Source organism: Phyllobates terribilis, unplaced genomic scaffold (assembly GCF_046119375.1).
Source record: "Phyllobates terribilis strain yellow unplaced genomic scaffold, ASM4611937v1 Scaffold_1__5_contigs__length_1240528914, whole genome shotgun sequence".
In the NCBI taxonomy this organism is placed as follows: Eukaryota; Metazoa; Chordata; class Amphibia; order Anura; family Dendrobatidae; genus Phyllobates; species Phyllobates terribilis.
The window spans coordinates 955987080-956131258 of NW_027362761.1; the positions used below are offsets into that span (position 1 = coordinate 955987080).

Consider the following 144179-nt stretch of genomic DNA (forward strand, 5'->3'; position numbering starts at 1 on the left):
ATATCACCCTCACATTCAACATATGGAATTAATTATAACTGGGGAAGTGAGAAAGAGCTGACACTACAACCTCTATTGAACTAGAATCTCCTGCTGTGAACAGGTAAGGAGAGCGGAGTATCTGCTGAGAGCTGGCCTCCAAGTCTAGGATTCGTATACTCAGAGGTGGAGAAGTACACTTTCAGAGACAGGGGCTTCCTCTGTTCAAAGGAACTATCTCAGACATCCTGGAGCCAGTGTTCAGTTATGAATATAGGGGTTTGCATCAATCCGGTATTTATGGGAGATATATTTTCGGCATTGTGACGAAGTAATAAATGTAACGCATTCACTCACATTACATCCAACTTAATATTGGCCAGATGGATGACGATATACATGCCAAGTTTCCTATCTATGCAAAGCTAACATCATGATAGTATATATGGCAACAATATCTCCTACCTGAAACCTCCAGGGGCGAAGACGTCCTGAAAGATAGGGATCTCATAATTTTCTAAAGACCTAGCCACATCCCATGACAATATGAGCTCACCGAGAAGGAGGAATGTGGGCGTAACCTTGATCTAATAAAATAAGAGTTTCAGTTTTTTTAATTGGTCAGTCTTGGAAGACACAGTTCTCTATGGTTATGTCCGTTGCTCTAAGGAGTGATTCCCTCTGCTAAGCTCTGAGCCATTTCTGTGACACAGGTTCAGTACATTTCTTTTGTTTATCCTTTTTATTTGATGTGATTGTACATGCAGTATTGTTTTGCTCCTATATTGTAACATCTTTTGTATATATTTTTTTTATAAACAATGCCTATTTTGCCAGTTCAATATATAAAATTTAATAGCTTTGCTCCTCTTGATCTAGAAACTGCACCCCTGAAGCAATACGCTACCTGTCGGTTGTCCAATTGGCCTGTATAAATGATTGGTGGTGGCAGCTAGTTTTTTTGAGTTATTGGGAAGCTTGGTGGTGACTGTACCGGAGAATATATATTCCATGTCTTGGAATTGAATGTGTATATACTATATGTTCACTGTGAGCTTCCTAATATCCGGCTTAGTAGTGAAAGCTGCTGCGGCCTCGTCCATCAATTGTCAGCCAATTGCGTAATTGTCTTGATGATTGGAGGCGGCAGAGTGTTGGTTCATGATCATCTAGCAACGGTGGTGAAATATTTGTGGGATGCCTCGGCTGTTCCCTGACAAACTGGTGGCAGCGGTGGAAAAAAGCGTAATCCCCGGGCTGTTCCTGGTCACATAAAAATAAGCAATTTTGTAATATATCTTATCAGAGAAATCGGCTTGTTTCTCCGCTAGGACTGATCAATCATTTTCAAAATTCTCAATTCCCAGGTAAACTCCATATTTAGTGATAACAGATTTTCACATTACTGAGATTGGAGATGGAAGTTGCTACTGATAAGATTCTATATAAAGGGGAAAAGGTGAGGGTGGAGGAGGATCTTGAAGCAGAGCTTCTCCCTCATCCCATCTACAGTCATGGCCAAACGTGTTGGTACCCTTGAAATTGTTCCAGAAGATTAAGTATTTCTCCCAGAAAATCATTGCAATTATACATTTTGTTATACACATTTATTTCCATTGTTTTTTTCTGTTCCAATACACACAAAGATAAAAAGACAAATTGGAAATATCACACAATACCCCAAAAATGGGCAGGACAAAATTGTTGGCATCTTTCCAAAACTGTGCCTAAACAACTTTGTTTCAAACATGTGATGCTGGTTCAGACTCGCCTGTGACAAGGAACAGGTGTGGGCAATATGAAAATCACACCTGAAAACAGATAAAAAGGGGAGAGGTTGACTAAATTTTTGCATTGTGTGTCTGGGTGTGCCACACTAAGCATAGCGAACAGAAAGAGGAATAAAGAACTGTCTGAGGACTTGAGAATTAAAATTGTTGAAAAGTATCAACAATCTCAAGGTTACAAGTCCATCTCCAGAGATCTTGATGTTTATTTGCCCACGGTGCGCAACTAGTGTTGAGCGAGTATGTTCTATTAACCCTTTCGCCGAGTATGCTCTGGCCGAGCTCCGAGTATTTACAGCTGCTCGGTGATAAGGTTAAATCGCTCCCGTGTGCATGATTTGCGACTGTTTGACAGTTTTATTACATGTGAGGAATGTGTAAGAAATAGACATTCCTCACATGTAATAAAACTGTCAAACAGTCGCAAATCATGCACACGGGAGCAATTTAACCTTATCACCGATCAGCTATAAATACTCGGAGCTCGGCCCGAGCATACTCGGACAGAACATACTCGCTCAACCCTATGGGCAACATAATCAAATTTACAACCCATGGCACAGTAGCTTATCTCCCTGGACGTGGATGGCAGAGAAAAATTGATGAAAGGTTGTAACACAGGGTAGTCCGGATGGTGGAAAAGTAGCCCCAATCAAGTTCCAAAGAAATTCAAGCTGTCCTGCATGCTTTGGGTGCATCAGTGTCAGCGTTTACGGTCTGTCATCATATGAATGAAATGAAATGCTATGGCAGGAGACCAAGGAGAACCCCACTGCTGACACAGACATAAAAAAGGTAGATTGCACTTTGCCAAAATGCTTCTGCCCATAAGACTCTTTCCCAGATGAGACCAAGATAGAGCTTTTTGGTAAAGCACATCATTCTACTGTTTATCGAAAATCGAATGAGGACTACAAAGAAAAGAACACAGTATCTACAGTCAAATATGGTGGAGGTTCAAAGAGGTTTTGGGGTGTTTTGCTGCCTCTGCCTCTGAATATTACCAAAGATCATTTAATCAAAATCTAAATCTACGCATGAGCCAGCTCCAGCGGCCATTTTCCTGAAGCCCACCTCTGAAGCCCACCTCTGGGAAATCAATGGGCAGAGCGGGGACTCCGCTCCTGCCTCGATGCAGATATCTTTTTGAAACCCAGGGCTCGCAGCCTTGCACTGCCGGGACGACCCCTCCTCCCAGGCCGGGGTCCACAGCATCACCCCACTCCTGTCGCCGCCGGCTTCCTGCAGCAGCGACCCTGCCTCCTGTGAACCCACTCCACCGCTGCCGCCCCACCCCGGTAAGCTACATTCGGACTATAAGACGCACCCCCATTTTTCTCCCAAGTTTGTGGGGATGGGGGTGGCAGAGGAGAGGGAAGAGGGGGGGTTGGGTGAGGGGAGTGCGTCTTCTAGTCCGAAAAATACGGTATTTAACAGGAACCACCTAATAATTCAAAATATCCATTAAAACTCTGCCCCCCCCCAAAAAAAATAGTTGTCATGTGGAGAGATTCTCCCATCAGATGTGTGGATCTTAGCAGCTTCTCCACAGTGACCATGGGCCTCTTGGCTACTTCTCTAATTAGTGCTCTTCTTGCTTGGGATGTCAGTTTAGGTGGACGGCCATGTCTTGGTAGGTTTGCAGATGTGCCATACTTCTTCCATTTTTGGATCATGGATTGAACAGAGAATAAATTACACACAGATGAACTCCATTTACTAATTATGTCACTTTGAGACAATTGATCACTCAGGATTTTATTTAGGGGCATCAGAATGCAGGGGGCTGAATACAAATGCACGTCACAATTTGCAGATGTAAATGTTTTAAATAAATAATTAGAAAAACATGTATCTTTTCCTTTACATGTCACAAATGCAAACTATTTTGTGTTGTTATATCACATAAAATCCCAATAAAATACATTTAAGTTTGTTGGTGTTCCATGAGAAAATGTGGAAGGCACTGTTTGTTAACATTTGGGGCCCCACTTTAACTAAAACCGGCCATGCATGTATAAATGGCACTGAACTGTTAGGCCCTGTGAAATGGACACACATAAGCCATATCAGAAAAATTCCCATACAAGGTTAGCAATTGTGATATTTTTGCTCTCACCTCCTCCACAAGTGTATAGATTAATATAAACTCTAAATAGTTCGTGCTTTTTTGAAAATAAAAAATAAAGCATGTATATAAAAGGTAATGATGAATAATAGTTTATTTGTAAAATTAAAAGAAAAAAAAAAAAAAGACAGGGTCTCGAAATGAATCACGTTCATGTAATAGCTTTGCTTTTCTAACACTTCTAAACATCAAACAAGAAACAGATAAAAGTAGTTATAGTTACAATAAGAGCAATATAATGAAGAGTTTTAAAAATTCTTCTGCATTTCAGATAACAGACAAAGGAGGACATAGCGATGGCAAATGAAGAACAATAGGTGGACATCTCAATACGAACTTCCAACTACAATAATTGTGGAATGAGTAGTTAATTTTAATACATGTTAAAGGAGAGATATATACAATAATGCACAGGTCAGGCTCCGTTCACACTTATGCGTTATGTGGTATCTATTAGGGATCCTGCTATTTTTTACAGAAAACACAGCTAGGTGGGTAGTGTCAAAAACACGGGAACTAACGTTGGAAACTGGACACAACCATAAATTTATCTGCTGGAAAATGGATCAGTCGTAAAGGTCATAGCTCCAATACGAGCAGAATCAGTAACACTTGTCTGACCCGGACCCAACACTTTTCTGTAGCAAATTTGCAACATAAAACTATAAAAAAAAACTGACATTATGTTAGTATCATTTCTTAGTAATAAAAATATGTACCACATACGTATCAATAGATTACATAATCAGCTACTAAGGTGAATCAGACATGCATTTTTTGTCTGTTTTTTGCTTGCTTCGTCTATTTATTTCTACTTTAATTGTGCTAGGAAATAAGATAACGATGAATAGTCCACCTATTTTTGGCATAAAGACAGCTTCTAATTGAATTACTCTTGTAAAATTGGGAAAATTAAAAAGAAAAAATAATAAACTACTGGTCAGAGTAGAAATTATATTGGATATTTTTTCCTGTTCGAATAAAAGGGCTTGAAAACTTAATAAAAACTTGTGCCAAGGAATAAAATTACACTTTACTACATCAATAAAAAAATAAAAATAAAAAAGTGTCCATATGGGAACATGTGAATGCCAACCATTTATTGGATGTTGGTTAGATCACCTGATGAAACGATGCATCATAAAATCAATCGTTGTGCATCTGGGGAATTTGCCTATGGAGCTTTCTTCCACTGGTGTAAACACTTTAATCTGTCGCATATGAGTATCCCTTCCATTCTGATGATTTGCTAAAACTGCTATCTGGATCATGAACGTTCGGATCGGTCTTTTATGTGCATCCGTTAAGGGCACATGTATCCAGCCGCTGGGCTCCACCAATTCCAGTTGCTACAAGGACACAAAAGATATACATTAAAATAGCAATAGAAGAAAATCTATGCACTGAATGTGAAATTCTAGATCTATTGTAATTACTTAAAGTGAACTTTGTGACATGCTATTAACTGACAAAGCATATGTTATATGGAGAGGTGACCAAAATATAAATGCCATCTTTCCTCAGTGCCATTTAAAGGGAATCTGTCAACAGGTTTTTGCTGTGTAATCTGCAGACAGAATGATGTAGAGGTTAAAATACAGATTTCAGCAATGCCTCTCTTATTCAAGCTCTGCGGATTTCTTTGCTTTTAATAATTCTTTTAGCACCAGTAGCCATCATTGCTGTGACTAGCTGTGAGCCCTGTTCCAACACTGCTCACTGTCTATGGACATTGTATATACAGAGCCTGGTGTGGGCGGGGTTAGCTGTGATGTGGGCGGGGTTAGCTTCCTCAGCTCTGCTGTATTGGTAAATCTAAAAGCTCTGATTGTGTCAGAAGGGCGGGACCCAGTAAACTAAGTGATACATTGTTGGATTCAGCTTCCTGTCTACATCAGGCTGCTCTCAGATGAGGTAGCATAAACCTGCTGACATATTCCCTTTAATACTCACATCATGCAATCTATACTCACCTGCTAGATCCCCTGCCTCTCCAGAGCACCGCACCAGCCCTCCATTTACTTGGATGCAGCAATTTTGTGACTCTTTACACACAAGAACACTGAAGACCATCACTGGTTTCAGGTGTGTACAGCTGCAGAGTTTATAAGGGCAAGTCAATGGTTCAGAGAGTAAGCCAAAAATAAAAACTTGTCAAATACAGAATTGAATTTGCTGTAAACTTTACTTCTCAAAGAAACTGACTATGGTTAAGGATGCCGAGAGAATCTGAAACTGGTTATCCTGCAAAAGCCTTCAGACCCAATTGTTCAGGATTTTAATTGCACCTTTCTATAAACTTGAGCATGAAGATTGTTTTTTGCATGTTTGGCAAGAGGGTGATAAGAACATGGGAAATCACTAGCTTACACTCCCTGACAGAAGTTATGTCGCTTATCCATGTTATGTAAATGAAAGCTTATAACCTGATGTTAAATTCATCCATTGGTTTTGTAAATTACTCTTTTGAAAGCTGAAACCCTCCCAAATTTGGTTTAGGTTAAGAAAATAAATTGGCATCAATGCTGAAATATTGATCATTTAATGAACACAGAAGATTTTGGCAAGACAAAAGTTTTGTCGCCCACAGAAAGTAATGTGATATTCAAACAAATAATTATCTCAAAATAAAAATACATGTTGCATAACATTGGTGAATGAAGTTGTGGCTATTAGTCATATTTAATATTTTGTGTGACTTCCATGAGCTTGAAGGACTGCATCCATGCGGTTCAACAATGATTCATACAATTTATTAAGGAAGTCATCAGGAATAGCAGAGAATGCAGTCTTACATGCCTCCCAGAGTTCATCTAGATACTTTGGTTGTGTCTTCCAAGCTTCCTCTTTCATCCTACCCCAAACATGCTCAATGATGTTCATGTCTGGTGACTGGGCTGGCCAGTCCTTGAGCACCTTGATCTTTTTTTGCCTGGAGGAACTTTGTTGTAGAGATGGATGTATGAGATGGAGCACCATCCTGCTGCAGAATTTGACCCCTTTTATGATTTGGAATGTAAGAGGTAGCTAATACTTCTTGATATTTTAGGCTATTGATATTGCCTTCCACCTTGCAAATGTTTTGCACACCCCCATACTCAATGTAATCCCAGACCATGATCTTTCCACCATCAAATGTTTTCCGGGTGTATTTTGGATCCATACGGGCTCCAGTAGGTCTCCTGCAGTATTTGTGGCGGCTGTGGTGTAATTCTACTGAAGATTCATCAGAGAAATCCACCTTCTGACACTTTTCCAGCGTCCATCTGTTTAGCAGGCTGTGGGACTTTGCAAATGCTTTTTATTTGCCTTTTGTTTAGTTCTGGCTTCTGGGCACTGATTCGACCATGGAGGCCATTTCGAGACAGAATCCTACAAACTGTTCTAGTTGACACAGGGACTTGAGGTGACCAGGCCTGTTGGAGCTCTGATGCAGTGGAAGAGGGGCTCGCTTTGGATTTTCTAACCAACAAACGTTCCTCCTGAGCAGTTGTCTTGCGGGGTCTGCCGGACCTGGGCTTGTCAAACACATCTCCAGTCTCTTCAAATCTTTTTTTTAAACTCTTTGTACTTGACGCTGAGACACATTAAAGGTGCCAGCCACCTCTGCAGTGGATCTGGTCTTCAGCCTCTTGATAATCATGGCTTTGGTCGCAGGGTGGATTTTTGGCATGTTGTCAGAGCTCAAGTTGTAGTTCAAGTGAAGGTCTGGGGTGCTGGGTTTCTTTTTATACACACCCACTAATTAACCGATCATTTATTGAGCACTGGTGAGGATGTAAACTAGGATTGGGTGCATTATATGAACAGGCGACAAAACTTTTGTCTTGCCAAAATCTGACCATTCTGTGTTCATTAAATGATCAGTATTTCAGCATTGATGCCAATTTATTTTCTTAACCTAAACCAAATTTGGGAGGGTTTCAGCTTTCAAAAGAGTAATTTATAAAACCAATGGATGAATTTAACGTCAGGTTATAAGCTTTTATTTACATAACATGGATAAGATACATAACTTCTGTCAGGGAGTGTATATCTGCCAGCCCTACACCTCAGCAGAAGAGGTCTGGCTGCTTCCTTTCACTGACAACTTGATCATCAAGAATGAGGCAGCAAGGTGAAGTTACAGTATATTTACAGCATTAGTAGATGGAAAAAAAAAAAAAAGAAAAGAAAGAATGTATAGTATAATATTATGTATAATCCGTACAGAACACAGATATGGTCCTTACCAGCTAAATGTCAAGTCAGAAAATAAAGGTATAAATGTAGGAGAAAAAAAAAAGTGCTACATGACACTTAAAGAGAATAGGTCAGCAGGTTTTTGCTATGTAATCTAAAGGCAGCACGAGATAGGGGATGAGATACTGATTTCAGAGATGTGTCACTTACTAGGCTGTGTGTTGTTTCAATACTATCAGTGTTTTATCAGCAGGAGATTATCACTATAGGACTAGCTGCCCGGGTGCATCCTGGTCCAACAACACCCCAAGCACTTATTAGCTTACTGTCAATGTACAATGTACACAGAAAGCTGCTAATCAAGGGTGTGGACGGGGTTAGATTTCTGAGATCTGCTACATACTACATTTAAAAACTCTGTCACAACTGTTGCACCCAGTAATCTAAGTGATACATCGCTGGAATCAGCATCTCTTTCCCTACATTATGCTGCCCTCAGATGAGATAACAAAAACCTGGTGACAGATTCCCTTTAATTACTACACTACACAAGAGTCTCAGACATATACGGTAATTATTTACACCCCTTAATCTGCAACTGTTTTTTGCCACGCTACTTTTAGCTGAGATGTTACAAATGATGCGGCTATGTCTTAAACCTTAGAGATGCACAATAAATCCAATATCATTAGAAGTGTTTTATTCACTGGTTTAAGCCCGTAAAATATAAGTTATTACCATAAGGCTTCCTACAATAAAATATTCAAATTATAATAAATCCCATTATTTTCCTGTTTTCTCAGGCTTAGCATTATAACTAGCCCAATAACTTACTAAAAGCAAAAAGGTTACTTGTGCTGCAATGTACATCCTTTTCATTTATTTGGGATTTACGTAAAACATAATTTGGGCATATTTTCAGGTTGAAAGTTTTTGTTTCAAAACCCCCAAAAAATGTAATCTAAGGCAAAAGGTATAACATGCATGAATAGCTTTTGAAATAAAGACAAAAAAAAAGTAAAAGCATATATATGGAAAATCATAGAGAAAGTTATGGAGAAACAGCCACTTTGCCGGTAGATCTGCACGTATATTTTCCGGTCTAGAAGGTCCTCAACAAGTGTCACACAGAAAGAAAGTGCACTCTTTAATCTATAGTCACTTGTCCTTTGACAGATATCACGGCTTTGCCGTGGCACTGTACCTGTCAACACTTAAAGTGTTATAATCTGGCTTAAAACCACCTCCTTTTTATGTAGGAAGAAGACGATCTTGTAGAAATGAGGCAGTAGTTCCAAAAAGGGAGATGCTGCTAGATCCAAAAGAAACTTCCACAGTTCCAAGCAAGTTAAAAGGAGAGCCCCTACAAGAGACGCTTTAAGGAAAAACCCAAACAAAAACAAGCAGAATGGATTCTGGTGAAAGAGGTAATTGTAGGGAGAAAGCTCTTTTATAACTGCAGTTATGAGACATTAAGACCACCATGTAAGGAGATGACTTCGGCATCTTTGCCAGTTTCTTCTGCTAGATCAGAAGCTTTAGATTTTCACTTGAAATGGCTAAAGAAAAGTAAAACTAGGAACGAGGCACAGCACTCATTGAATGTGCATGGATGCCGGAGAAAAAAGGGAACAACATGAAAAACATTTGAAACAAAAAATATATACATTTAGGAAGAAAATTCCATACAATGATAATTGTGAAAGTGGCTTTCCACTACTTTAATATTGAGACCAATCCTAAGGAAAGGTCATCAGTATCAATCGGTGTACGGAGTAGGACAGCTGAGCGGTGGTGGTGCATAGTGTCAGCGATCTGATATTGATGACCTATCCCGCTAATAAATGTCAAAGTGGAAAATCTCTTTATTCCTAAATACACAGCTGAAAAATTAGCTTCATAAACACGATGCGTTTCAGACCTGAAGTGTATTGAAAAGTTGCATAAGGACATTTACTTCTGTGATGTTCAGCTGGATACCTCCTTTAAACTTTAACCCCTTCACCCCTTGGCGATTTTCCATTTTTTCCTCCCCTTCTCCCAAAAGCCATAGCTTTTTTTATTTTTCCATCAATATACCCATATGTGGGCTTGTTTTATGCGGGATGAGTTGTACTTTTGAATGACACCATTAATATTACCATATAGTGCACTGGAAATTGGGAAAAAATTCCAAGTGCGGCGAAAATGCAAAAAAAAAAGTGCAATTTCACAATTGCTTTTTGGGTTTTCCATTTACCATGTTAACTATATGGTAAAAGTTACCTGGCAATATGATTCTCCAGGTCAGTACGAGTACGCAGATACCAAACATGTATACATTTTTTTTTTCATTTAAGTGGTGAAAAAAAAATACCGAAATTTGTGAATTTTTTTTTATTTTTCTGTCAATATGGCCATGTGAGGGCTTGTTTTTAGCTTTTGAACAACACCATTGGTTTTACCATATCGTGTAATGGAAAACGGGAAAAAAATTCCAAGTGCGGTGAAAATGCAAAAAAAAGTGCAATTCCACAATTGTTTTTGTTTTTTTTACCACGTTCACTAAATGCTAAAACTGACCTGCCATTATTATTCTCCAGGTCATTACGAGATTGTAGAAACAAAACATGTATAGGTTCTTTTTTGTTTAAGTGGTGAAAAAAAATTCAAAGTTTGGTGTAGATACAATGTTTTGTTCGCCTGTTATTGCATTTTATTGCAATGTTGCGGCGAACAAAGAACGTAATTCTGGAGTTTTAATTTTTTTTCTCATTTCGTCGTTTACCGATCGAGTAATTATTTCTATATTTTGAGAGATCGGGCGATCCTGAACGCGGTGATACAAAATATGTTTGAATGGGGAAAAAAGGGGGGTGATTTGAATTTTTATAATTTTTTTTAATAGATTTTTAAAACCTTTTTTTTTTTCCTCTTTCTTTCTACTTTTTACTTGTTGCTGCAGACCCCGGGTTGTCATGCCAACCCATCTGCGCCCCGCGATCATGTGATGGGCATGCTGATGGGGGGGTCTTATGACACGCTTCCAGCTCGGCCATGTTTAATGCCGCTGTCGGAATTTGACAGCTGCATTTAACATGTTAACAACCGTGGGTGGATCGAGATTCCATCTGCGGCTGTTAGGGGCACATGACAGACGATCAGTTGTCAAGTGGCTGAAAACCTGCGGGCTCAGCATGTTTTCAGCACTGCTATGTAGAGCAAAAATCGCGATCTCTTATGAACGCCGGTTACGAAGCAGCATTCACAGGAGGATCGCGATGATAGGCACGGGGGTGATCTGCAGACCCCCCGGCTGTCATGACAACCCATCGGCGCCCCTCGATCACATTGCAGGGGCAACTCTGGGAGGAACTAGTGACACTTCCAACCAGCGCATGTTAAATGCTGCTGTGAGTGATTGACAGCAGCATTTAACTGGTTATCAGCCGTGAATGAATCTCGCATCCACCCGCGGATGTAAGAGGCACTTGATGGCTGATTAAATCAGCCATCAAATACAGGGAAAGATGCAGGCTCAGCGCCGCAGCCCGCATTAAAGGCAGGGACACGGCCGATGACGTAAATATACGTCATTGGTTGTGAAGGGTTAAAGGCTGATAATAGTTATCTGGCTTGAACTTGCCATTTTTATAGAAGGAGCCCCTAGCTGATCACAATAGTGTGTGGGAACTTGACTGCATGCCTTAATAAAAGTCTGCCTTGTGATCCTTTTTATGATCATCATGCTTACTTTTATGATGTGATGAAAGGTTGAAACAGAGGAGGTATGAGACAAAAGCTCATAAAAAAATCTACACATTGCTCAGGAAAGAATCTGACAAAATGTAAAAGCATAGACATGTGCACAATGCACAACAATGCGGTGGATACAGTTCAAACCTTCCTTACATGACACCACTTTTTCTTGACCATCCATGTATCTACTTAGTAGCAGAGCTGTGGAGTCGGTAAGCCAAACCTCCTACTCCTCAATTTCCCTGACTCTGACCCCACAGCCCTGCCTCACTACTGAGCGTGTACATAAAGTGCAGCACAGATTCATCTCAACTAACAGCCGAGATCCTTAGATCAGGAACAGACATTTATAGGACATTTCATAACTTTCCCAAATTCTTATGGAAACATTTACAGCACATCCTGCATTGTACTAATGTACCTAATTTATTATATATTTTAGGAGTTGGAGTCTATCCAATTTATACTGATTTCCCCAAAATGGACACCTACTCAGACTCCACAGCCCTGCTTAGTAGGCCAAGAAAAATGGCATGTAGTTTAGAAGCCTGCACACATCCACTGAAGTAAAATAAATGCTATAAAATTATATCACCTAGGATTCCCTGATTGCTCAGAAGCCCATTTTTGGAGACGCATACAGTCAACTGTTAACTTCTATTAAGCATGGTCAAACTTTCTAAAAGCAGGGTTTAATCGGGTGTGATGTAAAAACATCATCATTGTTGTTTTCAGTACTGGAAAAAACATTAACCCCAGATGTCCAAGCACAAAGCCCTTTAATTGATAGCTTATCTTTATTATAAGAATAGTGGGTGTCCAACTATTGGTTCTTCCCACCAATAATGTGACTGCAGGGTCCGCTCTGCTGCGTTGAGAGCTGCATCTCTTTCAATATATCAGGCTCACTTCTGTACTTTTGGTAGCAGCTGTATCAGATAGAGCTCTCCGGTACCCCGTGCCCCCAGAACCACCAGCACTTGGGTCTGCATATATAAAACACCCTTCCTAACCATCCCTGTACCACACACAAAGATCTTTAGAAAAAGTATTTCTAAATTCCGTTTATGATATGTAAGTTAGGGCTTTGACTAGTCGAGGGGGCGTTCGTGTCCCCAGACTAGTCAGCCCACTTAGCATGTTATCACACCCCTGTGGGCATGATAACTCACAAGCGCTGGAGTTATCGCTAGTGCTACACTTGCCTCGTGCATGAGCACGGCTTCCTTCCCGCTCCTCATTGATTCTCTTTAGTCGGGTGTAACCGTGCCGTCCTCCTTCCCTGCTTCATGTGGATGATGCGTCATATGTCATTCACACGGTGTCCTGCGCAAGGGCCCTTCTATCTGCCCTGCCGAGGACAGAGTAAAGCACTGTAGGGAAGCAGGGAAGAAGGACAGCAATTGTAAGGCGATTGTAAGAGGAGTGAAGGTGCCGGATCAAGACCGGAGACGCCCATCGGGCCGGACCGCGTTGTCTGAGTATTATAACAGCTCTTTTTTTGTGCCTTACATAAGGGACTGGGACATACGAACAGCATACTAAAATACTATTACAGAGGACTTAACCCCTTTCTGACATATGTGGTAATAGTACGTCCTTGTGCCCTGGGCCTATTGGGCCAGGGACGTACTATTACGCATAATGCGATTGCGCCCGCACACAAGCGGTGTGGGGCGATCGCCGCCAGGCATCAGCTGATTGTCACAGCTGACACCCAGTGCTATGTGCCAGGAGCGGTCCTGCACTGCTCCCTGCAAATTAACGCCCGAAATTCTGCGATCGAGATCGATCGCAGCATTCCTCGAGTAAGGGGAGGTAAGTGCCGATACTTATCTCCTCTCCAGCGCCCCGCACTGTCTGAGCCGGGTCCCGGTGGTTGTCATGGTGACCTGGATATTGTCATGACGACATCTGGGTCACCAGACAGGAGGAAGTTATTTTGATCATGCAAAGTGTGCGATCAAAGTAACTTCTCCCTGTGCAGCGCAGACAGGATATATAGCACAGGGATGCTGCTGCATCCCTATGCTGTACAGGCGATCAGAATGCAAAAAGTGAAAGTCCCATAGTGGGACAATGTGTAAGAGAAAGAAAAGTGTCAGAAAGTGGGTGCTTGAGTGACATGCTTGAGTCTACGCCCCATATGTTTTGCAGCTGCTATACAGCCAAAAAAAACTCGGAGATTGCCTGCCATACACGAGCGATCCCAGCATGTTTTTTTTTGGATGTCTAACAACCGTGAAACATGCAGGAGGGGACTCGAGCATGTCACTCCGCGATACATGGTGCATACCTGAGTACCCGATGCAAACTCAAGTAACAAGCACTTGCGCTCAAGACTAATGACAACTTATTCAATATTATGACCTAATGTTCTCAATTTCTGTGTCGTACCTCTGGGTGCAAAATGTTCACTATACCCCTTGATAAAATCCTTGAGGGGTGTAGTTTCCAAAATGAGGTCACGTGTTGGGGGTTTCCACTGTTTAGGCACATGAGGGTCTCTCTAAACACGACATGGCATCCGCTAATTATTCAAGCAAATTTTACATTCAAAAAGTCAAATGGTGCTCCTTCCCTTCCGAACCCTGCCGTGCGCCCAGACAGCGGTTTGCCCCCACATATGGGGTATTGGCGTGCTCAGGAGGAATTCCACAATTTTGGGTCCATTTTTTCCTGATACCCTTGCGAAAATAAAAAAATTGGGGTCTAAAATAACATTTTTGTGAAAAAAAGTTAAATGTTCATTTTTTTCTTCCACATTCCAAAAATTCCTGTGGAACACCTGAAGGGTTAATAAACTTATTGAATGCGGTTTTGAGCACCTTGAAGGGTGCAGTTTTTAGAATGGTGTCACTTTTGGGTATTTTCTGTCAAAGGCCCCTCAAAGTCACTTCAAATGTGATGAGCTCCGCCCCCCCCCCCCCAAAAAAAAATGGTTTTGTAAATTTAGTTGGAAAAATGAGAAGTCGCTAGTCAACTTTTAACCCTTATAACACCCTAACAAAAAAAAAAAAATGTTGGTTCCAAAATTGTGCTGATGTAAAGTAGACATGTGGGAAATGTTATTTATTAGCTATTTTGTGTGACATATCTCTCTGATTTAAGAGCATGAAAAACTAAATTTTAAAAATGCCGAAATTTTCTAAATTTTACCAAATTACAGATTTTTTCACAAATAAACGTAACACATATCAAAGAAATTTTACCACCATCATGAAGTACAATATGTCACGAAAAAAATCTCAGAATCAGTGGGATCCATTGAAGCGTTCCTGAGTTACTACCTCGTAAAGTAACAGGGGTCAGAATTGTAAAAATTTGCCCTCGGGGTTAAAGATGCTGGCCATTCTTTATATGGGGAAAACTTGTTGACAGGTTCACTTTTAAGTGAATTTGTCAGCTAGTCAAAAGTGACCAGTTTTTGCTCTTATTTTAGTCTCTCTGCTTCCATTATTATTATTATTATTATTTATTTTTTTAATTTACCATACAGCTTCAGAGATATGGGCCTTTTTATCTAGTGCTAATAATAATAATAAGTGTAATAATGCAGAGCAGCCTACACCCCCAGAGAATCCTGTGAGCCACAACCCCTTAATACAGACCATGAAAATAAGCACTAAATAAAAAGGCCCATATCACTGGAACCATATGGTCGTTTAAAAATAAATAAATATTATAATACTCTATACCAGCAGTGGCGAACACGCAGAGCCCTCCCTGTTGGCACGCAAGCCATAGTATCAGCACAAGCCCTGCCGCCAGCCTCCTGAACTACTACCATCACCTGCGACTGCTCTGTGTCCTGTGCCGGGGCGCGCGCTCTGTCCTGTGCCGTCTCTTATGCCCGTGCGCCGCCCCATCAGCCCTTTCACCGGCCGATCAACCTGCACAAAGCTTGACTACGACTGCTAGTCAAATTTGAAGGTACCAGGGTAAACATTAGGTATAACTAATGTTAGAAATAAATAGCAGTACACAATTTTGAACTATCTTTTTCCACACTGACTGCTTCCCCTAGGTCAGCAGTGGCGAACCTATGGTACGCATGCCAGAGGTGGTATGCAGAGCCCTCCCTGTGGGCATGCGCCATCAGTTCAGTACAAGAACCGCCACCAGTTTAATGAGCCAGCGTCGTCACCTGTGCCCGCGCGCTGTGTCCTGTACCCGTGTGGCGCCCCAGCAGTCGTTAAAAAAGTTGTCCACTACTTTTTGATTGATGCCCTATCCGTAGGATAGGGAATCAACGTATGATTGGCCGGGGACCCGCACCCGGCACCCCCGCTGATGAGTTGTCATTGGTGCTGGCGGCGGCTGTGGCCGGCCGGAAGTCCTTACCTGCTGCGCTTAGCCGTCCATCTGTAGTAGCTGCCACAGGGTACTGCACATCTGCCTACCATTTAATTGAATAGGAGGTGGATGTGCAGTACGCCGCAGCGCCTACTACAAATGGACGGCCAAGCACCGCAGGTAAGCACTTCCGGCCAGCGGCAGCCGCCGCCAGCACCAATGACGGCTGATCGGCGGGGGTGCTGGGTGCGGGGCCCCTGGCGATCATACATTGATGCCCTATCCTACGGATAGGGCATCAATCAAAAAGTAGTGGACAACTTCTTTAAGGGACTTTATTCCCTCATTGCCATTTTAAAAAAGCAATCATAAATAAGGCTGTACCGCCTCCCAGTGTCAGAAAATCTCCGGGATTTCAGCTACCTAGGGCCGTTTTTTCCGGTCCCCGATCACATTATATTAACAGCGATCAAGTAAAGAAAAAAAAGTGTGCCAATATTACAATGATTGCTCTTTCTTCTGACATAATAATGTAAATGTCAGAAAAGAAAGAAATAATGCCCCTGCGCTACCCCCGCCATCCCCTGGCCTATGCCTCATCTCCTAAAAAAAAAATGGCGGACGCATACGCAGTGCACCCTCTGAGATCTGCTGGCTGGTACCCGGCCAAGGCAGATCATTTTTTTCTATTGGTTCCTTTTGATCACTGTGATATCAATATCACAGTGATCAAAAGGCAATAATTAATCAAATCCCCCTTTGTCATCCCCTTAGTTAAATAAAAATTATAAAATAAAAAGTATATTTTTTTTCATTCTTTGCAGTTTGGGTTGGGGTTAGGGTTGTGTTAGGGGTGTTTTGGGGATAGGATTAGGGTTACGGCTAGGTCTAGGGCTGTGTTGGGGTTTTGTTATAGTAGGGTTAGGGTTGGGGTTAGGGCTGTGTTGGTGTTGCGTTATAGTAGGGTTACAGTTGGGGTTGGGGCCCTGTTGGGGTTACGGTTGGGGTTGGAGCTGTGTTGGGGTTACGGTTGGGGTTCGTTATAGTAGGGTTTGGGCTGTGCTGGAGTTACGGTTGGGGATATGTTTCGGGTTGGGGCTGTGTTGGGGTTACGGTTGTGTTGGGGTTACCGTTGGGGTTGGGGCTACATTATAGTAGGGGTTGTGGCTGTGTTGGGGATGTGCTGGGGTTGTGGCTGTGTTTGGGTTGCGTTATAGTAGGGTTGGAGCTGTGTTGGGGTTACGATTGGGGTTGGGGCTGTGTTGGGGTTGTGTTATAGTAGGGTTGGAGATAGTGCTGTGTTAGGTTTACAGTTGGGGTTAGGGCTATCTTAGGGTTGGAGTCAGGATTGCATTTTTTCAAAAGTAAAAAAAAAAAAAAAATGACGACTAGTGTTGACCGCAAATGCTCGCTACTCGAGTTTACATCAGCTGCTCGGGTATGTGTAGCACCCTGAGGATTCGGCTGCTACAGGGGTATTGCACCTCAACCCAGAGGTGTGATATTCCACTCCCGGGTAAGGAAGGAGTGTGGAACTGAGCTCAGATAGACTGCATGCACTACATACATCCCATTCCAGAGGAGCAGGCCGACGGTACTCCCACTTAGAAATGTGCAGGTACAACCGAGCCTGTTCCTGGCTGGAGTGGGAGGGGGGTGGTACATCCCATGTAGTGTAGGGGCAGATAGGGGGAGCAGTCTGGGTAGTGATAGGAGCTCATTGGGTGCTGGTCACCTGAGCTCACACATAGAGGGATATATAAGGAGGGCACCAACTTAGATCAGGGTCAGACGCTGAGAACAAGTCAGTTGGAGAGAGAAAAGGAAACAGCAGCCCTGGAGAGAGAGAGAGGAGAAAGAAAGAGAAAGACCCAGAGGGGGAAGACTGAAGGGACCCAAGAACCCAAATTAGAGCACCGGGTGAGGAGTCAGCACAAGGGTACCGGAACCCAAGCTGGTGGGGGCAAAAACATCCCTAGCCAGAGACCGGAGGCTGTGGGCAGCATCTGCCACGGCCACCCACTACATCCACCCTGAAGGCATACCACATGGAGGGTCAGGGAACCTAAGGCCAAGGGTTGCCCAACAGAAGGCCCGAGGGAGCTGGACCTAGGTGGATCACTGGTGGGGACGGCTGAAGAAAGGACAGAGGGAGAGCTCAGGGCCACGCTCCGGACTTGTTTGGGGGTTGGCCGGATCCAGGACCTGGTGGACGCAGCACGGCTCGGGTGGTCACTAACAGCTGGAGTGACCGAAACATCCGCAGTAAGTAAACTCCCTTAACTGCACAACCCGAGTCTGTCTTCATTGCCGGCTGCACCGCACCACCACAACCCCCATCCTCTGCGCCTGTCCCCTCTGAGGCTATACCCCTCCCGTTGGGGGTTATCCCACCAAGCTGCACATCCACCATCAGCCTCAGCGGACCCTGCTGCAGCGGCGGCCACAGTGACCGCATTACAACGGGTGGCGTAGTCGACACAAAAGAACTCTTATAACATCAGTAAGGACTGCCACATAACACTTAGCTTGACGCCCTGGGCACGGGACCGGGTCACAGCCGCTCGGAGACTACAACCCCCCATCTGATCCGGTGCCGGGTATTCCCCTCAAAAAGGAATATGTCCCAGGGGGCGCGTCATATGCACAGAGTATTGCGGATGCTCGAGTGACCTGCTAATGTATGAGTAGTTTTTTCTAAAATAAAACCTCAGCATTCAGGTTAAATTGCCATGTTGGGCACTTTGCTATAAATAAGTGGGTTTTGGGTTGGAGTTTGGGCACTCAGTCTCTAAAAGATTCGCCATCACTGCTCTATACTATTTGGAATATTCAGTAGAGAAAATAAGTATTTGATACGCTGATGATTTTGCAAGTATTCCCTCCTACAAAGAATGAAGAGGTCTGTAATTTTTATCGTAGGTATACTTCAACTGTGAGAGACAGAATCTAAAAGTAAAAACCAGAAAATCACATTGTATGATTTTCACATAATTAATTTGCATTTTATTGCATGAAATAAGTATTTGATACAATAAAAAAAAACAGAACGTAATATTTGATACAGAAACCTTTGTTTGCAATTACAGAGGTCAGACGTTTCCTGTAGCTCTTGACCAAGTTTGCACACACTGCAGCAGAGATTTTGGCTCATGCCGCCATACTGATCTTCTCCAGATCTTTCAGGTTTTGGGGCTGTCGCTGGGCAACATTGAGTTTCAGCTCCCTCCAAAGATTTTCTATTGGGTTCAGGTTTGGAGACTGGCTAGGCCACTCCAGGGCTTTAAATGCTTCTTACGGGGCCATTCCTTAGTTACCCTGGCTGTGTGTTTCGGGTCATTGTCATGCCAGAAGACCCAGCCACGACCCATCTTCAATGCTGTCCCTGAGGGAAGGAGATTGTTGGCCAAAATCTTGTGATACATGACCCATCCATCCTTCCTTCAATACAGTGCAGTCGTTCCGTCCTCCAGTGTAGTTCTGAGATGATTCCTGACCTCTCTCAGAATCATCCTTACCCTACGAGGAAAGATTCTTCATGGAGCCACAGACCGAGGAAGATTGCCAGTCATCTTGTGTTTCTTCCATTTTCTAATAATTGCTCCAACAGTTGTTGCCTTCTCAACAAGCTGCTTGCCTATTGTCATGTAGCCCTTCCCTGCCTTGTGCAAGTCTACAATTTTGTCCCTGGTGTCCTTACACCGCTCTTTGCTCTTCTCCATGGTAGAGAGATTGTGTGAACAGGTGTCTTTTAAACAGGTAACGAATTAAAACAGGTGCAATTAATACAGGTAATGAGTGCAGAGTAGGAGGGCTTCTTAAAAAAAAAAATAAACAGGTCTGTGAGAGTCAGAATTCTTGCTGGTTGGTAGGTGATCAAATACTTATTTCATGCAATAAAATGCAATTTAATTATGTAAAATTCATACAATGTGATTTTCTCTTTCTTTGATACACTGCCGATTTTGCAAGTTTTCCCACCTACAAATACTTATTTTCCCTATTGCAGTAGAGCAATAGGGAAAAATAAGAGCAAAAACGGTCCACTTGATAGGCGACATGTTCTCTTTAGGGGTTATTCCCAAAATATTAAGTTACCCCCATCCCATATCTAGCTGAATGACATCCAGCCTTCACTGAAATAGATATAATTAGATTAGCAAGATCCTAAAGATTCATGAGAAAAGACCAAGGATAGTCTGATCTGTTCCATTTACATTGTGAAAGAAAAAGGAGTATGAGAAAAAAAAAATAGATTTTTTTTACTACAGTTAAGATTCAGCTTTTCAGATATATACTCTAAAAAGAAAGATGATCTAGTCCTATGGTATAAAAAAAAACAAGCACCGCTCTCCACTTACCATGAGAAGAACATTTCAGTGGCTTACAGCAGCTGATTCATAAGACATCACTGATGTCAACATTGGAAGTAATAAGGGACCTGCCCTCTTGGCTGCACTGAAGTGCCACACACAACGGTACAGAACATCTAGCGTCTGTATATACAGACACATTCATCACATCCTCATGGTCAATTTTAAACGCATATGTGGATAGGCAATAGGCCTTGAATTATCTTTTATGATATGTTATTTTTCAGCAAGACATGTCCACTGGCACAAAGCCCTTAAGCTTCGCTGTGAATAAGAATCTTATTTGAGAAGTTTTGGTTTACATTGTATGGGTAATTTACTTCTATTTCTAGAACAAAAAGTTTGAGGCGTTCCTTGCAAAACATTATAAGCACAATGTTGCTCACATGTGACACATTCTACATCAAGCTGTCCAGGATTTAAAATAATAATAATAAAAAAATCCTAAAAAGTGATGTCAAAGAAATAGTCGCCTGGGTAATCTTCGGCTCCTCTGAGAGTTTTGTTTACTGTCCTGCAGTGATATCCCAGCCATAAGCAGGTGACTGCTGCAGCCAATCAATTCTCCCAATGGTAACACCTGAACATTGAGGACAGTGACTGGCTGTAGAGGTAGTATCTTTTGGATGCAAGGTCATCACTGCATGACAGTTACCAAAGACCAATGAGAATTTACCAGGTTGTTTAGACATTGTTGTGCATATGTTCATTCTTTATGGCTTTTTTTTAGCTATTTTTCAGGTCGGCTCTTGGTAGAATCAGCCTGAAAAAGATGCCGTGTGCACATACTCTTATCTATAGTGTGCTTAAATCCACATAGTTCATCCTCCTCCTCTCTTCCCTTCAGGTAACATCTGGATAAGTAGCTCTCATCTTGCATTTTATTCTGCTATGCTGCCCTATAAATTCCACAATGCATCAGTACAGCAACACATCCAGCTAAAGCTAGTAACTTGTCACGTCTGCTTGGATGACAATATATTTCCTCATCTATTTTCTTAAGAAAATAGAATATTAGTATACAGTCAGAAGGCTGATCTGTGATCTTCTACATTCTAACTATGCAACAGGCACTGTGCAGTCATCATCAATATCTGTGATAGCAACTGTTGTGTTCCCTCTTCAAAAGGACAAAGCCATATAATTCTCAGAGGCTCACAATGAGATTACACAACCCAACTGTGGAGCAAATCATGAATTTCCAGACAGAACAAATAAATAAGGTATTTATTACTTGCCATAAAAAAAACAATTAATATTATTTAAATAGAACTAAAATTTTCCACAGCATTGTAGAAGGGATGTGTTCCCTCTGAATGCAGTTATAGACCAAGAATGAAACACTTTACGCAATGATTTATGAAATGTGTCTAAAGCTTCTCAGTGCCAACATTCTGCACTCACTGTCTTCTGCTTCTTGGCTGCCAGTGAACACAGCACAATGTTGAATAGCTTAATAAGATTAAAATGAATAAAAAGGCACTCAGAAGACCCTTTTAGTTCTAACGGTATTTATATTCTGGTTTTATTGCCATCTTGACTGGCAGAAAACCATTCCTGATAAAATCATTGCACTTACCCCATTATAAAAGCTTACTCTCTAGGGCCATGAAAAGGCATCGATGTGACTTTGACTATAATTTTTTTTTGACAAAACATTGTTTAAAAGAGTTTTAATTCTAGAAGTAGTTTCATAACTTGTTCCATTTTTCAGTGGCCTAATAAAAGTACAGTTTGAGAAACGCCTGTTATAAAACACTCCCTCTTTCCATTAATACTTAATATTTTAAGTGTATATATTACATTGCATAATCATTGAAATACTACTTGACTTCAAATGAATAGATATGCATGACTTTACATTCTCCAGGGAAAGAAAATGCAAATATATAATTTTATTTTAAACTGTCTAATTCCTCCCGTAAAGCATAAAATAAAAGTAGAGAGTATAAAATGCTGGCGTTTGAGGCTGCCCCCATCACATCGCTCAACTCATACAGACACAAAGGTCTTAAAAATATATATGTATAGAAACAATATTTTTCGCATTCAAATGTCAGTTGTGTAAAATATGATGAGGATCATAATAGCTTATTATACAACATATTACTACTAGATTTATATATGAAGTGTAGTAATTGCACAACTTTATGCAGCAACCTCATGTGAATGTACTCGAAATATGTCCATACACCTCAGAGGTAGAGTGCCGTAAAGGGAGAGGGGCTCATGTATACAAGTCTCTCTCCATTCACTTCTGAGAGATCCGAAAAAAGCGTCTAATAACCGGAGCATGGACACCTCTCTAACCACTGCAATGTGAGACGTGGCCCCTCTTTGGGACCCTCATCTGTTTTGAGAAGGGATCATTTATCAAACAATTAGATCATGTCCGTTATGGGAATACCCCTGTAACTAAGGCTGGGTATCAGACAGTTCCAATACAACTGTTTGATTCTTAGCTCTCAAGGGAGAGCTGGAAGGCACCTTATACACATTAAGTCCTGTTCACATTGCGTAATCCCCTCATTAAGGGGATCAAAATTAAATATTACGTGGAAAAAGGGGGGGAGGTCTATAAAAGCTTGGCAAGATTTCAGAGATGAGCCCAGTCAGTAACAGAACACCTAAAAAAGCGAATAAAAAAATCAAATATAGGTGTTGAAACTTGTGACTCATTCAGACCCGTAGGGCTAACTGCATTCATTCGAAAGATCCATTGTGCCTCCTCCTGCAATATTCTTTACTCCAGTTTCCTCCCCTAACTGAGGGTCCGACTACCTGAATAGCACAAAAGGAGATGGAATTAATACCCCTCCATAAATTGAAAGGACATGTATAGATACTGGTGTATATCTCTCCCATGAAAAGTATCCCCTATATGTTCTCCTATATATGAACCCTAAAGCTTCCTCTTGGTCTTGCCTATGTAGTCCACTGGACAACCACATCTGCAAAGTCCCTGGCAAAATCATAAATTTTGTAATTTTTTTCCAGTTACCAAACCAGAGAAGGTTTAACTTAAAAAAAAAAAAAGGATTCAGCAATGTTGCAATCCATAATAAAAGCTAAATATTTTACATTAAATTAATCTCTGATCTGCACAGCTACTCTTTCTAAATCTGAAAACGTGACACTTTGTATCCACTCCCTCATTCTGCCACATCCGAATAAAAGATGTAATGCAAAAAAATAAAGAGGGAATAGAATAATTATGGTAACAGAACACCCCGGAAGGTTATAAATTTAATAAACTATCCTGATGGGGGCAATGAGCAAAAGATAAACCAGCGGCACTAAAAACCAAGACGTGCAAACAAAATTAATCTGGTGCCTTTACAAACAGAGAACAACAAATGTTCCAATGCCCTTCAGTAACACTGAGCCTTTATTCCAAACGGAACTTTCTGTGAAAAATGATGTGTGAACAGCAGGCACCGATGTTCACACAAGCATACTGCAGGCAGCCCAGCAGGCAAGATTTTTATTTTTTTTGGACTGTGCTCTAGAGGTGCTGGCACAATGGAATTTAAATACCATAATTGCTTGTTTCGCTGGGTGCCAATCTCGGAAATAACAGGTACAACAAAATGTATGTAAATTATGGCCATGATAAAATAAAATGTATTCATTCTGTCTACTCAAGAGATGTAATTTCTAAATCACAACACGTCAAGGACAGAAGGAATAGGGAAAGGAAAATAAAATGCAGTAATAACGCAAAGTTCCCGAGGTTCATTTTACAAGGACCTCACACAAAGTGCTTTTTTTTCTTCCTCTTCTTTTTTCGCAACTTCTACCAGAAACAGCATTATTTGCTAAAATAGTAAAAGCTGCCAAAAGAGAAGGTACATCAAGAGAAAGATGGAAATAGGACAAAAATGCAAAAGCTCAAAATAAAACGAGGCTGAAAGAATAGAATTTACAGCAATACAACTGTGATTTTATTAGCGACAGTCTTATTGGAGAAAACAAGTTTCTCAACGGCACACAACAGATAGTGCCACTATATTAAGTGGTTCAATATCATACTTTCTAATTAGACTCTTTTCAGGGGTTGAGGGCACTTTTAAAAACAGCCTTGGTTCACATGATAGAACAATGAGAACATTTTACGAATGGCTGAACGCTAACCTTGACAAGTGTGGAGAGCCAACTACAATACATTATATAGTAGCATAACCAGCCACCCACGTTGCTGAGAGAACAGATTTCGAGGACAAGCACTGAGCTGTAAAACCACAAAATCCCTTATTGCACATTGTACTTTGCAGTTTAGATAAAATACACCATTTTGTTTCTACTGCAGACTTAAAAGGTTTATTTTAACTTTGGACAATTTTTGAGTTTATTCAAAAAGCACAGATTAATCCACCCTCTACGTCTGCATTTCAGATTTGTCTATTTTGTTCCAGAAGGGGGAAAAAGGAAAAAAAAAGTATCTTCTTGCAGAAACACAGGGAGGTTTGACATCTGCTACCTAGCTTTATCTTTCACTCATTTTTGTATATTGTACACTTTCATTTCCTACTGGACAGGCATTACATGTAGGATTGGATTTCAAGAACACAGTATTGTTAATTTTGGGTACAAATGTTAACAAAAAAAAAAAAAAAAATAAGATTAATGTGGAAATCCAAAAAAAGCCAAATATCAAAAATAATCTTTTTCACAACCCTTAGCCATGATTACAAAAATAGATGTAACTGATGTATATAGCAATAATTATACAAAAATATGGAAGGTTATTCAGGCTACAAAAGTTTATTATTGCTTATAACAGCTATCTAGTTCACCAATACATAAAATGGATAAAGTTATGACCAAACTTGGAAACTGCTGTTTACAACTCGATTTTCAGCTTTTATGTATATAAAAAAAAGACTTTTTTATATTATTTTAATAAATGAATATTCAAAACTATGGTTAATAAACAAGATATACAGCATTCCACAAGGATCGGTGCACAAGCGGGTACACTACCTCTCCGTAGTCAATAAGTGGTCAAAACCTCGGCAAACCAAATGTATGCGTTTGAAAAGATTCTTTAAAATGTTGGCAATCCAAACTGTGCAATCTATATGTCTGATACAGACCAAAATGACATGTATATTTTATAGATGTTTCTATTGATGTATGATATATATAATTTTTCTATAAATATATGCTGCACATATTATACATATTTCAATCGCTGTGCATATAAGTATTGAACACGTCACCAATTTTCTAAGTACATATATTTCTTAAAGGTGCTATTGACATGAAATTCTCACCAGATGTTAGTAACAACTAATCCAATCCACACAAGCAAAGAAATCAATCCATAGATGTCCATAAATTAGGTTATGTGTAATAATGAGAAATGACGCAGGAAAAAAAAAGTATTGAACATGCTTACTGAAATGTAATACTTTGTGCAAAAGCATTTGTTTGAGATGACAGCTTGAAGATGCCTCCTGTATGGAGAAACTAGTCGCATGCATTGCTCAGGTGGGATTTTGGCCCATTCTTCCACACAAACACTCTTCTAAGCCTGAAGGTTCCGTTGGCTCCTTCTATGAACTCTGAGCTTTAGTTCCTTCCATAAATTTTCTATTGGATTCAGGTTAGGTGATTGGCAGGGCCATTCTAGCAGGTTTATTTTCTTTCTCTGAAACCAATTTAGAGACTTTCCTTGGCTGTGTGTTTGGGATTGTTTTACTGAAAGGTCCACCCTAGTTTCATGTTCATCATCCAGGTAGCTAGCAGCAGATTTTAATCAAGCATGTCTCGGTACATTTGTCCATTCATCCTTCCTGCAATGATATGAAGTTTGCCAGTGCCATACGTTCAAAAAACAGCCCCACACTATGATGTTCCCACCTTGGCTCCTGAGCAAGTCTTCTGATAATTCTTTTCACTCCTCTGTCTGAAATCGCATCTGGTCGTGGCCCGTTTATGGTGAAATTATGTTCTTTCCACTTTCAGATTAAGGCCCCAACAGTGTTCGCTGGAACCTTTAGTAGTTTAGAAATTCTTCTGTAACCAATGCCATCAAGTTGTTTTACAACAACAAGGCTGCAAAGGTCTTGAGACAGCTCACTGGTTTTACCCATCATGAGAGTTTTCTTGTGTGGCACCTTGGTAATGGGACACCATTTTATAGGCCATCAGTTTAACCAGCTGATATTTTTCACTAAATGGCAGGATTGCTTTTTAATTACTAATAGAATTCAGCTGGTGTCATGACTTTCCAGGTTTTTTTGCATCTCTCTTTCTACATGTGTAATACTTTTTGCCTGTGCCATTTCGCATTATTGCACATAACTTAATTTACAGACATCTATAGTTTGATTTCTTTGCTGTGGATTGGATGGGTTGTTACCGACATGTGGTGAGAATTTCATGTCAATAGCACCATTAAAAATATATTTACTTAGAAAATTGGTGTTCATTACTTATTTCACCTGCTGTATGTATATTAATTTAAGAGGCTGTCCCACAAAGTACATTTTAACTAATAGACCTTGGAATAAAAAGTAAACCAATTGGAGGTGTTAAAAAATGTTCCTGTTCTGAGATAATCTTATAAAGTTGCTCCTGCTATGTACTGTGTAATGGCTGTGTCTGACCATGCAGAGATGCTCCAGTTCATGGTAGGAATATGCCACAGTTCCTGGGAAGGGTAGGAAGCATAAGTTAATTATGATGAGGGAATATAAAGAAGAAACATAAGAGGCTTCAAACTGCTGCTTTCTGAGGTAACATTTTTCGAAGCCTGTTTTAGCACAGCGTTTCTGCCGCGTCAGCATAAAACAAGCTAATGACATATACCGTATTTTTTGGATGATAAGACTTTTTTCCTCCAAAATTTTGAAGGAAAGAGGGGGGGTGAGTCTTATACTCCCAATTGTACCTTATAATGTGGCTGTGGATGGGGGAGTAGGAAACGGCAGCAGAGGAGTGGGTCACAGGAGGTGGGAGCCGGCAGCTATAGCTAAAACGTTTGCCGCTATTAAAGGTAATGAATATTCACTGCTCCCCAAGTCAATAGTCCCTACCACCAACATGCACTGAAGCAGGCATCTAGAAGTGGGAAGGACTAAGGGCATGTGGAGCAGTGAATATTAATTTTCTTTAATAGCGTGCACACTGTTAGCCGCAGGCTCCTGCAGCAGCTGGGTGATCACATGTAGCCGCTATTAAAGAATGGGAGTAGAGTGCAGTGAATATTCATAGTCCCACCCACTTCTCGGCACCGGCTGCAGTACATAGAGGTGGGCGGGACTATGGGCGTGGGGATCGGTGAATATTGATTCTCTTTAATAGCGGGCACACGTGATCGCCCGGCGGCTGCGGCTAACAGAGTGCCTGCTATTAAATAAAATGAATAGTCACTGCTCCACAAGCCCATAGTCCCAGGCGTGGGAAGCAGTGAATATTCCAACAGCTGACCTCAGCGGGTGGGGGAGCATGGCAGCACTGCTTACACGATGAAATCAGCCGCTGGCATCAGAATAGGATGCAGCGATATGAGGGAGCTGAGGGAAAGGGAGTAGAATCGTTTATTTTTTTATGTGTTTAGCATGATGGGGGCCATACATACCAGGATGGGGGGGCCATGTATACCAGGATGGAGAGATATATAATAAATAAAAATATATATACACACACATATACACATCTATATATACACATATATATATTACACACACAGTACAGACCAAAAGTTTGGACACACCTCATTTAAAGATTTTTCTGTATTTTCATGACTATGAAAATTGTACATTCACACTGAAGGCATCAAAACTATGAATTAACACATGTGGAATTATATACTTAACAAAAGAGTGTGAAACAACTGAAAATATGTCTTATATTCTAGGTTCTTCAAAGTAGCCACCTTTTACTTTGATGACTGCTTTGCACACTCTTGGCATTCTCTTGATGAGCTTCAAGAGGTAGTCACCGGAAATGGTTTTCGCTTCACAGGTGTGCCCTGTCAGGTTTAATAAGTGGGATTTCTTGCCATATAAATGGGGTTGGGACCATCAGTTGTGTTGTGCAGAAGTCAGATGGATACACAGATGATAGTCCTACTGAATAGACTTAGCTGCTTTTTTCTTGCCATAATGCAAATTCTAAGTCAAGAAAAACGAGTGGCCATCATTACTTTAAGAAATGAAGGTCAGTCAGTCCGAAAAATTGGGCAAACTTTGCATGTGTCCCCAAGATGGTTTTTGCAACTGCACAAGCGCTACAAAGAAACTGGCTCACATGAGGACCGCCCCAGGAAAGGAAGACCAAGAGTCACCTCTGCTTCTGAGGATAAGTTTATCCGAGTCACCAGCCTCAGAAATCGCAGGTTAACAGCAGCTCAGATTAGAGACCAGGTCAATGCCACACAGAGTTCTAGCAGCAGACATCTCTTCAACAACTGTTAAGAGGAGACTTTGTGCAGCAGGCCTTCATGGTAAAATAGCTGCTAGGAAACCACTGCTAAGGACAGGCAACAAGCAGAAGAGACTTGTTTGGGCTAAAGAACACAAGGAATGGACATTAGACTAGTGGAAATCTGTGCTTTGGTCTGATGAGTCCAAATTTGAGATCTTTGGTTCCAACCACCGTGTCTTTGTGCGACGCAGAAAAGGTGAACGGATGGACTCTACATGCCTGGTTCCCACCGTGAAGCATGGAGGCGTAGGTGTGATGGTGTGGGGGTGCTTTGCTGGTGACACTGTTGGGGATTTATTCAAAATTGAAGGCATACTGAGCCAGCATGGCTACCACAGCATCTTGCGGAAAAATGCAATTCCATCCGGTTTGCGTTTAGTTGGACCATCATTTATTTTTCAACAGGACAATGACCCCAAACACACCTCCAGGCTGTGTAAGGGCTATTTGACCAAGAAGGAGAGTGATGGGGTGCTACGCCAGATGACCTGGCCTCCACAGTCACCAGACCTGAACCCAATCGAGATGGTTTGGGGTGAGCTGGACCGCAGAGTGAAGGCAAAAGGGCCAACAAGTGCTAAGCATCTCTGGGAACTCCTTCAAGATTGTTGGAAGACCATTTCCGGTGACTACCTCTCGAAGCTAATCAAGAGAATGCCAAGAGTGTGCAAAGCAGTCATCAAAGCAAAAGGTGGCTACTTTGAAGAACCTAGAATATAAGACATATTTTCAGTTGTTTCACACTTTTTTGTTAAGTATATAATTCCACATGTGTTAATTCATAGTTTTGATGCCTTCAGTGTGAATGTACAATTTTCAAAGTCATGAAAATAAAGAAAAATCTTTAAATGAGAAGGTGTGTCCTCTATATATACACACACACGTGCATCTCACTAAATTAGAATATCATCAAAAAGTTAATTTATTTCAGTTCTTCAACACAAAAAGTGAAACTCATTATATAGAGTGATTACAAGCAGAGTGATCTATTTCAAGTGTTTATTTCTGTTAATGTGGATGATTATGGCTTACAGCCAATGAAAACACAAATGTCATTATCTCAGTAAATTAGAATACTTTATAACAGCTTGAAAAATAATTTTAAAATCCGAAATCTTGACCTACTGAAATGTAAGTTCATTAAATGCACTCAATACTTGGTCGGGGCTCCCTTTGCATCAATTACTGCATCAATGCGGCGTGGCATGGAGGCGACCAGCCTGTTGCACTGCTGAGGTGTTATGGAAGCCCTTGTTGCTTTGATAGCAGCCTTCAGCTCGTCTGCATTGTTGGGTTTGGTGTCTCATCTTCCTCTTGACAATACCCCATAGATTCTCTATGGGGTTAAGGTCAGGCAAGTTTGCTGGCCAATCAAGCTCAGTGATACTGTTGTTTTTAAACCAGGTATTGGTACTTTTGGCAATGTGGACAGGTGCCAAGTCCTGCTGGAGAATGAAATTTCCATCTCCAAAAAGCTTGTCGGCAGAGGGAAGCATGAAGTGCTCTAAAATTTCCTGGTAGACGGCTGCGCTGACTTTGGTCTTGATAAAACACAGTGGACCTACACAAGCAGATGACATGGCTCAGCAGTCTTCCCCATGATTGTGGAGCCTACTGAAACAGACTAAGGGACCTTTTTAAACGCGTAGGAAGCCTTTGCAGGTGTTTTTTGTTAATTATCTTAATTTACTGATATAACTTTTGTGTTTTCATTGGCTGTAAGCCATAATCATCAACATTAACAGAAATAAGCACATGAAATAGATCACTCTGTTTGTAATGACTATATAATATATGAGATTCACTTTTTGGATTGAAGAACTGAAATAAATTAACTTTTTGATGATATTCTAATTTATTGAGATGCACCTGTACATATACATATATACCAGGATGGGGGATATTAGTACAGAATTGGGGGACATTACCCCTATAACAGTGTCAGCAGCAGATCTCCCCCACCCCATAACAGGGCATCATGACCACATTTTTTGCTTCAATTTTTTTTCTATTTTCCTCCTCTAAAACCTCAGTGCATCTTATGGTCCGGTGCATCTTATAGTCCAAAAAACAAGGTAAGTTCAGCGGCTGATTCGTCACAGGTTTTATTTATCATGAGCTCCGAGGGATGGAGACGCGACAGAAACACTCACTCATGTGTTACGTCAGGCAGGGAAATGTGTTGCCTCAGAAAGCAGTAGCTTTGTGCCCCTGCTGTTTCGTCTCTATACTTACATACCTTTTTTTTTTAGACTATAAGACGCACTTTTCCCTCCAAAATTTTGGATGAAAGTGTGTGTGTGGGGGGGGGGGGTTGCGTCTTATAGTCAAATGGTGTTGTTGTGGATGGTGGGGGCAGCGGCAGAGCGGGGCACAGGAGGCAGGAGCCGCCTGCTGCGCTAAAGAAAGTGAATAATTATTGCTCCCCATGCAAGTGTGGAGCACTGAATATTCATTTATCCATTCTCCTTAATAGTGAGCACAGAGTCAGCAGCAGCCGCTGGCTTCCTGCTGTGGCTCGGCTATTAAAGAGAATGAATATTCACTACTCTCCACTCCCATGGGCATGGGGAGTAGTGAATATTCATGCTCTTTAATAGAGGGCACACATGATCGCCCGGCTGATACTGTGCTTGCAATTAAGGAGAACGAATAGTCATTACTCTCCACACCCATAGTCCTGGCGTGGAGAGCAGTAACTATTTCGGCAGCTGACCTCTCCGGTGCGTCTTATAGCCCGAAAAATACATTACGCAAACTTAAGTGACTGATGCTTTTCCTTTGGTCAGGAGCTGTGGTATGTTCCAACTATGAACTGGAGCAGCTCTGCATGGTCAGACACAGTCATTACACAGTACAAAGCAGGGGCACATTATCTCAGAACTTTTTTTTTTTTTTTAAAACACACCGAATTGTGGAACTTACAATATTATTTAAAACATGCATTGATTAAAATGTACTCTGTTCGTTAAGACAGTCTCTTTAAACATTATTTATCATTTTCATCAGTATATACATAATTCATTGTGGATACACTGAATGAAGGCTCCATTGTTTTAAGTTTACCAAGTTTTCTAGTAAGTCTGTTCCCACACGTTGTATTTTTCAGCATATTTTGCATCAGATTTTTATGCAAATTTTCAGGTGTGTTTTGCAGTACCAGCAAAGTCTATGAGAAACCAGAATTCGCTGTTCCCACATCTTGTGCCTTGGTTGTGTTCTTGGAAAATAGAGCATGTCACTTCTTTCAGCGTTTTTTCACCCATAGGAAGTAATGGGTGGTGAAAAAAAACGCTGAAAAAAAAGCAGGTACATGTTTTCAGTGTTTTTTGATGGCAAAATAGAATGGGTTCTTTCTTTTTTTTCACAGAACTTTATGTACATGCATAAATAGAGACAGAAGGAGAGTGAAAAAAACCGCATCAAAAAACGCAGCAAAACCTGCACATTTGACGCAACTGATTTAATGCAAGGGATCAGTTTTGCTGCAGATTTCTGATTGAAAAAAAATACATGTGGGAACATAGCCTTAAAGGGCTTATGCCATAAATAACTGGGGGTAAAAGCTGCTGAGTGTCTGATTGATTCCAGAAGAGAAGCCCATGGTCCCGTCTGAATGGTACACTCCCTAGACTGATAGGTCTCTTTCACTATATACACAAACATAAGGAAATACCTTTCAGTCAAGGGGACTAGGTAGCGAAGAAACTGCCAGGAATGGCTTTGGACTAGTCAACCAAGATGCATAGTCACCATTTTCAAATAAGTCTTCTCTGCAGCGATTCATAGTAAACTATACATGGTGGCAATAACAGTGTCTGTTTCATGTGGTTTGGGCTTTATGAATCAACTGACAAGTTCTCTTTAAAGGAGTTGTCCACTACTCAGACAATGCCTTCTCAATTACTATATTCTCCCACATAAAACATAAGCAGCCTGTACTCTCCTTTGATGCCAGCGCCGGGTCTCCCGATTCGCGCGTGACGTTGTTATGCGCTCTGAAGCCAAATCAGCGACTGTTAATGGGCAGCTTCACTCACATCCTCCGGAAAAAACGGACATCCAAAACACGTGAGAACCGCTACTGCTCTCTGACTACCTAGTGAGAGTGAAGCGGCCGCTGATTGGCTGTAGGGCTCACATGACATATCACGTAAACCCGCGAAGACGGGGACTGGCACCAGAGGACGGTACAGACGGTTTTTATTTTTTTATTTTACTTGGGGGAAAGCCATATCATGGCCTGTATTAAATATTGAAAATAGAACACTGGCCACACCACCGAGGCTTTATTAGACTCTACTTTTCTAATTCTAATAATTGCTTCAGTAAGAGCAAGATATGTACATTGGTTGCAAGGACCATATGTTTTGTATTGCGGTATCTAATGAGTGTTGGCAAATGTCATCGTGGAGGAACGGTTAGAAGGGTCAGTTATTCCATCGCCTATTGTGACTTGTGGATCCTGTCCTGTTATCAGCTGTGTGTGGAGCCGTTACCAGTCATTGTAATCCTACCTGAAAACTCTTCCTGAAACTACAAATCTAAAAAAAAGCCCTAGTGGCCAATGTAAATATTGCAAGATTATCAATTTAGCTTTTTAATAAAAAAATATTGATATGAAAAAGAACGTAGCCAAATTGAAAAAAAAAACAACACACACACGTAATACAAATAATGTCCGGATAACCCCCATCTCAAAAACTGTATGCCCGGTGTAAAATAAAAACACCAGATGCTCCCCTCCCAGACTATCATGTGATCTGCGATGTTGGCTCAATGTCTCCCATTAATCACGTGACATTGATATACCATGTAAGCGCTGCAGCCAATCAGCGGCCACTGATTGGCAGCAGTTCTCGCACATTAAAATTTTGTCTCAGGGAAGTGTGAGAAAAGCGGCCCAGCAGCAACTGCTGATAGGAGTTGCTCACAGGGCACAATGCATATAAGCGCTGGGAGACTTGATGCCAACATCACAGGAACGGCACAGATGCACAAGGTATCCATTTTTAGTTTACGTTGGGGAACATAGTATTTAACAAGGGATTGTTCAAGTAGCGGATAACCCTTTAATAATCTGAAGATAATAAAACAGTAAATGCAAAAGTATTATTAAAACGATAGCTATCTATAAAGATGGGAACAACACATAAAAGCATAATGCAGTAATATATGCTCTCAAAGTGTTGTTGTTGACCATGGTCGGGAGAGTTTGCAGAGGACGGGAGATACAGATGCAAGTAGGGCAAGGATGACATATAGCTAAGACGCAGGCTTGTCTTCAAACCCGATAGCATGGATGAGCCTCTACTGCAAAAACACTGCACCCTCCTAATTACAAGAAATTCAAATTTAGATAGGTGCTTAAAGGGGTTGTCCCTTCTTGATCAAAACATTTGGCCCCCATAAAATAATAAAGCCTATACTCCCCTCCCGTGCTGGTACCGTTCCCACGGTGTCTGCACTCGCGGTACCGGGACTGCCGTGCTGTTGTTGTGACACGTGACGCCAAATCGGCTGCAGCTGATCCTGGACTTCCTCTTCAGGTTCAGTTCGTACGAAGGTGGAGACAGTGATGCCAGCGCCGATTGAGCGCCGGTGTCACAACAACAGCACGGCAGCCCTGGGACCGCGAGTGCAGACCCCGCAGGAATGACGCCAGCACGAGAGGGGAGTATAGGCTTTATTATTTTATGAGTGGCATGAACAGGGGTTGGTCCAAGTAGTTTACAACTTCTTTAAGGAAATGCTAAGGAACATGCAAAAAAGTTATTCTAATAGAAGAGCAACCAATCAGATGACAAATTGAAAGCTGAAATGGTTTGCTTAACATAGCTTTTATGCAGGAGACCCGCTTATGATACAACAGAAATGGACAAGAATATAAGTTCCCTCTATATTGTAAATGTACACGTCTCTTGTACCCAACAGATGATCATTTATACATTTGGTAATGCGTTCTGGCTCCCAATTACTGGCATGTGCAGCTCAAGTAAAAACATTTTAGGTAATTTATACACTCTATATGGTTTCTAAGGCGGATCACGTTATAAATATACTGCTTGGATTTTAGGCAATGTATTTATCTTTCAACACACTCTTGTACTCCACCCGCATTACACCATTCGGTCTTATCAGCCAAGAAAGTTCAGTCAAAGATTAGAATTAAAAAAAAAAAAAAAGGCAATAAAAGCAATTTGAACTAATGTAGATATTTCTTAATTAGATTTCAAAACATAAAGGTCTTCTTAAACAATTTCTGCTAGTAGAAACCTATGGCACAGTTCAATTGCCCTCAACACAAGAAGCTCAGCAAGGAATACCCAAGATGAAACCGAATTGAAGGAGAACATTTAAGATTAATAAAAGTAAAAGAGAAAGCAGTATGTAAAAATTCAGCAGACAGGGTCTCCTACTGGGAAAAAAATCATTCTCAATGTAAGCAGAGTGGAATGGAAGCTTATGTACTATGGAATGGTGTGCCCATGAATAAGTGAAATAATAAAAATGCAGACAAAAAGAAAGAAATAGAAAGGGGTAACCGACGGAGGTAGGAAACCAAAACGCGATCATTGCCATAGGTCATAATGATTGTAATAGGCAGTAAAAAAAACATGTAGGAAAGGTTCCGTTCACATCACCTTAAGAACCAACTTCAAGAGTATTCGTAGGGATGACGTTTAATGGAAGACGGCAACGTATGTCACCATCGGCATAAACTGGGATATAACAGTAGGTGGTTTACCAATTTTTATTGTACAACTTGTATTGAATAGCAATCTTTTACATCACCTGTCGTGAATGGAGCCCTATGGATACATCTGAAGTGCATTCCAACAGCTTTAGCAGCTGTTCACACTAGGCGTTTTTTTCAGTGGTTTTTTTCTGCAGCAAAACCTGATCTCTTGGCAGGAAAGAAGCTGCAGCACAGGAAAGACATATGTGAAACCATATTAACCTCTTTACCCCCGAGGGTGGTTTGCACGTTAATGACGGGGCCAATTTTTACAATTCTGACCACTGTCACTTTATGAGGTAATTACTCTGGAACACTTCAACGGATCCCACTGATTCAGAGACTGTTTTTCGTGACATATTGTACTTTATGATAGTGGTAAAATTTCTTCGATATCCCTTGCGTTTATTTGTGAAAAAAAAAACTAATTTGGCGAAAATTTGGAAAATTTCACAATTTTCAAACTTTGAATTTTCAAGTCCTTAAATCAGAGAGATATGTCACACAAAATAGTTAATAAATAACATTTCCCACATGTCTACTTTACACAAGTACAATTTTGGAACCAAATTTTTTTTTTGTTAGGAAGTTATAAGGGTTAAAAGTTGACCAGCGATTTCTCATTTTTCCAACAAAATTTACAAAACCATTTTTTTTTTTAGGGGCCACATCACATTTGAAGTCACTTTGAGGGGTCATTATGACAGAAAATACCCAAAAGTGACACCATTCTAAAAACTGCACCCCTCAAGGTGCTCAAAACCACATTCAAGAAGTTTATTAACCCTTCAGGTGCTTCACAGGAATTTTTGGAATGTGGAAGAAAAAAATAAACATTAACTTTTTTCACAAAAATGTTAGCTTAGACCCACATTTTTTTATTTTCGCAACGGTAAGAGGAAAAAATGGACCCCAAAATTTATTGAGCAATTCCTCCTGCAGATACCTCATATGTGGGGGAAAACAACTGTTTGGGTGCATGGGAGGGTTCGGAAGGGAAGGAGCGCCATTTGACTTTTTGAATGTAAAATTTGCTTGAATAATTAGCAGGCGCCATGTTGCGTTTGGGGAGCCCCTGATGTGCCTAAACAGTGGAAACCCCCCACAAGTGACACCATTTTGGAAACTAGACGCCCAGTTGCTTCACAGAAGTTTATAACATTGAGCCGTAAAAATAAAATTTTCACATTTTTCCACAAAAATCTTTTAGCCCCAATTTTTTTTTATTTTCACAAGGGTAAGAGGAGAAAATGGACCCCAAAAACTGTTGTGCAATTCTTCCCGAGTACGCCGATACCCCATATGTGGGGAAAATGCACTGTTTGGGCGCATGGCAGGGTTCAGAAGGAAAGGAGCACTGTGTGACTTTTTGAACGCAAAATTGGCTGGAATTGAGAGCGGACACCATGTCGCGTTTGGAGAGCCCCTGATGTACCAAAATAGTGGAAACCCCCCCCACAAGTGACCCCATTTTGGAAACTACACCCCTCAAGGATTATAGTGAAAATTTTGAACCCAGAGGTACGACACAGAATTTGATAACATTAGGTCATCATATTGAATAAGTTGTCATTAGTCTTGAGCGCAAGTGCTCGCTACTAGAGTTTGCATCGGGTACTCAGGTATGCACCATGTATCGCGGGTGCTCGAGTGACATGCTCGAGTCTCCGTCCCGCATGTTTTACGGTTGTTAGACACCCAAAAAAAAAAAAACATGCGGGGATTGCCCGTGCATGGCAGGTAATCCCTGCGAGTTTTTTTTGGCCACGAAGCACATGGGGCGGAGACTCGAGCATACCCGAGCACCCGATGCAAACTCAAGTAGCAAGCACTTGCACTCAACACTAGTCGCCATATCGTCATCATTTTTCTTAGCACAACCCTAACCCTAGCATAACCCTAACCATAGAGTTTATTTTTTACGCCGTTCCTCGTGCGGTATAAGTGATTAGACGACTTTATTCTTTGGGTCGGTGCGATTACAGCGATGCCAGATTCATATGGGGTTTTTATGATTGACAGCTGTCACACACTAAAAGACATTTTTTTTTTCCGCAAGGACTAGTTTTTGCATCGCCATATTTTGAGAGATATAATTTTTTCATATTTTGGCCAACACAGTCATGTGATGGCTTGTTTTTTGCGGGATGAGTTGACATTTTTATTGGTATAATTTTCGGGCATGTGACATTTTTTGATCGCTTTCTGTTCCATTTTTGGGAGGCAGAATAAACAAAAACCAACAATTCAGGAATTGTTTTTTTTTTTTTTTTTTTTTATGCCGTTACGCGTGTGGTTAAATTAATAAGGTAGCTTTATTCTTCGGGTCAGTACGTTTACAGCGGTACCACATTTATATGTTTTTTTTTATTTTTGGGCGCTTTTAGACAAAAACTTTTATAGAAAAAAAGATTTTTTTTTGTATCGTTTTATTCTGAGAGCTATAATTTTTATTCTTCGGCTGATGGAGCTTTATGGTGGCTTGTTCTTTGCGGGACAAGATGACGTTTTCAGGGGTTCCATTTTTATTTATATTTATCTTTTTGATCGCATTTTATTCCATTTTTTGTTTGGCGGTATGATGATAAACCATTGATACCAAATATGTGTACTTTTATTGGTTTGTTGTTTTTTTTCATAATATTTATTTATTTATGGGTACAGTATATTTTTATTTTTTGGGGATTATTTTTTTTTTAAATATATTTACAATTTTTTTCCCCCACTCTCTGAAACTTTGTTAATTTTTACACTTTGTCCCACTATGGGACTTTCACTTTTTGCAGTCTGATCGCCTGTATAGCATAGACATACAGCAGCAGCATCTTTATGCAATACAGGCTCTCAGCCTGCATGCAGAAGTTACTTCGATCGCGCACTGCGCATGATCAAGGTAGCTTCCTGCTGTCTGGTGACCCGGATGTCGTCATGACAACATCGGGTCACCATGACAACCACCGGGACACCGCACATACAGCGCAGGATGCCGGCGAGCAGGTAAGTATCGGCGCTTACCTCCTCGTCACCGGAATGTTGCGATAGACTTTGATTGCAGAATTTCGGGGTTAATGTGCTGGAAGATGTGCGGGACAGCTCCTAGCACCGGGTGTCAGCTATGAGAATCAGCTGACACCCGGCAGCGATCGCGCCCGCACAGCTTGTGTGCAGGCAAAATTGCCAGGGCGTACTAATACGCATCATGCCCAGGGCACAGATTCGTATTAGTACGGCATATGGCAGAAAGGGGTTAACCTGAATTACAAATGTAACAGTGTGGGGGAGGTAAATTGTTCAGGAATAGTTTACCTAAACACTGGCAGTGCATTGAGTTTCTAGGACACTATTTACTTTCACACTATGGTCTGTCATTGAGTTGCTCAGGGATTGTTCAATCTCACACCTAGGTCAGCCAATGTTTAATTGTGCAGGCATCACTAAGTTAATTAAACTGTACTAATCTAAACTGCCATCTCAGGTGACCAAGACAAGAGATGGTAAACTTGGGAAAAATCTCAAAACTAAATTGAGTTTCGCGTGCTGCTGTATTTGCTTTTTTTTCATTAAAAATGCAGCAAAACCTTACTTTCAATGGGTGAAAAACGCTGAAAAAATGCTGAAAGAAGTGACATGCTCTATTGTGCAAAAAAACATGCAAAGCACAAAATACTGATGACACAAAAACCAATTTGTGTGTATGAGATTTCTGAAATCTCACTTTGCTGGTACTGTAAAATGCAGCTGAAAACTTGCATAAGAAAAATGCCAAGTGTGAACATACCCTAAAAGGGAAAAAGTCAGTAAGATCAACCACCACATACAACATATATGTGCATGCAGGTCTTTGACATGTAAATCTATTGACACCTTTAAATCTTCTGTCTGTTGCTGCATTCCCTATATTGTAAACATTTGAACCACTGAAAATACAATGTATACTGAACACTTAAAAAAAAAAGTTATGAAAAGTGTACAAGAATATATTCCAGCCATTTTCTCAAAGATTGTATTTGGTGCTCATTATCTGCTGGTGAATACTGACAGTGTGATATCTATAAGCCAATAGATGCCGCTTTGTAATCCCCACCGTCTCAGCATTGTGGAATTACCATTATTTTTGGGTTCACCATGGCCTTCAAAAATATTTGCCGCAATAAGTCAGTACGTCATGATCACAGATAGAATGCTGCCTATATGTCCCTAATGTATACTATGTAGTTATTTTAGATTGTTTGAGAACCCTCACAATGTTTTCATGGCACATCTTAAAACGCTTAATACTACAGAGATAATTCCATTCTACTCTTTCCACACAAATTGCAAACTAATTTATAGTAGTTCCAAGACAAATTGTTAACATGTATCACTAGACTAAAAAAATAAAACTGAAGAGCTAAAACATTGTCAAGTGCAAAACCACAACAACTTAACATATTCTGCAGAAAGAGTATTAATGACAAAATCATACCGCTACCCTGCGAAGGCCAAACACGCCTCAAACCAATGTGAGTGGAACAGTGATAATTTTTATACCAGATATGTACAGAATCATTGACCAGAACTCTGAAGCCACTGTATGGACACATCAATGTGCACCACAAGAAAATAATTTAGGTGTAGAAATGTAGTCTATTTAATTGCCCTAATGAGATGTAAATAAGCGGGGTTAGCCTCAGATATGTTAAAAAAACAAAACAGAAACTGAGCTTAACTTACACTCCCTGAGCCCAGCGATAGGTCTCCACTGCTACCCCATCTGTACTGGCAAAGCTGCTGAGCTCAGTGACGGCTGCAGGGTTGTTGATGTGATGTCACCGCTGCAGCGGAGCTCATCACCAGACAACCCCTTTAATCATGCAAGAGTGCCTTTTAATATGCCATCCACTGTGCTTCTGAACAGAATGGAGCCCCCTGCTACATTATTCAATAACAGCAGCCTCCGTACTCCATTATTGTGCCAATTCACCTAGTACTCTTTGACCACATTTTCTTGTACAATGCCGCTTAAGAATAGGGCCATTTTACATGGGCACACAAAATGACTAACAAGCGGCAATTAAAAATACAACAAGTTGCTCATAGAAAAACACATGGCAAGAGACCCTTTGCATTACTGGTGGCAGCACATCCTGTTTACTGCTGACAAAAGAAATATTATACCTGCGTAAAATCTGTAACCAATGACAAGAGTGTATTGTTTTTTTTACGCTTGATCCTAGAGCCTGTTCTCAGTGGGAAATCATCGCCACATGTAAAAGGCCGTTCGATGGGTTTTCCAAAATAATTATTTTTTCTTAATAAATTCCTCCAGATAGTAGGGTTAAATGCAGCACGCCCCAGTAATTAAAATACTTTTATTTTATTCTAGTTGCATTAAAACATAGGTTGGCATTTGGATACACTACAGACGGAGAAAAGCCATTACGCACTTAAGGTTAAGTGCCCACGATGCAGAAATGCTGCATATTTTTTACGCTTCTCCCTGGCAGAAGCGTTTGTCAAGCGTCTTTGCATGCATTTCTGTATGCGGGTTATCATGCTCTTTTCCAAGCGATTTTAGCATCACTTGGAAAGTGCTTGACAACTTGGTCACACTATATAAATCCATGCAACCGGCATGGATTTATATAGTGTGACCAAGTAATAGTTAAAAGAAAAGAATAAGAATGGCAAAAAATAAAGATTATACTTACTTTCCGATGGCCCCGGTGTTTTCTCCGCTGCATCGGTCGCGGTGGTGTGAAAGGACCTGCCATGACATCATTTAGTCATGTGACAGGTCACGCTACTGCCGACGTCAGCTGTTGCGTGACCTGTCACACGATTAAATGACGTCATGGCAGGTCCTTTTACACCACCGCGACCCATACAACAGACCGGATGCATCGCTGAGGAGGCCGGGGGCCATCAGAAGATAAGTATAATCTTTATTTCTTATTTTAAATTCTTTTTTTTTTTTTTTTTTTTTTTACAGGTACTATGGTACCCAGGTCTGGATGAGAGTCTCCTCTTCTCCAAACCCAGGTACCATCCGCACATTGAACCATATGATATCTGCATGTGCAGATGTGCTCACACGGATAATATGCGTTTCAATGCAAGTCAGTGGCGGCAATTACTCTGCGTGTCCGCAAAATTAATGGACATGCTGCGTATTTTTCCACAATGATAATCCGCAGCGGAAATTTCCGCACCATGTGCACATGCGGATTATCATTGGGGGACCATGGGGCATGTATTACCAAGCGTTTTTAAGTGTTTTCGCTGCCGAAATTCCGCGGCAAAAAAGCTTGAAAAACACATAGTGGGCACGCAGCCTAACACCCTTTACTTCCTGGGCCCAGAAAGAAGTACGTGTTAAAGAGGATCTTTCACTGGATTTTTTAATTTAAAATGAGTAGCTACTCTAATTGGAGCTGCTAGATTCTGGGACAGTTTTTCGTTTGTGCCCTTTGATTCCCGGAAATAAAGATGCAAATTTTTCTTTCAACCAACAGGGCATATACCAAAGAACTTCTCTGTGGGCATTTGCTTTTTCTCCTCTCTGAAGCGGGCCAATAAAAACACAGCCACACCCACAGAGAAGATCTGTGGTATAAGTCCAGTCGGTTGAAGGGAGAATTGGCATTGTTATTACTGGGGGATCATAACTATGGAATCAAGGTGCACAGATTAAAAAGAAAAGCTCTTCCAGAATCAATATAGCAGCACTAATTAGAGTAGGTACTTTGTATAAATGGAGAACAGATAAATAAAAAATAGTGAAATGTTCTCTTTAAAAGCGAAACACTTGTTGTCCATATGTGGTGTATCCGAATGCCTCCTCTATATGTTTCAATGCAACTGGAATAAAGCATAAGGATTTTAATTACGGGTGACTACCCACCTTTATCCTTTCCATCTGCTAGAATTTATTCTTTTAAATTGAACTACATGCTATTCTGATGGTGAGCACCACCAAGCTGTGAAACTGTAATTAGGAAATGGTGCAGCAAGTGTGCCAAGACTAATCTTGATTGACTGTTTTGTTTGTTGTTTTTGGGTTTTATTGCCCTCCTCAGATGAAGTATATTGGTCATGTACATAAGCAGAAAATTTATCATGTTCCTCAACTGTTGCAATCATTCTAAAATAAAAACAGTTCTAGGTCCTATAATGGAAAAGTGAAACTGCTTTTTTGTGTCTTTTTATTACTTATTTGGTTTCATTTTGAGTCTTTAGGAAAATGGTATAATAAGTGTGTAAAAAAAAATAAATCCACAAAAATGTTTTTTTAACATGAAAAACATGGAGGAGTTTTTTTGCAAGGAAGAAAAAAAAAGCTGCAAAACACATCTTGTGATGTTTGACAGACTTAAATTTGATAATTATTTTAAGATACTGCTGGCTCCAAACTGGGTAGAACTGTAAGTAGATGGGAGATATTACCCACGTTCCCCCTTGAAAAACACACGTATTGTTGTATTGTATATTGTGAACTGTGATATGTGTTAATAGTGTTGGTATGGTGTTCTGCCCGACAGTAGGGAGAGTTAGGTTATGTACCCACGAAGCAGAAATGCTCCGGATTTTTCCTGAGCGTTTCTGCATCTCCCTGGCAGAAAAAAACACATGCGGATTGTACATGCGTTTTCCTGCCAGGGACATGCGGATGTGAAGCGTTCTTCACATGCATTTCCGCATGCCGGTTGACAAGCGCTTTCCAATCGATTTTAGCATCACTTGGAAAGTGCTTGACAACTTGGTCACACTATATAAATCCATGCAAACGGCATGGATTTACAGTACAGACCAAAAGTTTGGACACACCTTCTCATTTAAAGATTTTTCTGAATTTTCATGACTACGAAAATTGTACATTCACACTGAAGGCATCAAAACTATGAATTAACACATGTGGAATTATATACTTAGAAAAAAAGTGTGAAACAACTGAAAATATGTCATTCTACAGTGCTGTGCAAATTAATTGGGACAAAGCCAAAAAAAACATTTTTGAATATTTAATAATAAGTTATAATGCACTGTTACATACTAATTTTAGTAAGAAATATGTCCTCCTTTGGCAGATATGAGATTTTCAATGCGTTTTGGCATTGATTCTACCAAGTTTTTGCATAAACTCTTCATCATGGAACCACACTTGTATGGCACTGTTTATCATGCGTTCTTTGGTTGTACAGTCCATTTTGCCAAGACGTCTCTTCACAATGCTCCACAAATTTTCTATAGGATTTAAGTCTGGTGAATTGCCAGGCCAGTCCAGCACTTTTACTTTATTTTCTTCCAGGAATTTCTTCACACACTTGGAATTGTGGCATGGAGAAAAAGTACACTAAACCACTCCTCACAGAAACAAGCTCTCAACTGAAGCTGAGGGGGCAGCTAGTTGTTATTTTCTGACTAAAACCAGTCAAACCACATTTTGTTACTCACGGTTGTACACTCACACCTGTTCAAAAAAAGTTAAAACTGGTTTGAATCATTGACTGGTAACCAGCTTACGATTTTACTTAAAAAATACTTTGTCCCAATTAATTTGCACAGCACTGTAGGTTCTTCAAAGTAGCCACCTTTTGCTTTGATGACTGCTTTGCAAACTCTTGGCATTCTCTTGATGAGCTTCAAGAGGTAGTCACCGGAAATGGTTTTCACTTCACAGGTGTGCCTTGTCAGGTTTATTAAGTGGGATTTCTTGCCTTATAAATGGGGTTGGGACCATCAGTTGTGTTGTGCAGAAGTCCGGTGGATACACAGCTGATAGTCCTACTGAATAGACTGTTAGAATTTGTATTATGGCAAGAAAAAAGCAGCTAAGTAAAGAAAAACGAGTGGCCCTCATTACTTTAAGAAATGAAGGTCAGTCAGTCCGAAAAATGGGGCAAACTTTGAAAGTGTCCCCAAGTGCAGTTGCAAAAACCATCAAGCGCTACAAAGAAACTGGCTCACATGAGGACCGTCCCAGGAAAGGAAGACCAAGAGTCACCTCTGCTTCTGAGGATAAGTTTATCCAAGTCACCAGCCTCAGAAATTGCAGGTTAACAGCAGCTCAGATCAGAGACCAGGTCAATGCCACACAGAGTTCTAGCTGCAGACACATCTCTATAACAACTGTTAAGAGGAGACTTTGTGCAGCAGGCCTTCATGGTAAAATAGCTGCTAGGAAACCACTGCTAAGGACAGGCAACAAGCAGAAGAAACTTGTTTGGGCTAAAGAACACAAGGAATGGACATTAGACTAGTGGAAATCTGTGCTTTGGTCTGATGAGTCCAAATTTGAGATCTTTTGTTCCAACCACCGTGTCTTTGTGCGACGCAGAAAAGGTAAACAGATGGAGTAGGTGGTGTGATGGTGTGGGGGTGCTTTGCTGGTGACACTGTTGGGGATTTATTGAAAATTGAAGGCATACTGAACCAGCATGGCTACCACAGCATCTTGCAGATGCATGCTATTCCATCCGGTTTGCTTTTAGTTGGACCATCATTTATTTTTCAACAGGACAATGACCCCAAACACACCTCCAGGCTGTGTAAGGGCTATTTGACCAAGAAGGAGAGTGATGGGGTGCTACGCCAGATGACCTGGCCTCCACAGTCACCAGACCTGAACCCAATTGAGATGGTTTGGGGTGAGCTGGACCGCAGAGTGAAGGCAAAAGGGCCAACAAGTGCTAAGCATCTCTGGGAACTCCTTCAAGATTGTTGGAAGACCATTTCCGGTGACTACCTCTCGAAGCTCATCAAGAGAATGCCAAGAGTGTGCAAAGCAGTCATCAAAGCAAAAGGTGGCTACTTTGAAGAACCTAGAATATAAGACATATTTTCAGTTGTTTCACACTTTTTTGTTAAGTATATAATTCCACATGTGTTAATTCATAGTTTTGATGCCTTCAGTGTGAATGTACAATTTTCAAAGTCATGAAAATACAGAAAAATCTTTAAATGAGAAGGTGTGTCCAAACTTTTGGTCTGTACTGTATATAGTGTGACCCTAAAAATAAAGAAAAAAAATCTATACTTACCTTCCGATGGCCCCTGCAGTCTTGCTCGCTCCGGCCTCGCTTGCCGGCAGCTCGCGGTACACTACACTGAAGGACCTGCCGTCACATGACTATGATGTCAGCGCAGGTCCTTCAGTCCACCGTGATCTGCCGGCAAGGGAAGACAAGCGCAGCGGGGGCCATTAGAAGGCAAGTATAGTATTTATTTATTATTTTAATCTTTTTTTTTTACTGGTTCTATGGTACCCGGGTCCGGAGGAGAGTCTCCTCTCCTCCACACCCGGGTACCATCCGCACATTGAAACGCATGGAACGCGCATCTACATATGCAGTGATGCGTAATCCATGCGTTTCAATGCAAGTCAATGGCGGCGAAAACGCTGCGCTTCCGCAAAATAATTGGTAGTGCTGCGTTTTTTTCCCGCAATGATAATCCGCAGCGGAAATTTCCGTTTAAGCGTTTCCGCAGCATTTTTGCCGCTGGGGAAAAGCTTAAACGCATCGTGGGCACAGAGCCTTAGAGTTAATGAATGGGACTAGCCCAGAGTGGGGGGGGGGGGCTAAGGTGCAGGGACAGAGACAGTTTCCTATCAGGACGTCAGAAAGGGCCCAGTGTGCGTCAAGAACAGACCTAAGGTCTAGACAATTACCAGTGCCACATGACATGGGTGTCCCAAAGGGAGAGGAGACCAAGACAGTGGTTTGTGTAATCCTGAGTAAAGAGAGAGGAAAAGGGAGAAGTTACTAAAGGACAGGGTGATGCACCGGAGACGGGTCTTGGAACAGAATGCCTAGCAGTACGGCCCCAGAGTTTATAACTCTGGAAGGTAACAGGTCAGGACGAGCAGGGCTGTGGAGTCGGTAAGCCAAACCTCCGCCTCCTCAATTTCCATGACACAGACTCTGACTCCAAAACTCCGACCCCCTCATACATGGCTCATGTTTAAGTGATAAATTTACTGTAGCACAGATTAATCTCAGCTAAAAGTCTAGACCCTTAGATCAGGAATAAGACAGACATTTATAGGACATTTCATAACTTTCCCAAATTCTTATGAAAAAAATATTCCCCACAAACTGCATTGAATTACTATACCCAATTTATTATATACTTTAGGAGTTGAAGTCGGTCCGTTTTATGCCGACTACATAGCCCTGAGGACGAGACCGAGAATGTGAGATTAAGAAAGTGCCCGGGGCGAGAGTTCCAACTCGACAGTAGCAGAGAAGCTACAGGTGCTTCTCACAAAATTAGAATATCATCAAAAAGTTAATTTATTTCAGTTCTTCAATACAAAAAGTGAAACTCATTATATAGAGTCATTACAAACAGAGCGATCTATTTCAAGTGTTTATTTCTGTTAATGTTGATGATTATGGCTTACAGCCAATGAAAACACAAAAGTCATTATCTCATTAGCTTAGAATACTGTATAACAACAGCTTGAAAAATGTTTTTAAAATCCGAAAATGTTGGCCTACTAAAATGTAGGTTCAGTAAATGCACTCAATACTTGGTCGGGGCTCCTTTTGCATCAATTACTGCATCAATGCGGCGTGGCATGGAGGCGATCAGCCTGTGGCACTGCTGAGGTGTTATGGAAGCCCTTGTTGCTTTGATAGCAGCCTTCAGCTCGTCTGCATTGTTGGGTCTGGTGTCTCATCTTCCTCTTGACAAAACTCCAAAGATTCTCTATGGGGTTAAGGTCAGGCGAGTTTGCTGGCCAATCAAGCAGAGTGATACTGTTGTTTGTAGACCAGGTATTGGTACTTTTGGCAGTGTGGACAGGTGCCAAGTCCTGCTGGAGAATGAAATTTCCATCTCCAAAAAGCTTGTCGGCAGAAGGAAGCATGAAGTGCTCTACAATTTCCTGGGAGACGTCTGCGCTGACTTTGGTCTTGATAAAACACAGTGGACCTACACCAGCAGATGACATGGCTCCCCAAACCATCACTGATTGTGGAAACTTCACACTAGACCTCAAGCAGCTTGGATTGTGTGCCTCTCCACTCTTCCTCCAGACTCTGGGACCTTGATTTCCAAAGGAAATGCAAAATTTACTATCATCTGAAAAAAACACCTTGGACCACTGAGCAACAGTCCAGGTCTTTTTTTCCTTGGCCCAGGTAAGATGCTTCTGACGTTGTCATGAGTGGCTTGACACAAGGAATGCGACACTTGTAGCCCATGTCCTGGATACGTCTGTGTGTGGTGGCTCTTGAAGCAATGACTCCATCAGCAGTCAACTCCTGCGGTTATCCCGGTTGCTTGTGCACCTTTTTCTACCGCACTTTTTCCTTCCACTCAATTTTCCATTCCAATGACTGGATACAGCACTCGGAACAGCCAGCTTCTTTAGCAATGACCTTTTGTGGCTTACCCTCCTTGTGGAGTGTGTCAATGACTGCCTTCTGGACATCTGTCAAGCCAGCAGTCTTCCCCTTGATTGTGGAGCCTACTGAAACAGACTAAGGGACCTTTTTAAACACTTCGGAAGCCTTTGCAGGTGTTTTTTGTTAATTATTCTAATTTACTGAGATAACGACTTTTGTGTTTTCATTGGCTGCAAGCCATAATCATCAACATTAAAAGAAATAAACACTTGAAATAGATCACTCTGTTTGTAATGACTCTATATAATAGGAGTTTCACTTTTTGTATTGAAGAACTGAAATAAATTACCTTTTTGATGATATTCTAATTTTGTGAGAAGCACATGTACTGTAAGTACTGTCCATATTGGCAAACTAATTCCCTTGCGGGGAAAGAAGATGCGGAAACGCAGGTTGAGAATAGGACTCTAACTGGACTGTAGTACTGAGCTGGGTTGCGAGAGACCAATTGAGTTAAGAGAAAGAAACAGACTGTGTGGAAATGCTCCATATTGTGAAGGAAACGCTTCTCAAGCTGTGCATCCGCTATGTACTGTACATAATCCCCACCAAGTTATCGCTCAATAACAAGTTTATTTTTGACTGGTGGTCTACCTCAATGAACTGTTCAACATCTGGTCCTGGCCAACCAAAGTTATCGGTAACATGTGGCCAGCAAGGGCATTGCGCCCCCATAGCACAAGTCCACACACACACCCAGCCAGGACCCCCCCCACCTTCATGTAATGTGCCGGGGCATAAGAGACTAGCACCTCACCCACGGCTACCGCCCCACGCCAGGTTACAGAACCACTCTTCAGTTTTTAGCCGATAATCAGCCTTAGTTATCATGAAATTAGATAAAAGGTTGCAAATGATAGCTATGACTGAAACCCCTGCAAATATAATGGACACTGGCAGTAGGAAATATATTAGGGCTTCAATTTCCGTTTTTTTGGGGATAACTTATTTTAAAAGAAATTGTTCTCACAGCATTGCACGGAAGACTTCTGTAAGCATCTATATAATAGATTAATACAGAAATAAGCAGGGAAAGGTCACCTTTAAAAGATCTTAGCTATATCAAGACATGGGTTATAAAACAAAGGACAGAATTGGCAGAATGCATGCCTGGATTTACAGCCTTCATAAATGCATCAAGACTATATGGACAAAAAAGCAAGATGAAAACAGAACTCACAGGAGGAAGGAAAAATAAAAAAAATATCAACCATCTTTATGTTCCACATAGCATTTTTTGCTTTTACTCTAGCAGACCTCCTGAAGGAAACGTGGGGTCTGGAGGCAGATGAGCCACATGGGGAGTCCTGAACAGAAGATTCTATTTTGCAGATTTTCTGACGTTACGAAACTATTTGAATAAGAAATTCATTTTAGCAAGAGGAAACCAACAACGTCTGTTTACTGGAAATGAAACCAACTCAAAGAAAGAGATACCTTTAGAAAGCAAAGTCAGTTAAAATTAGCGGCTGCTGTAAGCACAGCGCAAGCCTATAAAATAGATCCGGTGAGCATGTAAAATCCACTAAAAGAACAAACAACGAAGAAATGTTAGTGAAGTCAAAGTACTGAGGGTGGCAGGATCACTAGAAAAAATATTAAATCTTGCAGGTTTTCACACTGACCACCAAGCCTCACATTAGGCAGACACGTACTATTCTGTTGAGATCCCTCGTCAGCAGTCATCTTATTATAAAAGGCGGAAAGAATACCAGATCACATCTTTCAAGATAAATCATTTTCGGATGACCTAAGTTTTTAATGTTAAACATAATTTTACAAGGGAATCCGTCTGTATAGAAAAGACTGTTGCAACCATGCACTGGCACTTGGGGCACTATTGGCGGCTTCAGAGAGTTTACTGCACCTTCCCACCTGCATGTTTCCTATTCATCTCTGCCCTTCTCTGGCTCTTGTAGAAGCAAAAAGGTGTCAATCAAGGAAGAGAGGGTGGAAGTAAATGCAAACAAGTAGGTGGGAAGGTGCACGGAAATGTTTGGCCATGACAAGCGTGCACTGTGATTGATTTGAACAGTTATTTTGTGTAGACAGATGCCGTTTAAAAGAGATCACCGAAAATTGTTAATTATTTACAATAGAAAAAAAAAAAAAAGGGGACTGAAATATTGCAGTTTTCACTCTGGCCAGAGCTTCAAATGGGCTGACTGCTCCTGTTCTTCAGAAATTAATTTTCAGCAGTAATCTCATTCTCATCACGGGCAGGGTTTGCAAGGACAGGTACTAAATACAATTCCAAAAGACCAGCAGGACAGTCTATATAGGTGCAAAACGCCTCTAAAGACACTGGATATGTAAGGGTCCAATTCCTAACAGAGTAATCCAACTGGTTTGGGGAAAAAAAAGAGTCCTTTCATTTCACTTCTGGACATGCTGCCTCATTTTTTGGATTGCTATATATAATAATATACCGTATATTCCGGCGTATAAGACGACTTTTGAAGACTGATATTAATAGCCCAGGAAGGGAGCCATGAATATTGGCCCCCTCCCAGGCTAGAAACACCAGCCGTCAGCCGCCCCAGAAATGGCGCATCCATAGGATGCGCCAATTCTGGCACTTAGCCTCGCTCTTCCACGCTGCCCTGTAGCGGTGGCAGTGGGGTAATAGGGCTGGGGTTGATGTCAGCTTATAATGCCAGCTGACATCAAGCCCAGGTTAGTAATGGAGAGGCGTCTATAAGACACCCCCATTACTAACCCCATAGTAAAAGTTAAAAAAAACACAAACACCCAGAATAAAGTCCTTTAATTGAAATAAACACACAATTCTTTATTGTTCTAAATTAAACCATACTTACCATCACGCCCATTCCAGCTGAAGCCAACGATCTCCTGCAATAAAAGTAAAATAATAAAGCAACCTCATCCTTACCTCTCCATGGTTCCCAGGACCGATCCAGCTCTGCTACATTCACATGACAGGCTGGACCGCAGCAGAACGCTGCCATCCAGCCTGTCATCCCGCAGACACTGAGAAGCGCAGGCATGCTTGCGCTCTGCAGTGTCTGGCTGTGACGGCATCCAGATGAGCCGACATTGAACTCAGCTCACCTCCTGGACGTCCGTCACTGACAGCGTGGGAAACTTCTACTGCGCATGCGGGGAGCAGGAGAATTTTCCCACGCTGTCAGTGACGTGCATGAGGTGAGCCGAGTTCATTGGACATGATCTCGGCTCATCTGGATGCCGTCACAGTCAGACACTGAGGAGCACAAGCATGCCTGCGCTTCTCAGTGTCTGCCGCATGGCAAGCTGAACGGCAGCGTTCTGCTGCGGTCCAGCCTGTCATCTCGATGTAGCAGAGCTGGACCGGTCCTGGGAACCATGGAGAGGTAAGGATGAGGTTGCTTTATTATTTTACTTTTATTGCAGGAGATCGTTGGCTTCAGCTGGAATGGGCGTGATGGTAAGTATGGTTTAATTTAGAACAATAAACAATTGTGTGTTTATTTCAATTAAAGGACTTTATTCTGGGTGTTTGTGTTTTTTTTAATTACTTTACTAGAAATTCATGGCGGTCATGTCTAATATTGGCGTGACCCCATGAATTTCGGGCTTAGGGCCAGCTGATAATGCCAAGCTGGCCTTAACCCCTTTATTACCCAGTGAGCCACCGCACCAGGGCCCTGGATGAGTTGGGTACAGCGCCAGAAGATGGCGCTTCTATGAACGCGCCATTTTCCGGGGTGGCTGCGGACTGCAATTTGCAGCGGGGGGGGGGGGGCCAGAAAGCTTGGGCCTCCCTGCGCTGCAGATTCCAGCCCCCAGCTGCCTAGTTGTACCTGGCTGGACACAAAAATAGGGCGAAGCCCCACGTCTTTTTTTTTTTAATTATTTCATGAAATAATTAAAAAAAAAAAGGGCTTCCCTATATTGTTGTGTCCGGCCAGGTACAAATAGGCAGCTGGTGGTTGGGGGCAGCCCGTTCCTGCCTGCTGTACCTGGCTGGACACAAAAATATGGCGAAGCCCACGTCAACATTTTTGGGAAAAATTAATTACAAAATTAATAATAATTTAGGGACTGCATCTTTATTAACCCCTCAATTGTCATTTAGTGTTAAAATAAAGGATTTTTTAAAAAGAAAATTGGCGTGGGATCCACCATCATTATAGTCTCTAGCGGAGGTTAAGCAGACGGCTGGGGCAGATGTTTGAAGTCTGGGAAGGGGGTAATACCCACGGAGCTTCCCAGGCTACTAATATCAGCCCCCAGCTGAATACCTAGCCTTTACTAGCTATTAGAATGGGGGACCCCCCCAAAAAATGACGTGGGGTCCCCCCTATTTTAATATGTTTATGAGTGACAGTTTTCCTGCTATATACCTGCATGTCATAAGAATTTAAATTAAAAAAAGGACCATGTTAAATTCAAATCTGTTTTTTTTTAATTTTTACCGGTGTTTGGTATGCGTTGGAAAAGGGGTAGTCTTATACGGTGAATATATCCTAAACTCTATATTTTAACAGGAAAGTAGGGGGGTCGTCTTATACACCAGGTCGTCTTATACGCCGGAATATACGGTACATACAAACACACACAGTCATTGACAATAGAAGAGGTCACAGCTCATTTCATCAGCCTACCAATGTACAGACCATGTCTAGAAAACGCTTCCATAGAAGTCAGTTATTTTCACACTACCGCTTCCTTTGGTGTGTGGGTGTGTGTGGGTGTGTGTGTGTTTGGCTATAGTAAAGTGGATTCCTAAATACAGTTTATACCCATTTACAGCAGGTATGGCTATCCCTATAATCATGAACACAAAACAGAATATAAACTACAATCAGAAAGAAACAAAAAAAGAAAAAAAATGTTTTACCATTTAGTTTTGATTAGAAAAGTAATATAGGCAATACATCACCTTTGATAAGTAAATAAAAGGTAATACAAGTAACACTCAGCTTAAAGGGAATGTCACCTTTTAAGCTATTACTATGGGTATACAGGTAATACAACCCCTGGCAAAAATTATGGAATCACCGGGCTCAGAGGATGTTCATTCAGTTGTTTAATGTTGTTGAAAAAAAGCAGATCACAGACACAAAACTAAAGTCATTTCAAATGGCAACTTTAGGGCTTTAACTACTTCGCGCCAGAGCCTGTTTTTGCCTTCGTGACCGGGCCAATTTTTTCAATTCTGACCACTGTCAATTTATGAGGTAATTACTCTGCAACGCTTCAACGGATTCCCCTGATTCTGAGACTGTTTTTTCGTGACATATTGTACTTCATGATAGTGGTAAAATACCCAAAAGTGACACCATTCTAAAAACTGCACCCCTCAAGGTGCTCAAAACCACATTCAAGAACTTTATTAACCCTTCAGGTGCTTCACAGGAATTTTTGGAATGTGGAAGAAAAAAAATGAACATTTAACTTTTTTCACAAAAATGTTACTTTAGACCCAATTTTTTTTATTTTCACAGGGGTAACAGGAAAAAATGGACCCCAAAATTTTTTGTGCAATTTCTCTTGAGCACGCTGATACCCCATATGTGAGGGAAAACCACTGTTTGGGCGCACAGCAGGGCTCGGAAGGGAAGGAGCGCCATTAGACTTTTTGAATGTAAAATTTGTCTGAATAATTAGCAGACGCCATGTTGCGTTTGGAGAGCCCCTGATGTTCCTAAACAGTGGAAACCCCCCACAAGTGACACCATTTTGGAAACTAGACCCCTTAGGGAACATATCTAGATGTGTGGTGAGCACCTTAAACCCCAAGGTGCTTCACAGAAGTTTATAATATTGAGCTGTAAAAATAAAATTTTCACATTTTTCCCACAAAAACGTTTTTCATCCCTTAATTTTGCATTATCATAAGGGTAATAGGATAAACTGCACCATGAAATTTGTTGTGCAGTTTCTAATGAACACGCCGATACCCCATATGTGGAGGCAAACCACTGTTTGGGCACACGGCAGGGTTTGGAAGGGAAGGAGCACCATTTGACTTTTTGAATGTAAAATTTGTTTGAATAATTAGCGGATGCCATGTTGCATTTGGGGAGCCCCTGATGTTCCTAAACAGTGGAAACCCCCCACAAGTGACACCATTTTGGAAACTAGACCCATTAGGGAACGTATCTAGATGTGTGGTGAGCACCTTGAACCCCAAGGTGCTTCACAGAAGTTTATAATATTGGGCCATAGAAATAAAATTTTCACAGTTTTCCCACAAAAAATGTTTTTCATTCCCTAATTTTGCATTATCATAAGGGTAACAGGATAAATTGCACCATGAAATTTGTTGTACAATTTCTCCTGAGTACGTTGATACCCCATATGTGGGGGAAAACCACTGCTTTGGTGTACGGCAGGGTTCGGAAGAGAAAGGAGCGCTATGTTGGCTGGGATAGGCAGCAGATACCATGTCACATTTGAAGAGTCGCTGACATGCCGAAACAGCAGAAACCCCCACAAGTGACCCCATTTTGTAAACTACACCGCTCAAGGAATTCATCTAGGGAAGTAGTGAGTATTTTTTAATTTATACCATTGGGCAGTGAAAAAAGCATAATTATATTTTTACCACAAAAAAATGTTTTACCCTCAGATTTTACATTTTCACACAGGGCAATGGGTAAAAATGGTGCCGAAATGTGTCACACAATTTCTTCTAAAAGTGGCAATACCCCATATGTGGCTGTATCGTACCGCTCAGCCATACGGCGAGATCTGGGGGGGACGGAGCGTTATTTGACAATTGGAGAACAAATTATTGTAGAATAGGCATTTGGATTTGGGAGCACAAAATTTTCTGAATTTCTTTTGGGGGGCAAGGGCCATTTTGCTTTTCCAGAGCCTTTCTGCTACCAGTAACTTGGAAGTCCCTTATATTTTTAACAGATGACAGACCTGAGTGGGGACTAGCTTTTTTTGAGGACTGAGTTGAAGCTTTTATTGGGAACATTTTACGTAACATTTATCCGGCGCTCTAGGCTGAGCACTTACATCGGGGTTTCCATCTAAATTTCCAAGTGATGTAATTCAGATGAAACCCCTGCGGGATCCATTTACTGTAATGAGGCAGCAGAGTTACTCTGGACTCCGTCTGGCCTCTGTTTAGTGGTGTCCTTTTTTTCAGAAGTGCACAAAACTGTGGCCAACCGCACTTTTATGCACGCCTAAAACAAATGACACCGTGGGATCACAGGCCAGACGGCATCCACAGTGGCCTATATCTGCCTCATTACAGGGAATCTTCCGTCATGGGTTCCGGCTGAATCACATATTTCAGAGATTTACACGGAAACTCTGGCGTAAGTGCTCAGCGCAGAGCGCAGGATAAATGTGTGCCGAGCCATACTGCAATCTTTGGGAGACATAATAAACAAATCAGTAGCAGGTGAAGAATTGGTTTTATTTTTTTTTTTACGCCGTTCCTAGTGTGATATAACTGATTAGATTACTTTATTCTTCGGGTCGGTGCGATTACAGAGATACCAGATTTATATCGGGTTTTTATGACTGACAGCTGTCACACACTAAGACGCTTTTTTTTTTGCAAAATCTAGTTTTTGCATCGCCATATTTTGAGAGCTATAATTTTTCCATATTTCGGCCGACAGTCATGTGACGGCTTGTTTTTTGCGGGACGAGTTGACATTTTTATTGGTACCATTTTTGGGTACGGGACATTTTTTGATCGCTTTCTATTCCGTTTTTTGGGAGGTAAAATTAACAAAAACCAACAATTCAGGAATTGTTTTTTGAGGTTTTTTTTTTTTATGCCGTTCTTCGTGTGGTAAAAGTGATCAGGCAGCGTTATTCTTCGGGTCAGTACGTTTACAGCGATACTACACTTACTGTATATTTTTTTTTATGTTTTGGCGCTTTTACACAATAAAACAAATTTATAGAAAACATTTTTTTTGCATTGCTTTATTCTGAGCGCTATAACTTTTTTATTTTTCGGCTGATGGAGCTTTATGGCGGCTTTTTTTTTGCGGAACAAGATGACGTTTTCAGCGGTACCATTTTTATTTCCATTTTGCTTTTTGATCGCATTTTTTTCCACTTTTTGTTTGGCGATATGAGGAAAAAGCATAGTTTTTTGCTCCGTTTTTTATTTATTTTTATTACGGTGTGCACAGAAGGAGTTAATTAGTGTGACAGTTTTATAGCTCGGGTTGTTTCGGACGTGGCAATACCAAATATGTGTACTTTTTTTATTTTTGCATAAATATACGGATTTATCGGTTTAATATTTTATTTATTTATTTTAATTTATTTTGTATTTTTTTTTTTTTTAACAGTTTCAAAACATTTTTTTTTTACATTTTTACTTAGTCCCTGTATGGGACATTAATTTTTATTTTTCTGATCCCTGATCTCATGTAATGTAATAGACATATATTACATTACATGAGATCTTCACTGACTTTCACAGAGTCTCCTGCCAGGCTTCAGCTGCAGGCTGCAGGCTGAGCCAGGCAGGACACCATATATGGCAGAGCTGGAGGCGGTCATGTGACCTCCAGCTGCCATAGCAACCCAAGGTCCTGGAAGGGATCAGGGGTCGTCGGAGAGGTAAGTGGACGACCCCCTCTCCTCCTGCTGTCTTCTATATGCCGCGATCACTATAGATCGCGGCATATAGAAGACAGCAAAGGGTTAACATCACTGGGACCTGATCCAATCAGGTCCCGATGATGTTCCCTGTCAGAGCTATCGCTCTGCACCGCTCCTGCAGAGCTTGCAGGACCCTGGGGTTCCTGAGCGCTGCGGGACCACCCACCGTTTTTAAACGTCCGCGCTGCACAGAGCCCAGGCAGCGCGGACGTTTATCTACAGTGGGCGGTCGGGAAGCGGTTAAGAAACACTAAAAGAAATCAAGATTAAAAATGTGGTACTCAGTAAGGGTAATTTTTTTCAGACCAAGCAGAGGGAAAAAATTATGGAATCATGAACACTCTAATACATCACTTGTATTTTGGCGCACCACCTCTGGCTTTAATAACAGCTTGCAGTCTCTGAAGCATGGACTTGACGAGTGACAAACAGTACTCTTCATCAATCTGGCTCCAACTTTCTCTGATTGCTGTTTCCAGATCAGCTTTGCAGGTTGGAGCCTTGTCATAGACCATTTTCTTCAACTTCCACCAAAGATTTTCAATTGGATTGAGATCCGGACTATTTGCAGGCCATGACATTGACCTTCTGTGTCTTCTTTCAGGGAATGTTTTCACAGTTTTTGCTCTACGGCAGGATGCATTATCATCTTGAAAAAAGATGTCATGATCCCCAAACATCCTTTCAATTGATGGGATAAGAAAACTGCCCAAAATATCAATGTAAACTTGGGCATTTATTGAAGATGTAATGACAGCCATCTCCCCAGTGCCTTTACCTGACATGTAGCCCCATATCATCAATGACTGTGGAAATTTGCATGTTCTCTTCATGCAGTCATCTACTAAGTACCACATTTTTAATCTTGATTTCTTTTAGTGCTTCTTAAAGCCCTAAAGTTGCCATTTGAAATGACTTTAGTTTTGTGCCATGTCTGTGATCTGCTTTTTTTCAACAACATTAAACAACTGAATGAACATCCTCCGAGCCCGGTGATTCCATAATTTTTTCCAGGGGTTGTAGAATGGTTAAACTAGTTTTACCTGTATGCCTCATAGCTGCAGTGTAGTTGTTGAAAACTAGACTTTTAATCTTTTATGTTAATGATTTCTTCCAGGCGTGCGGTGCCTGGAAGAAATTTCTTCCTCCTGTCTTCATTACCATACAACCCCCCTCCCATGTACATTACACTGCCCTGTGACGTGCAGTGGCAGAGCAGGAATCCCTTATCTGCCCTTCTATGGGCAGTGTCCTCATCCTTCTGCGCAGGCGCCCGTGAGTCACTGTACAGTAGTAGTGACTTGCCGGCGCCTGCGCAGAAGGATGAAGACACTAAGGTACCAATAACCGCGCAAGTGCAGGGAGCAGGATTACCGGCACCGCAACTGCACGTCACAGGGCAGTGTGAAGCTGATGGGAGGGGGGTGGTATGATAATGAAGACAGGAGGCAGATATTTCATCCAGGCACCGCATGCACCGGAGCCTGGAAGAAATCATAAAAGATTAAGGCCGATTTCACACATCCGGATATTTCCGGCACCAGAAAAACCAGTACCGGAGATATCCGTGTCCATGTGTCCACGTGTGGTATATGTGTGCCACATCAGGATCACACATACCGGTGCCTGGGAATCAGTGTGCAGTCAGCGCTGTTCCCAAGTGCCGGGTGCTGAATGCTGCCCTCATCATTGTCCCTTGCTTGCGCTGTGATCAGCATGAGCAAGGGACAATGTTGGGAGTAGTAGTAGTCTGCTCCCGCAGTGTTCAACTGTAGAAATAAGAATAAAATCCATACACACCTGTCCGGAGATGTCCCCCGCTGTAATCCTCTGACCGCTGATGTTGAGGAGAATGAGCTGCTCCAGCGAGCAGGGCCCTGCACTGAGCGGAGCTCACTGAGTGACAGGACAACGCTCCTGAGCTTAGCGCAGCTCCGGGGCTCGCTCACTAGAGCGGCCTGTTTGTTAGCGGAGCATGCCGAAAACATTCTGTTAGCACTCGAGCATGCTCGGATAAACCTTCTCCGAGCATGTTCGCTAAATACTTGTTGTAAACGCTGCAGAGAAGCGAATGCAGCCTCTGTCTCCTGTGACATCCTGCTTGAGACTCCTGTCACAGGAAGTAACAAGGAGTAAAGTTTCTCCTTGCGGAGAGTGGACATGTTAAGCATGTCAAGGTGAGGATACTTTAAAGCCATAACGCTCCTCTGTGAAATATGCAAATTGTCTCTTCAGAGCGGAAGAGAGCTTTAACTCTAGTGACACTTATAGGAAGTAGCAATCCTAAAAGTCAATATTAAGGCTCCTTGAAGAGTCATTACATGACTTAGGATAATAGCCAAAACCCAAATCTCAATTTGCAGACACTGTTTCGGTGTATTGCCCCTCGTCAGTGCAAATATGGTTTGGCTGGGTGAGAGGCGTGTTTTGATCTTTTTAATCATTACGCAGTTTACTGACTGGATTAAATTTTATATTTTTATAGACTGGACTTTTCTGAACGCAGCGATACCAAATGTGCCTATGTTTTATTTAATTTTTAATGGGGCAAAAGGGAGTGATGTGAACATTTTTTTTTCTTTCTACTGTACTTGCTAGTCCCCTTAGAGGATTTAAAGCAGTGATCATCCGATCACTTGTGTATACATAGCAGTGCTGCTGCACTAAGACCACGATTTTCTATGAACGCCAGCTAAACGCTGGCTTTCACATGAGTATCGTAATGACCGGCATGGGGGTCTTTCAGCAGACTTCCAGTTGTCATGGCAGCTAACCCGTGCGCGGCGATCACATTATGCACTTGGGCGCATGGAATGACGCACCCCATCTGCTGACAAGTGTTAAATGCCGCTGTCAGAGATTGACAGAGGCATTTAGCAGCTCCGTTCCACCCGCAGCTGTTAAGTTAGCCATCATCTGCCAGGACAGATGCGGGCTCGACTTACAAGCCTGCGCCAAAGGCAGTGTTAACTGACAGCCTCTATGCTGTGTGACTTTAGGCAAAGCAGCAGTCAGCATGCGTGGAATAGAGCTGGAGTGACAGACGCTTCAGATCTCCAAATAGCTCTTCAGCCTCATTTGCATATCAATTCAAACGCTGATATCTCAGTAACAGAACAACGGACTGGCCATGTAAAGGTATTGCTGGACTTCTATTTGAAAGAGCTTCATGCGCATGTAAATAGTTTGGGGTGTAATATCAAGCTGACAGACTCCGTCTTAATCATGACCATAACATATTAGGCTTTTAACATCTTTAATTCCAGATTTCTTTGAGGTAAAAACGATAGCAGGGATTCCCCGAGTGTGTAAACTTTCAAGGTTTCCCCTGTGAAACCCATACGGAGCTATGTCGCCAAGAAAACGCCCCCATACTGACCATGGACATGTTGCATTAGAGCAAACACAGCAACACCTATAGACATCGTCCCCTAAATCTGCCACAAGTCCAAATTACTCGGCAACAGACATTACAAAGTACCAACACATTCAAAGCAGACGTCAAATACTTAACAATACACAGACGGAAAACAATTACGATATTAAACGTCATAAACTTAGCTAAAACATTGCAGTATTGATTTATTCTGCAAAAAAAAAACTAACAGGGTGCTAAAATAAAAACCACTATAATACACAGAGGTACAATATTTTTACAACTGAAATTTTACAACAAATCGGGGAGTACGTAGTAAGGATGTAATTATCACCACACGTAAGAAGCACTAGGTATCTGAAAGGCTCCTCTCCATGAATTTATAATAGAATAATAGTATAAAAGTATAAAAGTAATACCTTCCAGAGAACCATCACAGCACTAAACCAATGCAACTCTGACATCTAGTGGAGGCCATCGGTGGTCTGTGTGTGTATGAGGTTCATCATTCTCTTCTACAGTAAGAGCTGAAATACAACACCACTGATGGGATTTTTAATGTTAGATTAGGTATATTAACCCCTCAGTGACCAAGCCTGAATGGACCTTAGTGATTCGCCTTTTTTTTTTTTTTTTTTTTTTTTTTTTTAATTTTGGTCTTTCCTCTCTTTAGTAGTGGTAATTTTTAATATTTTTTTTAAATGACGTGGATATTTGAGGCACAAATTGTATTAATTTATATGGGTGTTTTGGGTTAGATCTAAAATTGCTGTGTCAATATACAGTACAGACCAAAAGTTTGGACACACCTTCTCATTTAAAGATTTTTCTGTATTTTCAAGACTATGAAAATTGTACATTCACACTGAAGGAATCAAAGCTATGAATTAACACATGTGGAATTATATACTTAACAAAAAAATGTGAAACAACGGAAAATATGTCTTATATTCTAGGTTCTTCAAAGTAGCCACCTTTTGCTTTGATGACTGCTTTGCACACTCTTGGCATTCTCTTGATGAGCTTCAAGAGGTAGTCACCGGAAATGGTTTTCACTTCACAGGTGTGCCCTGTCAGGTTTAATAAGTGGGATTTCTTGCCTTATAAATGGGGTTGGGACCATCAGTTTTGTTGTGCAGAAGTCTGGTGGATACACAGCTGATAGTCCTACTGAATAGACTGTTAGAATTTGTATTATGGCAAGAAAAAAGCAGCTAAGTAAAGAAAAACGAGTGGCCATCATTACTTTAAGAAATGAAGGTCAGTCAGTGCGAAAAATTGGGAAAACTTTGAAAGTGTCCCCAAGTGCAGTTGCAAAAACCATCAAGCGCTACAAAGAAACTAGCTCACATGAGGACCGCGCCAGGAAAGGAAGACCAAGAGTCACCAGCCTCAGAAATCGCAGGTTAACAGCAGCTCAGATTAGAGACCAGGTCAATGCCACACAGAGTTCTAGCAGCAGACACATCTCTACAACAACTGTTAAGAGGAGACTTTGTGCAGCAGGCCTTCATGGTAAAATAGCTGCTAGGAAACCACTGCTAAGGACAGGCAACAAGCAGAAGAGACTTGTTTGGGCTAAAGAACACAAGGAATGGACATTAGACCAGTGGAAATCTGTGCTTTGGTCTGATGAGTCCAAATTTGAGGTCTTTGGTTCCAACCACCGTGTCTTTGTGCGAAGCAGAAAAGGTGAACGGATGGACTCTACATGCCTGGTTCCCACCGTGAAGCATGGAGGAGGAGGTGTGATGGTGTGGGGGTGCTTTGCTGGTAAAACTGTTGGGGATTTATTCAAAATTGAAGGCATACTGAACCAGCATGGCTACCACAGCATCTTGCAGCGGCATGCTATTCCATCCGGTTTGCGTTTAGTTGGACCATCATTTATTTTTCAACAGGACAATGACCCCAAACACACCTCCAGGCTGTGTAAAGGCTATTTGACCAAGCAGGAGAGTGATGGGGTGCTATGCCAGATGACCTGGCCTCCACAGTCACCAGACCTGAACCCAATCGAGATGGTTTGGGGTGAGCTGGACCGCAGAGTGAAGGCAAAAGGGCCAACAAGTGCTAAGCATCTCTGGGAACTCCTTCAAGATTGTTGGAAGACCATTTCCGGTGACTACCTCTTGAAGCTCATCAAGAGAATGCCAAGAGTGTGCAAAGCAGTCATCAAAGCAAAAGGTGGCTACTTTGAAGTACCTAGAATATAAGACATATTTTCAGTTGTTTCACACTTTTTTGTTAAGTATATAATTCCACATGTGTTAATTCCTTATTTTGATGCCTTCAGTGTGAATGTACAATTTTCATAGTTATGAAAATACAGAAAAATCTTTAAATAAGGTGTGTCCAAACTTTTGGTCTGTACTGTATATGTATGTATGTATATATTGCAATGCAAACATTTAAGAAAAATTTTCTGTTTAGACTTTTTGCTTATTTTTTACTTTTTTACATTTCAGAACAAATTAATTCTCAAAAGTTACTCCGATTGTGTGGATACCTAATGTGTAGTTTTTTTTTTTTTTTTTTCAAATACATAGTTGTTTATTTATACACATTTTACATAAAGAAATTGCCCACAAGAAATCATAAGATTTAAGGGGAATATTTTTAATTGCTCCTTTTCTTTCCACTTTCACTGGGGCATCCATAGGAGCCCCAGTTGCAGGAGAAATCAGTAGAACTCGTTTGGCTAGGACCTAGCAGCAAAGAGACCCCATGATCATGTGATCGCCAGGTTCTAGAGAAGCATCTGCAATGCAGATATTTGTGTCTGCTGCACAGCGCTCACTGAGCACTATGCTGCCAGCAAAAGAAAAGACAAAGCGGTTACCGCTTCATTTGTCTCCTCAGAGTCCACAGAAAGCCAGGAACTGGACACGCTCTTATCAGACTTCAAGAACTTTAGCTCTGTGTTGTAAATTTACAATAGTGTAGGACTAAAGCCCAAGACCAAAACACCACTATCGGATTAAGTAATTTCTGTACCAATATAATAAAAATTAATTGAGAAGAACTGCCTTTTGTCCTTTCATATGGGGATAAAAGGAGTAACGTTTCTCCTTGCGGAGAGTGACATGTCAAGCCTGGCATGCCAAGGTGAGGAGAGTTAAGCCTTGCAATGCTCCTCTGGAAAGTTAAATATGTAAAGAAGAGACCCTTTAGTCAAAACTGAAAATGGGACTATAAATAGGACACACAATCTTCAACATTGAAATTTCAACACTAAAAAGAAAAAGTCGTGGAATTATGAAGAATCACAGGATTTCATGCCTTGGCCATGCCATCAATGTGGTTATTAATGGTTGAGGAATCTTCTGCCAAGCTTACTGCACTTAGGCACAAAAATTATTAAGATATGCTGCTGGCAGCTCCCTTTGTAATTACTGACCAATGACGTCCCAAATGAGCTCGATATGGGAGAGGATTCCGGAGATACTGAGGCCACGATAGTACTGTATGGTTAAGCCATGCAGGCTTCACTGACACAAGCACCATGTGGCCTGTCACTGTTATGTTGAAAAATAGCTCCTTGAACACTTTGGAAAAATGGCAGTACCACTGGTTCCAACAACAAACAGCTGCACCTGGAATGAAAACTAGAGGGGCTATCATACATGCACATAACAATCCCAGGAATAGGACCAATGCAGCATTCTCTAGTGAAGGCCTCCTCATGGCGTTAGCTGGAGTTTGGTTTGGAAACCACATAGACATCAATACATCCTAGACAAAAATGGGACTAGTCGCGTATAGACCTCCATTGCAGCCTCCGGTCTCTGAAGACCATGTGGACATCGCCACTGAACAGACCTTTACAAGGAAACCTCACACCGATCCTGCTCCCGGGATTATGGTGTGAGATAACGGTAGTTGGACCTCTTTATTCTTCATTTTCGTACACAAATAGCTTGGCGTTACAATGATTTAGTCGTAGGGCCAGTGGTACGGTCATTGCCTCAAGGGGTCCTAGGAGCGGTTTTACAACAACATGACAATGCCAGGTTGCATGCTGCTCGTGCTACTGTGAGCAGCCTATGTGGCCTAAACGTGCTACCATGGCTTGCATTGTTTCTGGATTTGTATTTCATCAAGCTCATTTGGGAAGTCATTAGTTGGCAAAGGGAGCTGCCAGCAGCAGATTTTGATACTGTGTGTTACCAAGTGCATTCAGCGTGACAGAACATTCCTCAGACAACCATTAATAACCTCAATGATAGCAGCCAAGGAGTGTAAGTGCATGTAGTGCTAACTCAATACTAAATAGAGATGTTTTAAATATTTTGTTTCCATGTTTTCATCATTTGCTTATCATTAATATGTCTATTGAGCCTGTGAATTCCATAATTTCACAGCTTTTCCTTTTCAATGTTGCATTCTTAATGTTGAAGAGTGTATACAGCTACTGCCATTCCTCTGTTCTATAGCCTCCTGATCCGCTTCACAAAATAACCTCCAAAATGGAGATTACGGTTAGGAAGTCTGAGACATGTCCCACTACCCACTTAGATCATTGACTCTTGTCCTGTCAAAGGGCAGTGAAGGAGGAGAGGCATGTCTCAAACTTCCAACAGTATTCTTCATAGCAAAGTCTAAGTTAGCGGAGGTCATTCCATGAAGCCGAGAATGGACCCATGGAAAAGAGAAACAGATCTGACAGGAGGGCACCAGGTATATTTATTACACGTATTCCATGTATAGTCATAATTTCAGCTTTGACCCAACATTACATGCAATAACAATCCGCTAATACAGTCCTGGTTGCACTGTATCTGCATTATAAAATACACAATTATGGGTAAATACATTTTCTTAGCACACTCACGTCTTTCAGACTGTCTTTTGCCTTGTAAAATCTGTACCCGAGAGGGGGGTCTCATGTATATGACGGAAGGTAAAAAATTTTTTTTACTGGAGTTTTCAAAATACAAATATCCTTAAGGACAGAGACTTTTACTACATTTGCCCAAACTCATAGAAACTCCTGGCTGCCAATGGTACTGGAAGAGAAGAAGCATTTACTTGTTTGCACAGACTTCTGATTAATGCATGGCGACCAGTCTGATGTTGAAACTATTTCCCTCGTCTTCAGAGCGCCCTGTAGCACATTGTGCCTGGCACGCTTATTCTAGAATTGTGCAATGACTTCAGGCTCTTCAGGAAAAAGGGTAAGGTAGAAAAGTTATTATCAGGAACCTAAAAACATACAGACAGACTGTAGGACTACAAATAGTCCCCAGCCAGACATCACTCACAGACGGGCACACAGCTGTGTGTACCCAGCTTCCATTTTAACATTTATTTTTATATTCTGCCTACTCAGGAAGAGACTACATCTTAAAAGGAAAATGCATATAAAATAAATCCCCTGTGGGCTAGAAATATCACTGAAAATCTATTTTGGTTGAGCCCAGTGAGACATGAGTAAACTGAATTGCTACTACTTTTCTAGAGCTGCAACAAACCCTTTTCAGTGCAAAATGGAAAGTCTTCTCGGCCATCTCTCGTGCTCAAACCGATCCGTGTTTGGATTTGCTTTAGCAGTGCATAATTACATGGAAGATGTCCCTGCCACATTAGCATAATGTGCTTCTTACAGGTCAGTATATGAGAGGTTAATGTGTTTCTTCAGAATCAGGGCTGACTGCTAGGGAAACAATGTTTAGATAGCTGTAGACATATTGACTTTCTCCAAGTTGGAGGTCATCTTAGCAGAGCAGTAAAAATACTATTACACTTGATATTTGTACTTAACACCTTCCTACAAAGCACACAGACGAGCATTATGATCCAATTTAATAAGAAATGGGGACATTAAAGGGTCATTCTCAAGTTAGGAAAGAGACCTAGTAGACAGTGAGAAATTAAGCATTTTTTACTTGCCTGCTATCCAAGCTTTTTGTTTGTTTGTTTGTTTATTGCACATTACCACTGTCTAGCAGCCATGGCTGAATGTGCAGTGCTTACAAGATCGTTTGTATTGAGCTTGTGAGGATGCACTGAAATTCCAGCCAGCATCAATGTTAGCTCTCTTCTGATGCTGCCTCAACAGCAGACTACGGTTTGTATATCTGCTGCAGCCAAACACAGGGCTCAGTGGCTCATGACTGCCTGCAGTGGTCACAAGAGCTGTATACTTGCAATTATGGCCGCAGCTAGCAGCACAAAAGCAGTACTGGGTCTGTGGAGGGTGAGTTCAATATTATAACCTAGCAGAAGCTACTGGAGAGGAAAAAGTTAATTTCCAGAACACCCTTTTAAAGACTAAGGACACCTTTGGGAGCATTTTTTCTCATTAAAGCTAAAAAAAAATGTTTACACTTGGATTTCATGAAAAATTTTGCATGGTTTTTACAAGGATGTTTGTTTCCCTGCACATTAGTGACTAAAGGAAAAGTCCGCAAGTTCGGTCTGATACAACATTTGTAACTTTTAGTGCTCATGCAGACATCCATGAAAATCGGTCCGATCTCAAGCTGCAATGAAACTCCTGATCGAAGAATTATAGATGTCTATGAGGCTGTGACGCTTGGGTTGGGAAGACTGCGGCCAGTCTGTGCATTGCGGTCTGAGATCGGACAGATTTGCATGGACATCTGAATGAGCCCTTATGTGTGTTTTTAGAGGCTGCTCTCAACTGATATATGACCACATTAAAGTTTATTTCAACTTTGATGTGGTCTGCGGTTAGTGGGGGAGGCATGTACTGTAGTAGAAACATACTGTGTTTCCTCACCTAAACATTGAACGTGCAGAACTTCCATTCTGGGCGCCCTATAAATTCACTAGGCTAGGCCATCTATAATAGATTGTGGAGGGGTCAAATTTTCAGAATCAGCACCAAATCAACTGTTAAAAGTGGCAACAGTCTCTATACAGGGGTTATCCCCTAACTGGACAACCCCATTATAAAATAAGAAATCTCCTTCATAAAATAAAACAACGAATACTCACCTCCCACACCAGCGCCATTCCAGCTATGTCAGCGCCGGGTCTCCCATGACATTGTTATTCCACATGAGCCGTGCAGACAGTTAGAGGTTTCTATTGGGCTGATGTGCACTCACTTTCCTCTTACAATAGGAGGTAGTGAGAACAGCAGCCAAACCGTGGTCACTGTTAAGCTGAAAGGCTCATGTGGCATAATCATGTCACGTGCACAACAGGACCAGGAGACCCAGAGAAGGTGAGTATATATAATTTTTATTTTACAAGGGGGGAGTACTTATTTTCAATAGGGGTTGGGATGAATCATAGAACCATAGAGAGACGGTGAAGGAATACTTAGCTAATTTAAATGAATTTAAATCTCCGGGTCCAGATGAATTACATCCTAAGGTACTGAAAGAGATAGCAGAGGAAATTGCAGAACCACTAGCCAGAATCTTTGAAAATCCTGGAGAACAGGAGAAGTCACAGAAGATTGGAGAAGGGCAAATGTCCCTATTTTCAAAAAGAGAAAGAAGATAGAGCCAGGAAATTACAAGTCAGTAAGTACTTGGATAAGAATACAGTAATTAACAAGAGCCAGCATGGGTTTGTAGCAAACAACTAATGCCAGACTAATCTACTTTACGGAATCGGAATCAGTGACTGGGCGGATCAGGGAATTTCAGTAGATATAGTACATCTCGACTTCAGCAAAGCATTTGAAAAAGTATCTCATACTATCCTTATTGAAAAAAATGACCAAGTATGGGACTGACAAGGCTACGGTTAAGTGGATTCATAACTGGCTCAGTGATCACACTCAAAGAGTGGTAATAAATGGTTGCACATCCAATTGGAACAGTATTTCAAGTGGGGTACCACAAGGCCCCAGTGTTGTTCAACATTTTTATAAAATGATCTAGATAAGGGAAGTGAAGGTAAAAAATGCAAAGCTAGGAGAGATAGCTAACACTAGAGAAGACAGAGAAAGGATTCAGAAGGATCTAGATAAGTTTGAACAATGGCCAGCGACCCATAGAATGGTATTTAAACAGGGAGAAATGCAAAGATTGTACATTTGGGCAAGGAAAATGAAAACTACATCTACAGAATGGGAGGAATAGAACTAAGCAACAGCATGTGTGAAAAAGACTTGGGTATACTAATAAATCACAGACTGCACATGAGTCAAGAGTGTGATGCAGCAGAAAAAAAGGCAAACAGTTCTGGGATGTATTAAGAGAAGCAAACAGTCTAGATCACGTGAAGTAATTATCCCCCTCTACTCCTCCTTGGTCAGACCTCATCTGGAATACTGTGTCCAGTTCTGGGAACCACATTTTAAAAAAAGACATTCAAAAATTGGCGCATGTTCAGAGAAGAGCTACCAGGATGGTGAGGGGACTGCAAAGTATGTCCTAAGAGGAAAAGTTAAAGGATCTAGGAATGTTTAGCTTGCAAAAAAGAAGGCTAAGAGGAGACTTAATAGTGGTCTACAAATATCTGAAGGGATGTCAAAGCATAGAGGAATCATTCTTATTGTTATATGCACATGGAAACTCGAGAAACAATAGAATGAAACTGAAAGGGAGAAGATACAGATTAGATATTAGAAAAAACTTTTTGACAGTGAGGGTGATCAATGAGTGGAACAGGCTGCCACGAGAGGTGGTGAGTTCTCCTTCAATGGAAGTCTTCAGAGGCTGGACAGACATCTGTCTGAGATGGTTTAGTGAATCCTGCATAGAGCAGGGGGTTGGACACGATGACCCTGGATGTCGCTTCCAACTCTAACATTCTGTGATTCTATGCTTACACCATTCCATTTACTTGCACATAATGTGGTGCAGGCAGAGATGCCAACCATCCAGAAATTTCAGGGCAGTGTAAAAAAAATAGAGCAGTTTTTTTTGCCCTGTCTGTATAATAAAAAAAAAATAAAAAAAGTCTGGCATGCGTGATTATTTTGAAGCTGAAGAAACTGATACCAGTTATTTTGTCTGTAATTATCATCATTTTACAGTCAAGTGTGTGCAACATATGTCCTCATATCAGAATTAGGGGCTGTAGACTGCTCTAGAAACTATTTCTATAATTTAAGTATTTCATGTAAAATGCCGTCTGGACCTCACCCCGCTCACAGTAGATCACCTGCTCAGCCAGGAGACAAACCTTTACAGAAAAGCCGCCAATCACTAGGAGAGTCGGGTGACGTAGGACTCATAGGCTTTCTCTACGAGTCCTGGAAGCATGAATAAAATAACATAAAACGATATGTATCCCAAAGCGCAGCATCTGGTCCTCTATCCTAAAATATAAAATAGGTGATTGTTCCTGGGAAGAAAGATGTGGAGGAAAAAGGGAAAGAGTGCTACCTGAGCATAGTAAGTAGAGACTAAAAATTTTAAAAGAATACAAAATCTTTTATGCTCACCTGAGCAAGTTGTGCTGATAGGCACAACTCTATTTGAGGAATTTGTCAGTTATTAGGGTTCTCAGACCAAGGTTTGCAGCTCTTCCATAGATGGTGGTGGTATATTTGTCCTACCCGACAGACAGCCACCACGTGAACAAATTGAGACAAATGGATTCTGGAGGCGCTCCCGTGGAAGAAAGAGTAACCAAAAAATTGTTGAATCTTCCAAATGTGGTGCAATCACATGGAGGATATTCCACAAGGGATTAATATTTGTAAGTTTGTTAAAAAATCATAAAACAGTGAATACACATGAGGGACATGGATGTACAAAAAAGGGAAGGGAAAAGGGGGTCTTTAACCCCTTTACAGCCCATGACGTATTAATACGCATCAGTGCCCTGGGCTTTAAGAGCCTGACCCGTATTAGTACGTCATCACGATCGCGCGCGCACACGGGCGCGATCGCCGCCGGGTGTCAGCTGATTGTCACAGCTGACACCCGGTACTATGTGCAGGGAGCGGTCCCGCACCGCTCCTGGCACATTAACCCCCGCAATACTGCGATAAAAGTCGATCGCAGCATTGCGGTGGCAAGGGAAGGTGATCGGTATACTCACCTCCTCTTCCGGCCTCCAGCGCTGTCTGCCGCGGCTTCCCGGGTGTTGCCATGACGACCCGATGTCGTCATGACAACATCCGGTTCACCAGGCAGCAGGAACATTGTTTTGTTCATGCGCAGTGCACGACCACACAATGTTCTCACTGTGCAGTGCTGACTGCCTGCATAGCACAGGGATGGTGCTCCATCCCTATGCTGTGCAGGTGATCAGAATAAAAAAAAGTTAAAGTCCCAGAGTGGGACAAAGTAAAAAAGTGTAAAACTCTCAGAAAGTGAAAAAAAAAAAAATTGTAAAAATGTTTTAAAAAAAATAATCCACCAAAAATAAAAATATAATGTACCCATCAATAAATATTATTATGAAAAAAAAGCAAACAATAAAAGTACATATATTTGGTATCGCCGCGTCCAGAACGACCTGACCTATAAAACTGTCCCACTAGTTAACCCCTTCAGTGAACACGGTAAAAAAAATAAAATAAAAAACAAAAGCAAAAAACAATGCTTTATCATCATACCGCCAAACAAAAAATGGAATAACACGCGATCAAAAAGACGAATATAAATAAAAATGGTACCGCTGAAAACGTCATCTCGTCCCGCAAAAAACAAGCCGCCATACAGCTCCATCATCCGAAAAATCAAAAAGTTATAGCTCTCAGGATAAAGCAATGCAAAAAAATAATTTTTTCTATAAAATAGCTTTTATTGTGTAAAAGCGCCAAAACATAGAAAAACAATAAAAATGTGGTACCGTTGTAAACGTACTGAACCAAAGAATAAAGCTACCTTATCAATTTTACCACACGCGGAACAGAATAAAAAAAAAAAAAAAAAAAAAAAAAAAAAAACACAATTCCTGAATTGTTGGTTTTTGTTTATTCTGCCTCCCAAAAATCGGAATAGAAAGCGATCAAAAAAAGGTCACGTGCCTGAAAATGGCACCAATAAAAACGTCAACTCATCCCGCAAAAAAACAAGCCTTCACATGTCTCTGTCTGCCAAAATATGGAAAAATTATAGTTCTCAAAATATGGCGATGCAAAAACTAGATTTTACAAAAAATGCATCTTTTAATGTGTGACAGCTGTCAATCATAAAAACCCCATATGATTCTGGTATTACTGTAATCGCACTGACCCGAAGAATAAAGTAATCTCATCACTTATACCGCACGAGGAACGGCTTAAAAAATGAACTCTCGGGTTAGGGTTGTGCTAGGGTTAGGGTTGGGCTAGGGTTAGGGCTGGGGTTGGGATGGGGTTGAGATTTTTTTCAAAAGTAAGAAAAAAAGATGACGATATGGCGATTAGTGTTGAGCGCAAGTGCTCGATACTTGAGTTTGCATCGGGTGCTCTGGTATGCATTGAGTATCGTGGGTATTTGAGTGACATGCTCGAGTCTCCGCCCCATATGCTTCGCGGCCAAAAAACTTTGCGGGGATTGCCTGCCATGCACGAGCGATCCCTGCATGGTTTCTTTGGGGGGTCTAATAACCGTCAAACATGCGCGGCAGGGACTCTAGCATGTCACTCGAGCACACGCAGTACATGGTGCATACCTGAGTACCCGATGCAAACTCAAGTAGCGAGCACTTGCGCTCAAGACTAATGACAACTTATTCAATATGATTACCTAATGTTCTCAAATTCTCTGTCGTACCTCTGGGTTCAAAATGTTCACTATACCACTTGATAAAATCCTTGAGGGGTCTAGTTTCCAAAATGGGGTCACTTGTGGGGGGTTTCCACTGTTTAGGCACACAGGGGCTCTTCAAACGCGACATGGTGTCCGCTACCAAATTGAATGGAAAATCGGCTCAAATTGTTAGCGGACACCATGTTGCGTTTGGAGAGCCCCTGTGTGCCTAAACATTGGAGCTCCCCCACAAGTGACCCCATTTTGGAAACTAGACCCCCCCCAATGCACCTATCTAGATGCATAGTGAGCACTTGGAACCCCCAGGTGCTTCACAAATTGATTCGTAAAAATGAAAAACTGGAAAAAAAAATACTTTTTCATTTTTACATTAATTTGTGAAGCACCTGGGGGTTCAAAATGCTCACCACCCATCTAGATAAGTTCCAAGGGGGGGTCTAGTTTCCAAAATGGGGTCACTTGTGGGGGGTTTCCACTGTTTAGGCACATCAGGGGCTCTCCAAACGCAACATAGTGTCCGCTAATTATTCAAGCAAATTTTACAATCGAAAACTCAAATGGCGCTCCTTCCCTTCCGAGCCCTGCGTGCGCCCAAACAGTGGTTTTTCCCCACATATGGGGTATCTGCGTTCCCAGGGGAAATTGCACAACAAATTTTGGGGTCCATTTATTCCTGTTACCCCTGCGAAAATAAAAAATTGGATCTAAAGTAACATTTTTGTGAAAAAAGTTAAATGTTCATTTTTTTCTTCCACATTCCAAAAACTCCTGTGAAGCACCTGAAGGGTTAATAAAGTTCTGGAATGTGGTTTTCAGCACCTCGAGGAGTGCAGTTTTTAGAATGGTGTCACTTTTGGGTATTTTCTGTCATAAAGACCTCTCAAAGTGACTTCAAATGTGATGTGGTCCCTAGAAAAATGGTATTGTAAATTTTGTTGGAAAAATGAGAAATCGCTGGTCAACTTTTAACCCTTATAGCTCCATAACAAAAAAAAATTTGGTTCCAAAATTGTGCTGATGTAAAGTAAACATGTGGGAAATGTTATTTATTAACTGGTTTGTGTGACATATCTCTCTGATTTAAGGGCATAAAAATTCAAATTTTGAAAATTGCAAAATTTTCGCCCAATTTCCGTTTTTCACAAATAAACGCAAGTGATATCGAAGAAATTTTACCACAATCATGAAGTACAATATGTCACGAAAAAACAGTCTCAGAATCAGGGGGATCCGTTGAAGCATTCCAGAGTAATTACCTCATAAAGTGACAGTGGTCAGAATTGTAAAAATTGGCCTGGTCATTAACGTGCAAACCACCTTGGGTTGTAAAGGGGTTAAAAAGGATCACACAACGTGTTTCTGCTCATAGAGCCTTCATCAGATGTGTATGAGACCTTAGGTTTGACTGAACTCTTATACCCAGCATCTTTACTCAGAGGTAACATCCAACTCAAATCTACTCTCTCTCTCTGTTGGAGTCTAATTAATGAATATAGGTTGACTTTTGTATACATATATTTCTTACCAATAGTGTCATTGCTCAAATTTTAAAAATCATCACCCAAATGTGAGCTGGAAGCCTATGTTAACCAAATGACTACTTTATTAAAATCTATAGTTTTCTATTGCGTGGAGTTCCTACAAGGAATCTAAAAACTGATTTAGGGAGGCATTGGATTGATGTGATGGGTAGCAAACAAAAGAAAAAAAAAATTCTCAAAAATAAATAAATGAATAAAATAAACATCCCAGACCAGACACATAGATGCATGCTCACTCCTGAAGTCTCACTCCTCCGCCGCAGTCCATGGAGAGGCCCCGAACTGGAGCGGTGAGTGTTATTGGGATACAAATTGTAGTTTGATGTGTCAAATTGCTAAAGATTTTTCTGTATTTTCATGACTATGAAAATTGTACATTCACACTGAAGGCATCAAAACTATGAATTAACACATGTGGAATTATATACTTAACAAAAAAGTGTGAAACAACTGAAAATATGTCTTCTATTCTAGGTTCTTCAAAGTAGCCACCTTTTGCTTTGATGACTGCTTTGCACACTCTTGGCATTCTCTTTATGAGTTTCAAGAGGTAGTCACCGGAAATGGTTTTCACTTCACAGGTGTGTCCTGTCAGGTTTAATAAGTGGGATTTCTTGCCTTACGGTATGTGCACACGATGCAGAAATGAAGCAGAAAATTTCTGCATCATTTCTGCATCTCCCTGGCAGAAAAAACGCATGCAGATTGTGCATGCGTTTTTCCTGCAGAATACATGCGGATCCACATGCAGATTCACATGCGTTTCCGCATGCAGATTGACAAGCGCTTTCCAGGCGATCTTAGCATCACCTGGAAAGTGCTTGATAACTAGGTCACACTATATAAATCCATGCAAACAGCATGGATTTATACAGTGTGAACCGAGAGAGTGTATATACTTACCTCTGATGGCCCGCGCTGTCCTGCTTTACACTCCGTTCTCCCGGCTGCCGGCAACTTTGAATTGAAAGACCTGCCGACGTCAGCGTCACGTGACCCGTCACATGACTCTGACGTCACCGCAGGTCCTACAACTCACTGCAAGTGCCGGGAACCAAGCGGGAGCGCTGCGCGGGCCGACAGAAGGTAAGAATACATTTATTTTTTATTTTATTCTTCTTTTTACAGCTTTTTTAATGGTACCTGGGTGTGGATGAGACTCTCCTCTCCTCCACACCCGGGTACCATCCGCACATTAGAACGCACCAATTACGCAAGTACAAATGCTGTCTTGCGGAATTGGCGCGTTCTAATGCAAGTCAATGGCGGCGAAATCGCCGCGTTTCCGCAAAATTAATTGACATGCTGCGGATTTTTGACCGCAGCGTTAACGCTGCGGAAAAATCCGCATCATGGGCACAGCACATGCGGATTTCCATTGGGGAACATTGCTTCCCTTCTACCATGCGTTTTTCATGCGTTTCCGCGGCGTTTACGCAACTGCAAAAACGCCGCGGAAACGCATGAAATACGCATCGTGTGAACACAGCCTTATAAATGGGGTTGGGACCATCAGTTGTGTTGTGCAGAAGTCTGGTGGATACACAGCTGATAGTCCTACTGAATAGACTGTTAGAATTTGTATTATGGCAAGAAAAAAAGCAGCTAAGTAAAGAAAAACAAGTGGCCATCATTACTTTAAGAAATGAAGGTCAGTCAGTCTGAAAAATTGTGAAAACTTTGAAAGTGTCCCCAAGTGAAGTTGCAAAAACCATCAAGCGCTACAATGAAACTGGCTCACATGAGGACCGCCCCAGGAAGGGAAGACCAAGAGTCACCTCTGCTTCTGAGGATAAGTTTATCCGAGTCACCAGACTCAGAAATCACAGGTTAATAGCAGCTCAGATTAGAGACCAGGTCAATGCCACACAGGGTTCTAGCAGCAGACACATCTCTACAACAACTGTTAAGAGGAGACTTTGTACAGCAGGCCTTCATGGTAAAATATATGCTAGGAAACCACTGCTAAGGACAGGCAACAAGCAGAGGAGACTTGGGCTAAAGAACACAAGGAATGGACATTAGACCAGTGGAAATCCGTGCTTTGGTCTGATGAGTCCAAATTTGGTATCTTTGGTTCCAACCACCGTGTCTTTGTGCGATGCAGAAAAGGTGAACGGATGGACTCTACATGCCTGGTTCCCACCGTGAAGCATGGAGGAGAAGGTGTGATGGTGTGGGGGTGCTTTGCTGGTGACACTGTTGGGGATTTATTCAAAATTGAAGGCATACTGAACCAGCATGGCTACCACAGCATCTTGCAGCGGCATGCTATTCCATCCGGTTTGCGTTTAGTTGGACCATCATTTATTTTTCAACAGGACAATGACCCCAAACACACCTCCAGGCTGTGTAAGGGCTATTTGACCAAGAAGGAGAGGGATGGGGTGCTACGCCAGATGACCTGGCCTCCACAGTCACCAGACCTGAACCCAATCGAGATGGTTTGGGGTGAGCTGGACCGCAGAGTGAAGGCAAAAGGGCCAACAAGTGCTAAGCATCTCTGGGAGCTCCTTCAAGATTGTTGGAAGACCATTTCCGGTGACTACCTCTTGAAGCTTTATGTAGTAAGATTGGGTACAGTAGTACAATGCAGGATGTGCTGTAAATGTTTCCAGAAAATTATGAAATGTCCTATAAATGTCTGTTCTGTTCCTGATTTAGGCTTTTAGTTGAGATGAATCTGTGCTGCACTTTATGTACACGCTCAGTAGTGAGGCAGGGCTGCGGAGTCTGAGTCAGGGAAATTGAGGAGTCGGAGGTTTGGCTTACCGACTACACAGCCCTCGTACGTACATTGAAATATTTCTACAGAAAGCCTTTGTGCATATTTACAGGGTTTAATGTATTAAGAAGTTTAGGAAACATTTTTATTACAGCATTCTTCTTCATATGAAACCTAAAAGAACATAAATACATGCCAAGTTGCTTAGTTAAAAGCAATCAATTACTATTGCCATATTTACGACCTATCTAAAGCCATGTGATCCACCGGATATGCAATAAGGGTCTGATAGAACCTGCACCTGTGTTGAGCATGCATTTGGGCAAAGGCTGCTTCCATAACTTCCATGGAAGTGGAGTTGCGCACATGTCAAGTAATCTTTCCAATTTTCAGGCTATGGTCGACCATTTCACTGGGCAAGTCCATTTTGAAGATAGGCCTCATCTCTGGGACCCACACCTATAGCCATCATAAATTCCAGTCAACTTGCCAAGAATATCCGAATTGGGAATTCTCCTGGAATGTCATCAGAGAACAACCTATAGCTTAAATCAGTATATCACCATTTAGAATATTAAGAAAAAAAAAAAAAAGATCTTTAGATTTGTATACTGGCCACTAAGCCTAATTCTAGACTCCAACTTCCTGTTCTTTACAGATGGCTTTTCAGCAGTCTGATTATCATCACAGACAGGATTACAATGACATGTAAACAAAAGGATCCAGTCACAAAGGGCGATGTAACCTCTGACCCTGCTCTCCCTCTCCTTATAATGACCTTTGCCCAGGTGTACCCAGAAGGTTTCCATACAGAGTAAGGCTATGTTCACATGTTGTGTTTTTGCTGTGTTTTTTTTTTTAGGAAGTAAAATGCACTTAAAGCAGTTACACAATCAGGACAGTCTCAAAGGCCCATGATGTCAACTTGGAAATAGTTAAAGTTTATAAACTTCACAGTCCATAACTTACACTGCTAAAAATTGAAATACTGTTTAGTTAAGCAAAGTCAAAACATACAGGAATAAAAAAAAAAAAACCTACCCGAATCTCTTGAAGGTTGTGGAAGTTGTTCCCCACTCTGACCGAGATTTTACTTGGTGTGTAGCTCTCATCCGACTTGTAATCAGCATAAATACATAAAGCCTTCACAGTCGTCTTTCTTCTGTAAAGCCAGAAAAATAAAGTAATGCAGCCACATTCAAAGCTCATCAAAATGTTTCTGTAGCGTGAAAAAACCATAGCCACTGTGTACTTTTCTGCTGTAAATAATAATCTGTAAAGTATTGGCACATAAGTGCATATGTAAGCGGGTCTACTACACAATACACTGCGGGATGTTTGCCGTAATTAGGAGACCATGAAAGGAAAATAATCACTCCAGGCTCAGGGCTAGGTTGTGGATATAAAAAAGGACTTTCTATGGGTCAATTGCCAATTAGAGCTTGCAACTATATTTACAGTTTAACCTATACTTCACAAGGGATTTAATAAAAGGTGATGATAAACCATATTTTACACCGACAATCACTAAATTTAGGGACAAAATGAGCAATTAAGATAATGTGTTTTTATAATAAAAATTATAGATAACTTACTATTGAAGGAGTCTTCCCACATACATATACAGTACAGACCAAAAGTTTGGACACACCTTCTCATTTAAAGATTTTTCTGTATTTTCATGACTATGAAAATTGTACATTCACACTGAAGGCATCAAAGCTATGAATTAACACACGTGGAATTATATACTTAACAAAAAAGTGTGAAACAACTGAAAATATGTCTTATATTCTAGGTTCTTCAAAGTAGCCACCTTTTGCTTAGATGACTGCTTTGCACACTCTTGGCATTCTCTTTATGAGCTTCAAGAGGTAGTCACCGAAATGGTCTTCACTTCACAGGTGAGCCCTGTCAGGTTTAATAAGTGGGATTTCTTGCCTTATAAATGGGGTTGGGACCATCAGTTGTGTTGTGCAGAAGTCTGGTGGATACACAGCTGATAGTCCTACTGAATAGACTGTTAGAATTTGTATTATGGCAAGAAAAAAGCAGCTAAGTAAAGAAAAACGAGTGGCCATCATTACTTTAAGAAATGAAGGTCAGTCAGTCCGAAAATTGGGCAAACTTTGAAAGTGTCCCCAAGTGCAGTTGCAAAAACCATCAAAGAAACTGGCTCACATGAGGACCGCCCCAGGAAAGGAAGACCAAGAGTCACCTCTGCTTCTGAGGATAAGTTTATCCGAGTCACCAGCCTCAGAAATCGCAGGTTAACAGCAGCTCAGATTAGAGACCAGGTCAATGCCACACAGAGCTCTAGCAGCAGACACATCTCTACAACAACTGTTAAGAGGAGACTTTGTGCAGCAGGCCTTCATGGTAAAATAGCAGCTAGGAAACCACTGCTAAGGACAGGCAACAAGCAGAAGAGACTTGTTCGGGCTAAAGAACACAAGGAATGGACATTAGACCAGTGGAAATCTGTGCTTTGGTCTGATGAGTCCAAATTTGAGATCTTTGGTTCCAACCACTGTGTTTTCATGCGACGCAGAAAAGGTGAACGGATGGACTCTACATGCCTGGTTCCCACCATGAAGCATGGAGGAGGAGGTGTGATGGTGTGGGGGTGCTTTGCTGGTGACACTGTTGGGGATTTATTCAAAATTGAAGGCATACTGAACCAGCATGACTACCACAGCATCTTGCAGAGGCATGCTATTCCATCCGGTTTGCGTTTAGTTGGACCATCATTTATTTTTCAACAGGACAATGACCCCAAACACACCTCCAGGCTGTGTAAGGGCTATTTGACCAAGGGGGAGAGTGATGGGGTGCTACGCCAGATGACCTGGCCTCCACAGTCACCAGACCTGAACCCAATCGAGATGGTTTGGGGTGAGCTGGACCGCAGAGTGAAGGCAAAAGTGCCAACAAGTGCTAAGCATCTCTGGGAACTCCTTCAAGATTGTTGGAAGACCATTTCCGGTGACTACCTCTTGAAGCTCATCAAGAGAATGCCAAGAGTGTGCAAAGCAGTCATCAAAGCAAAAGGTGGCTACTTTGAAGAACCTAGAATATAAGACATATTTTCAGTTGTTTCACACTTTTTTGTTAAGTATATAATTCCACATGTGTTAATTCATAGTTTTGATGCCTTCAGTGTGAATGTACAGTTTTCATAGTCATGAAAATACAGAAAAATCTTTAAATGAGAAGGTGTGTCCAAACTTTTGGTCTGTACTGTACTTATGTATATAAAGTACTTATCGCACAGACGCTACTCCTTCGTACTCACAATTCATCCCCTGCTGGTTCCCTAGAATTAACATCCACGGGGGAACAAAAAAAACAAAAAACGTTGCAGACAATTAGCAGTTGCTGATTGTTTATAGCCGTCGAGTCACGCCCCTTCTGGATGTGATCTCAGGGACCAGTGTGGGACATAATATCAACTATGGAGCAATGGCAAAGGTCCGGGAGGGTTTTTTTTTTTATTTTTAAACCTTGTTTCATGTGGGCTCATTAAAAATGGTTGTCCACTACTAATAGGACAAGACTTCTTAAAATAATAACAGAATAAATCTCTGGTCAGGAGTCCTCAACACAACAACATTTAGATCAGAAAATAAATAAGATTTTAAAACTTATATTTTCCTAATAAAATAAGAAGTTGAATAAAGCCAGTCTCCCTGCCTTCTGCTGGTGGATGACAAAGGAAAGAGGGTCTGACGCAGAATCTTTTAGAAATACAATCTACACCCAGCACTCCCACCTGGCAGAGAGGACTAGTGGAGCTTTCCCTCACATGGCAGCTGGTCATTATATTGTCTGACCTACTGCATCACTCCTGGACCCTTATATAAGGCAACCATGATATCTGCATCAGTCTACTGACGAAGGCACAAAGTTTGGGCCAGTTTCACACCACGTTTTTGTGAGGTCTTTGACGTATCCCTTTGAATACATTTATTTTTCTGATTCAAACAGATAAGTTAAGGTTCACAAAAGATATAATGGGTGATACGAATGTCAAATAGGTATCCATTTGAAACACGCTTGTGCAGATTTCCATTCGGATCTGTCTATTTTGCAGGATTAAAATAGCAAATTCTGCTGCACTTTTTATTCCTTGAAATAAACAAAAGCTAGGCATCTCTAATTGTAGCCATTAAGGTCTACAGAGAACCGATGAAAACGTATTGCCTTATGTTTGCATGTCCGTTTTTTGATCAATTATTTTCCAAAAGGCAGTCAGATGATCTGCGAACCCTCCCCTACCCCTCTCAAAAAAAAAAAAAAAAAAAAATATTGATAGCCACAGCTCACCTCTTCCTCCCTCACTGTACAATGACCTCTGCACAGTTACAAAGCATACATTAATAATGCTCTGAAGAAGAAGCAGTGTGCTGACACTGTGTATATACAGGTTTGTATATAGGCCACGTATCTGTGCACCTCTACATTAACTTAATACTAAAGTTGTGCAGGCCTTGTATCTCTCAGTGTTATCAGAAGCTCAAGCAAGAAAGCGGACCTATACTCATGTACAAAACCTAACAAAAAAAATATATAAAACAGGAAACATCAGTTTCTGATTGGAATTGGCAAAAAAAAATCATTTGACATTCACTTTAAAAAATATATATTCAAAATATATATACAGTACAGACCAAAAGTTTGGACACACCTTCTCATTTAAAGATTTTTCTGTATTTTCATGACTATGAAAATTGTATATTCACACTGAAGGCATCAAAACTATGAATTAACACATGTGGAATTATATACTTAACAAAAGAGTGTGAAACAACTGAAAATATGTCTTATATTCTAGGTTCTTCAAAGTAGCCACCTTTTGCTTTGATGACTGCTTTGCACACTCTTGGCATTCTCTTGATGAGCTTCAAGAGGTAGTCACCAAAAATGGTCTTCCAACAATCTTGAAGGAGTTCCCAGAGATGCTTAGCACTTGTTGGCCCTTTTGCCTTCACTCTGCGGTCCAGTTCACCCCAAACCACCTCGATTGGGTTCAGGTCTGGTGACTGTGGAGGCCAGGTCATCTGGCGTAGCACCCCATCACTCTCCCTCTTGGTCAAATAGCCCTTACACAGCCTGGAGGTGTGTTTGGGGTCATTGTCCTGTTCATTGTCCTGTTGAAAAATAAATGATGGTCCAACTAAACGCAAACCGGATGGAATAGCATGCCGCTGCAAGATGCTGTGGTAGCCATGCTGGTTCAGTATGCCTTCAATTTTGAATAAATCCCCAACAGTGTCACCAGCAAAGCACCCCCACACCATCACACCTCCTCCTTCATGCTTCACGGTGGGAACCAGGCATGTAGAGTCCATTCGTTCACTTTTTCTGCGTCGCACAAAGACACGGTGGCTGGAACCAAAGATCTCAAATTTGGACTCATCAGACCAAAGCACAGATTTCCACTGGTCTAATGTCCATTCCTTGTGTTCTTTAGCCTAAACAAGTCTCTTCTGCTTGTTGCCTGTCCTTAGCAGTGGTTTCCTAGCAGCTATTTTACCATGAAGGCCTGCTGCACAAAGTCTCCTCTTAACAGTTTTTGAAGAGATGTGTCTGCTGCTAGAACTCTGTGTGGCATTGACCTGGTCTCTAATCTGAGCTTCTGTTAACCTGCGATTTCTGATGCCGGTGACTCGGATAAACTTATCCTCAGAAGCAGAGGTGACTCTTGGTCTTCCTTTCCTGGGGCGGTCCTCATGTGAGCCAGTTTCTTTGTAGCGCTTGATGGTTTTTGCAACTGCACTTGGGGACACTTTCAAAGTTTGCCCAATTTTTCGGACTGACTGACCTTCATTTCTTAAAGTAATGATGGCCACTCGTTTTTCTTTACTTAGAATTTGTATTATGAAAAGAAAAAAGCAGCTAACAGTCTATTCAGGAGGACTATCAGCTGTGTATCCACCAGACTTCTGCACAACACAACTGATGGTCCCAACCCCATTTATAAGGCAAGAAATCCCACTTATTAAACCTGACAGGGCACACCTGTGAAGTGAAAACCATTTCCGGTGACTACCTCTTGAAGCTCATCAAGAGAATGCCAAGAGTGTGCAAAGCAGTCATCAAAGCAAAAGGTGGCTACTTTGAAGAACCTAGAATATAAGACATATTTTCAGTTGTTTCACACTTTTTTGTTAAGTATATAATTCCACATGTGTTAATTCATAGTTTTGATGCCTTCAGTGTGAATGTACAATTTTCAAAGTCATGAAAATACAGAAAAATCTTTAAATGAGAAGGTGTGTCCAAACTTTTGGTCTGTACTGTATATTCTTAAGATAGATAAAGATATATAAAAAAAAAATATTATATATATATTTATATTTCTCTTGTACAATATTGTACATCAGTAATATACTTTGTTAACACTGCACACATCTATAATTACATAGGTCACATATAGGGCCTCGGTGTAATAATAAAACAAAAAAAAAAGTATACTTTTTTTTTTCTTTTTCTCTCTTTTATTCCACTTTATGCCTTTTATTGGAATATATGACAGTCCACTAAAACTATGCCATACACTAAAGAGGAAGAAAAATAATAAAAACATGACTGGTATAGGCCTAATGTAAGCCAAAAAGAATAGAGTTGTATATGTTGAGAATATTCACCACAGGGCAAGAGGAGAACAATCGGCATATACATCAGTGTTCTACATACAAGAGCCTGACGGACAGCATTTTATTGCTTTAAAGTTTTATGTTTTTCCTCTAAAAAAAAAACAAAACACAACAAGTGTTTTAAAATTACAATGGGTCACGCTAAAAGGAAGGGAGTAAGACTGCAGCATACATTGCAAACAACTGATGAACATATAGACCCGCAGCAATAACGTGGAATCACAAACACTCACAGGGAGTATTTGAGGGACTTTTACAGTATAACTTGCTTTGGCCACACTGAATGAGAAGCATATATTTTTTTAGATCCTATACATTTCAATTTTGGAATAAAAATGATCTATTAATGTCCAAGCATCGTAATGTCAAGATTATAAGAGGAATGAATGAAACAAGATATCTACCGAAACTGAATGTTCACTAAATGAGGCTGAGATCCATCAGATTGCCAGTAGGTTTCAAGATTATCGTCTCGTAGCTGGTCCACACCAAAGCCTATGAAAACAGAAAAATGGCAAAATACCATCATCAACCAACAAATCTAAAAAGCTTTAATAAAAAGGTACAAGAAAGCTAATTTCCAGGCTTTTAATCTATAATATACTTACCTTGTAATGTCTTCACATCCTGTTCCGTCCAGATGTGTCCAGATCCCAGAAGTCGAAGTGGCGGAAATCCGTCGACCGCCATATTGGGACACCCAAGTGATGGGTGTCTCAATATGGAAACCACTGGTGGCACAGCCTCTTGCGCGGTACCACCAGCGGAACATCGTCACAAACAAGCCGCCACCGGGAACAGCCGAATGATTCACTAACCGCCGCCATCTTTGTACAGGAGGAGCGCATGCGCAGTTTTAATGTGACCGCCGCTATCTGCCTGCACAAAGATGGCAGCGGTCTGATTTACTGGGCGGGGAGGCAGCTCAAACGAGAGAACGCATGAGGGAAGAAGACAGCACAGGGGTGGAGAGAGAGAGAGAAGACAAGGGGGAGAGCACATGGGGTACACAGGTCAAAGAAGAGATCACATGAGAGGAGAAGTCAGCAGATGGGGGAGAGAGAGACAAAGCACAGAGGGGAGAACACAGCACAGGAAGGAGAGAGACAGCAGTTTTTGTGCATGTAAAAGTTTCTGCTATTCTCTCACTGTGGCTGCTATACAAGAGCGCACAATGTGCAGACCCCGCTCTCCTCTAACCACAGCTGCCCTACAAGAGCGCACACAATGTGCAGACCCCGCTCTCCTCTCACCACAGCTGCCATACAAGAGCGCACACAATGTGCAGATCCCGCTCTCCTCTCACCACGGCTGCCATACAAGAGCGCACACAATGTGCAGATCCCGCTCTCCTCTCACCACGGCTGCCATACAAGAGCGCACACAATGTGCAGACCCCGCTCTCCTCTCACTACAGCTGCCATACAAGAGCACACAATGTGCAGACCCCGCTCTCCTCTCACCATGGCTGCTATACAAGAGCACACAATGTGCAGACCCCGCTCTCCTCTCACCACAGCTGCCCTACAAGAGCGCACACAATGTGCAGACCCCGCTCTCCTCTCACCACGGCTGCCATACAAGAGCGCACACAATGTGCAGACCCCGCTCTTCTCTCACCACAGCTGCCCTACAAGAGCACACAATGTGCAGACCCCGCTCTCCTCTCACCGTGGCTGCTATACAAGAGCGCACACAATGTGCAGACCCCGCTCTCCTCTCACCGTGGCTGCTATACAAGAGCGCACACAATGTGCAGACCCCACTCTCCTCTCACCACAGCTGCCCTACAAGAGCGCACACAATGTGCAGACCCCGCTCTCCTCTCACCACGGCTGCCATACAAGAGCGCACACAATGTGCAGACCCCGCTCTCCTCTCACCACAGCTGCCATACAAGAGCGCACACAATGTGCAGACCCCGCTCTCCTCTCACCACGGCTGCCATACAAGAGCGCACACAATGTGCAGACCCCGCTCTCCTCTCACCACAGCTGCCCTACAAGAGCACACAATGTGCAGACCCTGCTCTCCTCTCACCACGGCTGCCATACAAGAGCGGGGTCTGCACATTGTGTGCGCTCTCCTCTCACCACTGCTGCCATACAAGAGCGCACACAATGTGCAGACCCCGCTCTCCTCTCACCACAGCTGCCATACAAGAGCACACAATGTGCAGACCCCGCTCTCCTCTCACCACAGCTGCCCTACAAGAGCGCACACAAAGTGCAGACCCCGCTCTCCTCTCACCACGGCTGCCATACAAGAGCGCACACAATGTGCAGACCCCGCTCTCCTCTCACCACGGCTGCCATACAAGAGCGCACACAATGTGCAGACCCCGCTCTCCTCTCACCACAGCTGCCCTACAAGAGCACACAATGTGCAGACCCTGCTCTCCTCTCACCACAGCTGCCCTACAAGAGCACACAATGTGCAGACCCCGCTCTCCTCTCACCACAGCTGCCCTACAAGAGCACACAATGTGCAGACCCCGCTCTCCTCTCACCACAGCTCCCTACAAGAGCACACAATGTGCAGACCCCGCTCTCCTCTCACCACAGCTGCCTTACAAGAGCGCACACAATGTGCAGACCCCGCTCTCCTCTCACCACGGCTGCCATACAAGAGCGCACACAATGTGCAGACCCCGCTCTCCTCTCACCACAGCTGCCCTACAAGAGCACACAATGTGCAGACCCTGCTCTCCTCTCACCACAGCTGCCCTACAAGAGCGCACAATGTGCAGACCCCGCTCTCCTCTCACCACAGCTGCCCTACAAGAGCACACAATGTGCAGACCCTGCTCTCCTCTCACCACAGCTGCCCTACAAGAGCACACAATGTGCAGACCCCGCTCTCCTCTCACCACAGCTGCCCTACAAGAGCACACAATGTGCAGACCCTGCTCTCCTCTCACCACAGCTGCCATACAAGAGCGGGGTCTGCACATTGTGTGCGCTCTCCTCTCACCACGGCTGCCATACAAGAGCGCACACAATGTGCAGACCCCGCTCTCCTCTCACCACAGCTGCCCTACAAGAGCACACAATGTGCAGACCCTGCTCTCCTCTCACCACAGCTGCCCTACAAGAGCGCACAATGTGCAGACCCCGCTCTCCTCTCACCACAGCTGCCCTACAAGAGCACACAATGTGCAGACCCCGCTCTCCTCTCACCACAGCTGCCCTACAAGAGCACACAATGTGCAGACCCCGCTCTCCTCTCACCACAGCTGCCTTACAAGAGCGCACACAATGTGCAGACCCCGCTCTCCTCTAACCACGGCTGCCATACAAGAGCGCACACAATGTGCAGACCCCGCTCTCCTCTCACCACAGCTGCCCTACAAGAGCACACAATGTGCAGACCCTGCTCTCCTCTCACCACAGCTGCCCTACAAGAGCGCACAATGTGCAGACCCCGCTCTCCTCTCACCACAGCTGCCCTACAAGAGCACACAATGTGCAGACCCTGCTCTCCTCTCACCACAGCTGCCCTACAAGAGCACACAATGTGCAGACCCCGCTCTCCTCTCACCACAGCTGCCCTACAAGAGCACACAATGTGCAGACCCTGCTCTCCTCTCACCACAGCTGCCATACAAGAGCGGGGTCTGCACATTGTGTGCGCTCTCCTCTCACCACGGCTGCCATACAAGAGCGCACACAATGTGCAGACCCCGCTCTCCTCTCACCACAGCTGCCCTACAAGAGCACACAATGTGCAGACCCTGCTCTCCTCTCACCACAGCTGCCCTACAAGAGCGCACAATGTGCAGACCCCGCTCTCCTCTCACCACAGCTGCCCTACAAGAGCACACAATGTGCAGACCCTGCTCTCCTCTCACCACAGCTGCCCTACAAGAGCACACAATGTGCAGACCCCGCTCTCCTCTCACCACAGCTGCCCTACAAGAGCACACAATGTGCAGACCCTGCTCTCCTCTCACCACAGCTGCCATACAAGAGCGGGGTCTGCACATTGTGTGCGCTCTCCTCTCACCACGGCTGCCATACAAGAGCGCACAAAATGTGCAGACCCCGCTCTCCTCTCACCACAGCTGCCATACAAGAGCGCACACAATGTGCAGACCCTGCTCTCCTCTCAGAGCAAGCCTTCACCTACTGTGGATTTAAAAACCTGCACCGCATGTCAATTACTTCGCAGAAAAACTCTGCAGCATTTACATCTAGTTTGATAACACTGTATTAAGTATTACACTGCCGATCCTCTGTTGCATAAATCTAAGTGACAAATCCGCAGCCAATATACTAAGAGGCAAAACCAGGCAGCCCTGTCACTCAGATTATATTCATAAATCCGTGTGACATTTTTTTTTTTTTTTAATTGGACTGCACAAGGACCCATAGTTCCACTGTTACACACACACACGCGTTTTAAAATCAAATCTGTGTCCCCGGTCTGCGAGACTCAAGGCATACACTATTCTCATCCGTTTTGCAGATCAGATTTCTTATATTAAAGTCTTTGTGTACCCATATAAAAAGGATAAAACACGAAAAAGACTAAGTACTTCAGTGTCCCATCCGTATTTCACTGATCCGATTACTAATAAATAAAAGTTCAAATAGTTATATAATCAGAAAGCACCATGATGTAGGGGCAGAGACCTTGATTATAGTGACGCGTCACTTACTGGGCTGTGTTTTGCTGTTTCAATAAAGTGTTTTATTAGCAGGAGATTATCCCACAGGACAAGCTGCCCACGTGCCTTCTAGTCCAACCAAGCCCCCAGCAAGGACTGCCAGCTTACACTCAATGTACAGTTTACACAGTAAGCTGCCAATCAGTGATGTGGGCAGGGTAATAAATAAGCTCAGCAATCTAAACTCTACAAGATCTGCAGCAGAGAAAACTGTGATCCTATCACAACTGCTGCACTCCGTAAACTAAATAATACATCGCTGGCATAACGTTCTCAGCCCCTACATCTACTGTCAGACTGCATAGCAAAAACTCAGCTGAGCGATTCCCTTTAGGTTATGTGCACACGTTAAGTATTTGGTACAGATATGTATGCACCATTTCTGCATCTCTTGGGCAGGAAAAACGCAGCGGCAAAACGCGCAGTTTGGTGCAGCTTTTTCCACACTAATTAGTATGGGTGAAAGAACGGACATGCTGCAAGTCACAAATAAGCAACGTGTGAATGAGACTTCAGGATTCTCATTCACTTTGCTGGCTGCAGGAAACCTTGCAGGTTTTGTGACAAATCTGCACTGAAAAAAAAAAAGCAGCAAAAAAAGCAACGTGTGCACACAGCGTCAAAGTTCAGTTCTCTTCTTTGGCTGTGAAAAAAGTTAGGCCACTTGAATTAAAAAAAAAAAAAAATGCTGTTTTACGGAACAAACAACAAGTTGTCAGCTGAATGGCTGTGCACAAATTACACATAATATTAATTATGCTATTATCAAACATTTGTATGGCACTTTCCTCAGTATGAGCCCAGTCTCTGCAAAAGGCCTCCATCTCTATATCCCTAATGACACATTATTGTGTTCAAAGGGGATGTCCCATAAATCACATTTATTACCAAGGCTATGGAGTCGGTAAGCCAAACCTCCGACTCCACGACTCAGACTCAGTCATACATGGCTCATGTTTAAGTGATAAATTTACTGTAGCTCAGGTTCATCTCAGCTAAAAGTCTAGACCCTTAGATCAGGAATAAGACAGACATTTATAGGACATTTCATAACTTTCCCAAACTCTTATGAAAAAATATTCCCCACAAACTGCATTGAACCACTGTACCCAATTTATTATATATTTTAGGAGTCGGAGTTGGTCCATTTTATACCGACTCCACTGCCCTGTTTATTACCCATGCAAAGTATTGTTATGGGGGAACTGAACGGTGGGCACCCATCGATTATGAGAATGGTGGTCGCAGAGTCCCGTGTGTGAATGCAGAGGTAGTGCACATGTGTAGCCCCACTCCATTTACCTGTAAAAGTCTATGGGAATGATATAATGTACACGAGCACCACTGCCATAAACAGTGAATAAACTGTTGGGCTCCTGGATTCTGTGATGCATTGGGGTTAAACTAAGATTTGTTAATTATTTTACATATCATTTTCTTGGCAAACATCACAAATTGTTAATATTATACCTGGTTTGCAAGATGACAAAGACCAAACAGCTTGAGAACCAATTTCTCGCACAGTTCCAGTTCTCTTCAGCTGGTTAGGATCGGCACCAGGGGGAGTTTTGTTGGGTGTTGTCATTTCCAATTATCTGGAAAGAAGTTACAAATCTGAACTGTGATAACTGATCGCATAATGTTAATACAACAGATAGGGTCACAATCTAGTTAAAATATTGTTTTGTTTTACCCTTCTCCTCCTGGCAGCTGCAGCAATCTAAGTATTGTTACTTTACTGCTTGCTCTGCGGTTGCCATTGTAGCGTCTATTGTAAACCAAATTGTATAGGTACCTTTATGCAGAGAATTTTCTGAAATGTACAATATTTGGGCGATGTTGAAAGAAAGTTTGGATGCTGAGACATTGATTACATGATAGAATGAATAAGTTACACCTCTTCTGATTCTGTCAGCTTCACTTGGGTGAGACGCTCTTGTAAACCAGATGCACCATCTGAAAACGAGCAGCTTTGCAATTTACCCTTTATTAAAATCCTCTGTTAAGATCGGAGGGACTTTTAAATGTCATTGTTTTCTGCTTGTTGCCATATTACTGGCCACCTCTGCAGTCTATGAGTGGTGGTTGGTCTCCTAGGTAAAGAGTGCAGCATTTACAAGCTCTTTCCAACAGAGCTTACAAGTGCTGCTCTGAATCTGGTGGATCTGGCCAGCTTCAGTTTCCTTGTCTTCCTCATCCAATGATGATCATCTTGCTTTATTATGGCATCACAAATACAGAAACAGCAAACTGACTGTATGATTTCAGCCATGTATGTTTAAGCCTGAAACGATGCAGCATTTCTGAGAAAATCATACTGTGAAAGCCACTAGGGACTGAGCCGCACGGGTGATTAGTAGGTACTTGCCAGCTTCTACCCAGCCGCTGCCAATGACTGACAGGGCTCTCTATACAGGCACGCAGGCAGAAACCAGTCACTCAAGCAGAATGGATGAGGAAAAGCCGCCAGGTACCCGTCTTTTTGACTAGTCTCCCATGCGGTTTGGTCCCCGATCAGTTTTTAATGTATGTTTTTGTCTGCAGCACCACAGCATTTGAGTCATAAATATATGACCGAGATCATGCAGCCAGGGTCTGATACATATAGACTGTGGCTCAAGCAGCATGTATCAGCTGTCAGGTTCCCTTTAAAGTAGCATCAGAGAGCGCACAGTTCAGGCCAACAGCACAATGATGCTCCTCGTGTCCGAAATGGCAATCAAACAGGAGCACACCTGAAGAATGAAGACGAGAAAGCCCCTTCCATTTTGTACATCTGCTATGCACTTGGGAGTTTTGTATGGGAGAACCTGTGTCCTGATGCCTCTGCCACTGTAAGAGAAAATTACCAGACAACTGTCACAAAGAAGCCAGAAGCCTGCGGCTCACCAAGATCCTTGGTACAGTCCCTGGCACAATCTGTGGCTACTGCCCATAAACCTCCATGTACAGCGGGCAACAAACTGCTGACTGTCCACAGAGGCTCTGGCTGATGGAGGAGGGGTCGGGCCCTGCTTATTACAGGGGGGTCCGGCTCTGGCTGATGGAGGAGGGGTCGGGCCCTGCTTATTACAGGGGGGTCCGGCTCTGGCTGATGGAGGAGGGGTCGGGCCCTGCTTATTACAGGGGGGTCCGGCTCTGGCTGATGGAGGAGGGGTCGGGCCCTGCTTATTACAGGGGGGTCCGGCTCTGGCTGATGGAGGAGGGGTCGGGCCCTGCTTATTACAGGGGGGTCCGGCTCTGGCTGATGGAGGAGGGGTTGGGCCCTGCTTATTACAGGGGGGTCCACTGCTCCACTTAACAGAAAACCTATGATAGTCACAAACCTCTTGTTCTTTCTCTGTTGGGAGGCTCCTAAATCCAAACTGAGGAACAGACCGGGGAAGAATACCTGGGATATATCCTGAAAACAGAAGAGGAATTCTATGTTATCCTTCCGTATCCTGTTAAGTCATATATTACTGTACTAGGACAAACAGGGGCATGCAGCCCTACTCCAGATAACCATACAGGACATACATGCCCCGTGTGGAGCCATTACTCCGACCAATCACAGAAAGGACCACCACCCCACACAGGTACGTGCCTGCTCCGTCCAGCTGCTCACTCCATCCCAGCTCCACATCCAAAGACTCAACCAGACCCGCCAGGCGCTCGGCTCCAGTTGATTACGTCACCAGCGCGACTCGCAGACCAACGAAGCGTTCCACAGTGGCACGCAACGCTTACGTAGCTCTGCACGCCGGTGGTGTGGGAGGGGGTAGTAGCGGCGGCCATCTTGGCCGGTTTCTCTTCGTGTGCTTTGCACGCTGCTGCTCGGGGGAGAAGCGCGAGTGTTACAGCTGAGAAAAGGGGGGAGAGGCGGCCGTTGTCATCCCTCCTCTTCCCTACAGACCGGCTCCTGCCTCCTCAGCGGCGGCCCCTCCCTGCCCTCCTCCGGTGAGTGGCTGTCACGGCCTGGCATCTGCGCTGTATGGCGGCCTGCTGATCTCACGTATCCGCGTAGCAGTGGGCGTCTGTGATGAGAGACGTGTGTAGATGGATGTGGCTGCATCTCCTTCCATAGCAGTAACACAAGGCGTAGCTGCCTATAGCCTACATCTACACTGGCGGGACACTACAACTCCCAGCATGGATGGTCCGTCTGCAGACCCCGGCCTTGTAGTTTTAGAGCAGGCAGCTGACCACATGTGTCCATATCTGGTCCAGTGCACCATACGTGTCATATAGGGGGCTCTGGATATAGGATCAGTGCTGGGCCTCACACAGATCCCCATTCTAGTGAGGGGGTCCCAGCAGTGGTCTGTTATGTTTGGCCTATGCAACCCTTCTGCCTGCAGTACATTTTTAAGAGAATTCTCCTGACTCCGCAGAAAAGATGACCTGTCATCCAGTCATGAATATTTGTCAGTGAGTTGGGGGAAATAAACCAGTTGGTCCCTCTATTATGTCATATTTCCAGGATTTCCTTAGTATCAGGTGAGAGAACCTTAAAGAGAGGTTGTCCACTACTTTTACATTGATGGCCTGTCCCTAGGATAGACTATTAATGCCTGATCGGTCAAGGTCCGATACCCAGCACCCCCCGGTGATCAGCTGTCATCAGTGTCTGTGGCGGCAGCTGACAATACTCACTTGTCTACTTGTAGTGGTCATCCCAGGATACTACACATTCGCCTCCTATTGATTTGAATAGGAGGCGGATGTGCAGTACCAGGGTTTCGGCATCTACAAGTAGACGAAGCAGCTCCCCAAGTGAGTATTGGCAGCCGACACCGATAACAGCAGATCGGTGAGTGTGGACCCTGACCAATCAGACATTGATGACCAATCCTAGGGATAGGTCATCAATGTAAAAGTAGTGGACAACCTCTTTAATAAGTCCATCACCTGTGTAATACCAAAGAAATCCTGAAAACATGACGTGTTGGGGGGCCGTGAGGACTGGAGTTTGGGAAACCTTGCTCTAACATATGCCATCACCCATATGCACTCTTTTGGAGTTACCTTTTTTCCCTTAAGAAAGGCTTACCTGATCCACTACTTCTGTTCTGATGTCTCCATTGTCTCATCTTGACACATGAGCAATGGCTGGTTGGCCCACGTCTGGCTTTCCTCAACTGTCTTGCTGACCTGACTATCCAGAGGGACGAAGAAGTGGATACTGCAACTTTGCTGCTATTGTAACCTGCTGCGTGTTTTCCATCCCCGAAAATCTGTACTGAAAATAAGCAATGTATCCACCCATGGTGGACATATTCTATGATCTCTGAGGGGCACACATGGTTTTTACAACCTGCTGCTCAGTAGTGATGACACTTTCCGATGTACCATAGTAGTCATAGCGTTGGACAAGCCATATGTGGCAGGTCCTATGCAGACTTGGTAGCTTACTTCTAACTTTAAAGGGGCATTCTCATCTCCAAGATCCTGTCCCAATATGTAGCAGGTGTAATAATAATAATAATAATATTAGCAAATACCTCCAATTGGAAATGTAGAAAAGTTTTTTTCTGATTCGCTATGTCTCTGCCCGATAATGTGTCCCTTCACTTAGGGTACCAGTACCCTTCAGTAGGGATCAGAATCTGGTAGCCATTGGAAATGCTATTCCGTCCATCTCCTCTTCAGGCATTTAATAGCCCAGACTACCTATCAACAGTGACGAAAGCCCCTGTATACTAGTTAATGAGCAATCGCTGGTGGTGCGACCACTGCCTCCCTTTTATAACTACAGATTGTACTTACTTTAGTGAGTAGCTGGGAATTACAGAGCGATTTCTTTCTATTGTACTGATTCTAGAGATAGAAGTGCTCAAAATTGCTGACTAATTACAAGAGCCTCCTGACCCCTCAGTAATTGCTCCGGTGTAATGTGCTGTTATCTGGCTGTGCTGGGAGACAGAAATGGTTGCCGCCCAGGTGCGATGGTTGCCGCGTGCAGCCCTTGTGTTCTTAATCTTATCTTTCTATCTTTTGTGAACAGTTGCTGAGCTGTGCTTGGGCTTCTGTCAGGTTTTTGCAGACTGGCATGTTACACAGTTATCTGGGTGGTCGATGTAGTCACAGAATGTGGCTCCTGATAGGTTTTATGTTACTAGATGGTAATACATCTTATCCAAAGCTGCATTGTTTTTAATGTGCTTGTGTGAGAACCCCTTTATAAAGTTATATTACTCTGTAGAGTCATTTGTTTCCCATATACGATCATATTTGGCATGATTACCTGAACATTGGAGCTCCAATTGTCCAATATATGGGCCAATTTAAAGGGAACTTGTCACTTTGAGAAATGCTACTTACCTGCAGATTAGGAATGAAATGATCTTCTCCCTGCAGTGATTGGGGAGATGCTGGCGGCTGTAACAATCACTATACCGTGAGCGTGCTGTGATCACTGCCCCTGCGCATTGGCAGTCTGGTCTGCAGCATGTGTCCAGAGCAGGCTGTCTTTCAGAGTGCCAGGGAGTGATGACAGCTGCACTCATCTGATGAGTGGAAGCAAGCAGGAAAACTATTTTCTCCCCTTATCCTCTCCTGTAAGGCCGCTACACAGGGTTTAAACGCTGTTTATTTACAGCTTACCCCTAGTCAACAGCTTTTCTCCAGGTCAGGTTCTCTTTAAAGGTAGTCTGTTAGAATGACTATTCACACCAAGTACAGGCCCTCGGTGCATAATGGCGTGGCCAATCATTTAAGTGCACCCTCCCAGCTACTCTTTTTACCTCTATTTCCCCTAGCCCTCTTGATTGACAGCTCTGGCGTTGTAGAGCCAGAGAACAGTGGAGATAGATGGGAAGGAGCTCTTCAATGCTGGCTTTTCCCATGCCCCATTCTAGTTGATTGTCAGGCCTCTCCCATGTGTGTATTTAGGGAGTGATCTGTTGGCTTACTAAGCTAGATTTTCTCCAAAACGCTGCATCATTTCAGTGTAAAACATACCTGACTGCAGTCGTGCTGCCAGGCTCTGATTTGTGCACGTAGGCAGATGCCTGCCAATCCGCTGGGGACCCGCCTGTCCAGCTAGTCTCCAGTATCGCTCGGTCCCCAGCGGCTTTTAAAACCCTACTCCAGCATGTTTTTTGTATTACTGCGCTGGAATGCTACTTTTAAGGCCCTGCCGCTGCTTTCATCGGTCTTCAGCCGTTTGGGGCCTGCAGGATTGCTCCAGTGTTTACCAGAGTTACCCGGAGGTCACTTTTCAATGCCAGTCTATGAGAGCCTTGTTCTGGAACTCAGACTCATATTGAGAGCATATGACCGTTACCTCGGACTTCTGGCCAGTCAGAAGTTGTGGTTTTTAGATGGTGCTGCAGGAATGGAGCGCTGCCTATAGAGGGCGATGACTGTGGCTGGTAGATATCAGATGCTGAACATCCCTCGCTGACTGGTGTATGGTATGTTTTTCTCTGAAACTGGTTAATTCAGCCAATGCCTGATACAGGCATCCTTGTGGATATTCATTAAAGAAGCATTAAAGCAGATGTGAGTGCCGGAATTTTTTTTTTCTTCTATGAACTGTGTCTCTCCACGTGCACCACCACTTGATAACTGAGTTCCGACTTCTTCCATTGTATTTCAATGCCTGATACAAGCTGCCCGTGGTTTAGGCAGCATGTATCAACTGTTAGGTTCCCTTTAAACTTTTACCGTTTTTAACTAAACATGGAGATCGGTGGGAAATGAATGACACTATGCAATCTGTCAAGGACATCCTTTTACTACTTCTTCATGACATAGTCTTTAAACACATCATGTATAGGTGACAGATAATATAAACAAATGGCTAACTTGTATGTCATTAATGGGAACCTGTCACCAGAAAAAAACGCTATCAAGCTACAAATATAGGGTTGATTTGCAGGTTAATAGCGTTATTAACCTACCTGGTGCCTGCACTTACACAGGGGTGGCATTGGCACGGGTTCAGTCACTGCTGTGAGTATAGAGAGTGGCGGCTGTAACCTTGCTCCTGCCCTAGTGCAGAGCGAGTGTCAGTCATGGCCAGGGGTGTGATTACAGTCGCCGCTCTCTATATCAGAGCAGTGACTGAACCAGCACCTGTGCCACCCCGTGACTGAAACCAGAACCCTCCCAGGGGTATAAAGTTCATTTTCTCCCCGCAGCATTCGGGTAAGTGCGGGCATCGGGCAGGTTAGTAACTCTATTAACCTGTAGATTAACTCTATATCTGATGACCGGTTCTCTTTAAATAGCTCGCAATGAATCCAATAAATTAACCCAATATTAGTCTATGGGTCTGTACCACTGTTAGGCCTTTTGTTCACCAATGCTAAAAACACAGTGGGGAACCAGCCATCGAAGTGAATGACAATGCGAGAGCGTTACTTCTGTAAGGTGAGTACTCAATCCATACAGATACTGGTGACAATTTTAAAGGGCTTTTCCCATGAAAAAAAGTTAATTTTAATCAATAGATCTTTGAATAATAACAACTTCCACAATCGAATGTGTTTAAGTAAAATGTTCCTGTGCTGAGATAATCTTATGAATGCACCCCTACTGTGTACTGTGTAATGGCTGTGTCTGATCATACCACAGCTCCTGGGCAGGGGAGGAAGCAAAAGAGTATACAGACAGAACAGCAGGGGGTCACAGCTGATTCTTTTTGTGAGATAAAACATTTCCCTGCCTGTTTTCAAACAATGTTTTACTTCAAAGAAAGAATCTGCTATGATCCCGTGCTGTAATCTATATATATAATCGTCTTATCCCGTCTGTCTGTCTGTCCTGGAAATCCCGCGTCGCTCATTTGTCCGGCAGCGGCCAATCAGCACCGCGGGATTTCTGAAAAAAGATGGCGGCCATTAGCGGCTCATCTGTGGGACGGAGCTCAGCGGCGATGCAGCCGGGAGATGACCGGCGCGAGGCGCTCATCTCCCGGCTGGTACCAGCAGAAGGACCTCGACCGCTGGACCCATCTGCGGGACGGAGATGCAGCCGGGAGATGAGCGGCGCGAGGCTGATTGGTCGCGGTTGTCGGCCTCGACTAACCTTGAAAACTAATTGATTGCCCATACAATACTTGGGTCTCCTATGATGTCTGGCCACAGGCTGGGCTGCATAGGAGACTTCATAGCATGGTGGCCTTGTGAAGGTCCCCAGATGCTTTTGCAGGTGATCGTCAGCCTGTGATCGCGTCACGTGGGGTGCTAGTGGCTGTCAGAAGTGACTTCTGCCATGTTGAATTCTCTTAAATTGATGCGATCAGTGCTAGCTCTGATCAAATCAGTCACGTTATGGGGTTATTGATGTGGCACACAGTCTTTTATGGATTTACAATTAAATTATTGTTAAAATAATAATTGTATTAATATTTCGTTTTGTTTTTTCTTTTTTATTTTAGATTTTGGAAATTATTGCCTAAAACAGGGACAACCAATAGTACATGCAAGATGGCTGACAAACTGACCAGAATAGCCATTGTTAACCATGACAAATGTAAGCCAAAGAAATGTCGTCAGGAGTGCAAAAAGAGTTGTCCTGTTGTCAGAATGGGTAAGTATCCTGAGGAATAGAGGATTACTGCATCTCCCATTCATCCAGGGAAGAGAGCTGCTGATATCAGATTTAGAAGTGCAAGCTCCTAGTCTATTCTATTCCAGTGTCCTTTAAAGGAATAATGCTGCTTCCTCACTACCTGATGCAGAAGTGAGCAGGGCTCCACTACACCAAATATCCCAAAATAAAATTACAAAAAACATTCAGTATTCGTTATTTAGCTGAACCTCTGCTAATTCTTTGCTTAAGGCTATGTTCACACATCATGTTTTTTTCTGCGTTGATTTTCTGCAGCAAAACCTGATCTCTTGCCAGGAGGTTGTCCAGGATTTTTGTTGCTGTTTTCTTGCTTTTTTGCTTTTTTATTTGGTGCATTTTTTCACTGTACTTTTGTCTGTTATGTATGTACATAAAGTTCAGTGGAAAAAAAAAAAAATAATCTCATTCTGGTTTAAGCACAAAAAGCACTGAAAACTTGACACCTGTGTATCTGGTGCTTTTTTTTTCATCACCCATTACTTCCAATGGGTGAAAAAAACGCTGAAAGAAGTGACATTCTCTGTTTTGCAAAAAACACATGCAAAGCACAAAATCCTGATTAAAAAAAAAAAAAAAACCTGATGTGTGCATGAGATTTCTGGTATCTCATAGACTTTGCTGGTACTGCAAAACGCAGCTGAATAAAACATGATGTGTGAACATAGCCTAAGACTTCAGTAGGCGGTTTCCCTCAATGTTGGGCTTCCGTCCATGTATAAATGTGATTGGCGGTCTGTCATCATTGAGCAGGGCCGCCCTCTGGACTCACAGAATGAGGATGGAAAACAATGAATAATATAATAGCTCTGTTGAATCTTTCCCCACAAAATTTTATGACGTGGTAAACCTTGCATTACTTTTTTTTTTTTTTGTTTCTAGGAAAATTGTGCATTGAGGTCACTCCTCAAAGTAAGATTGTATGGATTTCAGAAACCCTTTGCATCGGTTGTGGTATCTGCATCAAGGTGAGATGATTAAAGTTTTTTTTTTTTTTTTAAAAAAAAAAAAAAAAACAACCTGTCACCATTTTTTGACTTATAAACCATGCCCATAACTTTTAAAATCATGCAAATATGGTTCCTACCACCCCTTTTATATCCTCATATGTGCCCCTGCATACCTTTTTTTTTTTTAAGTGTTTTATACATGTGCCTCAGGGCCAAAAAGCTGGTAACAGGTTCCCTTTAAATGGACTCATTATAGTCTATGGGGCTTACAGTTCCAGTAAAGTGGATGGGATTTCTAGAAATCTCATGCCCACGGTGCTTATTTTTTACGCAGCATGAACTGACCTGCGGTGCGTGTTTCACATGCTCAGCATGTTTATTTCTCTTGCGGATATTCTGAGTTAGACTTGCATTAGATGCGGAAAATCTGCGGGTAAAATCGCACCTGCATTTTTAGTGCGTTTCCGCTGCAGAAACGCATGTAAATTGGACGTGACGATCAATAACGTTTTGATGAAAATCCAAATTCCAGGAAGTATCAAAAATAAAGCAGCTTTATTTGAAGCATGATAGAGGAACAAGAGACAAAACCTGCAGCATTGAAAACTCAATAAAAACGTATGTAAAAAACGCACTCAAACACAATGAAAAAATGCAAGTAACCTAATTTACTAAATAGATGCAGAAAATCTGCAACATCAAAAGCTCATTGTGGGAATGTAGCCTGAAAAAAAAACGAAACAAATAAAAAAACGGAGATGTCCAATTTTGATCTACTTGGTCAGTTTTTGTTGCACATTCGAGTCTATGGGCCTGTGAAAATTGGAACATCACCTTGATGGCATGCTGTTTGCATCCTAATGTTGGCTGTTTTTCACTGACTCTTCTATTTGGACAAACTTTAGAAACATATTATATATATATATATATATATATATATATATATATATATATATATATATATATATATATATATATATATATATATATATATATATATATATTAAAAAAAAATTAAAAGTTATGAAATGCTGATGGTAAAAACTGACACACTGACCAAATACTAATGACAGTTTATTCTTTTTTGACAATTTTTTTTTTCTTGTAGGTTAGAGAAAAAAAAACATCTGAATGAGGCCTAAGCATGACATGTATACATAAAAAATCTTTTAAAGAGGGTGTACTGTCTAAAATAAGTCTGCAGTCACTCGGTGTGACTGCAGACTTTTGAATCCCCCCAGCACACGCACTGTACGCTGCAAAGATATACCGGTTTCTGAGCCGGGACCGGCGGATACACATGCTTTATGCCCGACTGCTGGGCTTGGCCTCACTCCATACACTCTTTTAGAGCGAGGCTGCGCCCCATCTAGTGATGTGACGTGGCCATGGTCAACAGAAGTGTATGGAGTAAGGCCTACTACACGGGTTATACCCGGGAGTATACATAACGCATACATCACTGCCGTTCTGGTCTCAGAAACCGGCGAATCCCCACAGCGCACAGTGCGTGCGCTGGGGGGGTGATTACTAAGTCTGCAGCATTTTGTTCCGGACAATCCCTTTATAGATTTTTATGTATATATGTCATGTTATGCTTGGGTATCATTCAGAAGTTCATTTTTTTTTCTTGTACGTTAAAGAAAAAAACAACAACCAATTGTGATCAGTAATTGGTCAGTGTGTCAGTTTTTACCATCAGCATTTCATCACTTTAAGTGACAACCCCTTTAAGTGACCCTCTGGTACAGGGACGAAATTTGATATGGTGGTGTATACGGAGTATTAGTACTCTCTTTTGCTTCTTCCTGCTGTCTATCCACCATGCCTCCTCAGATTACCTGAGAGAAGTCTCAAGACTTCTCAAGCCTTGTGTGCCTTGGATAGTCAAAAGTGCTGTGATTTATTTTGTGGCACCACAAAGGGGACCCTAAACCGGCAGAGCCATGCAGAGGAGGGCACCAAGTAATATTACGACGTATACACCACACCATCACATAGAAAATGTCCTTCTAGACTGGAGTGTCCCTTTAAATACTTGTCCAAAATTGGAAAAAAACATTACAACCCCCTGCCCCCTTAGTAAAACACATTCATTGTCATTTTGTATAAGTCTTAAGCCCTAGAGATGCATATGGTAATACATGTACCCAGACCATGCTGTGTTTTGGGGGGGGAAAAAATATATTTTGCATGGTGCGTTGAAGATTTGCCAAATTTGTTAAGAGCTGTGCACCTCTTGATGCATTTAAACCAAAGACCTGCACAGGTGGGTAACATTAATGAATATAGCAGAGAAAGTGCACTGTAACCTGACTTATAGCTCAGAGAGAGTGCACTGTAACCTGTATGGTAAGTTTCCTGCCCCTGGCATTATACTTGCCAGCTGCCATTTTCTTCTGTTCTCGGTGCTACCGCAACTGTCTTTTGGGAGTTGTGACCTACCAGATTGCTGCAGTGTTTGGTCAGTACCCAATGTAAGTATGTGAGAGCCAAAACAAATCTCTCATAGACTTGCATTGAGAATTTGTGACCTTTACCTCTGACTTCCTATCAGTCGAGCTGCAGTCACAAGATGACAGATCAGGCCGGAGCAGCGCCAAGAACAGAAGATTGCAGCTGATAAGTATATTACTAAAGGCAGGGAATGTACATTATTGATACCACTCCAGTGTTAAAATATAAAACTGCTGGAGTGGTGTTTTAATGAATTTGACACGTTTTTCAGCTGCAGTGTGATGTAGCAAGGCTTGTACTCCAGTCACTAACTGGAGTACCTTTCTGTTGTAACTTACTCCACTTTTGTGGCTTAAATTATGATGAATTTGCTGGCCGAAACAGGCGTAAAAACCGCAAAAGTCACAATAGGTTTTTCTTTTTTGCTCAAATATGAGTTGCACAAATACTTTGCGATATTTCAAGTTGTTTGACACCAGAACTCTGGAGGAAACTGATGAATTGGCTCCATGTTATATAGTACATAGACTTCAAAGTAACATCTAGCTGCAAAAGAAGAAAAAAAACTACAAGAGCTGCATTAAATTAAGGCTGGTATTAAAAAATATATATATTTTAAACTTATGTCACATATTTGAGACTAAATGGATTTCTAATTATAACAGAAATGTCCTTTTGGCGCTTTGTCCATTGTTAACCTGCCAAGCAACTTGGAGAAGGAAACCACCCACAGATATTGTGCCAATGCCTTTAAGCTTCACAGGTAAGAAAAATACAATAAATGTCAACCAGTTTTTAAAAAGGGTTGTGTAAGATTAGGAGAATGTCCTGCTCCCCTTGTAGCGAGCACCACTTCTGTGTATAAACTCTCCTGCATGTGGTCCCAATTAGGGTTACATCTCCGGCCCATGGACTAGAGTACAGCTGTTACTGAAGTAGGGAGGAGTACCACCTTTTGTTTTATCATACGAGGCCCTTTAAACCACTTCACTTGGCAGCAAATGTTTTTTTTTGTTTGTTTGTTTTTTCCTCCCCTTGTTCCAAGAGTCATAACTTTTTTAATTTTTCCGTCCACAATCATATGAGGGCGTGTTTTTTGCGGGACGGAGTTGTACTTTTGAATGACCCAATTTATTTTATCATGTGATGTACTAGAAAGCGGGAAAAAAAATTCCAAGTTCATTAAAATTGCAAAAAAAGTGCAATTCCACAATTATTTTGTGGGGTTTTTATATACACATGTTCACTACATGGTTAAACTGACCCGGCAATATGGTTCTCAAGGTCAGTACAATTATGCAGGTGCCAAACGTATAATTTTTTATTTAAGTAGTGAAAAAAAATTCTGAAATGTGTAAAGGGGGAAAAAAAAATAATTTTGCTTGTATCGCCATTTTTCAAGAGGAAAACCATATCACCCCTGCTGAAACACTGCTCATCAACACGGACAGAATCCACTCCTGCAAACCTGGGCACTGTGTGAACCCAATAGGAAAATCCTCCAAATGTATGTCTAGGTGAAAAAGCACAACTTTATTCCAAAGCGATTAAAAGGGAAATTGACATCTTCAAATACATCCAATAATGTTAAGCGATCCTACTTGTTTAGCTTAGTCATGACTGAGGACTGGTTTACAGTTTGAAACGCGTATGATCGCATAATATTATTGGATGTATTTGGAGATGTCACTTTTAATTGCTTTGGAATAAAGTCATGTTTTTTTTACCTGGATATACGACTGGAGCATTTTCCTATAAGTTCTTTAGCATGTCTACTTCAATTTTGTAACCTGCTTAAAGGATTATTCCCATCTTCTGAGATTGTTAAATTTGCAAAAAAAAGCCAATTAAAACTAGTAACTTAGCCTTTACATATTAAAATTTGGCATAGTTTTCCAAAGCCTCTACTTTTTCATTGTGTATTTGTATTTCCCAAGGGGAAAATGTGCAGTGCTTACAAGCTGTTTAGTAGTGAGCTTGTAAGCACTGCACTGAGGCCAGCTGTGATCACAGGAGCGTGATTTTATCTCCTGATCCTTGCCAGCTTCATTTACTTCTGATGCTGCGGAGGCAACGCTAGCTCTTATAGTAGCATTGAGGGCTCAGGGTGATAGTGCCACTGGTCCTAGTTGTCAGTCAGGAGCACCTCTGCCCCCACCCCTTGTTTCCCCAGCAATCAGGAGGTATGGAAGATGTGCTCCTGATATGATGGGATTAACCCTTTAAGGAAAATGACAATGATGGATAAGACAACAGATTGCTTCTCTATGCACCAGATTTAGAAACGTGTCACGTTACAAGCCATTGTAAAATAATTATATTGGCCAACAAGCAATGTAGAGTGAGCGTATATTAGACTGATGGAGGTTTTGACCACTATGGGGACTTATAACAAATGTAATACCTCTCCTCAATAAATGTCAATGCTATAAGTAATTCTACCTCCAGGTTGCCTATTCCCCGGCCTGGTGAGGTGCTTGGATTAGTTGGCACCAACGGTATTGGAAAATCAACTGCATTGAAAATTCTGGCTGGAAAACAAAAACCCAATCTTGGGAAGTATGATGTAAGTAAACTACAGGGGCTTTTTGTGGTCAGATTTGATGTCCGAAACTGTGGAATAAAACACCAGAGTGAGTGACAACCCCTCCCCCATCTTTAGCGTAGTTAAGCCCTATGAATGAATGCTGGGATTTTTGTACAGGACAACCCCTTTAAAACTCTCTTTTTGTAGTTCTGAAAATTGCACCACTACTGCTATCACCACCACCATTTCCTCCAGTTACCAAATTATCCTACCTAGTGCTTTATTCTGATCACATTGACCTCCCAGTGGCAGAATATCTAATTCTTTAAATCCAGATGTAGCTGCAACAGGTAGAAATGTAAGAATTCTTAAGACGCGAGGAGAATGTGATCCCATTTTATTTGTTTGCTTCAGTGTAAGCAATTAGCTTTTTCTAATCCACACCTTTGCGCCATGTTTGCATCCTTGTCATTTCAGGATCCTCCAGATTGGCAAGAAATCCTGACTTATTTTAGGGGATCAGAGCTGCAGAACTATTTCACCAAGATTCTGGAGGACGACCTGAAAGCCATTATTAAGCCTCAATACGTGGACCAAATTCCAAAAGCTGCAAAAGTTAGTGTGCCGTTTTGTGTAGTTCATTTTTCAAGGGGTGGTTATAGCTAAAATATGTAAAAATAAAGTGCTGCTAGTATCTATTGCTCTTTTACTGACATAAATTGAGAGAGTTTTCAGCGCAAAGAGGTTAATGTACAATATTTGTGCTCAAAGGGCCCAGTGGGGACCATTTTGGATCGTAAGGATGAGACCAGGACCCAGACTATTGTTTGTGAACAGCTTGGTAAGTACACTATGGAAGTGGCAGCTTAAAACCTCTTAAGCTAGGCATAGACTTAAGTTTACAGACTGCTGAGCTTGCAAGTTTTTTGGTAGTGGCGTTTAGGCATCTTAGAAGCCACTTGTTACCTGTGGGGAAAAAATGGACCAGGCAAGTTAACAGCCTAATCCAGTTATCATCTAGTTGTCCCCTCAGCCAGGAGTTGAATTGCAGGGGGCACGTGTGCTACATTTCAGGTCTTGACAAAGATAGCGAAGCACTATATAAGTACATGTGCACCCTGCCTCTCCATTCAACATTTCCTGGTTGTGGTTTTGCAGCCAGGGGAAAACTGGCATAAGTTTCCCATTGTTGGAAATTTTCGGCAGCACACTGGTGGAACCAACACAGATCTAAGAGTTATTACCTATCCAGTGGATTGATACCTTGTTTAGGCTTGAATACACCTTCAAAGCCAACTTAGCCTGCTTCTCTGTATCCTTTGGTGCTTGCTGTTGGGACTATAGACTGATGTAAGATTCTGTTTACAGCAGTAGTTCCCCATTGTCATTACGATTTTTGGGAATAGTGTTAAGTGTCGACTAGTTTACGGGGTGATGTGATTCATCAAACTGTTATTGCCATCATTTTGACGTGAAATGCATCCAGTGTGGCAAAAATTTAGCTCAACTCGTAGTTGCACAGAAGGTTTGCGACTATTTGCATTTTTATGCCTTTCCTGGCCACCTCCGACAAAGTGGGCAGATCTTAGCCAGGAGAAGGCATGACCAAATGCCCTTGACAAACTAGTCCTTGACCAAAGTACATGTATTGTGTTGGTGCACAGCAGCTGAAAAATGCGCCAAAGCCATTAAGAGGCGCATGTCTCAATGTATTTGGCGCATCTTACTTTCACGCACCCTTCATCGGGGCTGTGGCCCGTTTTTATCAAGGTCGGCACTGTTCACGTTGGTTTTGATGAGGGGACATGTTGGAGCCAGAGTTCTGACATAATCGATTTGATAAATCGGAGCTGTATCTTTAGGAATGGCTTTTGTGAAATCGCACAAATCGGTAGGGACACCTAAAATTTTTATTAAAAACAAACAATTTACTCATAAAAAAAGAAAAAGACCCAAGTCTCTAATATTAAGATGTGGCAGAATATTATAGCTGTGGCTGTGTGGCCATTTGTACACTGCTATACTATATAATCGGTTTTAGAGCGCCGAGTGATGCAAACAAACGATTCCCACCTGGGACTAAGGGCAAAAATATTGATAAGACTCTGTTCACACTGTATATTGTCATGATCCCATTGTTGGTTCGTCATAGATCTTACTCACCTGAGGGATCGAAATGTGGAGGACCTTTCCGGAGGAGAGCTTCAGAGATTTGCTTGTGCTGTCGTCTGTATCCAGAAAGCTGACATGTAAGAAAAGCTGCTTATGGAGCACATCCACAAGTCATTATTAACAGAAATCTAAATAAGAATTACCTTTTTTAAAACCTGTATTTTTCTTTTTACAGCTTCATGTTTGACGAACCATCCAGTTATTTAGATGTGAAGCAGCGTCTTAAAGCTGCCATTACCATCAGATCTCTCATTGATCCCGACCGGTAAAAAAAAAAACATCCTGTTCACAAGTTTCATTTTATTAGCACTTCAGATGAAGAATCGCATAGCTACAGAGCCGCTTTTGTCTTTTTCTCCTCTGTCAGGATTGTGTCAATCAATCTTTTGAATCTAACAGACAAATCATTCAAGACTGACTATTTTTTTGTTGTTGTTTTATTTGCAAGTAGATTAGTGGGGACCTAGGTTTTCAGACCCCCTCATCGATCGCTTACAAACATCCTGAAAGGTGCCCACAGCATCTGCCTCAGCGCCCTCTTAGGGGTCTTTCACATGTTCGTGTTTCCACACGTACCGGAGACACTGAAACACGTAGACCCATTCAAATGAATGGGTCTGTGCACATGTCAGTGTGTTTTCACGGACCGTGTGTCCGTGGGCAAAACACGCTGAAATGTCCTTTTTTTCCCCGCATCCGTACCGCCGTACCAGCGCCTGGGAATCAGCGGTACAGTTAGCGCAGTTCCCAAGCGCCGGGTGCTGCAGGCATCTGTCGTCATTGTTCCCTGCCGACGCTGAGATCAGCGTGAGCAAGGGACAATATTGAGAGTAGTATTCTGCTCCTGCTGTGTCCAAGGCCTGTAAAAATAAGAATAAAATTAATAAAAATCTGTATACTCACCTCTCCTAAGTGTCCCATGCTGTAATCCATCTGACCGCACACATTGAGGAGCTGAGTAGAATGACCCCTGAACTGGGCTGAGCTCACTGAGTGACAGGACACCGCTCGGTGAGCTCAGCGCAAGTCAGGGGCTTGCTCCCTGCCTGTTTTTAAACAATGTTTTACTTCACAGAATCATCTGCGATTTCATGCTGTCCTGTCTGTATACTCTCTTGCTTCCTCCCCTTCCCTGGAGATGTGGTATGATCAGACCATGTTCCACAGTCAGTCACAGCCATTACACAGTACACAGCAGGGGAACATTTATAAGATTATCCCAGCGCAGGAACATTTTATTTAAACACATCCGATTGTGAAAGTTATTATTCCAAGATCTGTTGATTAAAATCAACTTTTGTTCTTGGAGAAAACCCCTTTAAGGCCTAATTGACACTGCTCTGAGAATAAAAATTAGACATTGGGGCTGATTCATCAAGACTTGTGTACTAAATTCATTAAGAGGTGCACGCCAGTTAACCGGTTCCCGACCGCCCACTGTAGATAAACGTCGGCGCTTGCCGGACTCTGTGCAGCGCCGACGTTTAAAAACGGTGGGTGGTCTCGCAGCGCTCAGGACCCCCAGGGTCCTTCAAGCGCTGCGATTCCGGTGCAGAGCGTTAGCTCTGACAGGGGACATCATCGGGACCTGATTAGATCAGGTCCCAGTGATGTTAACCCTTAGCTGTCTTCTATATGCTGTGATCTATTGTGATCGCGGCATATAGGACACAGCAGGAGGAGAGGGGGTCGTCAACTTACCTCTCCGAAGACCTCCGAGTCCTTCCAGGACCTGGGGTTGCTATGGCAGCTGGAGGTCACATGACCGCCTCCAGCTCTGCCATATATGGTGTCCTGTCTGGCTCAGCTGCTGCTGTAGCCAGACAGGAGACTCTGACTGAAACAGTCAGGGAAGATCTCATGTAATGTAATATATGTCTTACATTACATGAGATCAGAGATCAGAAAAATAAAAATTAATGTCCCATACAGGGACTAAGAAAAAATGTGAAAAAAAGTAAAAAAAAAGTTTTTAAACTATTAATAAAAAAATCACAAAATAAATAAATAAAATATTAAACCAATAAATCCGTATATTTTTACAAAACCAAAAAAAGTACACATATTTGGTATCGCCGCGTCCGAAACAACCCGAGCTATAAAACTGTCACACTAATTAACTCCTTCTGTGCACACCGTAATAAAAATAAATAAAAAACAGAGCAAAAAAATATGCTTTTTCATCATATTGCCAAACAAAAAGTGGAAAAAAATGCGATCAAAAAACAAAATAGAAATAAAAATGGTACCACTGAAAACGTCATCTTGTTACGCAAAAAAAAAGCCGCCATACAGCTCCATCAGCCGAAAAATAAAAAAGTTATAGCGCTCAGAATAAAGCAATGCAAAAAAAATATTTTTTTCTATAAAATAGTTTTATTGTGTAAAAGCGCCAAAACATAAAAAAATACAGTAAGTGTAGTATCGCTGTAAACGTACTGACCCGAAGAATAACGCTGCCTGATCACTTTTACCACACGCAGAACGGCATAAAAAAAAAACTCAAAAAACAATTCCTGAATTGTTTGTTTTTGTTAATTTTACCTCCCAAAAAAACGGAATAGAAAGCGATCAAAAAATGTCACGTCCCCAAAAATGGTACCAATAAAAATGTCAACTCGTCCCGCAAAAAACAAGCCGTCACATGACTCTGTCGGCCGAAATATGGAAAAATTATAGCTCTCAAAATATGGTGATGCAAAAACTAGATTTTGCAAAAAAAAAGCGTCTTTTAGTGTGTGACAGCTGTCAGTCATAAAAACCCGATATCAATCTGGTATCTCTGTAATCACACCGACCCGAAGAATAAAGTAATCTAATCAGTTATATCACACTAGGAACGGCGTAAAAAATAAATAAAACCAATTCTTCACCTGCTACTGATTTGTTTATTATGTCCCCAAAGATCCCAGTAAGGCTCTGCCCACATTTATCCTGTGCTCTGCGCTGAGCACTTACACCAGAGTTTCCGTGTAAATCTCTGAAATACATGATTCAGCCGGAACCCATGATGGAAGATTCCCTGTAATGAGACAGATATAGGCCACTGTGGACGCCGTCTAGCCTGGGATCCCACGGTGTCATTTGTTTTAGGCGTGCATAAAAGTGCGGTTGGCCACAGTTTTGTGCACTTCTGAAAAAAAGGACACCGCTACACAGAGGCCAGACGGTGTCCAGAGTAACTCTGCTGCCTCATTACAGTGAATGGATCCTGCAGGGGTTTCATCTGAATTACATCACTTGGAAATTTAGATGGAAACCCCGATGTAAGTGCTCAGCCTAGAGCGCCGGATAAATGTTACGTAAAATGTTCCCAATAAAAGCTTCAACTCAGTCCTCAAAAAAAGCTAGTCCCCACTCAGGTCCGTCATCTGTTAAAAATATAAGGGACTTCCAAGTTACTGGTAGCAGAAAGGCTCTGGAAAAGCAAAATGACCCTTGCCCCCCAAAAGAAATTCAGAAAATTTTGTGCTCCCAAATCCAAATGCCTATTCTACAATAATTTGTTCTCCAATTGTCAAATAGCACTCCGTCCCCCCCAGATCTCACCGTATGGCTAAGCGGTACGATACAGCCACTTATGGGGTATTGACACTTTTAGAAGAAATTGTGTGACACATTTTGGCACCATTTTTACCCATTGCCCTGTTTGAAAATGTAAAATCTGAGGGTAAAACATTTTTTTGTGGTAAAAATATAATTATGATTTTTTCACTGCCCAATGGTATAAATTTAAAAATTAAAAAATACTCACTACTTCCCTAGATGAATTCCTTGAGAGGTGTAGTTTACAAAATGGGGTCATTTGTGGAGGTTTCTGCTGTTTTGGCATGTCAGCGACTCTTCAAATGTGACATGGTGTCTGCTGCCTATCCCAGCCAACATAGCGCTCCTTTCTCTTCCGAACCCTGCCGTACACCAAAGCAGTGGTTTTCCCCCACATATGGGGTATCGGCGTACTCAGGAGAAATTGTACAACAAATTTCATGGTGCAATTTATCCTGTTACCCTTATGATAATGCAAAATTAGGGGATGAAAAACATTTTTTATGGGAAAAATGTGAAAATTTTATTTTCACGGCTCAATATTATAAACTTCTGTGAAGCAGCTGGGGGTGCAAGGTGCTCACCACACATCTAGATAAGTTCCCTAAGGGGTCTAGTTTCCAAAATGGTGGCACTTGTGGGGGGTTTCCGCTGTTTAGACACATTAGGGGCTCCACAAATGTGACATGGTGTCCGCTAATTATTCAAACAAATTTTACATTCAAAAAGTCAAATGGCGCTCCTTCCCTTTCAAACCCTGCCATGCGCCCAAACAGTAATTTGCCTCCACATATGGGGTATCAGCGTGTTCAGGAGAAATTGCACAACAAATTTCATGGTGCAATTTATCCTATTACCCTTATGATAATGCAAAATTAAGGGATGAAAAACGGTTTTGTGGGAAAAATGTGAAAATTTTATTTTTACGGCTCAATATTATAAACTTCTGTGAAGCACCTTGGGGTTCAAGGTGCTCACCACACATCTAGATAAGTTCCCTAAGGGGTCTAGTTTCCAAAATGGTGTCACTTGTGGGGGGTTTCCACTGTTTAGGCACATCAGGAGCTCTCCAAACGCAACATGGCGTCTGCTAATTATTCAGACAAATTTTACATTCAAAAAGTCTAATGGCGCTCCTTCCCTTCCGAACCCTGCAGTGCGCCCAAACAGTGGTTTTCCCTCACATATGGGGTATCAGCACGCTCAAGAGAAATTGCACAAAAAAATTTGGGGTCCATTTTTTCCTGTTACCCCTGTGAAAATAAAAAAAATTGGGTCTAAAGTAACATTTTTGTGAAAAAAGTTAAATGTTAATTTTTTTTTTTCCACATTCCAAAAATTCCTGTGAAGCACCTGAAGGGTTAATAAAGTTCTTGAATGTGGTTTTGAGCACCTTGAGGGGTGCAGTTTTTAGAATGGTGTCAATTTTGGGTATTTTCTGTCATAAAGACCCCTCAAAGTGACTTCAAATATGATGTGGTCCCTAAAAAAATGTTTTTGTAAATTTTGTTGGAAAAATGAGAAATCGCTGGTCAACTTTTAACCCTTATAGCTCCCTAACAAAAAAAAATTTTGGTTCCAAAATTGTGCTGATGTAAAGTAGACATGTGGGAAATGTTATTTATTAACTATTTTGTGTGACATATCTCTCTGATTTAAGGGCATGAAAATTCAAAGTTTGAAAATTGCAAAATTTTCTAAATTTTCGCCAAATTTCCGATTTTTTCACAAATAAACGCAAGGGATATGGAAGAAATTTTACCACTATCATGAAGTACAATATGTCATGAAAAAACAGTCTCAGAATCAGGGGAATACGTTGAAGCGTTCCAGAGTAATTACTTCATAAAGTGACAGTGGTCAGAATTGAAAAAATTGGCCCGGTCACGAAGGCAAAAACAGGCTCTGGCGCGAAGTGGTTAATAAATTAGGTGCCTCCGCTGAGTGGCGTCCATGCGTCAGGGACTGGAGAATGTCAGTGTTTTTATTAATTTGATGGGAGTGGCGTGACTGAAAGAACATAGTGGTAGCTATACCAAGTCTATAGGGGTTATATCTTTGCACAGGAGCAATTTTTAAAATGATTCCAGATGTGAACGTGTTATGGTGAAGATTTAATCATGGGACATGACGCTGATAAGGGTTTCTGCTTTTCAGCTACATTATTGTTGTAGAGCACGATCTGAGTGTCCTCGATTATCTCTCGGACTTCATTTGCTGCTTGTATGGTGTTCCAAGTGCTTATGGCGTGGTCACGATGCCTTTCAGCGTCAGAGAAGGTAGGTGTTGCTTTGTCAATAGGAAGTATTGGTATGTGTGTTGTATGAATATATGTAGCCTAGCTAATATTGTGCATGCCTATGTCAGGTAGTGCCTGAATTAAATGTCTCAATGCCTTTTTAACATTAACCATATTGTCACCCACTTTATGGGTAACTATCTTTTTTCTCTCTATCAGGCATCAACATCTTCTTGGATGGCTATGTTCCAACTGAAAATTTAAGATTCAGAGACTGCTCCTTGGTGTTCAAGGTAGCTGAGACTGCCACGGAGGAAGAGATTAAGAAGATGTGCATGTACAAATATCCATCAATGAGGAAACAGATGGGGGAGTTCCAGCTCAAGATTGTTGCTGGAGAGTTCACAGACTCCGAAATCATGGTCATGTTGGGAGAGAATGGTGAGCGCGGTGTATGTGTACCCATGAAGGATAAGTTTACACGTGGCATTTACTCTGCCGATATTCACCTAGTTTTTACAAATTACATAGACAGGGCAAAGATCCTGAGACATTATGGTCACACTTTGGTAAATTGTGTGGGAGAATTGGTCTTCTAGCGCCCTATTACTTAACTGTCAGCAGGTTTTTGCTATGTAATCTGACAGCAGCATGAGGTAGGGATAGAGACCTGGATTGCAGTGATTTATCTCTTAGTTTACTTGGTGCCAAGTTATGTTAATCATAGTTGTCTCTGCTGCAGCGCTCAGTTGTTGAGCTGTGTATAACGTCGCTGAGAGCTGCTGATCAGTTGTGTGGGGAGTTGGACTGATAAGGCACCAGGCCGCTTGTCCTGTACTGATAATCTTCTGCTGATAAAACACTGATTGTGTTGAAACCACAAAACACAGCCCAGTAAGAGACACCTTGCTGAAATTGAGGCCCTTACCCTACATCACGGTGCTCCAATTTTGCATAGCAAAAACCTGTCGACAAGTGAAATCAGAAACATTAAAACTCTTGTGAGCAGCCTGTGTCTAGTATTGCAGCGCAGCCCCACTGGTTCCAGTTAATGTGGCACAGACATAGTAATTGTGAATTGCCCATTTGGTCCTGCCCGCAGGAATTATATTGTGAAGTAGCTAAGCTTTACACTTTTCTGTTTAATGCAACTAAGAATAAATTGTATCATTTATTTCTTCAGGAACTGGTAAAACCACATTCATCAGGATGCTGGCTGGGAGACTGAAGCCGGATGAAGGAGGTAAGAAAAACTAAAATTGAGAATTTCTTCTTTCAATTACATTGGTGCTTTCAACATAGCTGATACTTTTGCATTATATTATAAAAATTGGTGCTTTCTGAAGATTAATTTTTATTTCTGTATTTTGAATTCAGAAAACATTGCAAAGAAGCTAATGTCAAGGAACTGTGTTTATGTTGCAGGTGATGTACCAGTTCTTAATGTGAGCTACAAACCCCAGAAGATCAGTCCAAAATCAACAGTAAGTGTCCTCCTACCTGAAACTGCTACAGGTGTCTGCATCTTTGTTACAAAATGCTAGTTTTAAGATGGATGGATTCTTGCTGGAAGTCATACTTAAAAACTGGTTTGAGCAATTAACATTAAAGAATTAGCCATTTTTTTTTTTTTTTACCAACCTTAGTTTTTTGTAATTTTTTTTTTTTTTTTAAGGGGGGGTGGCAGCATATTCATACCACATTTATTTTTGCGTTTCCCAATTAGTGTACAGCGATGGCAAGTCATTAAATATTAGACATCAAATATTTAGGACAGTTTGTGCAGGGAATGTAAGGAGCAGGCTTAGTAGTTAAGCTCGCTCTACAGGCAGCTGATGTCAACTGTGAATATTGTTTAATCCTTAGATACTGCTATCAATAGAAACTGCGTAATCGAAGCAATGTGATAAAGGTAGGGGGGTCCTTCTGTGTCCTGATCCACCCATGGTTTAGACTACCAGCAGCCGAATCAAAATGTGCAGATTGTTTGTTAATGGCAGCTGAGGGCCCAATGCAAAACCCCAGGCCTGCCATCCTAGAACTTCTATCCTGCACAGGAAGGGCACAATTTACTGCAATAAATAACAAACTGCCCTTTACTCCCATCCCTGGGTTGGGCGCCTATTCTCTGGCGTTGGCTACGGCATTGACATCCCATCAACAGCATGGCAGCCAATCTGTGCTCTCAGTGGCTCCTCTTAGGGGGACGTTTCATCTACACATCTTCAAAACATCAATTTTTCTCAGTTCTCGTGGACACCGTTTTTGAAGGAACTCTGCAGCAAGGTTGTTTCAGATATCTTGGAGAACTAACAGATCTTCTGCAGATGTAGACTTATGCAAATTCTTCTGTCACTTCAAGGTAATTTCTTTCAGACTGGATGTTGAGATCAGGGCTCTGTTGGGGCCATATCATCATTTCCAGGACTACTACTACTTTAAGCTGAAAATAGTTCTTGGCAACATTGTCAGTATGTATGGGGTCGTTGTCCTGCTACTGAATTAATTTGGAGCCAATCGGTTTACTGCTTGATGGTATTACATAATGAATAACTATATGCCTTTCTCAGTATTGAGGACACCACTCACCCTGACCATATCCCCATCTCCTTTTGTTGAAATATAGCCCCAAACTTACAAGGAACCACCACCATGCTTCACTGTTGCCTGCAGACAATCATTTTTGGATGGCTCTCCAGCCCTTTATGAACAAACTGCTTTTTCTTACAGCCAAATATTTCACATTTTGACTCGTCCGTTCAGAGCATCTGCTGCCATTTTTCTGCATTCCAGTTCCAATGTTTTTGCACATATTTGAGTCACTTGGCCTTGTTTCCATGTTAAAGGTATTGCTTTTAATGGGTGTAGCTTTGTTCCACTTGTTTTTGCTGCCATTTCTGTACTTATGGCACTGCTGGACATCTGATCACAAAGGGAACTAAGCATGATGTGTCTTTCATTTGCTGCACTGTTTCCTTGGCCATCCACTGCATCTACAGTCCGGAACGTGGCCTGTTTCTTGTAGTCCTCAATGCTGGAAAGTGCAGGCAGATACTGATCCATCATGAAATACCATCAGAGAGGCATCTGATTATCTCCACATTTATTCTGCACCAGGACAACGACCCCACATACACAACCAATGTCACCAAGTACTGTCTTAATAGCCTAAAGACGAACAAGTAGTCCTGGAACTGATGATATGACCCCTACAGAGCCCTGATCTCAACATTGAGCCTGTCAGGGATTACATGAAGAGACAGAAGGATTTGCACAAGTCTACATTCACAGAAGATCTGTGGTTAGTTCTCCAAGATGTTTGGAACAATCTTCCTGCCGAATTCCTTCCAAAACTATGCAAGTGTACCTAGAAGAATTGATGGTTTCATGCTGTTTTGCAGACAAAAGTGTGATCACACCAAATATTAATTTTTTGATTTAGATTTCTCTTTGGTTCATTCACCTTGTATGTTAATTGATACAAATAAACTACTAATAGTTCTGCTTTTTTTAGGTATTCTTACTATGGAATATTTTTCCACATCTGTACTGTTGTATTTTAAACTGCGACTCCATAGATTTAAACTTGGTCGACACTGGACAATTTGTGACTGATTATGGGTATCATCTGCTCGTGACTGTTGTACTAATAAAAATTTAAAATAAAAGTACTTTAATATTCTGTTTCTCACAATAGGGATCTGTCCGTCAGTTGTTGCATGAAAAGATCAGAGATGCCTACACACACCCTCAATTTGTTACAGATGTTATGAAGCCGATGCAGATTGAAAATATTATTGATCAAGAGGTAAAAAAAAAAATTCATTCTCATTTGCTGACAAAATGTTACTAAGAAAAAACATAAATTGTTATTTCTCATGAGACCGAGCTCCATTTTTAAAAGCTAGTGTTTGCTTATATGATCTGACAGGTCCAAACCTTGTCTGGGGGAGAGTTACAGCGTGTGGCTTTAGCCCTGTGTCTGGGTAAACCCGCAGACGTGTACCTCATCGATGAGCCTTCAGCGTACCTTGATTCTGAACAGCGTCTCACAGCCGCCAGAGTGATCAAGCGGTAATTTACATTTGGATTATTAACAAGATCTATTGGATGCTTCTCATTTCAAATAAGACTGGAGATATATTTGAGTAATCACCATTTCAATGACACGATTCTGATGTTTTAATCCTAACCGTGAATTCAATTTAGCATTGCTTCCTGTGGGCAGGCCAGACAACACAGCGGAGGTGCAATGCAGTTAGTCCCTGATCTACTCTGCATGTGCTATTTGTAACTTCACACATCAGGGGGCTGGGCTAGTCCCTGATCTACTCTGCATGTGCCATTCATTACTTACAATACCTGCTCAGTATGAGCTCCCTGCTCACCCCTCTATTACTAGCTATGTGCACATCAGGGGGCTGGGCTAGTCTCTGCCCTACTCTGCATGTGCTATTTGTAACCTCACACATCAGGGGGCTGGGCTAGTCTCTGCCCTACTCTGCATGTGTTATTTGTAAATTCACACATCAGGGGGCTGGGCTAGTCCCTGCTGTACTCTGCATGTGCTATTTGTTACTTCCAACACCTGCTCAGTATGTGCTCCCTTGCTTGCCCCTCTATTACTTGCTATGCACATGACCGTGCTCTCCCCTGCCTACAATGAGAAGTGATACACTGGCTCTCTTGCTGGCTCATCACTTTTCACATAGCTTGCAGGGGAGCTCACGGTCAGCGTGCATAAAAAGTAATAGAGCAGCAAGCAAGGGAGCTCATACTGAGCATGGGTCAGAAATGACTGCTCAGTATAGCAGAGACTAGCCCAGCCTCCTGATGACGTCCTGTTTCAAGGTGGTGACTGCATCTTCAGCAGTGACCACATCGCCAGCCACTTATGACATGCCATTTGACAATTCTCAGTGCATGCTGGGAGACTCAAATGAAAAGTCATCACTTGTAAGAAAAAATAACACCTTAATTTAGAGTAGAAGGAACGGTAGGGCATTATACACTGAAGTACATGAGAAGTTATTAGTTTTTAAAATTAAATTGTTAGACATTTAATATTAAATGAACTATTAGGTTTCAGACAACCCCATAAGTGCGTGTGAGTCTGTAATATGGAGCAGAGAGGCGACTTCTCTCTATGAGCTGGTGTAGATTTCTGGCGTAAAATACAGTGAATTCGTTTGGCCATGTTTGCTGCTTTCTCCCACTCGCCCCCAAAAACCTTGCTGTGTAAATGTGCACTTTCTTCTGAAAGATCAGGGCCACCAATGTACTCTCAATATGTATTGTAGATTTATACTACACGCCAAGAAGACAGCCTTTATTGTGGAGCACGATTTTATAATGGCCACTTACCTTGCTGACCGTGTCATCGTTTTCGATGGTATCCCTTCTAAAGACACTATGGCAAACAGGTAAAATTCATTTATTTTCTTATTTCTTCTATTTTTACATTGTTAATGTTTGCTTATAAAAAGCACATTTTCTTTTCCAGCCCGCAAACTCTTCTTGCTGGTATGAACAAGTTTTTGTCTCAGCTGGAAATCACATTTAGGAGAGATCCGAACAATTACAGACCAAGAATAAACAAGCATAATTCTATTAAGGTAAGAATACAGTAGGGGCACAGTCACGTTCATATTGCAGAAACATCCAGAAAAAAACTTTAGGCTCGTTACGCACTCAACTTTTCTGAAAAGCATACCTCGTCAAGATGTTACATTGTAATTGTAGAGAAATATACAGCAATCCATGTACAAACTCTCGTGGTTTCTGGTCAATGGAACAGATGTTGACATAGGAAACTACTAGAATTTGTAGCTTTAGGCCTGATACATATACTGCCTGTGGATCGGGCACATGTATCTGCTGTGATGTTCCCAGTAGTGCAGTGAGAGTTGGTTTTCATTGTGTAGATTCAAAATAATACCTAATGCTTCATATTTCTCTGCTCTTTCTTCTTTGTATACGTTTAAAGCTACAACAACAGATCTATCATTCACAACAATACATAGCTTTTTATATAATCACCTGTGATAAAAAAAAAATCCAATCTTGGGTTTGGCAACAGAATCCTAGTACTTGAGATTATAAACTACGTAAAGACACCGCCAAAGAGGACCGAGCATAATCGTACCCGTGCACTAATTCCTTGGATGCGTTTTCACTCCATTGTTGTGGTTTATAAATTTGTTATGGCTTGATCCTCTTATCAATAAGGTCTATGTTGCCTTTAACTTCTTTCACCCTACCATACATGTATGTCGAGGTCAGGATGTGCGTATGGAACAGGCTCAGGAGCGCTCTCCTGCTCCATAGCCAACATTTGCATTGATTAGCGCTAGTCACAATCCCTGCTTTTTAACTATTTAAATGCCACTGTCAATCACTGACAGGCATTTAAATAGTGTGATTGCATGTATGCAGGCTTAATGGGGTCCTCACAACCCCTGCAATGCTATCGCAGAGGACTGATTAGTTAACATGGCAGCCGGGGCCCCAGCGCTGTCATATTGACACTCCTCTGAAGCTAGCTCAGCTACAGGCTCAGGCTAATTTTTTTACTATATACTGTGGTATTGTAATATGTAGTATAAGGAATCAAACGATTGCAGGTTAAAGTTCCCTATGGAAACTAAAAAATTAAATGTCTAAATTCCTGATCTTTTCCCAATTTTTAAATGTATAATTAAAAATAATAAGCATAATTGAGATCACCGTGTCCATAAGACTGGTCTATCAAAGTATAAAATTATTTAAAACATAAATAGAATGCAAAAAAAAAATGCCAGATTTGTGATTTTTCAGTCATTTCCGTTCCCCTCAAAAAATGCTCTGATACGACTTATTGACCTGGAAAATCAGCTTATGTACCCCAAAAGTATACAATTTTTACAATGTAAAAAAGAACTATTGGCATCACTTAACTTATACTGACCTGGAGGATCATATTGCACGATCATTTTTACTGCACAGTCAACATAACTATACTATGGCGGAATTAGTCTTTTTTTGTTTTGTTTTCACCATTTCATTCCACTTGGACTTTTGTTTTTCCTGTTTCTCAGTACATGATATGGTAAAATGTATGGTGTCATTCAAAACTACATGTCGTCCTGCAAAAAACCAAGTCTTCCTACTGTTACATTGACAGAAACATAAACCCCTTCCCACCTTTTTTTTGTGTGATCATTTTCTCAGTATGCCATTATTGTAATACTAACAGTCTTTTAAGATGGGCCTCTAAGGCTCACAGCCATGACATGGCAGGGCTAGAGGTCTTTTTTGGGTAACTAGCTGCCATGACAATCTATTTTAGGCTTTTGATGGATGTAAGGGGTTCGCTTGGTAACCTATCGTATCATGGTTATTATTACATCAGATTATTGCACCAGTGAAATACACAGGAGAAAAGTTGTTGATCTGTTCATTTTTTCAGTTGCTGATTTCAGTTTTTCCTTACGTTTCAGGATGTGGATCAGAAGAAGAGTGGAAACTATTTTTTCTTAGACGACTAAAGCAAACTAGAAAGATCTGCTCCATCTACTAAGTTTGAAATCTACTGTGTGAAGCCCTACGGCTTTTATACAGAGCGACAGGAGTCTCCAACATGCTGCATTGTGCTACAGTGTAAATGTCCAGTGCTAATGCCCACAACTACTGCCTGGCAAGGAAACGGGATTTGTCACTCATTCCTTATTTCTGCAAAAATGCACATTATACAGATTGGTTAAACTGTATTTCTCTAAAAATATGGTTTATAAAATGCTGCCATCAGATGTACAATCTTATTTTAAAGAACATAAACCTCTTGAGGTTTTAAAAGAAAAATAAACACCCACATAAAAGTGGCCTGTCACTTCTATTCTTGTTTCTGACTTCATGACAAGAAAACTTTATATATTGAGCCACCTCAATCATTGCTGCTTTTAGTAATTTTCAACTGTTTCCCTGTTTCCATATCAGTTTTGTCGGGGGGGGAAAAAAGACACTAAATATGAATGGTGTCAGGCAACATAAACCAGCATGATATTGATAGTGCTACAAAATTGACCTATGTATCAACTGCAGTACCATAAAGCACACGTTAAACTCTGGCCCTTGGGCCAAATCTGGTCTGCAGGGTGGTTATATTTGGCCCTCGACACCATAAACACCACCCCTATGTGTGGCCATTGTACTGTATGGAGGACTATGTGAGGCCTATTATACTGTATACTTTTGTCCCTCTGTGTTTTTGAATTGGACATCCCTGCCATGAAGGGAATTTTAAAAAAATAAAATCAAGAATTAGAAGTCTCTCAGCACATTTTTGCTGTTTAATTTGAGAGCAGCATGATGTTGGGGCATAGAACTTGATTTCAGCAATGTGTCACTTACTGGTCTATATGTTGTAGTTTTAATAAAATCAGTGTTTTAGTCAGTAGGAGATTCACTAGAGGACTAGTTGTTTCATTCCATGTAATCCTACTGCTTTGTGTAATACCACCCCCACCACTGATTGACAGCTTACTGCGTACACTGGCAGCTTTCTTGCATTGTAAAGTGTACACAGGAAGCTGCCAATCAGTGAGGCACAAGGGGTTATACACAGATCAGCATCTATGTACCTGCTAAATCTGCAGAAGAGAAAACAGTGATTTTATCAAAACTGCAGTAAGCAGCCCAGTGAGTGATACATTGCTGGAATCAAAGTCTCTGTCCCTACATCATGCTTCTCTCAAATTACATAGCAAAAAACTAGTAATAGATTCCCTTTAACCCGTTAACGACATAAGTTTACGTCATATGTTGTGTGCCTGCACATGATGGTTGATTTAATCAGCCGTTGTGTACCTCTAACAGCCGCAGGTGGAGTGAAGCTACGCCCATGGCTGTTGACCTGTTACTCTCGTCGCACCGACATCCACGCTCGCGTTAGCGCGCCCATGACGCATTCTCTATACATAGCGCTGCTATGTATAGCACTGCTATGTATAGCACAAGCGATTAGACGATCACAGCTTGAAGTTCCTTGAGAGGACTACAGTAAAAAGTGAGGGGGGAAAAAAGTTTTAAAAAATATGAAGGAAATAAAATTAATCACCTCCTTTTTGCCTCATTTAAAAAACAAACAAAAAACCTCATATTTGGTATTCATGCATTCGTAAAAGTCCAGTCAAAATATAAAATAAATCTGATCTGTAAACGGCGCAACAAAAAAACTCTGTGTCAGAATTGTGTTTTCCTGGCCGCCGCAACATTGCAATTAAAGGTGATCAAAACCTCGTATCTACCCCAAAATGGTACCAGTAAAAACGTCAGCTCAGGGCACAAAATCTAGGCCCTCACACAGCTTCATACTCCTAAAAAAAAAAAAGTTATAGGTCTTGGAAAATGGCGACAAAGCAAAAAAAGACTCTTAGGCTGCGTGCCCACGTAGCGTTTTTCATGCGTATATACTGCGGCATTTCCGCAGCGTAAACGCATGTGAAACGCTAGGTAATCCGCTCCCCATGGTCCCCAAGGGGATTCCGCAAGTTCAGTGCACATGCTGCGGATTTTTCCGCAGCGTTTATGCTGCGTTCAAAAATCCGCAGCATGTCCATTAATTTAGCGTTTCCGCAAGCGGAATTGCCTTGTGCAATACATTAAAAACGCAAGGCAATTCCGCATGTGGAAAACACGCGATAAACGCGCAATAAACGCATGCGGAATTCCGCATGCGTTTTTCCGGGAGAGGACTTGCAGAAATTTTCTGCTTCATTTATCGGTCGACCATGACAGCACCACGAGAGAGGGAATCCGCCCACCAAGGACAGGAAACCTACAGGCTTAAAAGGGGGCGGCCCTCCCTCTCGCCTCAGTTTGGTTTCCTGTCCTTGATGGAGGAAGCCGGTCGCAGGCAAAAGAACGTGGATGGCGACGGCTGTCGATCCTGCGCCCCTGTCTGGGGACGGCAGCTCCAGCGTTGGCCTATGCTTGTGCGCCCCTATATGGGAGAGGCACCGCATCCTGAGCACTGGGGGTTCCTTTTGCAGTGGGGCTGCGCCCCTGTCTGGGGTGGTATCCCCTTTTCTGCCTCAAGCCAGGTGCGCCTCCCGTGGGAGTGTAGGCCCTGGCTGAGCCCCAAAAGTGCGGTGGGGTCTGCATCCCGAGTGGGGGTGACAGCCCACCATCACCCTCCGTAAGTATTGGGAGGGGGGGGCGAGGGCCAAGGCGATTGTGTCCACTCACCCTGCCCTGGGTGAACGCAGCGCGGGGCATCGCTAAAGCGCGGCTTACCTGAGGGAGCGCTGACAGCATGCGTCCTCGCGCGGTGCGTACTTACGGGTTTCGGTAAGTCGCGGCCTGATAAACTATCAGGTAACATGGCTCAGTGCTTCCCAAAGCTTCATTCTTTCATTATGGAGTCTGAAGGTGTCCAGTTGCAGCAGCAGCAGGTGGAGCAGCCGCCATCTTCACCATCTCAGCGGCTGTCTGGGAAGCCCCAAAAAACGCATCGCGCACGTGGTTCTGGTAGCCGGTCCTCAGGAAAACGGAGCTCGGGGTCTAGGTCTGGTCACCATACCTCCGGTAGAACGGACGAATCTGCAGCCTCTAGGGAAGGTCCCCTGGCTGAGAAGGGTCCTTCCTCCAATCCGGTACCAGCTGTTTTTTCTTCCTGAGCCGCCTGGGTAAGTGATCTTCGAGTAAGTTCACTTAGTAATATGGTATCCCTTCTCCCCTTCTAAATTTTAACAGGGGAAGAAATGTACCGGCAAGGCATATACAGTGTGCGCTATGCAAGTCTCTTCTTCCTGACGGATACCCTAAAAAGCTGTTAGTTATGCATAAACCAGACACTGGCAGAAGAGAGTCCTGCTCTAACTTCTGGTTTAAAAACCTTAGTTAAAACAGAGATTCGCAAGGTCCTCTCCAAGAAAGTTAAAGAGAAAGTGAACTCGGACTGTGAGATCCCCTTAGTCTTGGATGACTCCCTATCCTCTCCCTATGAGTCGGATTCAGATAATGCAGCCTTTTCCTCAGATTCCTCCTCTGATAGTGGTGTGGGACAAAATTGCTTCCCCCTTGGTGAAGTGGACGGATTGATTAAAATGGTTCGGTCCACTATGGGCATCACAGAGGCCAGGCAGGAGAAGTCAGTCCAGGACGTTATGTTCGGGGGGCTGGGTCAAAGGAAGAGAAGGAGTTTTCCGTTGAACGAAAAGATTCAGGGCTTAATCCTTAGTGAATGGAAAAAAACGGAAAGGAAGGGCGCTCTACCTCCATTCTTCAAAAGGAAGTACCCCTTTGAGGAATCGGCCTCTTCCTCCTGGGAAAAAGCCCCCAAGATAGATGTGGCCATTTCCAAAGCCTCTAAGCGTTCCTCCCTTCCGTTTGATGATATGGGAGCTCTTAAAGACCCCCTGGATAGAAAGGCTGATTCTTTCCTTAGGGGGACCTGGGAGACTTCGGCGGGAGCCCTAAAACCCGCGGTGGCAGCTACTTGTACCGCCAGGTCCCTAATGATCTGGCTGGACCAGCTTGAAGCCCATCTTAAAAACAATACCCCCAGGAAGGAAATCTTGGCGGACATGTCTCTTCTTCAGGGGGTGGCAGCCTTTCTAGCGGATGCATCGGCAGATTCTGTCAGATTAGCAGCAAGGTCGGCCGCCATGTCTAACTCGGCCCGGAGAGCCTTGTGGCTAAAATGTTGGCCGGGGGACATTCATGCGAGGACAATACTCTGCGCTATCCCTTGTGAAGGCGGACATCTTTTTGGGTCGGTTCTGGATGAGCTACTGGATAGAGCAAGTGACACAAAAAGGGGCTTTCCTAACCTATCTGTCCCCACGTACAAACGTCCTTTTCAGAAAAGATGGTTTCTACGTAATAAGCGCCAGAAGGGTCAGGATAAATGGGAAGACCGTAGACCGAAGGGTAAAGAGCTCCTGTTCGGATCCTCTTCTGCTAGCCAAGGCCCCCGAAAACCGAGCCAATGACTTGCGGCCCAGGTAGGGGGGAGGTTATTGGGCTTCTTATCTGCCTGGACAAATATTTCTACTAATAATTGGATCCTTGGTCTGGTAGGTTCCGGCCTGAAACTCGACTTTCAGCGAGTTCCTCGTGGGAGGTTCGTCCTGACCCCAAACCGGTCCTCAACACGGGAGCAGATGGCCCTACAAGTGGAGGTCCTGAATCTGGTCCATAAGGCCGTCTTAGTGGAGGTCCCGATAGCAGAAAAGGGACTGGGGTTCTACTCAGTTATTTTTGGTCACTAAACCTGACGGATCCTTTAGGTGTATTATTAACCTTAAGGCCCTGAATAAATTTTTGTTAATTCCCACCTTTAAAATGGAGTCCATTAAGTCTACTATAAAACTATTGTTTTCAGGCTGTCACATGGTAGTTTTGGATCTAAAGGATGCATATTACCATATACCTATACACAGAAGCTTCCAAAAATACCTTAGAGTGGCCTTGGTCATAGGGGATGAAATCAAACATTTCCAATTTGCGGCCTTGCCATTCGGTCTCGCTATAGCCCCTAGAGTATTTACTAAGGTGATAGCGGAGGTGATGGCTCATGTACGGGAACATAATGTGTTAATTATCCCTTACTTAGATGATTTTTTGATCATTGGGGACTCAGCCTCTCAATGTGTCTCCCATCTTAAATTGGTCTCCTCTATTCTGGAAGACCTGGGCTGGATTCTAAATTTGGAGAAATCCAGGGTAGTCCCTTCGAGAGTACAGCAGTTCCTAGGTATTGTAACGGGTCTGGGAGGCGGAACCTCTGAGCAACTATACAAGGGGGCGGCCCTTGTAAGGAAGCGGGTGGCGCCCAGGGAAGACGGGCAGGTAGTCACAGCAAGTGACCGGGACAGTCTCTGGGTAAACGGGCAGGTGGTCACGGCAAGTGACCGGGACAGTCTCTTGACAGGCGGGTGATCACGGCAAGTGACGTCAGAGCCTCCAGGTAGGCAAGCAGGCTGGTAGCAGGTGGACGCTCCCAGGTGAGCGGGCAAGAGTCTCTGGACAGGCTGGTGGTCACAGCACGTGACGGCGGAGCCTCCAGGTAGGCTAGCAGACAGGTTGACACGAGACAGGCAGGTATCAGACAGGAAACTGGCAGGTAACTGGAAACGGGACCTGAGGGCTGAAGCAGAGTGATGAACTGTGCTACAACATTGCTCGGGCACCTCCATTTTGGAGGAGGTGCCTTATATATGGTGAAGTCCTCCGGCCATTGGCCGGGGACTCCTTAGGACGGCGCGCGCGGCCCCTTTAAGAGAGGGGGAGCGCGAGCGCGCCCTAAGCACTGTGGCCGGGAAGGAGCGCGCGCTGCTAGCAGAGCGGGAGGAAGACGCCGGGCACGGAGCGGAGAGGTGAGAGGAACAGCGTCCCTGCCTAGCAGGAGGCAGGGACGCCGATGCTACAGTACCCCCCCCCCCTTTAGGCCCCCCCTTTTTTAGGCCAGACAGGAAGTTAGCAAGGATGAGAGGGGCATGGATGTTCTCCCGGGGCTCCCACGTTCTCTCCTCAGGACCAAACCCCTTCCAATCTACCAGAAAAAAAGTCTTTCCTCTTACCCTTTTGGTGGCCAGAATGTTCTCTACCTCAAACTCGTCTTCAGCAGAAACCGGAGCAGGAGGCGTACCTGTAGACTTGGAAAAAGAGTTAAGTACCACGGGTTTGAGGAGAGATACATGGAAGGAGTTAGGGATCCGCAGGTTGGCCGGGAGTTTCAATTTATAGGCCACCGGGTTGATCTGTTTGATAACCTCCAGTGGGCCGATGAACCGAGGCCCTAACTTGTAGGAGGGAATCTTGAGCCGGACATACTTGGACGAGAGCCAGACTTTATCTCCAGGACGGAATTGTGGAGGATCCAGGCGTTTTTTGTCAGCGTGTTTTTCATCCGCTCGGACGACTGAAGGAGTGCGGATCGGGTACTCTCCCAAATGGAGGAAAATTCGCTAATGAGAGATTCCGCAGCCAGATTATCCACCGCGGTGGAGACGGGAAATGGGATCTGAGGATGCTGACCGAAGACTACAAAAAAACGGGGATTTGGAGGAAGATTCGCTCTCGTGATTGTTGTAAGAGAATTCGGCCCATGGCAGGAGATCCACCCAGTCTGAATGGTGGGCATTAACGAAGTGCCGGAGGTAACTAGTCAGGTTCTGATTGATCCGCTCCACTTGACCATTGGACTGTGGATGGTAAGCGGAGGAGAAGTCCAGGCTGACGTCTAGCAGTTTACATGTGGCTCTCCAGAAGCGAAAGGTGAACTGAACCCCACGATCCGACACGATGTGGAGAGGCAGGCCATGAAGACGGAAGATGTGACGGATAAAGTCTTTAGCCAGCTCGGGTGCAGACGGGGGGCCTGGCAGGGGAATGAAATGGGCCATTTTGGAAAAGCGGTCAGCGACCACCCAAATGACTGTACAGCCGGCAGAGACAGGGAGATCTGTTATGAAGTCCATAGCTATATGCTGCCAGGGGGCAGCAGGTACTGGAAGAGGAAGGAGGCGACCGGCTGGCAGGTGTCTCGGAACCTTGTTGCGGGCGCAGGACACACAGGCAGAAACAAAGTCTATTACGTCCTTGTGCAGGGTAGGCCACCAGTAGTGCCGGGTAATAAGCTGGAGGGTCTTTTTCTGACCGGCGTGGCCAGTTAGTTTAGACGAGTGACCCCAGTGTAGGATCCTCTCCCGATCAGGTACAGTGACTAACGTCTTACCGGGAGGGAGACGATTTAGACTCACGGGAGCCACCTGCATTACTCTGGCGGGATCGATGATATGTTTAGGTTCCTCCTCTAGATCAGACACCAGGAAGGATCGGGACAAGGCGTCCGCTTTGATGTTTTTGTCAGCCGGGCGAAAATGAAGAACAAAATCAAAGCGAGCAAAAAACAAGGACCACCGGGCTTGGCGCGGGTTAAGTCTCTGGGCACTCTGGAGGTAAGCCAAGTTCTTGTGGTCAGTGTAAATTATTACCGGGTGAAGAGCCCCCTCGAGCAGGTAACGCCACTCCTCCAAAGCCAGCTTAATGGCCAATAACTCTCGGTCTCCAATAGAATAGTTGCGCTCAGAAGAGGAGAAGAGTTTGGAGAAGAAGCCGCAAGTTACCATTCTCCCGGAAGACGATTTTTGGGTAAGTACCGCTCCGGCTCCAGAGGAGGAGGCGTCAACTTCCAGGAAGAACTGCTTGTTGCCGTCCGGGCGATGCAGCACCGGGGCGGAAGAGAAAGCCTGTTTTAAGGAAAGAAAGGCTTCCTCTGCTGCGGGCAGCCATTCTCTGGGATTAGTGCCCTTACGGGTGAGCGCGGAAATTGGAGCAGTCCGGGAAGAGAAGTGCGGTATAAAGAGGCGGTAATAGTTGGCGAAGCCCAGGAACCGCTGAATAGCCTTCAACCCCTCTGGTCGAGGCCACTTCTCGATGGCAGACAGTTTCTCAGGATCCATTCGTAGGCCGGTCTGAGAAATTATGTAGCCCAAAAACGGAAGCGAGGTCTGCTCAAAGAGGCACTTCTCATATTTAGCGTAGAGGTGGTTCTGCCTGAGCCTGAGCAGGACCTGACGAACATCCCTCCGGTGAGTCTGGAGATCTGGAGAGAAGACCAAGATGTCGTCCAGGTACACCACTACACAGGAGTAGAGAAGGGCCCGGAAGATGTCATTGACCAACTCTTGAAAGACGGCGGGAGCGTTACAGAGACCAAAGGGCATTACCAGATATTCATAGTGGCCGTCCCGGGTGTTGAATGCCGTCTTCCATTCATCCCCCTGACGGATACGAACCAGGTTATACGCCCCACGGAGGTCCAGTTTGGTAAAGATTCTAGCCCCCCTCAGGCGGTCAAATAATTCAGGAATGAGCGGGAGGGGGTATTTATTCTTCACTGTAATCTGGTTAAGGCCTCTATAATCTATACATGGACGGAGTGAGCCGTCCTTCTTTTTGACGAAGAAGAAGCCTGCTCCCGCCGGGGAGGTAGATTTCCAGATAAATCCCAGGGCCAGATTCTCCTCAATATATTCAGACATGGACCGGGTCTCTGCTGTGGACAAAGGGTAGATACGCCCACGGGGAGGAGTAGAGCCGGGTATCAGGTCGATTGGACAGTCATATCTACATCTGGGCAATAAAACTGGTCATACTACATCTGGGCAATAAAAATGAAAAAAGCATATACAGAATGGGAGGAATAGAGCTAAGCAACAGTACATGTGAAAAAGACTTCGGTATACTAATAGATCATAGACTGAACATGAGTCAACAGTGTGATGCAGCAGCAAAAAAGGCAAATACAATTCTGGGATGTATTAACAGAAGCATACAGTCTAGATCACGTGAAGTCATTATCGGACTTTACTCCTCTTTGGTCAGACCTCATCTGGAATACTGTGTACAGTTTTGGGCACCACATTTTAAAAAAGACATAGACAAACTGGAGCAAGTTCAGAGAAGAGTGACCAGAATGGTGACTGGTCTGCAAACCATGTCCTATGAGGAACGGTTGCAGGATTTGGGAATGTTTAGCTTGCAAAAAAGAAGACTGAGAGGAGACTTAATAGCTGTCTACAAATATGTCAAGGGCTGTCACATTGTAGAAGGATCATCTTTATTCTCATTTGCATAAGGAAAGACTAGAAGCAATGGGATGAAACTAAATGGGAGGAGACACAGATTAGATATTAGAAAAAACTTTTTGACAGTGAGGGTGATCAATGAGTGGAACAGGCTGCCACGAGAAGTGGTGAGTTCCCCTTCAATGGACGTCTTCAAACAGAGGCTGGACAGACATCTGTTTGAGATGATTTAGTGAATCCTGCTTTGAGCAGGGGGTTGGACCAGATGACCCAGGAGGTCCCTTCCAACTCTACATTCTATGATTCTATGATATGGTCTATGAGGGGGTAATGTCTCTGCTTCTTTTTTATTGAAGACATCCGCATAAGACCAATAGGGAACCGGTAGACCGGGTAGATTGACTGGGGTAGGAGAAGGACGAGCAGGATGAACGGGAACTAGACAAGTCTTATGGCAGTCCTGTCCCCAGCGAAGGACTTCTCCGGTCTGCCAGTCTAGCACGGGTGCACGTTTCTGGAGCCAAGGTAGACCCAGCAAGAGTGCGTGAGAGAGTCCAGGTAGAACATGAAAGGAGATGCTCTCAGAATGCAGCATTCCCACCTCCAGAGTTATGGATTCTGTGATGAGTTGGATGACATGTGGTAAGAGGCCCCCATCCACGGCGGCGACAGATAAAGGTACGGCCAGAGGTTTGGTAGGAATGCGGTACCTCTCTACCAGGGATTGAGAGATGAGATTACCAGCAGCTCCTGAGTCAAGTTGAGCCAGTTCGAAATAGCGGTTCTCTCCGCAGGTGATAGAGACTGACCGCATCAGGGATGGAGAGGGTTTACTTTTGTCTAGGGCGACCTCGCTGAGCGACCCTAGACACAGGTGTTTCCCGATCTCTCAGGGCAGGAACGGATCCGGTGCTCCTTACTGCCACAGTAGAAGCAGCTCCCCTCGGCACGGCGTGAGTCTTGACGGGTTTTGACCATCTTGGTCTGGTCGACCTGCATAGGCTCAGGTGAGTGTGCCTGGGGAGTAACGGAGGGAGTGACGGGTTTCTGGAAAGTAGGGGCTAGACGTGGAAACCTCCTCTCACGGGTGGCCTCTTTGGCGCGCTCCTGGAACCGGATGTCAATCCGGGTGGCAAGTGTTATCAAGTCGTCGAGAGTGGTAGGAATGTCCTGACCGGCGAGTTCATCTTTAATACGGCCGGACAGACCCTCCCAGAAGACAGACACCAGAGCGTCGTTATCCCAGGCCAGCTCCGAAGCAAGGGTACGGAACCGTATGGCATATTGGCCCACGGTGAGATCTCCTTGACGGAGGCGTAGCAGAGACGATGCGGATGAGGTCTTCCGTCCGGGTTCGTCGAAGACTTTCCGGAAAGACGTGAGAAAGGCTGGCAGGTCGGACACCAGGAGGTCTCCTCTCTCCCATAGAGGATTTAGCCAAGCCAGTGCCTCCCCCGTGAGATGAGACATGATGAAGGCAACTTTGGCCCGGTCGGAGATAAACTGGTGGGACAGGAGTTCAAAGTGCAGGGTGCACTGGTTTATGAAGCCCCGAGCTTGAGCGGGGTCGCCTCCGAAGCGAGGAGGTGCAGAAAGCCGGGGTCCGGGGCAGGATACCATGGCATTGGTGGGCAGCGGCGCTGCCGGGGTTGTGAGTCATGACGCTAGCGGTGGTTGCTGGAGGAGCAATCAGAGTGTCCAGGCGAGAGTTGACATTCCGCAGGTGACCCAGGATGGACTCCTGTTGGGACCTCTGACGGGACAGTTCATGACATAGGTCCGAGAGCGAGAGAGCTTGGGTGCCACCGGGTTCCATGGCCCGAGCAAACTGTAACGGGTCTGGGAGGCGGAACCTCTGAGCAACTATACAAGGGGGCGGCCCTTGTAAGGAAGCGGGTGGCGCCCAGGGAAGACGGGCAGGTAGTCACAGCAAGTGACAGGGACAGTCTCTGGGTAAACGGGCAGATGGTCACGGCAAGTGACCGGGACAGTCTCTGGGTAAACGGGTAGGTGGTCACGGCAAGTGACCGGGACAGTCTCTGGGTAAACGGGCAGGTGGTCACGGCAAATGACCGGGACAGTCTCTTGACAGGCGGGTGATCACGGCAAGTGACGTCAGAGCCTCCAGGTAGGCAAGCAGGCTGGTAGCAGGTGGACACTCCCAGGTGAGCGGGCAAGAGTCTCTGGACAGGCTGGTGGTCACAGCACGTGACGGCGGAGCCTCCAGGTAGGCTAGCAGACAGGTTGACACGAGACAGGCAGGTAGACAGGAAACTGGCAGGTAACTGGAAACGGGACCTGAGGGCTGAAGCAGAGTGATGAACTGTGCTACAACATTGCTCGGGCACCTCCATTTTGGAGGAGGTGCCTTATATATGGTGAAGTCCTCCGGCCATTGGCCGGGGACTCCTTAGGATGGCGCGCGCGGCCCCTTTAAGAGAGGGGGAGCGCGCGCGCGCCCTAAGCACTGTGGCCGGGAAGGAGCGCGCGCTGCTAGCAGAGCGGGAGGAAGACGCCGGGCACGGAGCGGAGAGGTGAGGGGAACAGCGTCCCTGCCTAGCAGGAGGCAGGGACGCCGACGCTACAGGTATCATGCTAGACTCAGACCTCCAGATGTGTTTCCTTCCAGAAGCCAAAAAACAGAAGGTCAAAAGGCTGATGGAAGGAGCTCTTGCGAACCCGGTCATGTCCCTTAGGGCTGCAATGTCCTTACTTGGTACCCTAATATCTTGTCTGCCGGGGCTAATGTGGGCACAATACCACTCCAGAGTTTTACAGTGGGACGTCCTACAGAATGAGGTCTCGTTACGTGGGCACTTGGAGAGACGAATGTTCTTATCTCCTCGGTCTATTGACTCTCTACAGTGATCTCGGAACGCCATCTCCTCTCTTTGACAGCCCTCCACATCAAAGGGAAAGAAAATTCAAAGGCAGACTTCTTAAACCGTCATTTTTTAAGGCAAGGCGAATGGGAACTAAAACAGGACATTTTTTCCCTATTAGTCCGGAAATGGGGTCTTCCGGTGGTGGATCTCTTCGCCACAAAGCAAAACCGGAAGACAAAGGTTTTTTGCTCCCTAGATCCGAGAGAAAGGCCCCGGACAGTAGACGCTCTCCTAATCCCTTGGAACTTCAGTCTGGCCTATGCCTTCCCACCGTTAAACCTTCTGCCTATGGTGCTAAGAAAGATCAGAGAGGACAAGGCAAGGGTCCTCTTGATCGCCCCCTTTTGGCCCAAAAGGCCCTGGTTCTCATGCCTGAGGAACATGTCCTTCTCGGACCCTTGGGTCCTGCCCGACGTTCCGGATCTCCTCAGCCAGGGTCCAGTGCTCCATCCGCGAGCTCCGGGCCTCCACTTGACGGCGTGGAATTTGAGAGGTCCCTGCTAGAACTTAAAGGTTTTTTTCCCAGAGTCTAGTATCTACTTTATTACGTAGTAGAAAGCCTGTCACTACCAAAATTTATGCAAAAATTTGAAACAAGTTTTTATCCTTTTCTAAATCTTCAGTGGATAAGGGAGCGCCAATTGGGAAGATTTTAGAGTTCCTACAAAGGGGCTTTGAGCTGGGGTTAGCAACGAGCACCTTGAAGGTCCAAGTGTCTGCACTAGGTGCTCTCTATAACTGTGTCCTCGCAGAAAACTATTGGATTTCCCGCTTTATAAAAGCAGTAGGTAGGTCCAGGCCGGTTACCAAAACTAATGTCGTTCCATGGGACCTAAACCTGGTTCTGAAAGCGTTAGCTGGGTCACCCTTTGAGCCGATAGATTCTGTATCCCTGAGATCTATTACCCTCAAAACAGCGCTTCTTGTAGCCCTAACATCTGCTAGGAGGATTGGTGATATTCAGGCTCTGTCCTCTGGCCCTCCCTTCACCCAGGTCCTGGACGACAGAATAATTCTTAGAGCAGATCCAGCATACTTGCCTAATGTAGCTTCCCGGTTTCATAGACTTCTGGAAGTAATATTACCCTCTTTTATTCGGTCTCCCATGACAGCACCACGAGAGAGAGGATCCGCCCATCAAGGACAGGACACCTACAGGTTAAAAAGGGCGGCCCTCTCTTCCCGCCTCAGTTTAGGTTTCCTGTCCATGATGGGAGACCTCGCAGGTTTACCTGCAGAAGTTGGACTTCTGTCCCAGAGAGGGCCACAGCATGTGGTTGGAGCCGGTCCGTCCCGGTCCTCTGGAGACACCATGGTAGGGCTCAGTGGGGCGCCTCCGTGAGTGTTGTGGCGGGCGCGACATCGCCTCACGGGGAGGTAGATGGCCGCCAGGTGTGGGGCCGCTAGCGGGCTTCCTTCCCCCTGCTACAATCGCAGGAGATCCAGGTCGCGCCGGCGGGGCACGTGACAGGCGCGGCCTAGTGACGTGACTTCCGGTGCGCCGGGCAGTAAGTCCCTGTGACGTCATCGGAAGAGGCCGGAGCGCTCGCATCCAGGAAGTTCGCGCGAACAGCAGAACGCCGGGTGAAAGGACCTGGCGGCGAGGAGCCCACCTGGGGCGACGAACGGGTTGAGGCCACCTGGGGAGGAAAACCAAGGAGCAGGTAACACCCTCCTGGGTAAAGAAAAAAAAAAGGGAAACACACACCCACACATGGTACCGGTATGGCCAGTATATAAAGGGTCTGGTAACATACAGAGGTGCTTCCCAGCCCATTATTACAGTGTAAGCTATGGGAGATTCACAAGAGCTGTCACCTAGGCAACAACATCTGCTGCAGGAGCAGCCCTCTGGGGAGCCCTCACAACTAGTGGCGCAGCGTCATTCCCGGCTAGGGTCTGGTCGTTCAGCTAGAAATGCTACCACTAAGAGCAGGAAGGACGGTCCGGTGCGGCGTGACTCCCCAAGCATGTTGGATTCTTCTGCTTCTACGGTACCGAAGGTTCTGTGGGGTGAGTGGAATCTTCGTGAATGTTCTGCTAATGTTTCCTCCTTCTTTCTATCTATAACTTTCTTTTAGAGCAAGAAATGTTCCTCAAAATCCAAACACAGAGAATGTGCCTTATGTAGCTGTCCACTCCCTGATTCATATACCAAGAAGTTATGCCAGCTTTGTATTAGCAAGATGATGTCGGAGGAAACCCCAGATTTTTCCCTAGGCCTAAGAACTTTAATAAGGGAAGAAATAGGCAAAGCCTTGCAGGGTTCAGAGTCTGGGCATACTCCTCAAAAAACCCAGCCGGGTTCAGACTCTTAACTGTTGGTCGCCTCCTCCTCCGCCTTCTCTTCCTCTGACAGTGAGCCAGATAGACAGTGCTTTCCCCTGAAGGAGGTTGATGCTCTAGTAAAAGCTGTCCGATCTACAATGGGGATAGTGGACACGAGGGCAGAGAAGTCAGCTGAGGATGTTATGTTTGGTGGTCTGGGACTAAAGAAAAGAAGGGGCTTTCCAGTAAACTCAAAGGTGAAAGACCTCATTGATAAGGAGTGGAGAAAGCCTGACAAGAAGGGTAGTGTTCCTCCATCCTTTAAAAGGAGATATCCATTTGAGGATGCTATGTGTTCCTCCTGGTTAAAAGCACCCAAACTGGATGTTGCTGTTACCAAAGCAGCGAGAAGAACTTCCCTCCCGTTCGATGATATGGGGATATGACCCCCTGGACAGACGGGCTGATACTTTCTTGAAAGGGGCATGGGAGACAGCTGCGGGAGCACTGCGGCCAACAGTAGCAGCTACCTGCACGTCCAGAGCCCTGATGGTTTGGCTTGAACAACTAAACAGTCAGTTGAAGGATGGGGCTTCTAGGAAAGACATTATTTCTTCCCTTCCACTGGTTCAGGGGGTGGCAGCCTTTCTTGCTGATGCATCTGCGGACTCAGTAAGGTTGGCAGCAAAATCAGCAGCACTGTCAAATGCGGCTCGGCGGGCCTTGTGGATTAAATGCTGGCCAGGGGATTTACAGACTAAATCCAGACTGTGCACAATCTCGTGCGAAGGGGAATACCTCTTTGGTCAGACCATGGATGACTTACTGGAGAAAGCTGGGGACCCTAAGAGGGGGTTTCCATCAGTACCTCTACGCTCCTTTAAGAGATCGTTCCGGAAGAGGAAATTTTTCCGGAAAAGATATTTCAGGGAACAAGACAAGTCTGACGAAAGGGGTCAAAAAGGTAGAGGTCTACTCTTTGGTCCGTCTCCAAAAATTGAGCAGAAGCCAGGGGATACACAATCAGCCCAGGTGGGAGGGAGATTGTCATTATTTGTCCCAGCTTGGGAACAGATTTCTCATAGCCATTGGATTTTAAGCCTGATTAAGTATGGTCTTAAATTTCAATTTAAAGCATTGCCTCACAAAAGATTCATGGTTGTTCCCTCCAGTTCTTCCCCAGAACGCCAGGCTGCCCTCGTTTCGGAAATACAAACCCTAGTAAGAAAACACGTCCTGATTGAGGTTCCGGAGGCTGAAAAGGGTCTCGGTTTCTACTCCCCGCTCCTCTTGGTTCCGAAACCGGATGGAAGTCTCAGGACAATCATAAATCTGAAATCCCTGAATAATTTCCTTAAAATACATATCTTTAAAATGGAGTCTTTAAAATCCGTAATAAAGTTACTTTTTCCCCACTGTTATATGGTAGTGCTCGATCTCAAAGATGCGTATTACCATATCCCAATTCATAGTGACTATCAGAAATACTTGAGGCTGGCCATTGAAATTGACGGGGTGGTTAAACACTTTCAATACACTGCACTCCCCTTCGGTTTAGCTATAGCCCTGCGAGTTTTTACTAAGGTAATGGCAGAAGTTATGGCCCATGTAAGAGAAAGGGACATTCTAATTATCCCTTACCTGGATGATCTCCTGATAGTGGGGAACTCATTTGTTCAGTGCGAGTCCCACCTGCGGGAGACCATGTCGATCTTAAAGAGCTTGGGGTGGTTTCTAAATTTAGAATAAAGTCTAGACTATCTCCACTCAAGGTACGACAATATCTGGGGGTCATATTAGATTCTAGGAAACAGCTATGTTATCTTCCAGAAGAAAAAATTGATAGAATCCGGGGGTTGGTAGCACAGTGTATACGTAAACCTTCTATGTCACTCCGTAAGGCCGTGTCACTATTGGGAACCTTCACCTCCACTTTTCCTGCGGTTCGTTGGTCACAATTACATTCAAGAGCTTTTCAGTGGGATGTGTTGTACAATAACGCAGCTTTAGAGGGGCATCTAGACCGTGAGTTTACTCTAGGTCCTCGTGCCATACGCTCCCTTCGTTGGTGGTTACGACAAGACAATCTTGCTAAAGGGGTTCCCTGGGAATGTAGTCCAACTGCAGTCTTGACCACTGATGAAAGTGCTGCAGGTTGGGGAGCTCACTTTGAAGGGAAATTAGTGCAGGGAACTTGGTCAAGCAGTGAGCGACAGTTGTCATCAAATGCTAAGGAGCTTCTGGCGGTGCAGCATGCGTTCAACGAGTTCCTTATATATTTACAGGGCCAGCATGTCCGTATACTCTCGGACAATCAAGTCACGGTAGCTTACATAAACCACCAAGGGGGAACCCGCTCAAGAGACTTGATGAGGGTAGCGAACACACTTCTGCAGAAAGCCGAAGATCATTGTCCCTCTCTTTCGGCTACTCATCTAAAAGGGAAGGAAAACATCACAGCGGATTTCCTCAGCCGTACTTCTGTAAAAGAGGGAGAGTGGTCCCTAAATGCGCAAATATTCTCCAGAATCGTAGAAATGTGGGGCCGACCGACTGTGGACTTATTCGCAACAAGGGCCAATCGGAAAGTGGTAAATTTTTGTTCCTTAGACCCCAGAGAGGGACCCCTGGCAGTAGACGCCTTCTTGGTTCCCTGGAGTTTCCCTCTGGCATATGCCTTCCCTCCCATAATCCTGCTCCCAGCAGTGATAAGAAAGATCAGGGCAGACCGGGCCAGAGTGATACTCATATGCCCCTTTTGGCCCAAAAGATCGTGGTTCCCTTGTCTCCGGAAGATGTCCATATCGGATCCCTGGGTTCTTCCGGAGATTCCGGACCTCCTCACTCAAGGGCCACTTTCCCATCCTCCAGCTTCGAGTCTACATTTGACGGCGTGGAATTTGAGAGGGTGTTCTTGACCAACAAAGGATTCCCCGCAAATGTAGTGAATACTCTCCTGGCTAGCAGAAAACCTGTTACCACCCGTATTTATGCCAGGACCTGGAGAAAGTTTCTGTCCTTTGCAGAAGTTAAGATGGAGGAGGGGCCCCCTATTGGGAAAATTCTGGAATTTCTGCAGCGGGGCTTAGAATTAGGTCTCACTACCAGTACCTTGAAAGTACAGGTGTCAGCGTTGGGAGCTTTATTTTCTTCCAATATTGCAGATAACTATTGGATAGCCCGTTTTATAAAGGCTTCCTTTAGGTGTAGACCCATTACCAAAGTAAAGATATCTCCCTGGGATTTGAATTTTGTCTTAGATGCCTTGACCAGTCCTCCTTTTGAGCCACTAGATTTGGTATCCCCCAAAATTATTTTCCTAAAGACGGTCCTGTTGGTAGCCCTAACTTCAGCCAGGAGAGTCAGTAACCTACAGGCCCTTTCAATATGCCCTCCATTTACGCAAATTCTGGACGATAGAATTATATTAAAACCTGATCCAGCTTTTCTTCCTAAAGTGGCCACTCGATTCCATAGAACCCAGGAGATAGTTCTCCCGACTTTTTGCTCCCCCCCCAAAAATCAAAAGGAGGAGAGGCTTCACACTTTGGACGTTAGGAGGTGCGTACTAAAGTACTTAGAAGTATCACGTGGGTTTAGAAAGGATAAGTCCCTATTTATATGCTATCGGGGGGCCTGAAAGGGTTGTAAGGCCTCAAAGGCTACAATTGCTAGATGGATCAAGGAGGCCATTTCCCTCGCATACTCCTCGGGGGACAAAGATACCAGAGGGGTTGAGGGCACATTCTACCAGAGCGGTATCAACCTCCTGGGCGGAGAAGATGGGGCTTTCCATTGAGGAAATTTGTAAGGCTGCCACTTGGTCTTCTCCCTCTACTTTCTATAGGCACTATAGATTGGATCTGGGTGGCTCTGCAGATCTCACTTTCGGGAGAAGGGTGCTTCAAGCTGTGGTCCCTCCCTAATTTCCTTCGTCTCTAATTCTCTCGTGGTGCTGTCATGGGAGACCGAATAAAGCCTTAGTTACTTACCGGTAACGGGATTTTTCGGAACCCATGACAGCACCTTTATATTCCCTCCCTTCACTGGTGTTGTGCACTCCCGTAGAGTTGATTTCTTTTTATGCACCCTTGCGGGAAGTTGATGAAAAGTAATGTACTTAATGTGATTATGTTTTGTTATAACTAACCTTGGCGGTACTCTCATGCTCTGTTAACTAAACTGAGGCGGGAAGAGAGGGCCGCCCTTTTTAACCTGTAGGTTTCCTGTCCTTGATGGGCGGATCCTCTCTCTCGTGGTGCTGTCATGGGCTCCGAAAAATCCCGTTACCGGTAAGTAACTAAGGCTTTTTCCCGAACCCTAGTAATCAGAGAGAAGCAGATTTCCATGCTTTAGATGTGAGAAGGTGTGTGGTTAGGTACCTTGCTGTCACTCAGCCCTGTAGGAGAGATAGTTCCCTGTTTATCTCCTATCAGGGGGTTAGGAAGGGGCTTAAGGTCTCTAGATCCACCATAGCTAGATGGATTAGGGAGGCCATTACGCTAGCCTATGTATCCAGCGGAAAGGAAGCACCGCGTGGCCTGAAAGCTCACTCTACCCGGGCGGTGGCAACCTCATGGGCAGAGAGGTCTGGCGTCTCGATGGAGGACATATGTAAGGCTGCTACCTGGTCTTCTCCATCTACCTTCTATAAGCACTATAGACTAGATTTGGGTGCTTCGTCTGACCTCACATTTGGGAGAAGGGTGCTCCAAGCGGTGGTCCCTCCCTAGAATCTTCATCTCTGCAATTCTCTCGTGGTGCTGTCATGGTCGACCGATAAAGAGATTAGTTACTTACCGGTAACGGGATTTCTCGGAGACCATGACAGCACCCTTATATTCCCTCACTTCACCCCTTTTTGGGAGCACTTCTTATCTGTTTTCATTCTTTATTCTCACACATTGGTGTTGTAAGAAAATGTATATACTGTTTGTTTCATGATTATGTTGCTATGTCTACTAACCGGGCGGTCCTCTCAATGCTCTGTAATCCAAACTGAGGTGAGAGGGAGGGCCGCCCCCTTTTAAGCCTGTAGGTTTCCTGTCCTTGGTGGGCGGATTCCCTCTCTCGTGGTGCTGTCATGGTCTCTGAGAAATCCCGTTACCGGTAAGTAACTAATCCCTTTCTGCAACGTGGGCACATAGCCTTACAAATTTTCCCAAATTTTTGTTACCATTTAAATAAAAAAAAAAAAACCAACATGTTTGGTATCAGTATACTTGTACTGACCCGGAGAGGCATATTGGCAGGCCAGTTTTACCATACAGTAAAATGGTAAATAAAAAAACAAATTATGAAATTGCATTTTTTTTGCATTTTTAACGCACTTGGAATTTTTTTCTCATTTTCCAGTGGTAGAATGAATGGTGCCATTTAAAAGTACAACTCGTCCCACAAAAATGCCCTCATGCAGCTTTACTGAAGGAAAAATAAAAAAGTTATGGCTCTTGGAAGGGAAGGAAAACCTTTTAAATGGCCATGACGTGAAGGGGTTAAGGAAGTGTCGTCAAGAAAATGTAACAGCAGCTCATGAAAGATAAAAAAAAAATAGGACTCTTGTCAAGAAGTCCAATAATTAAACAGTAGATGACCACTGTATACAGCTTTTTCTTCAACTCTATCCACTCTACCCACAAGTGTTCGATTGGGTTGAGGTCTAGGGCCTGTGGGGGCAAATTTAGCACCTCTACTTCATTCATTGTCAGTGAACCATTACTTTGCCAATCTTGACGTATGCTTTAGGTTGTTGTCTTGCTGGAACGCTATGTCGTCATATCCATAGTACTTGAGTGTACGAAGTAACTCGTCTTGTAGGATACTGACATATAGCTCAGCATTGAAACCACCACCGATCCTGGTCAAGTATCCCAACTCCTTTGGTTGTGAAACAACCCCATATCATAAGGCTTCTTCCACTGACCTTGACAGTTCCTTCAATTTCTAGATCTGGTAGCCCCTTTTCCCTTGTTTCTTCTAGACCCATTTTGCACCCGTCACAGCCTAGTCTTTTGACTTAATCTCATCGCTCCAAATCACCAGTTTCCAATCTTCTACTGTCCACTTTTCGTAGGTTTTTGCAAACTCAACCCAACGCCGCTTATGACGATATTGAAGTCGATGCTTCTTCACCTTTTTTGTGGCCACCATTCCAGACTTGTGTAACTTGCGTCGCACGGTGCATGCATGGACGGACGTCTGTGATCTCACTATTACGAAGCATACAAGCCACCTTCATTGCCGTGTTTGTTGCACCAGAATTGATAGACCTTGTGATGAGCAGACTTGTCTCCGATATTTTGCCTGGACATAAACCTCTTGGCTTTTTGATGGATGGACTCGTATTCTTCCAACCGTCATGGCACTCATGATGCAGTTTGGCAATTTTCTTGGCCGAGAGACCACTATCGATGAGCTTGATGATGCGGTTTCTCTTTTCTTGGGAAATCTTCAGGGCTGCTCCTCTATGCAAACCAGTGCCCTTTCGCTTGGGAATCAACCTAATAACTCACTGAGCTATTAGGGAATGTGAGAACAGGTTGTAATTTGTAGTATACAGGAAGAAAAAAGATTTTTCTACAATCCCCTCCACGACTGCACCATAGGAGGATGCCTCCCCATCATAATTAGGGACAGGAAACGAGATTAGATAGCCCCTTCCATCCTCAGTGTTTTTCCTGTCCCTATGGGATGAAGAGGTTATCTGGGATGTGCTTTGGCCAGCGAACAGTCTCCCTGCAAAGTACCTGAAAGCAGGGCTGCAGAGGTCAATCGATTCATCCTTCCTCCTCTGACAGCTCCTGTTCCGTCGGGAGCGGGACCTCTCCACTCTCCTGCGCTTGAGTATAAAGCTGGGTGGGGTTGGAAGCTGGGAGCCTCCCGTAGCTCCCTAGCCGCTGTTTCCTCTGGTCCTCCATGGCAGCGTGTGACTCACATGCAGGACGTGCCAGAAGTCCCGGGTTCCCTTGCACCAACATCACTTCTGGGTGCATTCCAGCGTGGAATGCATGGCGCTGCGGTGGGAAATTTGAAAAGGAAGATCCAAAAACCAGGGTTTCTGCATGAAAAAAGGAGGAATCTTTCATCTGATTGGTGACAGGCTCTGGTTCTCGATCTCAACCTATAAGAAACCCTAATAGGAAGACACCTTAAGGTAGAACAGAATATCTTTGACTATGGAAGGTGTAAGCTCCCTTAGATCTGTATGTGCAGAGCCCAGCGCAAACCCTGGCCCAGTAAGTAAAGCTGGTCTGGGTAAGTCCCACTCTCTTTGGGCAAGATCTATATTTAAGATCTCCTTTATTTTTTGTTTTAGGGAGACAAGGATCCTGCACCGAGAGTGAGGGAGAAAACTACAGTCCGCAAATATGCCATCTGTAGTAAAAAGCTCACTTCTGTGCATAAAAGCCTCTATGCCAGAAGTGTACAGAGAAGATTGTAAAAGAGGAACAACCTTCCCTTATACAACCCCTGGCAAAAATTATGGAATCACCGGGCTCGGAGGATGTTCATTCAGTTGTTTAATGTTGTTGAAAAAAAGCAGATCACAGACATGGCACAAAACTAAAGTCATTTCAAATGGCAACTTTAGGGCTTTAAGAAACACTAAAAGAATGGAGTCTGAACACAGAAATATTCCACATGATTGTGCAGAAATGGGGTTATCCAGAGGTGGATCTATTTGTAAACCATCAGAATACAAAAGTAAAAATATTCTTTTCCCTAGATACCAAGGGCTCTTCAGCGGGGGTAGATGCTTTCGCCCACCCTTGGAAGTTCAGACTCGCTTATGCATTCCCTCCAATTCCTTTACTGCCAAAAACACTGCAGTACATCAGAGCAGAAGGTGTCAACACTATTCTCATAGCACCAATGTGGGCAAAAAGAGTATGGTTTGTAACACTAAACAGCCTGAAGGTAGAGGGTCCGTTGGTTGTCCCTCCGGTCCACAACCTGTTGCATCAGGGTCTGATCTACCATCTGACCCCCCCCCCCGTAGAATCTGTTAAGCGGCCTGGCTTCTGAAGCCTCCATCTTAAAAGCCAGAGGCCTCTCGGAGGGTGTAATCCATACCCTCCAGAAAAGCAGAAAACCGGTTGCAAATTCCATTTATGCTAAGATCTCGAAGACCTTCAGACTATGGTGTGGGTCCAATCCGTTAGACCCTTTCCACCCAGACATGGCCAAAATACTGGATTTTCTGCAAAAAGGCCTGTCTGAGGGATTAAGACAGACTATTCTCAAGGTCCAGGTATTGGAATTGAGCTCCTACTTTGATAAGAATCTGGCAGAGCACAGATGGATAAAAAGATTCATGACAGCTGCCTCTCAAATAAATCCTACAAGAACAAAAACACCCCCAGCTTGGGATATGAATATTGTACTTAAGGGTCTCACTATGCATCCCTTTGAACCAATGTCTGAAATGCACATAGATAAACTGTCATGGAAAGCGGCATTCCTAGTAGCCATAACAACGGCTAGAAGATTGAGTGAGATCCAAGCACTGTCTATCAGAGAACCCTATCTGAAGATCCTAGAAGATAGGATAGTTCTCGAACTAGAGCCTTTAGGTAGAAACAAAGTCACATCAGACTTTCATATGTCTCAACCCATAATCCTCCCATCTTTTTGTCAGAACCTGTCAAATAGCGGAGAATTCCATACTCTGGATGTCAGGAGGATTATTCTCTTTTACTTGCGTCAAACTGAAACCTGGAAGAAAGATCAGAATCTTTTTGTGCAATATGGTGGACCCAATAAAGGGAAGAAGATCTCAAAAAACACTAGCAAATTGTTTTCTTGATCCAATCTGCGAAGCATGCAAGAGCCAAGAAAGAGTTATCCCCTCCAGAATCTCTAAAAGCGTATTCCACCAGAGCTATGTTTATCTCCTGGTCACTGGTCCATACCTTTACAAAACATTACAGGCTAGATTTAATGTCAAATAGGGATTTAGCCTTTGGAAGGAAAGTCCTTCAAGCTATTGTCCCTCCTTAACGTTATTCTATGGTATTATCTTATAATGCTGTCGTGGAGAGGATTGGAGAAAATAGAATTAGACTTACCGGTAATTCGGTTTCTAAGACCGTCCACAACCGCACAGGTAGTTTCCCTCCCTTCTTTTTGTTTCTTTATGAAATTCCTTGGTATAAATAAAAATTTGAAGCCTTCATACTGTGTGTTGTCTTTTAGAAAAACACAGAGGTGGGGAAGAGCTATTTAACCTCTTGTGTTATCTGCTCCTAATTAGGATGGGAAGGCAACCTCCTATGCTGCTGTCGTGAAGGGTCTTAGAATCCAAATTACCAGTAAGTCTAATTCTATTTTGCACCACCAGGAGCAAAAGAGTAACAATGCAGTGACATGACAAGAATCTGCATAACTAATCATATGCTAAGTAGTTGAAAGTCAAATTTATGTATGAGATAGACAAGATGATTGCCTATAAAATAATGGTAGGCTCACGTTCAAAGCAGTAGTGGATGGTGAGATATGGAGCCTGAAAGTCAAAAGTTCAAAACATTGTTACCCTTTTGCTCGTCAGTGTACATCCCAAAGACCAGTAGGTAGGCCACCCTCTGGCGGAGATCAAAGTAATCCAGGAGTAAAGGAGGATTCACTGTTTGTTCTGAAATTGCCACCCTTGTTCAAACACTTCTAAAAGCACTAAGGCAGGGATGGGGATCCTCAGGCCCGATGGCCGTTTACGGCCCTCGAATACCTTTTAATCCGGCTCCCAGGCAGATTCGTAGGGACCGCAGTACTTGGTATGGCTGCTGTATTTTGATGATCACCAGCCTATTAATAGGCTGCTGCAATGAAAGATTACATCCTGACACCAGTGCCAGGACGTACTTTTGGGGCGGAGTTAGCGTGCAACTTGTATGACCCCCAAAGAATGGTAGAAATATCCAAATGGCCCTTGGCAGAAAAAACATTTCCCAACCCTCCATAAAGGGAAATTCAAAAACATCACAGACATACACATGTACACTCTTAACATTCATTCATTCACTCACTCTTCTGAAGTAGTACAATAAGATACCAACTAAAGTCCATGCCATTAGCTAATAGTGACCGGATCCTCTCAAATTTGTTTGGCCATTTCCTGTACGTATAAATTGATAACTAGATTAAATAAGATAATGTAGGTATATCTATCAAACTCCACATCATTTTGACCATTTTCCTGACACAGAAAAGAACACAAAAGAAGAGTTGTTTGTAGGAATGCTATATCAAATCATCCAAGACCCCTAGGAGACACACTGGTGGGGAAAGCACCCTAGTTAACTTAAAAAGGGTATGCTTGGAGAGGGTTACCTCCAACCAGAATGGTGAGATCTTGTAACCAGTCCAAACAACATGTATAAAAGTCTCTTGTGCTATTGCACATCTAAAGCAAAGGATCCAAATCAGACATGCCCATTTTATCGATTACCCATGACAGCACCACGAGAGAAGGGATCCGCCCCCCACCCTCCCAAGGACAGAAAACGCTTACCTGCGTTATGAAGAACAGAAGATTTTCATCTCCCAGGCCTGGCCAGCCGGTTCAGGCAGGGATCCCTTCTCTGCCATGGCCAGCGCAGGGCTCCTGGAAGCGCCACGGTGAGCTCAAGGGGGCTTTCTCCGTCCGAAGTTGCAAAGTGAGTGGCGTCCCCTGCCTGGGGATGGGCAGGCTCTGGCGTAGCGCAGGCATTTATAGTGCCTGCAGGGTCCTGGATTCTCCCCGCAGCATGACTGAAGGTGAAAGTATCGCGCGCCCAGATGACAAGTGGTGACGCAGCCGGTGATGTCACCAGGAGGCGCCCGTGACATGCCCCGGAGGCGGACGCATGCACCATGGTTGCATTAGGAGTATCCATATAGTTGGGTGGAGGTATCCCCTACCAGGAGAAGGGTGTGGAGACACAGGGGTCAGTGGGTACTCTTGTCCGCTGGCCCAGCTGTCTTTAGAAAGACCATTTGAACCAGGGCTCCTATCATTGAATGCCGGCTCGCTTTTACTGTGGGCAGAACACTACTTAGACAACACAGGGTAATGGTAAACAGTGTGGCAATAATTTATTGAACCACCAGCAATCCATAACATATAGAACAGTCCCAGCAAATACCCAAGATGGTGCAAATTAGAGAGTCTCACCCACCCACTGGGATTAGAGCAGTGAGGTATCTGACCAGGTGACCTGATTGTCCCAACCTGGATTCTTCAAATCGTCTGAGTTCAGCAATACTCAATGGATAAGATTTGTATTTCTCCCAGCCAGGGCTGTGGTTCCTTAGGCTGACATCCTGTAAAGTCTCTCAGAACAGACGCAGAGACCTCCTTTTTATAATTCACATTTGTCTTTTCAAGCCATTATTCACAGGTCAAAGATCAGGGATCATGATTAGTGTTGAGCGAGTATGTTCTATCAGAGTATGCTCGGGCCGAGCTCCGAGTATTTATAGCTGCTCGGTGATACGGTTGAATCGCTCCCGTGTGCATGATTTGCAACTGGTTTAGGCTGGGTGCCCACGTAGCGTTTTTCAAGCGTTTATGCTGCGGAATTTCCGCAGCGTAAACGCTTGTTAAACGCTAGGTAATCCGCTCCCCATGGTCCCCAAGGGGATTCCGCAAGTTCTATGCCCACGCTGCGGATTTTTCCACAGCGTTTATGCTGCGTTCAAAAATCCGCAGCATGTTCATTAATTTTGCGTTTCCGCAAGCGGAATTGCCTTTTTCAATGCATTAAAAAACGCAAGG

At 43.1% G+C, this 144179-nt stretch overlaps 2 protein-coding genes across 6 annotated transcripts; one reads left to right on the forward strand and one right to left on the reverse strand.

The window, feature by feature from the left end:
* Nucleotides 1-3341: 3341 nt before the first annotated feature.
* On the reverse strand, nucleotides 3342-90983 carry ANAPC10 (anaphase promoting complex subunit 10). 4 transcript variants are annotated; one of them, XM_073642487.1, is made up of 7 exons: nucleotides 90838-90983; nucleotides 90578-90654; nucleotides 89987-90083; nucleotides 88722-88846; nucleotides 82987-83077; nucleotides 76965-77085; nucleotides 3342-5243 (listed from the first exon to the last, which is right to left on the reverse strand). In XM_073642487.1, exons 4-7 carry the CDS (start codon nucleotides 88834-88836, stop codon nucleotides 5013-5015), a joined length of 558 nt encoding a protein of 185 aa, XP_073498588.1. In that variant the 5' UTR covers nucleotides 88837-88846; nucleotides 89987-90083; nucleotides 90578-90654; nucleotides 90838-90983; the 3' UTR covers nucleotides 3342-5012. The 4 variants fall into 4 exon arrangements, with proteins under 4 accessions (XP_073498588.1, XP_073498590.1, XP_073498589.1 ...); XM_073642489.1 differs by having other exon boundaries at nucleotides 90771-90909; XM_073642488.1 differs by lacking the exon at nucleotides 89987-90083 and having other exon boundaries at nucleotides 90771-90907.
* A 2-nt stretch (nucleotides 90984-90985) lies between these two features.
* Nucleotides 90986-118573, forward strand: ABCE1 (ATP binding cassette subfamily E member 1). 2 transcript variants are annotated; one of them, XM_073642483.1, is made up of 18 exons: nucleotides 90986-91189; nucleotides 96625-96770; nucleotides 97692-97777; nucleotides 100882-100979; nucleotides 102665-102782; nucleotides 103221-103358; nucleotides 103515-103584; nucleotides 104896-104992; nucleotides 105091-105180; nucleotides 110619-110740; nucleotides 110920-111141; nucleotides 111884-111943; nucleotides 112126-112184; nucleotides 114398-114508; nucleotides 114632-114774; nucleotides 116001-116123; nucleotides 116204-116315; nucleotides 118179-118573. In XM_073642483.1, exons 2-18 carry the CDS (start codon nucleotides 96668-96670, stop codon nucleotides 118224-118226), a joined length of 1800 nt encoding a protein of 599 aa, XP_073498584.1. In that variant the 5' UTR covers nucleotides 90986-91189; nucleotides 96625-96667; the 3' UTR covers nucleotides 118227-118573. The 2 variants fall into 2 exon arrangements, with proteins under 2 accessions (XP_073498584.1, XP_073498585.1); XM_073642484.1 differs by having other exon boundaries at nucleotides 90988-91190; nucleotides 96619-96770.
* Nucleotides 118574-144179: the final 25606 nt, after the last annotated feature.

What these genes read in the sequence shown, in the direction of transcription:
- ABCE1 (XM_073642483.1), top strand. Translation starts at nt 96,668, where the DNA reads ATGGCTGACAAACTGACCAGAATAGCCATTGTTAACCATGACAAATGT. An exon ending in GCCTTTCAGCGTCAGAGAAG is followed by an intron (nt 110,741 to 110,919) that starts GTAGGTGTTGCT and finishes TCTCTCTATCAG; the next exon opens with GCATCAACATCTTCTTGGAT. An exon ending in AAAATATTATTGATCAAGAG is followed by an intron (nt 114,509 to 114,631) that starts GTAAAAAAAAAA and finishes ATGATCTGACAG; the next exon opens with GTCCAAACCTTGTCTGGGGG.
- ANAPC10 (XM_073642487.1), bottom strand. Translation starts at nt 88,836, where the DNA reads ATGACAACACCCAACAAAACTCCCCCTGGTGCCGATCCTAACCAGCTG. An exon ending in TTTGTCATCTTGCAAACCAG is followed by an intron (nt 83,078 to 88,721) that starts GTATAATATTAA and finishes CTGTTTTCATAG; the next exon opens with GCTTTGGTGTGGACCAGCTA. An exon ending in ACAACCTTCAAGAGATTCGG is followed by an intron (nt 5,244 to 76,964) that starts GTAGGTTTTTTT and finishes GTGTCCTTGTAG; the next exon opens with CAACTGGAATTGGTGGAGCC.